Here is a 144,179-nt window from a genome sequence, read left to right as displayed (position 1 = left end):
TTTTTGTTTTTTGTTTTTTGTTTTTTTTTCTTTGGGTGGTTTTGTCAGTTGTAATAATGTCAAGTTACACTGCCTTCTGTCAGGAGAGGAGAAGATTGTTGCTACTTAAAAATTGCTAATGAAATGGAATAGGTCATTAAGAAGTCCAAAAGGACTTTCTCAAACAGATTTCATATTTTAAACAAGATAAATTAGTTAATAACTTTATTTGGAACCTAGCTTATCCTTCTAACCTGTTGCCCTGAGAGAATAGCTTCACCAGATTGCCAAATCACTGCATATAAGTATGAATATCAGATCTGAATAATATCTCCAGTTCAAAACCAGAGATACACATTTTCTTTCCTTGAGCATTTAATGGACTTTTCCTAAATAAAAACATCCACTTGTTAGACTAACTTGTTTGGGATTTGCTGTTTGGTTTTGTTTTTTTTATTTTGAAGGCTACTAATACATGCCTGACCTCAAAAGAATATTTTCTTTAATTAGAAAATGCTTCTAGCTAGACATGTCAAGCCCTAGTTTCAAATGAGGAATGTCTAGTTAAACAACCCAAAGAGGAAAATCTCTTAATCCATAACTTTAATCATATCAGATATTTTACGTAACCAAACATGTACTTAAACCAAGGAATACCGAATAATTTACTTGAAGTGAACATATAAAGAAGAGTCTGACTGCCATGTTTGAGCCTGAGGAATCCTTACTATGAAGAAAAGCAGCACATGCATACAGGCACAGAAAATGCTTTCACATCTTCCAGTAAATCCCGAAATAAAATGATAAAAAAATAAATAAGATGCACTGGGAATTCATGAGATAACCGACACACATGATTTAATGGCCTGCCATAGCCAGCATAAAGGGTCCTAAATTTTCCGGCTAGCTTGGACTTTCCAACCTCTGTATGGTTTATTTGCTGATAAGAGACTCTACTCCCTGGCTATAATAAGGACAAGCAACTTCAAGTTGAGAATCACATTCTGTGCTTCGAGGTTTTTACGGCCAAATGGGAGCTCTGGTTTAAGGGCAGAAACATTATACAAGCAGTTTCTGCTATCTCATAAGACCTGCAATCTTTGGGTAAGATAAGACAATTTCTTTCCAGAATCCCGCAAGAGAGTCTGAGACCTAGATGTGAGGACAGGTTGTGGTAGGTGACTTTGAAAAAACATTGCTATTAATAATATAGTATAATAAATAGTTTTGCAAGGAAAGGTGTACAGTTACATGGAAACAGAGAACAGCTGAATAGTATTAAATCAACAAGCCAGCCTTGTGACTCCACCAGTCCTAATATTTGTGAACTCACGTATCCTGGAGAAAACCTAACATGTTCTTCCCTTGTCTGGATTTGGGGCCCAGGCACCACCCCCCATCCCTACCCCATTCACTTCCACCCCCTCATCATAAAGCTAGAGTGGCAGAAATTAGTTTCACTGACAGGCAGGGCAAGGATCGTGTTCCTTTTCACCCTCAGAGTGCACCATGACCTCTAAGGGCTTATTTAGATCTGTCCTTGGCTGTTCTCAGCTCCAAGAGGAGTTGCTTTGGCCTCTTACGGACCTTAAACCCTGCTTTTTACATAAAAATAATAACTTACACCCTATTCTAGGTATAGCTAAGAGACTGTGGACAAATTAATGGCAAACATCTGCTTGAGAAGAAACAAGAATAATCAAATCCAATATTTTTCCTTTTAGCAGCAACAGGCATTTTAGTAGTACAACTGAACAGCAGTAGTAGATACTTTAAATATCCTTCTGACTGGGACAAGGCTTCACATATGCTTCCCCTGACAAGTTAATTCAAGTTAATTAATTCATGACCATATCTTAATTTGGCTCAAGTTTGAATGACTTCACTTTAAAGTCACACACAAGTGAGTGTAATTGACCGTGTCCACACTTATGCTACTTTCAATTATCTCATCACTGGAACTTGGAAGCTCAAACCTGTGGTCCTTGAGGCTACACAGACCTGAGCCTCTCTCAGAGCCTCTCCTGGGGACTTGTAGGAAGAGCCTCCTACTTCTTCAAGTCCAGAGGGTAAAGGAAAGAGTGGTTTAACCTGTGTCCTCCTTGCAAAGCAGCCAGCTCACTAGATCAGGCAATAGTATTTCTTGGCTTCTGCCTCTTACCTCAGGCTATGTGAGAAACTCCACATATAAAACATAACCACGCTCACATGAGTGGTTTAAATGCATGAACAGCAAGTGGGTTAAAGAAAAATCTGGACAAGAGTTTTTTAACAGCACATTGAAGAATAATTAGCTTGTCATGGTCACTAAGCAACAAGAGCATTGGTATCCTCAGGATGTTTCTTTAAACATGATTGGATGTTTCTTTAAACATGATCTAATGCACTTTCCATTGGAGCTGTTTGCTAAAATTCAAGGCAGAGACATGAATTGAATATGTCAGCTCAACAGGGACTTGAGAAACCTCAGATGAAATCTGTAGATAGCTGTTTCTCAAAATTCCTGAAGGTCCAGCTCTGTGTCCCTTCCCTGCCACTAGCATTTTGTTGCACATGAACCCCCTTGGGTGACAGTCAGTATGTTATGAAGTTTTATTGATGGCTATGCATAAAGAACTGCATCATGAATTAAAAGGACTATTGCATGGAAAACAAAAAATACCCACTGTGAACAGTCAGTAACTTTGATGTCACTTCACCCTGGATCATTGGATAAATTCATAGATTTCTTAAAAGTGTACTAAAAGTCTCTTTAGAACAGAAGAAAAGCACTATTAGTTAACAAATAGATTTTTCAAAGCACAAAGTGAATTAAATGCCCATAACTTGGCATCATTGAAATGTCTTACTAGTGGACTGCACATGAATATATTGTGATGGTGCCTGCAGACATTATTTCATTTAAACTGTCCAGAAAGAATTTCAGGGTTTAGTTTCTCAAATATACATTGGAAGAAGGTTGGGTTTTGTGCTTTCCCCCCTTTAAATATTTATAATTTCTATAATTCTGTAATTCAAACACATTGCATCTGAAAAAATGTCCAGAGCTCATGGGTGAGACACTGTCATCCCCCTACTTTTGCTAGGTTTGTTTGGATTTACTAGTGAGGCACTGTCTAGTCAGGAAACTGCAGATACCAATTAAATTAGTTAAAAAACTGATACAGCAAAAGCTTAGACTCTCATTTAAGTAAGAAGCAGGGGGTCAAGATGTCATTGACCTTTGTTACTTGTTCACACTGTTCTGGGGAAGTCACTGCTTTCACAATAATGTCTGTGCAATGGCACGTGGCAGCATTTCTCAGATGCTTCAGTGCAACGTCTAGTAATTTAACTTGCCCTAAAAGTGCACACAAAGAGGCAGAGAATTTCCCTGCAGTGTCTAAGGAGAGTGCGTGCATTCTGGCCATTGCATGTGGTCGGGAAATCCTTCACGGAAAGGGCAACAGCATGGTAAAAGACTGCAGCTACCTGTACAATGATCATATAGTTAAGCCTTAAAACTGAAAGCCCAAAAAAAACAAACAAAAAACCCCCCAAACAAAATCACCGCCCAAAAAACCCCAAAGCCTATGAAACCTTGTTTCTGCAATGTGAAGGTGCGACCTTAAAATAAATCATTGCTAACTTCAGATAAAATAAACCAAATTGCTATTAAACTGGGACAGCATGAGATTAGCATTCATTTAATCACATTGGTCTTGAGATTGTTTCACCAGTTCAGTTTAAATCAGCGTCACACAGACAAGGTCCAAAGTGCTGTAAATTGACAGGAGAAAAAAAAAAAAAGAAATGCACATTCGTCATAAAGAGCATATTGTTGGGCTTCATCTGCACATAATCCTGTTCCAGGTGAACTGAAAGTGTATTTTTAGATTAATTTTGTTAGCTGTGGTATATTAATTTTGTTAGCTGTGGTATCGTGTCCATAAATCTATGACCTGCATCTCATTTATTCTAATGCTTTCTTGCACTACTTTGGCAATAAATAGCAGTCTTGAAACAAGAAGCAAGCATAATTGAAGTCAGTGGAATACCTCATGTGCTTACAGCACTTCAGCACCTTTGAGGGCTGGGTGAAAGTGCAAAGTGACATAGGCCAGAGCACTACTGTGTTACATATTATGTGCATATACATGGTCCTGGCCTGGTGGAGCTTAAAAGAAGAAACAGAAGATGGCTACAGCTGAAATGAGGAGCACCAGGAAATAGTACCAGCTGAGAAATTGTTCTGTCTACTCAATCCAGCTCAGTAACAACTAACGGAAAAGGGGATGGAGGAAGAGAGAAAAGAAATATGACAAAGCATAATATAAAGCATATAAGCCCTTCCACATTTGAAGGTCAGGCCAGAGAAATCACACGCTCATCTGTGCTCAAAATTGCATAGGTCAAGCATCTTTAAGTAAGCTTGAACATCTTTCTGTCGTGCTTAGAAGAGACCAGTTGCAAGAGGGAAGAAGGCAGTGCCCCTTGTGCTCTCGGTAGCAAAAGAAACTTGATTTCTATAGTCCCAACTTTGTAGATGAGCCATGAGCACCTGGGAATCAAGATCTATCCATACTGTTGTGAAACTGTAGAGTGAAAATACGATTTTATCAGTAGGAACTGTTTATGGTCATCTAGTGTTAAAAATGCCTTCAGCCAGAGCTACTAATGTAGCTGAACTATCATGTTCAGGGTAATGGCCAGACTGATAACAGGTTTTATCTTTGAAATAAAAAAATTGGATTGTTACAAGAGAGAGTTTGAAAATATTATGCTGAACTCCGGGACCAAGCGACACATCAGGATATTTACATCTTCTCTGAGTGGACCAAAAAAGGAAACATAATTTTCACGAGCATTTCTGTACGATCTATTTTTTCCCACCGCCTCCTGTGTACTTTAACAATGCATTTGGTAAAGTACGTGTTCATCCCATACCTCCTGATCAAATTTTGTTTACTGTCTTCTTTCCCAGACTTCATATTAGTAACAACCTCCATAAAGACGCATTCAGTCACCGTTAAAAACTAAGCGGGGGCGGTAACGGGTGTACCAGGGAAAGGAGAAGCTGGGTTGGCAGCCGTACCCTCCAGTCCAGCAGCACATCACAAACCTTTACCTTTCATGGAGTTTATCGCTACATCTCGACCTTAGGAAGGAAATGAATCAGAGGTGGGACGACCCAATTCCAATTAGTTACACCCAGGTCAGCTGCAGCCTTGCTTCTAAATTAGTTCTGAATGGGAGCCAATTAAAGGGAGCAGGGGGTGGGGGGAAAGAAGAAATGTATCTTGAATCTGTGGGGAAAGGAAGTAGAGTCTGCCCTCTATGGCTCAGCCACACCTGCCTAGCACAATGCAAAATTCAAATGGCTACAGAGCCCAGCCTGCCTTTGCCACTAAATTGCAAAATGGCAGAGGTCAATTCCAGCCATCTGCAATGTGCTGGGATTTCATGGGCCTCATTACTGTGTTTAAACAGGATGGTTGAGCCCCTTCCTTAAACATCTCTGCTCTCTGCAGTTCCTCTTCTAGATCTTAATCTCATTTCTGTTCAGGCTTCTGGATCACGTCAACAGGTAAAACGCCCTTTGACTGAGTCCTTAGCTGGAAGCATCAACATAATGTAAAAGCTACTGTCTTGATTGATTAGGTGTCCTAAGTCACATAAAACCAGATTAACAATTTCAGAATAAAAGTTAATAATAAACCACTGTGGGGGCTTGACATGGTACTTTGTAGCATCAGAAGCCTCAGGGGAGGATCTTTAAAGAATGAAAAGTGATTGGAGGTGTCTGAGGTTTTGAAATTTTCAGAAGAGAACACTCCTTTCTTCCTGTGATGGATGATCACAGCAGCACCGAATCATGACATAGGTATCATTGCGGGAGATGGAAGAAATTATTTTTCACCAAATTAAACAACTAGATGGCTGATTCTTAATGTCAAAAAGCTCAAGAGCTTATTTTTTTTTTTTTTTTTTTTTTTTGCATTCAGCTGTTAAACTTAATGCTAGTAATGTAAAAATAACTCGCAGTAATAAGAAACAATTTACATTCTAAACGGGGCTGAACTCGTGGGCACTGGATTAATAATTTTTAGTGGCCAACTTTCTGGATTGATTAGCAATTCAGGACAGTCATTTTCAGCCAATTTAAAAGGGCATAATGTTTCAAATGTGAGTATATGTCCTGCAACCAAAAGTTCACAGTAAATTTTTGGTATCTTGCACTGACTCATATTTGAAGCATTTCATATAACACACCAGTTTGTTACATTCTGACTGTATGAGGAATACAGTAATGTTTTAAGTAACATTCTTTTCATTTAAGTAACATTCATTCACTTCTCCTGGAAAAAACATTCAATAACCAAGGTGCATTTGCTGAAATCTTAACCTACCATCAGACTCACAATCTACAGAAGAGTCAGACTATGTCTTCACATATGTTTTAATTTTCTTTACCTTGCATGAACTTTATATCACTAAGAATCTAAATCAGCACTTTGTTAGCAATTGATAACACTTGTTAGCAATTGATAGGAGTGACTCTATATCCCTGCACTACCTAAAGCTACAAACAATTAATTCATTGCCTGGTAAAAGGGTGATGTGACAGTTCCCAGAATGTATCTATGTCTATTTTAGGTGGTATTACGAGGTTATATCAAAATGTATGGAGAAGTAGAAGCATGGATAAGGAACAGCACCATTGACTGGACCATCAGTCACACTCCTGAACATGTCAAGACCCTTAAATGTAAGAGTGTGGGCGAGGGAAAATGACTGCACATTGGTGTCAAGTGGTACCCTCTAGCTATTACCAAGAAGTGGGGGCTGAGGCAGCTTCCGTAAGCTCACCTCCTGTTTATCCCACTCCTTGTTTATTTTTGGAGTCTGCATTGCTTGTGGCTGTAACAGGGGATGTTGAAAAGGAACTGCCAGATTCAGGGCGGTTTTCCCAACTCACAAGGGTCATGCTCGCCAGTTATGAGGACAAGCAGACTAAGCTGGGGGAAAGGGGAGAGCTGTAGGTGTCTGCACGTCCTGATTCATTGAGGAGATCTTGAGGGGAGGTGTTACAGGGCAGTACAGGTCAGAATCAGAACCTTAAAGGTTAAACTGAAGGCAGAAGATGGTGCTCTTTCTCAGGCAATTGCAGCGTCAAGAAAGAGTGATACCTGCTTTTTGAGCTTGATCCTGTGGAAAGACAAGATGAAGCAATGACTCAACCAGCCTGAGCACCCAAAATGATGCCATCAGCATAAGGTGAGTCGTGAACAGATGATGTCAGCATAATCTCCCAATGACTGCCTGCTACCACAAACATCCAAAGACTGTGCAAATCAAGGAATTAATCTTTCCTCCAATTTTAAGGAACTATTTGTATCTTTTTCGTGTTTTCCTACAGGGTGGGATATCATCCGTTACCATTCTCTCTGACACTTTTGAAGTTCTAAGCATGTGTTTGAATTTCAGCACACACAGACAAGTTCTTATGAAAAAGACATCTGTCACCGTTTCCTAAACTTATAAACTGCGCAATTCCTACTTTCAAAATTGCCAGGCATCTGAGAGTGAAAGGATCTGGCAAAGGCCGTGCTGTACTTCACAGGAGGAGTGAAATCAGCTAACTGCTACCGTATCAAAAAGCAAGTAAATTGAGAGGGGCCACATCAACCGTATCGTATTCAGCATATAGAGATCCAGGAGTCTAAATTTGCTTTGAGTACCAGTGGTTAAACAAGTTTGGGTTTGATGTCAAAAATGTTTAGTTAATTCAGTCAATCGTTTTGCTGTAAATGTTCCTGTGAAAGGTTTAGCATTAAATGGAAAAGTGTCTTCTCTAGAGGTTAGTATTTTACAGATCTGTCTTCATGCTGTGTTTTTTTCCTTATATGATTATTGAGTGTATTAATTTGATGTCTTAGCTAATGGACAGATCTCCTCTATTTCCCACTTAATTCATTGATTTTCAGACAATTGCAATTGTGACTGTTACTTGCCCAAATTCATGATTAGCATATCTGAACTTTGTGATACATTTGCCTGATTTTAACTGATTTTATAGATTAAGATTTATTGAAAAATTAATAATTGCATTCAGAGATGCTTTTGTTTTCACCATTTTGAGTTGTCTTAGACTTCTAAAGATCAGCAGAACAAGAGAGGCTGAGAGCTGCTGGGAGTTACATTTAGGTCAAACCTTTTGCATCTCACAAGAACAGTCTCAAGCACCTGCAGAACTGTTCTGAATTAGCATCAGCCATCAGCATTGTTAAGCCTTGTTACTAGTTGAGCTGAAAGCAGCTTTTCTTCAAACTTACAGGGAAATTCCATACAAATCCTGTCCGTTTTGCCAGAACAAATGAAGCATGCAATAAATTAAGTGGGCGTGTTTCATACTATTAACAAGTTGATGGGAAGAGAAGGGGACATTTTACTTGATAAAAGGGACTGAAAGACACATAAAGTTCACTAGTTTGTTTGTAAGGAGGGGTTTCTTTGTTTAAAATACATGTGACTGTAACAGTGTCTGAGACCCTTGGCTGGATTAATTTTTCTTTTAAATAGTTCCAAGTAACAAAGCTACAAACTAGGAACCTTTTTTTTTGCACTGGATAAAGCTGTGCTACCTGTCTCAATTCTGTGAATTAATCCCATCCAAACATGCAGCCAAGTGCTGAAGCAGAACTGGAAATTGGTAAATACTCATGAGGACCTGCAAGATTGTAGGCAAAGAATGGAAGAGCATGTGGGAAGGTGTGAAGAACTGGTTGGTCTGAGCTGCAAAGCACATAATGCCAGATTAAGAGGCAGCTAGGCGTTGGCAGGACAGTCCCTCCATTTAAAAAAAAAAAAAAAAAAAAAAAAAGTTTTTCTGGTGTATAATGAATGAAAAATTAAGAAAAATTGAAAAATATCTGAGGGACTAATCTATTTTAATGGAGAGAGACAAGTACATTCTGAAAGTGACCATAATACTTAAATTGTACTTCTATACAATCTGCTGAACAGAAGAGTTGTCTTGTGAGAGAGATCAGTTAGAGGAGCAGTAAGTCTGATAATGCCAAATCACGCTCAGGAAAACAAAAGGAGACCCCCACAGTCATCAAACAAAGCACAGACCTCTCAGGCCTTAACACTGACTCTTCACTACAACAAAACGCCTTCACTCCTGTGAGTAAGGATGTCCCTTAGCACTGCATGTGTTCTGTCCAGAGTGCTCCTTGCTACAGATTGTCCAAAATTGATTGCTTTCTCTGTTAGAATGCTCAAGGAAAATGATTTGTTTAGCTCCATCCACCTAAATTTTGTTACGCAAGGTTAAGTTGCACTAAGTTAACATAGCTAAATTGTGATAAATTGGGGAAATGTTTTCACTGAATCTGTGCAATTGATTTAAAGAATTTTTATTCTTTGCTAAGAATGCAAAATGTTTTGGTTTAAAATATTCTTATTACTGACCACATACAGGAGTTATGAGGCCTTGCTGGACGTACTGGTTGCTTCTTGTGCGTACATCCTCGTATGAGAACTGGGATCCCTGGTGAACTGTGTACTCTATAAAGTCCATAAAGTCCAACTCTTTCCTCTATACAACCAGAGCCTGGGGACTGAAGTCCTTCCTCCTCCCCTTAAAATAAAAAATGTGGGACAATAAAGACTTCCAATCTCAAAAATTATGTTTTTTGTTTAACTGTTACAACAAAGCTAGGGGAAAATGCAACTGCTTCAATACGGAAAACTTGTTCCTTTCCATCTCACCCAAAGCCTCACTTCAGATCTGCTCCTTGCTGCATGTAGGCCCTCTATTCCCTTTCCCATCTCCTACGTCACTCCTCTGCTGCAGGTCTCCTACTTATGTCTCCCTCCCCGCCTACTTCAGCCCAGACTATTCTGTCAAACAACGTACGCTCAGCTGCTCTCAGAAAAGAGACCTTTCAGGGAATTTAAGTTGATATGAAATGAAGAAGCCATGGTACAGTGAGCAAGAGGCATTCATGCTGACTGCCAAGCCTCTTTGATAGAGAAAGCTAATATCTTTATACTTCAAAATAATCACAAATTCAAGTAGTCTACAGTCTACTGGAAGTGCCCCACGTATTATTCAATTTAGTTGTTTTCCCAGATCATGGAACACAACAGTAATTTATCATATAATTAATTTTTGCCTTAAATACCTCAGTTTGCAAATTTCAGTCTGTAGCCAAGTCCTGAAAAGAAAAAAAAAAAAAAAACAACAAAACCAACACAAAAATGAAAAACAAAAACTTAGCTCACTCAAACCCCTATTTTTTCACAGAAAATGCAATAACATATTTTTTTAATGATCTTTAATCTGTGTATAACCCAGTAGATATTAAATCTTTCTGGAAGCTGTAAAAATACAGCTACCTATTTACACATATGGGATTCTGAGAACCTTACTTTGATTCTGTCTTATTTTGAGTGTCCCAATGCAGACTGTTTTGTTGGTTTTGTTGTTTGGGGTTTGTTTTTTTAATTCTGTTTTTTGGTGGTTCAGGTTTTTTGGGCAGCAGGGTTTTTTTGGTGTTTTGGGTTTTTTTTTTCCTTTTTTTTTTTTTTTCTCAGATAAGGAAGTGCTTAGTTGCCACTGGAAAATCTGGAAGGGAAAGATTTTGGAGGAAGATCTTCATTGGATATATTCAATGTTCTCTGAAGTTTAAAATATCACTAAATATCTTCTAACACCTAAATTAATCTCATGGTAAAAGAAAAAAGATCAAGCCAACTAATAGAATTTTCTGACAGGTTCCCTACTTTAGACAAGCCACACTTGTTCTCTGAAGAACATCAGATACAGAAAACATTGAAATTTGGCATGGTATGTCTGGAGTTGTTCCTCTTTTCTAATTCATGCCAAATATACTGTAAGCAAAAAAATAATTCTCCCCTGCATTCTAGCCTGTACCCTTGAGTTAAATTGTGAAAACGGCCTTGCTGACTTCTTGTCAGTTTGTAGTACAAAACATTTGCGTTTTCTAACTTTTTGCAGGGTTCTTAACCTGGCTTCTGACAAATGAAGCTTTACTTATTTTCATGTGATAATGAGGTCCCATGAGCCAAAATATGCTCCAGTTTATCCTGAACAACCTCCTGCTTTCATATTAAACATGAAAGACCTAATGTGGAAGAGATGGGGTTGTTCAAGTGTAAAAGAAAAGGTACTATACCCTGAAGAAACTCGGTTATTTCCAATAAATGATTTATAATTTGGCAACCTCTCAACCGAAACTGAAGGAAGATTTTCTTAGAAATTCATTAAATCATTGATTTTTTTTTAATAACTGATCCTACTTCCACCTAATATTTTGGGAAATCAGTCTGAACTACATATGTTATGCAGGGACAGTACAACACTAAGATTGAAAACTTGGTAAGTTTTTCAGGTCATTTCTCATTTTCATTTTCTTATCATCAACACTCTCTTTGGGTTAAACCATTACACAAGCAAAAGAAAACATTTCTTAGAAAATAATCAAGGGTCATCTACGAAGAATAAAGACATTTAAAGGAACATGTCCTCTTGAGTTTGTCCAATTTAGCATTTAAATCTGTGATAAAATAAAGTTTCACAAAATATAAATCTGTGTTCTAAAAAGAAAATGTACACATTACCAAAGAGACCAAATGATTCCATACTGGTGTATCTTAAATTGATAATGTCATATTGGAATATAGATAGGCCATTGTAAACAATAAGCTACTTTTGCTTAACATTTCCATCCAGCCCATAGCTAGCCTTACATCTCTGTGGGTTCACAACGTGAACCTCTTAAGGATGATTTAAGCTAAAACATTTTAGTTTGCTGTTAGAACAAGCAAAAAACCACACACTCACATACTCTTAGGTGGTTTGTTTGAGCTGATGAACAGTAAGTCTGAAAAGAATGTCCAACAGCTGCTGGCAAAGAGCTTTGCATTTATTTTATACCTTTTATCCTCATGTGAGGAAGTTTGAAATCATCCGTATTGAAGTTTAAGCTCTTATGTTCCAATTTCTGCTTTACCTTGAGTAGGAAGGTGAAACTAAAAAACAATAAAAAAAGGTTTTCCGGGAGTGTAACTTCCTTTTCCCTGCTCACCTCACATGATACCTTATCCTACAAGAATCTCATAGGCAGAATTTATCAACAAAGTCTTTTCACATAAGAATGATCAAAGGTAAAATTATATTTCTACTGATGCAGTGCATTGTGCACACAGTGTATGTACAGTGCAATTGAAGTTCCCTTCATCAAAAAAGAACAGTCCAATCACTTCCAAGATGATGATTCAGTCATACAGCTCAGCTTTCATAGTCCTCCTGCTTTCAAAAGTCATATGCAAAAAAAAAAAGAGGATAGGGTCCCAACTTTAATGCAGCAGGTGAAAAGAAGTTATATGTAATTCAATAGAACAGGAAGTGAAGAACAGTGTATACAATTAAAATTTTAAGGTGGAATTTAAGCAGGGTGTAACTACCAAATCTGAAAATCAAACACACTTTATACCTTTGTTTTCAGTAAAGAAATTCACCATGTAGTACTTAATACAATTGATCAGAACCATAGTTTACTTGTTGAAACAAGCTGTAAGCAGATTTAGCGAACCAGCGACCATTCCCATCATCTTTTACTAATCAACTCATGCACTTCGTCATTCTGTATTTTAAAATTTCTCAAATTTTCTAGGGCCTTGGCTCATCCTAAGCAAAGCTGACTCCTTTTTATTTCATGGTAATTTACATAAATACTCTTAATGAAACTGCTTCTCTTTTGGATGTCCATATTAAGGTGTGGTCAGTTATCTACTTAGCAAAAGATAAGAAGAGGAACTGTTTGTTGAGAAACCCTGTTTTCTTGCTATCATAACATTTTGCAGAAGAAGGTTAACTTGTTTAACTCCTTGTCAAGGAAAAGGTCTTAACAATGTGTTTTAACATTCTCAATTAATTTAGATAATATTTAAATATTTAATTTGTATAGTTGGTATATTTTATGTCAATGCCAAAATTCAAAACTAAATCTAAGTACGTACTTATTACAATCATATGTCTCATTACATTCAACTGTATTTCAGTCTATTATCAAAATAAATATTCTGACATCTTCATATGTATTTTTTTTCATTTTGTTTCCCTGGGAAAGCCTTTCAAAGATGGTTTTCCCTGTCTTCAGAATGAAAACAAGAATTAAAATACCACGCTTAGTGGGGAAATTTCATTTGGTAAATAAAAGGGACTGAAAGGCACATATACATACACAATCAACTGCTTCCCACTATGCTTCTAAGTATCTCTTACAGATGAATAAAGCAATGCTTAGAAAAATAATGCAGTTCACTAAAGTTTAACGAGCAAAATCAGAAACAGAATCCAGGTGTTGCAGATTCACAGCTCCACAGTCAGAATGGCATTTTTTTGTTTATAAGGTTCATAAACATCCATTTAAACCTCATGTCACTTAAGCAGCCACTCCTTGAGCACCTCTTTGACAAAGGGATGTAAAAGAAACTTCCAAAATTCAAGGCAGATCAATCTGCTTTTTGCTCTTTCTTATGACTTTAAGGTCTTATGTAAGTGCTTCAAGTGTGGATTCAAAGATTTCATTGCCACTCAAAGCAGTTTTCCTTCCCACATTACTTCAGACTAAGCATCCATGCTTTTTATGTTCTCCTGCAGACATTGAAACTTCCCTTATTTGAGACATAATTAATTTTGCTGTTGCTTCTTGCAATTTACTAAACTAGCTTGTACACTGGATGTCTATCATTACAGTCCAGAATTTTTGCTATTTAAAACACTTTGAACACTTTAAGGGTAGGCTGTCTACATCTGACATATATATGTCTCTACAGCGGTACTTTTTTAATCCAGCATTATGTTTCCTAACTCTTTGTCTACAACCCTTCTCATTTGGTTAGATCATTATTTGGTTTCTTGTAAAGGTAACAGCATAACAGAATCGACTTTGTTAGGGGATTTTCACTGTTGGTTTGACTAAACTTGCTGAAGACTCTGGTAAAATTCCCATCAATTTCCCACCCCACAGGCTGGCTGCAGTACAGCATCACCCTCAAACTCACTGTCAGTGGAAGCCCGTGCTCTGGAGCCATCCAGGAAGCTGGGAGAAGCCAAGTGGATTTCAGTCCCCAAAGCCACTAAATAAGTTTTGGAGTCAGAACTCCCTTATGAGAAAAGCACAAGATATTGATACTATTTCTTGCCTGTCAGGCAGCTAAGATCATCTGAATTTAGTCACAAGGAAGCTATACAACCTTTCAGTTAAGTTTTTAGTGATAGTTTTCTTCCAGAGCAAGATGAAACTGCCTGTGTGAGAATTCCCCCAGAGTTCACTTTATTAGCAACAAAAATCGTAGGCCACTCTTATGCATTAGATGGCTGAAGTTGGACAGGTGGAAAGAGATCAAGCAACAAAACCATGTCTGAAGATGACCACTGCTCTTCTGACAGGAGTGAAACAACGTGACCTTTTCACTCTTAGTCCCTCCAGACTTTACTGATAAAGCAGCATTGTGACAGGATTGCTAGTCATGTTTCATTCTAGGAAAGGAGATGGATGAACCATTGAGCAGGCAAATGGTGGTAGACGAAAAATGCTTAACTAAAAGAACCTGTGACACATTGCCCCACTAACAAGAGGAAGAGTCACGAAGGCAGTTCTGGGAAAGCCAGCATTTGTTATTACTATATTTTATCATGCATCTAGTTGATAATCTATAGTTGTTCCATCTTCACTGGTACTACACCAACTCATATCTACTGACAGTCTTACCCAGTCATTCTGTGAAGCAGGATTTTTCTTGATCCAAAAAGCTATCTGGAGTTAAAGCAAAATAAAATGCCAGCTAAATATGGAGGCCAAAGTCGTATGACTCTCTCTTCCATCACTACAGAATAGCAACTCAAAGTTTCAGTCAAGGAATTCATTAACCAACAAAACTAACAAAAACCATGCACAGTGAAAAAAATAAACTGGTTTTACATTTCTTGGATAAGAACAATTTCAGCTTTTAACTAAAACTGTGGTGTCCTGATGTTCTTTAAACAGTAGCAGAAAAATGGCACTGCTACCACAGTGTGGGCACCACTCAATGCCTGCAAGACATCAATGTAAGGCTGAACTGTACAGAGGCTTAGAAACATCCACACTCCCTCAATTTCTTCAGAAAAAAAAAAAAAAAAAAAAAAAAAAGAATTGTGTTTGCCAAGCAGCTCTAAATATGAACAATTATTCCTTATAGAAATCAGTAGCATTTATATGGGAAAAAAAAAATCACAATTCACTTGACCTTCTCCCTGCTTTCTCCCACTATGCTGTTCGTGTTGAATGTCAAAGTAATACTATACTCTTAGTAGATCAAAATATTTCTGAAGAACTCTAAAACACCTAAATAAGTACATGTGTGTTGGGTAAGATGCAACTCATAAAATGCAACTTTTCCAAGTTCTTAGTCACCTTCCTTGTTCATTCAAATAGCACTTACTGATTAAAATTACTTGTATATTACACTTATATTACAGCAGTATCTGGAAGTATCTAGATGAGACAAATATCCCTTTGTTAAGAGGAAAAAATATACTTATAACTAGGAGAGAAGATGATTGGAGAGAAGGTGATTAGAAGCTAAGACCCAAGTTCTGGACAGAAAACTGATATCTCTCAGCAGGCAGCTCTCAGGGTCTACCACTGTTCCGTCACAACCAAGATGACGCACAGCTCTGTCGATTCCTGCATATTGAAACTCAGCAAGGAGGTGACCAAACATGTGTTTATGGCAGGAATTGTAACTTCTCCAGTCTGTCTCAAAACACACCTCAAAAATTAACGATAGCCAGCAACATGTAGAGATATGTAGCATTTGTAGAGTGAAAATCTCCCAAGTAAGCTAGTAATTGTCTTGTAATGTCAATGGCTGACCATCACATGGGTATTTGTGTATGCTTGCATTTTGATTCTAAGCCAAACAACTACTGGGAAAGGCCAGATAACAACCATGAACCGAACAGCGACTGCTGGAGACTGAGATGAAGTCTGGTAGAAGTGACTGTCAGCCTGTACATGTTAAATGGGAAAAGCAGCCATCACTAAGCTCCAAAGTGAGAAAACAATCCTCATAAGACCTATTAAAAGACAAAGAAATTAAAGGTCTACTGGAACAAATCAATTAGATAATGAAACTCTGGAACTAGATCAAAACTGAAAGGGTGAGGAGGGAAAAAAAGGGAGAAATGAGATCAAATAACAGCTGTGGGATGCAAGCTGCAGAAAGTAGAACTGATTGAATATCCTCAAGTCAGACCCAGAATGAGGCAGCATCTGGCAGAAAGAGGGAGAAGAGCGGTGGGAAACCAGAACAATAGGAGTAGAGAGTTTGGGAAAGCTGGTTGGATGACGCTGCATGCCAGAGTACCCAGATGGCCCGACTGCACAGACATATTCAGGCTTAAATGTACCCAGCCCATTTTGGAAGCAGAAAGCAAGCAAGAGAAGAACATAAGGAAGTGAAAGGGAAGGAATTCATGAGATATGAATCAACAAGTTAACACTGGGAAACAAGGATGGAGATACTGTTAATATTAAGCGGGATAATATTCATGCCCAGAAGGATCAAAAATTTTATAGTGATGCTATAAGAAGTACAACAAACATGGCACACTAGATATGGACTGACTTGCCTCAGAGTATCGCATTTGTTGTTGCATAGTTTAATCTCTGTAGCCTTTAAGCCTGATTCACTTTCCATTACCATGGAAGTTTGTGGGAAAGCATTCAGAACCTGTTTTCAGGCCTCTTCTTACAGAAGGTATGTTCCTGATGAGGGGAAGGGTACCACGACACCTGTTCAATAATTATTTTTCAAAGAGAGATGTGGTCCCAGTTACTTAAAGATATTCAGATACCTATTCAGATGCATCACAGAACCTCTTTTATAGGCTAGGTTTTCTAAATCCCATGAACATTTTAGTGAAATTAAGGCTATGAATGGTTAACTGTTTTCAAACAGGACTTTGGATGACAAACTATCTAAATTACTTTAAAAAATTGTAATCCAAGAGTTTACTGAGATAACAATAAGTTCTGACTTTGTACCACCAGTAGGATAGATTGAACTTTTACACTTCTGTAACGAGTTATCTGTGTGTACAGAACGAGCTGGAATAATCTGGAGGCACGATTTCCTAAAACAATTAAGCTAATACAGTCATAGCATAATAGCTGGCATCATCCCTTCCCTTTATCTCCAATTTACTGCCCATTTTTATCCAAATTTATCAAAGGAATGGAAGTCTCAAAGACCCAAGGTTCTTACAAGTTTCAGGAACAGTAGGAGAAAGAAAGTGAAAAAAGCTGAATTGATGCCCTAGGATGTGAGGGGAACACGTAAACTTGAGCTAAACAGTTAGCACTCCTGTTCTGTGAGTCCTCCCACAGGTAGGTCATGATCAGCTGTAACATACACCGCTTCTTGCCCAAACTGTGAGAAGAAGATACCATGAGGAGGTGGGGGTCCTGGTTTACCACAGCAGGAATAAGATTATTCTTGTGAGATCCCAGTGAGATTTTTCACAAATAAGAAACTGTTGTAGTGAAAAAAACAAGGTGAAATGCGGGATCTGTGGCAAAGATTGCTTTCTTTTCTTTTGCTCCCCTGATTCCAGTAATGTTTATCTGGTTGGTAGTTGGTTTTGTTCCTTGGTTAAAAAAAAAATATATTTATTTTAATCAAAAAAGCATCACTCAAACATGCAGGTGGAATAGGTCAGAGGGATATCAGCAGAAAGTGTTTAACTCTAATGATAAAATTTTGTTCTTCCACAGACTGTAAAGTAAAAGCTAAAATAATTAAAAGAAATTAGAAAAGTGAAGCAGCTGGTGAAAGAGGACAAAGTCTCTGCCTCAAGTGGTAAAGGCTGTGGCCTTCAAGGGACAAAGTGTTCCTTAGTATAAATGAGTGTCTGCTGAATTTAAAGTTGCAGAGCACTGAGCACAAAAGCATTCTACTTTCAAAGCTGTCGTATCAAATAAACTGTATCTGCCATGTTACAGATTAAAATGTTTTGCAAGATTAACTATTGGGCAATGGACATGGAAGGTACTGAATAATCATTTGTATCTGTACTTTACTTGTCCTTTGTTATCAGCCTGTACAAATGCTTCAGATCAATAACCAGTATCACAGCCTGAAGAAAAAAAAAAAAATCTAATATAAAAATGGATATAATGAAATACATGGTGTGTACACTGCATGTTACTAGAGTAAATGGTAACTCAGCATTTAGGACTGTGAGCTCCCACAATTTTATCACACATTCATCATCATTTCAGCATCAGATTTTTGCAATTTCATGTTATATTTGACACATTGCAGCCTGAATATATGAGCTAGAGTAACCCACTTACATCTCTTACATATGGAAAGAGAACATTCCAAATGTCGGGGAATATATATACCCTAAATTGTTCTTTTTATGGTAGCAGTTTTTGTCTCTCACTATAACCTTTTCATGACACAGTGCATATTCTCTTTGGTTTAGTGTCGGAGACAAGACTTGTGCAATCTTTATTTCTTCATCTGTTACCACCTCATTGCAGGGTCTTAAGTCATATATTCCCCTTGGTACCTCAGTTTGTCTATCCAAAGAAGTCAGTGGCACACGAAGTTGTGCCGTGGGCTCAACAGATGCACTTGACAGTCAAGGAGAGAAGGTTTACTCATGACCTGGGGCAGTCCAGCATTAGGTAGAAAGTTCTACAGCAGAAATCCTGCTCATAGAAGAGGGATATGAAATATAGGCACAGTGAAGAAATATATGTGCTGTGGAAAACTCGATTAGAAAGGATATTTGGTAAGTTATTAAGGCACTTAGTTAATATGTTCTCCCTCACCAAGAAGAAACTCTGCTACCACACCATGCTAGCACTCTCATGAATGCAGAATGAGGTTCTCTCAGGTACCCTGTTATGCTTATTTCCTTTTCCTTCATTGGAGTGTGCAGGACTGATTGTGAAAGGTGAAGGACTAGAGAAACAAGGATATTGCAGTTATGGGCAAGGTTCTGTCAGTGTGAACAGTAAGGCTTTACTCAAATTGCCTTTCTTCAACTGTTAGAACTTCCCGATGACTGTGAAGTTGAGCCAGAGCAAAAATTGTTGTAAAGAGTGTAGTCTTTTCAGCATGAAAACACCAGTACATTGCATGCAATCATATATTCTAAAGGATGTATTTAATCTAATGTTAAAGCTCTGAAAAATCAGTCTCTGACCAAAAAAAAAAGAGAACTAACTTTCCCACCCCAAAATTGGAGAAAAACTAGAGTGACAAATATTCCTTTTTTGTTTAGGGAGTCCTGTAATTTAATGGATATATCCTTTCCCTCCCTCCTTCAACCACCTTTACTTCAGCTTCAAGTGAGTCCCACATGTGAACCGTTTTAGACACTGGAAGTCTAGCGACATCACAAAAAAGAGACAGAAGGTCTGGGGTAGGAGGAAGAGAAAGGGCAGATGTGACTTGACAAGTGATGAGGAAAAAGGCTTTCAGGACACGTAAACTCAGGACAGCTAAGCTGACACTGTATCCCTGAGAAACAGAAGGAAATCCCACACCAGCCAGAGAACAGCATTACTGAGTCACTAGAGCATATAGGAGTGACCAGCAGGCATGCTGGTATTTCAGAACAGGCAGACTGAAGTCATGAGAATATGAAACACCATCTGAGAGCAGACATTCTGTACAAAATGCAAGGAAATCTCCATGGAATCAGCTAGGAGGCATGTCAGGAGCATGACCAGCAGTGCTGGCTGGAGTTCAAAAGGTTCGGCTCCACATCACAAAAAGCACCCAAGTGTTACAAACATCTTTGGTCCTGTGTATGTATCTTAAGTTAGTTTTACATTAAAATTCCAAGATTCTCACCCACCATTTTAATCACACAACAGTGGCCTCCCATAGCACCTACCACATGAGGTCATGAAGAGTTCTGCACTCGTTATGACACCTCTGTGAAGTGTTACCTTGACAGATGGAGATCTGAAAACCAAAAGCTGCATGCTTTAGGTGATGCTACAGATTAGTACTAGATCTTACAGCTTCCCAAAATGGCTCTTTAACTGCTAACTCAGATTTCTCTCACTGTTGTACTGGAAGAAGAAAAATTCGTATGTTGTTCTTGTTTCCTGAACGTTATCATTGGAGAGCCTTAGTTAATTGTTACTTATGTACTTATGTACAAGTAACAATTATGTACTTATGTAACAATTACTGTTACTTATGTACAATTGTTACAAATAAGTACAATAAGCCATATATATATAACAAATTAACAGAGCCAGAAAAGTGGATCTGGGCAGTAGAAAGACCACAGCAAATTACTGAGTGCTTTATAGATCTCTTTCATTGCATTTGAAAAGAAGGGTGATTCAAACATTATCTAAATGACAGGCAAAATAAGTTTCTGTAGATCCAGACAGCTCAACAGCAAACAAGGCTTTCTGAGCAGGTGGCATGGTATCTGATAAGAGAAGGGAAAAAGAAAAAAAAAAAAAAGGAAAGTCAATATGTGAGGCCAGATCTTGATAATCCATCTGAACAGTGCTAGAATACCCTTCCCAAGGCCTGATTCTCCATTCCTTCATAACAGCAAATTCTTGCATTACTAACAAATGCAATTTAATAATAAGCTTCACAGCACAGAGTGTTTCTCCTAAAATGCTGGGCACTGATATAAAAAAGCCACATCATAAATTCAGCTTCTCCTAAATAACTAACTTGCTGTAGGACAGCAGATATCTGTCCTACAATTTCAAAGAAATGCTTGAAACAAGAGCTGGCTGAAAATTCAAAACAACTCCTTTTCATGCGAAATAACTAAATAAACCTACAAATGCTGTTTTCATTCTGGGGCAAAATGAGAGGCGTATGGATACTTAACTCACAGTACCATGAAGGAAAACCACCACCTTCTGGGTCTTTCTTCCACACTGCAAGTAACCATCTGTATCTTCAAGGCTATGCTTGGAGACTGGGATGCTACCAGACAAATATGAATTTGGTATTAATGAGTAAAACCCTGCTTTCAGGGTTAGAATAGAGAGAATCAGAGCATAAGAATACAGACAGAATCAGGGCATGAGATAAATCACAGCTCCAGTTTGTTTATATCAAAGGACATGGCTATCTGCAGGACTCTTCCTGCTGTCTTCATTCAGCCTGGCAAGCTTACTTTAAGAGTTTGCTGAATCGCAGTGTAAGTACTTATCTCTGAGCATGAGCATGACTGGCTAATGGGAAGCTGCATGCCTGAAGTTAACCATGTATTTAAAAATCCTATCAAGTAGGTTCTCTCAGAGTAAATAAAGAGAATCATGCTTTGGGGTTCACATATCAAGCAGTTTCTATTTTCTTGAGAGGAACAATCCTTTAACACCAGCAGCTGGGAACTGTCAGTGCTAGGTTAATGGTTGGACCAGATGATCTTCAAGGTCCTTTCCAACCTAGATGATTCTGTGATTCTGTGATTCTGTGACATGATGGCCAGGCCTCTAAACTTTCATTATGGGGATAAAGGGAGGAAACAGTCCAGCACTGCTTTACATTGCCATAGGTTTGTTGAGGTACACACTTCAATACACAGCCATTTCTGGCACCATTGTGCATGGCTAAATCTGTATTTGTAGATAAAAGAGGGACAGGACATGGTTTCAAATAGTGACCATGCTATTTAAACTGTTAAAACATTTTCTCTCAGACAGTGCCTGGGGACGGCAGGTGACAAGAAGAGCCAGGAGTTGTTCTCAGTAGGCGGACTGCAATCTTGTCAATCTGTTTTGGAAAGGAAGAAAACCTAGTTGTACAGATGTGAGCTGTGCCGTGCCATTTTGCATAAGAGACAGACAACAGATCCCATACATTTTACACAGCAGCACTGCTGTAGCTTGTTTTCTAGAATTTAATCTTGTGAAAGGCTAATGGTAGCTACCATAAATTGTGAGAGTGATCTAGAAACATTTTTCAGGCCTCTTCCAGGTATCAGTTATCCAAGGTACATATTGCACTTGTCCTTCCTACCTACCCTCCCATGCCCCCCAAAAAAGGAGAGCTCTACAAGCCAAAACTCTCATTTTTAGGTTGTAGGTTGAAAGCTTATATGGAAACCTATAGTCTGAAATGTGTCTAAGATAGTTGAAAGAAACTTTAAAAAGTGAGAGAGTAGGAATGAAAGCTGAATTCTGCTCTAGCAAAAGCAATCACTGGTTGATTCTAGGAATATCTAGTGAGTTGACTTTTACACCTGAAGTCGTAAAAAGTTTTCAGAATATAAAGCCATAACCAGAGACTAGAAAGAGTTGTCTTCCACTCAACGCTAATGCCAAAAGCTTTATCTAGACTAATAATATTAGCTCCGGATTTTCAAAAAAGCTTTTGGGCAATCAAATGCTGCTAACTCTTGGGGGCAATATAACATGTACCCCCCTCCATTTCCTTGGAAATCCAACCCTCATCACTCAGCCAAAGCTGCTTTGCTGTTAGACTCTGGGCATTCACCATAGGTGCTTCCTGGTGCCTCCTGTCTTGAAGAAGAATGTTTTCTTGGGTACATTGCTCTTAATTTCTCCAAATCCAAAGGATTTCAAACATCACTCCAAAGAAATAACAAAAAAAAAATATTGTTTTTGAATATGGAAAAGGTGACATTAATTATGTACTCAGCCTGACCTAGTTACTCCAGACCTACTAACTGTTGCTTCATGTACTGTCATTGCTGCTGCTGTTCTGTTTCTTACAGAAAGTTATAATGCATCTTCTTTTTTACCTAAACTCTCCTCTTCTTCAAAGGAATTCATCACACTACGACACCTGCTCTGGCTGCTTTGACTCCACTGCATGTCCTAGTTTTTTTCTCTCTTCAAGAAGAAAGGGATTAAAGAAGAAACAGCAAGATATTAAAAAAAACCCAGCCTCTAGAGCTAACAAGGGAGCTTGGGGCATTGAAAAAGTGAAGATGTGTCAGCAGAAGAGTTCAGCAATGATTTTAAAGACAAATACAACAGCATCATCATATTCAGACCCATCTGGAGATGCTTGCTATATGTGGGAGATGGGATAGGGTACCAGGAGTCTGGTTCCCAACACTGGCTAAATATTTCCAGAGGGACAAAACTCAGTGACTGAACTGAAACATTAAGCAAACCAGGGACCACTGTGTGTAGATCCAAAACCTTTCTGAGCACCTCTTACACGGGGAGTTAGCCATCCACGTAGACAGTCTGCAGGGACATGGGAGGACTGGGAACTACCCTCAAGCAAATATCATGTTAAGAAGCCAACACAGGATCTGTCCTTTGTCCACTCAATCTACCGTGTGCCCTAAGCCTGTTAGTGCATAGGCACTAAACTCATTGCACTCATTTTTAGTACAATGAGGAATAACAATACTACAATACAGCTATAACACTGTAGGATAGTACTAATTGCATAGTGGACAGCTTTCTGGAAATACATTGAGAGACAGATTCTTCCCTGCAGAATTGCATACATGGTATTCAGTCAGCCAGACACCTTACACTTCCTGTCATTTAAACATACACTGCTTTGAAATCAAGAAGACGTCTTTCTAAGATGCCTTACTGCTCAAGCAGAAGCTCTAGGCTCACTGCCAAGCATGGCTTTATAGCAGATGTTACAAAGAAAGTCAGAGCAAGTATCTGAAGATTCATTCCGCTCCTGCCTTAAAAAACAATCAACTCTCTCACCCCCACCTATGACACCAGAGTTATTCCAATTGTTGTTTTCTGTATAAAAATCTTTTCCCTTTACTCATGTTTAGGCATGTTGGAGGCTGTCATTCCTACGATTCACCCCTTCTCAGCTCACCTCACCACCGGCAGTGCTCTTTTTCCCAGGAATGGAAATGGACAGGGATCTGTGTGTAGCTATCAGCAGGCGCAGTCTTTCAGCAGCTTAACTCAAAGAGCTATGACTTCCTCTCCAGCAGAAGCGGAAAAAGAGAAAAACCATCTATTTATGGCTGCCAATTCGAAGGTCAATGAAAATAATCTCATTTGCTTCCATGGGTTTTGGATGAGACCCACAGATCTTTATTTTTAGGTATGAAAGGATCTATTGCTGGCTGCTTAAAATATACCGTGACTGACTCCTCATCCACGGGACAATACTCCCTCGCCTTTGTTGCACTTTGACAATGAAAGGTCCTTTTTAAGTTTTGTCCAGCACACACTCATTTTCCCCAACACACACTAAATACTTTGTTTAGAATGGTTTTCTGGAACATTTCTTTCCCTTCTGTCATGAAAAAGGCTTCAGTCTCCCTTCTCATAGCTCTCCCTTGTATAGATGAGCATCTGAGTCTACAGCATTTACCCTGTCCTCTGGCCATATAGCTGGATGTCTCTGTGTGAGTAGACCATCATGGCCACGTATGTCAGTTGTAATGTACTCTGCAAACCACAATGTCCAAAACATTTGCTATCTTGCTCAAATTGCTGCCACTACCAGGAATCTCCTTGGACTTCTGTTGTGCTGGATTGCATCAAAAGCACCAGGTCAATAGCAGTCCTAACAAATTATGGCGTGTTTTCTTTTCATTAACTGTTTAAGGAATTTGTTGTGTACTGCAAACATAGACAATGAACTTTATCAAAAAGTATCTTCCCATATATAAGAACATACTTTTCCAGTCAAGTAAATATGCGTAAATAAGGTGCTGCTCTGGGAAGTCACCCGAGACTTTAAATCTAATCCATATTCTGCCTACCATGGCTATCTCGCCAAGTGGAAATTAGACACCCTGGGACAATTTTTGAAAACAACCACCATGAGCCCCCAAAGCATCTAAAAAACATCTGAGAGGATTTAAAGATTTGCTGTAATTATAGTGGACAATAAATATCTGAGCAGAGTGGCAGATTTCTGTGGGACAAGAAGTGCCAGTATTGGTAGCTACCCATGATTATATATCCCATTCTTCCCCTTTTCAGACTGAATGCTTATGTGCACCAATAATTTCTGTTCATTAAATACACTATTTCAATTAAAACCACACCAAAAGTGGAAAGCACAGTTTATCCCAAAGTAGTTTATTCCAATCTGGTGAAAACAGATAAGCCAAATATTATAAAACACTTAATATAAAAATAATTATGCAATGTACCAGGGTCTTATGGCTGGAATAAAAATAACTTCAAGTATCCTCCCAACTTAATTGTAGTGTTTATGCTGTTAGCAGCGACAAGGAGTTAGTCGATCAGTCTCATATTCAACAGCGGCTATAATTCTTAAGGAAAACTTTCCTTCTCATAATGCCAAGCTAAAGTCAACGCTCTGTCCAGCCTTCCAGCCCTCCAGTATGTAAAAATGTGTATTTTTTCTCCCGTAAATATTCTGTCAGACCGCATTCCTACAGTCTGAGAAAACAGCACACAAGCTGAATCAAAGCTAATCCAAAAATACTTTCATAATGAACTCTTTTAAAAATATTTTACACTGGGGATGGGACTGAAGTATCGGTTCCTTTTTTTATTAAAGAAGTTCTGATCACTAACCAGTATTTCCTAGAGTTTTGAGTCATATTTTACTCCTGATGAAAGGATCAGAGATGCAATTAATTGTGAGGAATTCTTGACAGTTTTCAAGAATCTCAGCACCAAGAAAATGGAGATAAATGGGTCTGCTCTGAAAAGTGCTAGGACAGCTGGATGTTACACAGAAAAAAAAGGATCTGTTCTGATTAAATGAGGACATCTGGTCATCTTCCTGTTAGAAATTATTATTCTAATTTTAATAACAATAAAAGCAATCTAATATATCTAGAAGGCAGATACTCTAAAGAGCCAGACACTGAGTGTTGAAGACTGGATGTCACCTCAAAAGAGATCAGTAGCAAAAGCTACCATCCAATGCCAGGGAACAAAACAAAATCACAGCAACCTCCTGCCTGCAGCCCAGACTTTTGCTACCACTGGCACAGAAAGTGAAGCTCCTCTGCAGGAAAGCTACTGCCTTGCCTCTTTCTCTTCCTCTCTCGCTTTTCCCTCTTAACACAGCTTCATGTGGAGCAAAGACGCAGGAGGCTTGAAAGGCATTTGTAATACATCTGCCCATCCCAGTCACATCACCTGAGTGGGGCCTGAGTCCTTGAAGCAAATGGGGAAAAGGTTTCAATCCCTACAAACTTTGAATTTTTAATTATGCCCACATTTATTTTCAGGAAAATTCAGGTCTACTTATTTTTAGGCGTACTGCACTTAAAACACAGGCAGCCCGACAAAGTCCCACTACTGGTGGATATTTGAACATGGAGGGAAGTGATTGCAAGGAAATGTTTAGCCTTCTTCAGTGCAACAAACCCATGCGCACAGCCCCAGGGCCCAGGCCATAGTGGGTATTTGGCAAGAAGACTAACAATATCATAGTGTTTTTCAATTCACCTCCATGAAAACAGCAGCCACTCCCTCTGCAGCAGGAGAAAAGAGCAACTCCATAGGGACTGATAATGCAACGGTAAAATTTCCTTTCAATGGGATGGTGCTAGTTCTTCATGGCATGGATGCACTGACTTCCTCCCTCCTGCTCCCACTGGGAAATCTTCAGCAGGACTAGGAACTTTGTCCATAAATAGATTACACTGTAATTATATTATTTATATTTATGTCAGATCCCCTTAGAACCAAGAGAGCATAAGAAAAGAGTGACTGTAACTGTCTGCCATTTGCATTGTTAATTATTATCAGGTGGCTTAAATCCAGAAAGAGAAGACATTTGGAAACATGAAAAAAGTATAAACAGGAAAGGTAGTCCAGAGGAAGTTATTTCATCTAGCACACAGACACAGCAAGCAGGGACAGTATGAACTGAAGCCATCTCAGAACCCCTGTGGGTGCCCTGCCAGTACTAAGAGCAAAAATAGGACTCATAACACCAACATCTGACTTCCAAGAGTCAAGGTTGCATAGACTTCTGCTGGAAGCTGCAAAAAAGAATCAGAAATAAAAATAAATGTTAGCTAAAGCAGAGGAAAGCACAAAGGAGTATCTCAAGGACACTGAAATATTTCTGATGTCTGGGAGAGACAGTACTTATTTACGAGTAAGGGCTTTCTGGATTATTGCAGAACTGTGGCGTTATCACCACTGACCAGCACCCATTGCACTCAGAGGTACCTAGACAGAAGAGGGAGGTGCTCCCTGGTCCAAAAATAAAAGCATCAGCACATGCAGGTGAACAGATGGGAAAGGATCATAAGGGCCTGCTTCATCTGCAGTCTTTGCCTGCTGCCAGGATCAATCCAGCTAAATCTCTTTTGAAAACAAAACAAAAAACCCCAAGCCCCTTCCTTGAGCTACGCTTTTATTTCAGGTTGTAAGAAAAACATGCCACAGTCTGTTGGTCAGCACTGACACTGGGTGTTCTCCACTCAGAACCATTAAAATTGTCAGAAGCATGGAGTCACCCATACTAAGACTGCAAAAAAGGGAAGGGAATGGAAACAGGCAAATTGCACACAACCATGAACATAAATAAGCATAGCAAAGCAGCACAACAGGACTCTGTTTAGTTTAATTCTCCTGGGATCACTTGTCCATTCACCCTACTCTTCAGCCTACTCCAAATCCCAGTGTCTTGCTCAGGAATTTAGTTAGGTCAGATCTTTATCACTGCTGGGTCAGACCAAGTCACCGACAGAGGACAAGATCTCCAGTTAACAAGCAAGAAGAGGGCCTTTGCGCATCTGTTCTGTGTGGTAGGAAAATAAGGAAATAACAGCAAACTCATCTTGCCTGTCTGATGCAAGCCTAAGAGTTCATGCTAGTACCTATGGAGAGAGCAATACTTTTTCATAGTACTCAAGGCAACATTATTCATGGGAAGATCAATAGCAGCAACGCTAAATCATGAAAATGGCCAAAGTAGAAGACAAACAGAACTCTGTAACAGGCAATCCTTTCCCTTGGACAATGCCGTAATACCCTTTTTCTCCTTATCTTACCAAATATGTCACAAGTAAACTTTATATTTGAAAAAACACAATCCAGTTTGATGTTCTTTAGTGCCTTGACTGGGTCAATGCTACCTTTGCATTTGCACAGACGTTTCAGTTAAAAAAATTATTTCTAGTTAAATTTCTAGCTAATCTGGTTTGTTTGGAACAGACCTCCATTATTCCCTCCTACCAACCTTCCCACCTCTTTCCCTAGGGAATATTTTAAATTTATGTTCCCCTGGAGAACTTTGAAGGCAGATAATCTGAAACCACATCCTCTGGCAAGCTACCAGCTTGTTAGCTACCGGGATGTTAGCTATAAGTAGACCTTCTCTCAAATGACCTAGCACAAATGTATACCTGGTGATGGGAAGGACGAGCTTGCACTCAGAAATATCTAACTGAACTGGAGTTGGAATCTTGTTTCTTATTCAGATAGTAATGTTCATCTGCGTGAAGCAAAGTATGCTGATAGAGGACTATCATGATCATCTCAAGACAAAGCTGGGTAATTTTATATTTCATGTCCTTCCCAGGAGCCTTTAGAGACTCCCTACATGGAACATCAATATAGCAGATACTTTGTGACTAGCAAAGAGAAAAGCCAAACCACCCCAGCAGTGCTCTGAATATGTGATAAGAGCCAGTAAGTGGAGAAGAAACATGGGGAACAGACAGGAACTTTGAAGACACAGGCTACAAAAGAAACACGTCTGTAATAAAAAGGATATCAAAGTGATTGTGAGAAACAGGAGAGACTGAAAAACTTGCTGAATCTCATCTGTAAGGTGATCTGAAAGATGAATTGCCAAGTCCTGTCAAGGTATATTAGGAAATATGGCCCCGCATTTCATTCACATTCCTCCTACCCTTTCACAAATGGAAAGAGACACAGAAGGTATGACACAAACACCAAGTAATCTAAACAGGCTGAACAGGCTCCGTCCCCTTTCCAACAGCCTAATCTGAAAGAACAACAGCATATGGGCATTGGTGTAACTGATGTACCTAGAATATCTCTACCATAAACGAACCTGAAACTTTTGTTGTAAAAAGATACCATATATACCTGCAAAGGATTCTCCTTCGCATACAGAGGACAAGACGCCTTCTGATGCCTTCAAGTCCTATTTCTTTCATGATACACTTTAGGGCAGCAGAGCTAGTAAAAAATTAATTCATGTAATTTCATCAAAATGTCTTATACAGAACTGTGTAAGATTTTCAGATGATGCTGCAGTTCAGGTGACTCAGGCTGAACATGGCACAAGAATAATCAATCACCTGCTGAAGACCTCAGACAACATCCTCTTTGGGAGGACAATGTCCTGAGACAAGAGAAACCCAAACCAGATTTCTTCTCTAAATATGGCAAAATTATGACTTGGTCCAGAGTGTTCAGTACAAGAACTTCCAGCTACAATGCAAAACTCTGGGCCAACAGACTCAGGTGCCCATGGCTCCAGCTGGGAAATGGCTTCCTATCTTACTAACAATTTCAATATGGTGGTTTTGATTTTTTTCCTTCCTGAATTAGGATAAAACCCCAAAGATCTCAAGAAGGATGATCTTTTGCAGGAAAAAAGATCTTTTTTCAGGAAATGAAGTATTCCATTTCAATCTAAAAATTTAAAAAATAATAAAAATTAGAGTTTAAACTAGAAAATAATGTTGTGCAAAGTGGTCTTAAGCAGGCGAAAAAACCCCCAAAATCCTCATAACTGTTAAGTCATAGTACAGACCATCTTGAAACGTTTTCCTCATAATATATTTGAGGCTGAGTTTTTGCAGAAGCTAAACTTTTCTGTAAAAGGTTAAAGTTTTAAAATCAGCATTTTTCAGAAATAGAGGTCAGCAAATGTTCTCTAAAGCATAAAGTTGCCAGGCCAAATGTGGAAGAAATATCAAGTGCTTATATTTATGAATTCCTATGACAGGTGCAGGAGAAACGTTTCAGAGCAGAAAATCAGAAAGAAGTAAAAAATTACATTTGTCTAAAATTAGGAAAACTTTGTTTTTCACATTGCATCCTACAGAACTGACTTTATTTTCTGCTTGGAATTTTACTTTGAAAGCTGATTTTTAAAGGTTCCACCAAGTAGAAAGTCTCCAAAGATGAGTTTTCTATATTGCATTCAGTCACAAAATCACCTTACTGTGAAATTACTGGCCACTCAGGTTTCACCATACTAGCCTCTCTCCAGCTCTGGTCTCCTGGGAGCCACCACCCATTGAGGGGGAGTGAAGGAAGGAGGAAGGAAAATGAATTCCCACTGAAGATGCCAAGATGCACGTGCAAAATTTGAAGACCTTAGGAGCTCTAGTTACTCATGGACAATGTGATGTATTTAAAAATATGGCCACACAAGGATTTAACTTTTTTTCTTTTTATTAAAATATTAGTTAAATGAAAAAGCAAGTTTGACAAAGGTACTGGAGTGTGCTGCTTTGCTTAGCAGGCTATGGCAAGTATCCAAATTCCAGTCAGAACTGCAGCAATCTCATACGATGTCAAGAAGTACAACTTCCCTCTGACAGAACGTACTGCAAATTTTATGAGAGATAATTGAAGCCAATTCTTGTAACATCCATTAGAGTCCCTCTCATTCTGTCTGTGCGAGGTCTAGAAGAGTGTGAGCTTTCCCAGTCAGTTCTCCATATTGGTAACTAACAACTTCCAAGTTCACGGCTGTTTCCACCTTTAAAAAAGGCCTTTGTTCTGTAGAAGTAATTTCTGGCACCTTTAAAACATCAATCTTTGCAAAACTTTCCTGTTTCAGTGTCTAGCAGGGAGAAGCACAAAAATATGTGCCTAATACTGCAACACCAATAAGGTGACTTGAAGCTCCCTCACCTCACGCAGTGAAATGTTGGTGGAGGACTCCGTCTACCTGGCTTAGTAAAGTATGCAGGCGAAAACTGACCTTTATAAACCTCCCATAATTGGAGCGTCTGCAGATGGAGGTGAAAGTTGCAGTACAGGCAGTATGAACAGCATTGTTGGGATGATCCAAGGACAGAAGTGGAAAGGTTTGCAGGAAAAGGGCCTCTCCTATATTAAAGCAGCTGATAGAGTTTAGCTCCAGGTCTGTTAGTGGGTATAAATAAAAGATATAATGGTATAAAACTGGGTTTAGAACTGGGGTTGTTTAGTCTGGAGAAGAGGAGGCTGAGGGGAGACCTCATCGCCCTCTACAACTACCTGAAAGGAGGGTGCAGAGAGCTGGGGATGAGCCTCTTTAACCAAGTAACAAGCGATAGGACAAGAGGGAAAGGCCTCAAGTTGTGCCAGGGAAGGTTTAGACTGGATATTAGGAAGTATTTCTTTACAGAGCGGGTTGTTGAGCGTTGGAATGGGCTGCCCAGGGAGGTGGTGCAGTCCCCATCCCTGGAGGTGTTCAAGAGATGGCTTGACATAGCACTTAGGGATATGGTGTAGTTGGGAACTGTCAGTGCTAGGTTAATGGCTGGACTAGATGATCTTCAAGGTCTCTTCCAACCTAGATGATTCTGTGATTCTGTGAAAAAAAAGCTACGCTGTCTCTGAATTGTAAGTCTTAGTGTTCAGGATGCAGTTACACACTGACACTACCCTATAAGACACTCTTGTCCTCTTTGTACTCCCTGTCCTTCTTCCACTCCCTCCCAAAGAGCTTGATTCAACTGTGTGGACACCTTATATGCTGTATGCATCACAACCACAACTGAAAAAACAATCTTCCATTTTTTCTCTACTCGGTGAATTTACTGTATCTCTGCCCCCTCAGATGACCCATAAAAAAGAGACACACACACACTGCAGAAAGGTTAGAGTAAGTGTTCAACAGTGTGATGTGCTTCAAGACACTTCTACTGTTCTTGATGAGATTACTGATGGGTTAATACACATGGTTCATAAAGACTCCCAGTTAGAGGCACTACACAGGCCTGCAACTCTGCGAGGTACAAATTCTGATCTCAAAGTTAACAAAACTGTGTTTCAATACATGATACAATATTTGCAAGTATGCTCTTCATATAAAGGGCCAGAGGGTTATCAACTAAATTCCAGGCTTTAATTACTAGAAAAGAAAGATTCAAAAGAAGGAGAGAAGGAAACACAGCTGAGTGACCACATCCTTGTCAGTATATTTGGTTGAGACATGGATAATCAAACCAGTCTAACCATCTTTATTTTCAGTGCAAAGCTCACTACTTTAGGGCTCCTGGTGGCTCCCAGTTTAGGAAGCTGCCCAAACTGAGTGTCTAAACAGAAATATAACTTCTATTGCAAGGAAAGCCAGAAGTTTTCTTTTGACTTTTCATCCTCCATCACAGAAAAATAGGAAAAAATACAAGAAGAAACAAACACGAAGAAAAGATAAAAGACCACGGCTATGCCTCAATAACCTACCTACAGTGTAGTGTTCATTAAATCCATTGGCAAAGATTGGCTGTAGGTTTTTTAAACGCAGTTTGCTGCAGAAACTTATTTCATCTACTTGAAGTCTGTCATAAAAACAGAACCAGGTTAACATACAGCAATGTTAGATCCTGTGAGGAGGATTTTTAACATTAAAAAAAAAAAAAAAAAAAAAAAGAGAAGAGAAAACTAACATGCGAAAAAAAAAATATTTTAACTAGTGGCATCTTCCAGACCATATACTGGAAAAACAGTAACTTTACAGATTTCAGGATGCTACAACATGTTCAGCTTAGAACACTGAGCATCTTTACACGGTGCTTTTGCACCTCAAGAAAATTCTATCTTAAACGATTTTTTGGGTAAGTTTCTCAAACTAAAGGCGCTCCAGTTTTTTTTTTTTTTCCTACGAGGCAAGACGTCCTCGTTTTTCCTGCGAGGCAGAGACCTCGGAGATCCTTAGCACTCCCCTGAGCGCTAAACTTTGGGGCACACGCTCTCCCACTGGGTGACAACGGGGCGGGACCCCCCGGTAGCACCCCGGGACACCGGGTAGCAGCACCCCGGGGCGGGGAGTCCGGCGGCGCGCGCAAGCGGTACCCGCGCTCCATCCCGCGCCTCCGGGAGGTGGCGCCGGCGATCCGCCGCTGTCCCCGGCCTCGCTCCGGCCCCGCCGCCTGCTCGGGACGAGCAGACACGACGGTCCCGAAGACGCCGGGCAGGAACTGCAGAGGCGGGAGCCCCAAAGCGGGGTGATGCTGCGAGATCCCGGGCCGCGCTGCCCGCTGTTCCCAACCCGGCAGCGGGGTCCCCGGGGACACCGGGGACATCCTCGGCTACGCAGGGGGTGACAGGACGCGTAAAGCAAAGCCATCAGTAATGCTGGGAGCTGTCATCCAATATGTAGATAAGCCAAAGCCTCGCACTGCTACAGAAATCCTTACATGCCTTTTTTAGCTCAAGATTTATTTCCTCACATGCTGTCTTGAGCCCACTGCATCTTCCCAAATCAGAATTTCACCACACTGCTGTTACACCTGATCTTTCTCCTTGTTCCAAAGCTCTAAACTGGGGCTTTGTCTCTTCCATCTTTTGCTGCCTTCATCCTTTTTATCAAATAGGGTCTGCATCCACCCCTCCTCCCTGCTCCACTTTCCTGCATCCCCCAGACCGCTCCGACTCCCACATCCTGCCCGTCTAAGCTGTGTCCACCGCCTGGTGTGGTATTTATGCCCGGCCAGCCCACTCTCCAAGCCCTCAGGCCACCTTGTGCATCTGTCACCCGCTCCTAATCCTGCACAAACCTCACAGGCTGCACTCCAGGCCGCCACAGCCCTGGCATCTGCCTCTCAGCAGAGGGACGCCCCGCACCCTCGCAGCAGAGAGAACAGCTATGAGCTCTGACCCAGCAGAGCTGGGGCCATGCTCCAAAAACACCCGCTGCCTCTCAGCCCTTTTAGGGGAAGACACGCTGCATGTCAGCCTGATCCTCTCAACGCAGCAGTGTGGGGACCACGGCAGAGGAGGGGGCCCCAAACCACACACACCAGGCATGGAGGATGCTGGGTGGCCATGCAGGTCTCCTGCTCAAAGGCACATGTGCTAGGCTGCTGCCTGAAGGAACCCTCCACCTTTCCATTCTCACATAATCTGATTCCTCTTCCTTGCCTTGTCCTTGCCACCCACAGCGTGTAAAAGACGAGGAGGGGGCTGACCCCAAAAGCTATTAAGTCTAGTCTTGAACATGCGTTGTTCCAAATGGTGGGGAAAATTAAAGGCTTGAACTTCACTACTGATATAGCCAGGGGGTCGTTTTCAATCCCCATTGAATCCCTTTGAAGGGGACTACACATGTGGGTGTGTCAGGTTTTAGCCAGTTACCATTTCTTCTTTTCCACCTAAAAAATCATCAGTGTCCTGCGTAGGCTGGTATTCTGTCTCTGCCAACGGCCAGCATCAGCTACCTGTTTGCAATTCAGCCATCTCAGGTTCACAGCAAACTCCAAGCGGTCCAAGGAAAAGACCCTATTTACATCCTTTTCCATAGCTGACATCTGTGCTGGGTTGAGGAAAGGAGGAAGGATTATGTTTTTAATATCTTAATATATAATAAGATACACTAACATCTTAATGACAGGATCTTAAGACATCCTTCACTTTTTTATATGTTTACATAAAATATTCATCTTCCTGACTGCCAAATCTTTTCAAAGCATTGCAGACATTGCCCAGCTACCCTACTGCTTTTCAATATTAGCATTTAATGAATTTTATTTTTTATGGCCATCAGAATGTGCCCAACTGAGAGGAGATGGTACAACCAGGCTGTGTGGTGCAGTGTCTGAGCAAATCCAAGGTCAGAGCTACTAAGCTACTGCAAGTCTGGAGCAGGCTAACTGGCTGTAGCTTCTGAAAGCGCAGTCAGTCAGAATAGTCTTTGTGCATCTGGGAGGAAATCAAGCCATAAACTTGGAGACATCCCATATGCCTGGATCCCCATGGGCAATGCTGAACTGAGCAAGGCAAGGCTTGAAAAATAAAACCAAAAATCATCACACACGCACCTCTTACACGCACCTCAGGATGGCATAAAAAACAAAACAGCATTAAAAGGGTGGGTTGAGCCATGTGGGGTGAGGGCAGATTATTTAAAGAAAGTAATATAAATAAAATGTTTCTTTATTCTAGTGTGGAGGCCTAGGATTTCATGGCAAGATATGTGTTGTGTTCCCTAAGGGTTTCCTTCCTTCATACAAGCACAGTCAGACAATCAGTACGATCCTAGATTAGTTTCTTGTCTGTGCTTCAGTACAACAAAATATACATTTGTAGTAAAAGAGATTGTTTCTATAGTTTCAGGAAGAATATTAAAAAAAGAAGAGATTAAAGACATCAGGTCAAGGCAAATCTGTTCTCATCATTCTCATTCCCAATTTACGGATTTTATATTTGGTTTCTTATCATTCCTCTGTCTCCTTTTTAATTTAATTCAAGCAGCATTAATCATCCTATTTCAAAAACATCCCATTAAAAAAAAAAATCAAGTGATATTTGTATCAGATTTAACCTACTTTTCAGATATTTTGACAGAGACTCTGGGTTTAATGTAGACTGCTGCAGAATGATTTCTTGTTACCAGAGAAAGAAAGCTGCTTAGGGTAGGTTAAAATGAAGGAGATAGATCAGGCTAGTCTGACCAACTGCCCTTTTCATCAAAGATTTGTTCAGTTTTGGGGTTTTTTTAAATGGAGTCAACAAGAAGTATATGACTGACAGACTGTCAACATGCCTCAGCACAGACTTTGTTTCAGCAACAGCTGGATCACACCACAGAGCAATACCAGCATGACCCAGCACCAGCAGGGGAAGCCAGTAGGGCTGTTCAGTCTCCTGCCCACATTCCTTACAGTTTTTCTGCCATCAGAATTTCTGTCAAGAGTCAGCTGTGCAGACTATGGCATGGCTGTACCATAGGGTGCCAAGAGCACTGACCAAATCAATTTGTATGGGCCAGGGATTCTTAAAGGTGCGACTTGGAGGAACATGGTGGGTCAGGGTGGCACAGACCCTGCTCCAGCCAGCCTGTCACGTTTTTTTCAGAAACTGTGCAGAGAGTTTAACAAACTTGCAGTAGAAAAATCTGCCTGGACAGTCACCTTCACTCTGCCCTGTGCACAAACATCATAATTTTTCCTGGTCCTTAAAAGAAATTGGCCTAAGAAATAGGATGTAATATCCTTCCCACAATGTTCCTATCATTAACTGTAATTTTAAATAACAACCTGGGTTGTTTATATTCTTGCCCATTCCAAACGCTTTTAACAATTTCCTATATCCTATTAAAAAAAAATCCTCTTTTATGGTCTATGTCTTTCCAACATCATTGGCCTCCTCCTAGTTTTTTGCCTTGTTTTTTCCACGTTATTGTTTCTTGCAAATATGGTCGTTCACTTTCTGCTCTGAGGACCCTTCTTGCATTTCTCACTGCATTCATTTCCAGTGAGGTGTGGAGTAGATGGCATGGGGAACCTTCTGTCCTCTGCAAGGGGAGACAGCAGCTGTGGACTTCAAGAAACACGAATCATAGACTTGTTCAACACCTGGGGAAAACTGGGAGCTGAAGGAGACAGGAGCAGTAGAATAGCTGTCAAGGATGGGAAGGAAGGGAGAGAGAGTACAAACATATGGGAAACTAGTAAGAAACTGGAGAGGAAAGAAGATTATTGAAGATCAGATGATGGAAGAACAGGAAGGAAAGACTGAGAGGCAAGATCAAAAGGCAGAGAGCAATCTGGAGGAAGAGAAAACCAGGCATTTTTAGCCTTTAACAGAAGTACGAAGGCTAAAGTTTACTCATAATCAGTACTCAAGCTCTTACTTAAGAGCTCTTCCATCTACTGACGTAGCCAAGCTGTAAGTGAGGATAGCCAAAAAAGATGGTGATTTTTTCTGGAAGAGAAAGGGAGCTATTTCTATAAAGGTATCTTTTAAAGTTATCTAAAGTTATCTATAGTTAAATAGATACATCCCACCAAGTCTGGAGAAACTGTTTAATTTTGACAGTATTAGGAATGAAAAAAAGAAACAAGGCCTATATGATCACTCATCTCTATATCCCAATATAGCCTGGGTTTGTGTGCTAGTTTCTAATGCTGGATCCTGCTAAAATTTGCCTGAAGATGGAGTGCTCAGGTACAGTTTGAATCCACGGGACCAGTCAGAGCTCCAAGCTCTCAGGATCTTAAGCTATCCTCATCTAGATAGTTCGTGAATGGGAATTAGAATTGTATATTAGATACACAGAAAATCATCACTGCAGAAGCTACCATAGAAAATGCTGACAAAGAAAAACAATAGCAACCTCCAGAAATGTGTGCCTACCCCCTAACCCTACCACCTTCCCCAAGGAAAAACATGAAGCTTGAGGAAACTAGATACTTTCCATAAAGCATCATATTTAAACTAATCACTGAATTTCCATCCAGAAACCCCAAGAGAATTTTGAGATTGCCTTAGTCTTGACTGCTATCACCAGATACAGAATCTGACTGAGCTAACACCAGGCACATGTGAAGTAAGTGAATGACCCTCCATATGGACATGGCAGCATATGGGTGACACGTCAGCTCCTAACACTATGGCACGTGTAGTAGCGGATATAGGGAGGTATAGATCTGGCAGCATAGCAGGGCTGGTTCTCCTGGCACATGAATAACCATCTCATTCCCAGGAGCTGATGAGGAGGAGGATACTTTGCTGCTGTAGCAAGCAGCAGCCTTACCAGCTCCTGCTGCATTTCACTGGGTTACAGCACTGCTAACAGTCCCCAGCAAATGTACTTTGCAAATGAAGTTCAGAGCAGCTACAGGTTTTTATTTACATGTCCTCATAAAGTTTGCTTGCAAAATTAAATACTGCCTCCAGATACATTTATCTTTTCCAAATTTCCTCCTGTTTGGAAAAGAAAAAGCCAGTTGTCACATCACTTGACAAAGCTGCAGGCCCCTACTCTACACTGACAGTGCGTTTCTCATTGTCCTCTTATAAGGATTTTATGTTTAGTACTACACACATTATCATTTACTACTAAAAATAATAGTAATAAAGTAAATAGATTTATTTGATAAATTGGCTTCATTATGACATCATGTTGTGGTTTATTACCTCTATTTGCATTGGTTTTCTTCCTCAGAAGGACACAATACCTGATCATCTACACCACTACAGGACAGGGACAATAACTGACAAAGCCTTCACCTGGAGTCACAGGATTTAGCAAACCTGACCCTATTGCTCTAAAAATTGTACATGCTGGCCCAATCTCAAGATGTGCGTGTGCGTTATTTATCTTGAGTGAGAGTCAACTATTGCCCAGAATAAAAATATTTTAAAAATTGGCCAAACATGGATGTAAGCATGTCAGCTTTTATAGTAGACACCAGAGTTTCCTAGAAATTAATCCTCCATTAAAAGAGCAGATGGCCCTGTGTGTTCCAGGGGCTCAGAGCACACATGAGGGGCTGGGTGACTGAAGGACTTATGAATGGCTGGGTCTGCATAAACCTTAAGTTGGATTAGTATAAGCTCCTGCATGTCAGAAATGGTCTGCAGTATTGACATTTCATGTCAGCTTCCTGGAGTTAGACTTCTTTCAGCCCCACACAAAATTGTGTCACATGTAGGGGACAGTGTAGGTACATTCTGGCAGCTTTGCTGACTGCTTTGATGCTTTCAGCCAGCAATGAATGAAGACCCTGCTGATTCATCCTTTCAGTCAGTGATAGCTACTTAATTAACAGGACCACAGCCAAGCTGCTTAGGCCTAGCACTGACCCTTCTTAAGGAATGGAAAGTGGTACAACACATTTTGCTCCCAGCAAACCCATGGTTCACATTTTTGGTAACTGAGGTGAGGTACAATAGCAGAGACAAGCATGAGCAGTGCTCACCCTTACAGAGCTGGTCAGGCTGATGTGGACACAGACAGCTCACAACCCTTTCCTGCCTGACTGTGTTAGGCATACAAATATACTTTCTCATCCAAAGCCATGATTCTCCACGGACTTTCACAACAAAACAGTTGTTTCTTATGCAGATGCTTTCGCAGTCCAAAGAGTATTTACAGGAGTTGTAAAGGGTCAGGCAGCTACAAGATCCTCAAAGCCCTCTGCTGTAGACCATTAAACCTCCCTTTGCCCACCTTTGAATAGTCTTCACCTAAACAATTCTTCAATGACATGCAAAACCTGTCAAGTTGCATGAAATGCATAATAAAGGTACAAGTTACCAGGCTCCAAAGACACCTCACTGAGGGGATGAAAAGCCACATACTTCATCTCAGACCTTACAAGCTCCAGCATAAAATCCACTGAGCCTGAAGAAGATTTGAAGTCATAAAAAGCCCCTGTGCTCATGTGAAAAGTGCGTACAGGCCAACAGAGTGCACAAAAATTTCCCACCACTTGCACAGCTCCTCACAGTCCATTTCAGAAGCAGGCTGTTACAGGATGGATGGGGTCAGTTAGCACGGAGAAGAGGCCAGGGCCATGGCATGACAATGTCTGTTAGCAGCCTGATTCTACATTCACTCAAGCACTTGTCAGGATCAGTAAAGGGGGCAAAAGGAGGCCTCATCTTATTGAGTTTACAACCCCAGGCAGAATGAAAACAAGTTGTTTCCATATCTTTTTCTTCATTCTTTTTAAAAAGTCTAATGTTTAAATGCCTGTACTTAGAATGGCTTTGAAAGAAGCTCTCATAATAATAACAGTAATAAAGAAGCTATAATAATTTTTCATGCAATAAAGTTTGGCTGTTCCTGTACTTCATCAAGAAGAGCACAGAGTTACCCTTAGCTTTTATGTGCACAAGCACAAATGTCCTCACCCTTGCTCCCTCTCTTCTTGCTCTCCACATGCTTATAGGGCAAACAGGGGGAGGTGAGGGAGAACAGCACTTTTTTTTCCACTAAATACTTTGCTGTAAAACACAGAATCCTACTTTCTTCTACAGCTGATAGAGCAAAAACTTTCCTGTACCATCTGCAACTCATACAACTCCACATCATATTCCCTCCCAGGAACAGAGCCAGATATGCTCCTTTTCCCCATCACTCTGTAAAACCCTACAAAATACTGGCCACAGTATGACTCCAGTCATACCACTTCCCCAATAAGAGGAAAAAGAACCAGACAGAAGGGCAGGAACTGGAACTGGGATGTGAAGCACCTAAAGAAAACAAAAAAGAATGCAAATTTACCCATTTCAAAACATGCACCTGTGCCAGGGACATCCCTGTTGCACAGCAACATTGGCTGTGCTTTTACAGCTGCCCACGGAGAGGTCAGTTCCAAGAGGGGACCTGGCTGCAAGGATTTATTTGATGTGAGAGCATTTAGGGGTTCACCCAGAGGACAGTAAGTGAGTGAGCTGCTCAGAGAATGCCTGCAGCCACCGCTTTGCCATAGGAAGCTGAGCTCAGCACAAGACAAAAACCTTTGGGAGCCAGGTTTGTCACCAACGTTGCAGGAAACGTGATGCAGGGGAATAGGATTGGTGCTCTGGGCCAGGGAACTGCAGTAGTTTGCAGCTACTTTTTAGCTACGCTGAGCTACTGTGAGCACCACCTGGGAGTACGTTGTCTCCTGATGTAGATACCTCGCAATGGGCCTTTCATCTTCCTGAAATTTGAAGGGAAAGAACACAGAGAAGAATACTTTTGCCATTAAAAATGTAAATGTAAAAAAAAAAAAAAAAAAAAAAAAAGGTAAAATACCAATTTATTTGAGAAAAAGGAAACAAACAAATCTATCCTGTCCAAATTACCACAGAAGGCAAATACTGAAGGACATAAAATCACCACCAGAAGGTTAAAGCTAGTCGTGCCAGAGGCCTGAAAAAAGCTGAAAATAGAGGCAAAAGCTAATCCATTTGATGAACTAGCAGCAGGGTTTATTTTTATTGCAAAGAAACTTGCTAGTGGCAGAACACAGACTGTCCCGCTGGCTAAAGCCCACATATTTCGGCATGAAAATAAGCTGTAGTTTCCAAAGCAACCAAGTATCTCAAGACCTGAACTCTGGCATCACACCAGTCACATTGCTATAGGAACAGGGGACTGGGGGACTTGACCATGATATGTGACAGCTAACCCCTGACTTGTACAGGCCAAGAGTCTGTTTCCCTTCACACTGGATATCATTCTAGATTATCTTTTGTGCTGTTCGCAGCTGAATGGTTTGGGAGGCTTCTAGCACAGAGGATATGTACGTACATTTTAGAGAGAACATATAGTTACTACAAGCCCTGCTAGCTGGATAACAAAACATAATTTTTTTCCATAAATGAAAGAGGAAGTTGGGGAGAATTTTAATCAGCCCACAGAGATTAGAAGAACACAAGTATTTTTTTAATTGGTTCTACAGACACTTTGGTCTTTATTAATGGAAATCTCATGCACTTCAGAATCCTTAGTATAACAAAGGCACTCTGGAGTGTCCATCAGTGACTATCTGCTGTTCTATTTAACCTCCTTCACTCATGTAATTAAGACAAAAAATGGCATGTAACTTAGGAGGAAGAGCAAAGCAAAGAGACTAACAGTTCACAAATAATCCAGAGGTTGGAAATTATTTGGCTGAAGTATTTGGTGGATGTGTATGTTATATTCAAGGAAAACGAGGTCCAGAATGATTTACTAAGGTCAAAAAGGAAGAAATACAGATAACAAATCTTCAGTTATGGGTTACACAGCAGATATTGATTCCTGCCTTTGTTGACTGTCTGTTAGATTTTCTTCATGCTCATCCTTTCATTTTTTGTTCTATGTATGGGAAAAACTTCCAGTCATAATGTGAAAATCCATTGCCATATCTTTCTTGACATACCTCTTTAAGACGTAGCCTCTGCTCCATCCTTTCTAGACAAAGGACAGACAGCTGGTGTACCATGGCTGCTGCTCATTATACTAATCTTAATCAGTTCACAGCTACCCTGCAGTCCTCCTGTCAGTTTGTCTCTCACTGTACATCCACACAGCAAGAGCTCTGGGGCAAGGAATATTTATTATCATATATAAGCAGTGAGCCTAGCACAATGGAGCTGTAATATCTGGCGTATCTAGATGCTATCAGATAAACGAGGAAATCATTTGACACAGTTTTATCACTACCATTAAATCATCTGAAGGAGTTTGATTTCTAAGAGCTCAGCAGCACAATTCTGCTGTTGTCATCCGCTATTTTTGTTTGCACTAACTGCTCTGCATCAATACATCAGAGGCGCAGATGTTGCTCCACTGTTTTCAGTGGAGTCAGCCCTCACATATCCAAGAGCAGGTATTAGCAAACAAATGAAACTTGGGTTTTATTAGTTTCTTTGTATGTTGGGATCTCATGTGGAAGCTTAAAAATACACACACAGAGCAAAAGAAACTTTTCAAATAAAAGAGGCAGCAGATATTACAAAGGCCAAACTTTGAGCTAGGACCAGAAATTCAAACCCTGGTGAAAAGTAAAATGTTTTTAAGTTTCAGTTTAAAAGGTTTAACTTAAAACCAACTTTGCAGCATCTTGATTTTGTGGCAAGCTGCATCAGCCCAATCTCTTCCCTTGGCTGGCTCAGACTCATGTTTGCAAAGGGAGCATTTGCCCTGCAGCCACTCGTATTAGTTATAAACCACTGATCAGCTCCTGTGCAGTGGCCGTGATCAGCTGTGATTGTCTGGCTAGGGGATAGTTTGCTCAGAGAAACATCCACTTGCCTTAAAATTTTGCAAGAGCTATGTGCAAGTTTTCCACAGTGTATTGTTTCAAAGGAGACCAAGACTCTCAGCCCTTCATAAGGTGGTTAGCCTTTTTGTCTGCTGGTTTTAGTGGCCAATGCACTGCTGAGCAAAAGACCAGGTAATCAGCAGCTTGCTTTTACATGGTGCTGTCTGAGGAAGGGGAGCAGCAGATGCTCCCACTCATCTTAATGGGAACCAAAGGCACCAGCCACCAGTAAAGCTTTACAGACGTGACTCAGCCTCTCCCTAGAGCATCATTGTCAGCTCTCCAGGAAAAGCCAAAGCTGTCTGATCACGGTTTGAGGAGCAGTGGATTTACAGCACAGTCCAGAGCATGGTGAAGTCAGACCACGGTTTTCACAATAGCCTAGCATTAGTCTCTAGTCAAAATTTAACTTGTGAAGCCTGGACCCACAAGTCTACCCACCAAATGATCCCCTTATTGGCTGGCTAAGGGGTTAGAGGCAAATGACTGCCAGCATCCAATCCATAACACTGATATCATACTTGGAGAACCTTGTAATGAGTGCAGTGCCTTTAGAATAGCTCTCATTTAGAAATGTACAGTCATCATTCAGTGGAGTGTTAGAAAAACAGACCCTTTAGGCATTAGGTCCCTCTTGAGAAACATGAAGCTTTGGTTGCATTTTCATTTTACTCATAAGAACCACTCTGTAGAGTAATAAAACCGCCTCTATGTGCTATTGCCAGGTCTTTAAAAAGCACTGGCAGGGCTACTTACTTTTTATATTAAACAACATGTGTAACCTTGCTGCAGCCAAACTGAACCAAACAAGTTTCTGGGGTCAGCTAGTCTGCGAGTGAAACATCATCATATGGGAAAGGGGAAGGCACACTGCAGGGCTGGGCTATGCCTTTCCTGTGAAAGGGGCAACTTAGAGCTCTTGTGTTCCAGGATCCCACCAGCAGGACATCTTGTTGAAAAAGCACAGCCATACCAAAGCCCAGCTATTCTTTTTATTCAAACTAGCCTTTCCCCATCACCTTCCACGTGCCAATGGATGTCAACATATTCACATTGTGGATTCTTCTCTCCCATCCTTACACTGACTCTACCACAGAGGATGACTTTATGTCTCAGTAAAAAGCCAAACAAGCACAGAGGGAAGGAATATCTTTTTCACAGCTAGGAATTCAGAACACAGGACTGATGTGGCAGAAGCAGATGCAGAATCATCTACCCAGCATTTCTGTGTGGGAGTTCCCACCAGGATTATTTTTTCTTCAAAACAACAGATATGAGCAAGGAAGACTTCATAAGAGCAAAATGGACACAAGCAGTACTTCTTCTCACCTGTGCCATTTGGCTTGAGATGAAATTTGCAGAATGAGGATTCAGACACAGTAACACTGTGCTCATACACAGTGATAGAAGCAACCACAAAAAGGTTTATCATTTATCATGTCTGTGGTTGGACTTTCTCAATCCTGTGTGGTTGGCAATTTCCAGTTCTTGTGGTGCATTCTCTTTGTAGTGTTTTCAACTCCATTCAACACTTCCCTTTCTAGATTATTCTACCATTTTGTTCTCCTTATCCCTTTCTCTTAGTTTTTCTCTTCACCCTCTCAAAAGCAGCACATGTGTTTACCGTAACACTCACATGAGGTTTCCTGCCAGTGTGCTCTATTCACTCCGTTCGTGCTATTCATGCTACCTAGCTTGGGGCCTAGCCTTCCTAGGTGTCCTCTGCAGGGACAGGAGGAATAAAGGCACCCCACAAGTACCATTCAAACCCACCTGAGAAGAGAACCGCCTCTCCACATGCCTGTGTCTCCCAGCAGTGACTGAAGAGGGGTCTAAAGGCACCCAACTCCCCCAGGCAGTGTCAGGGAGCAACAGGAACAGGGCTGCTCTATGAAGGAAAGCAAGCAAGAAGCCAAGGGTGACCATAGCATGGGTAGATGCACCACCCTTAAGACCAGGGCACAGTCCCACAAGGCCTGAGCAGAGTGAGCAGAGCAGGGGGGTGACAGAAACAGGTTCCCTTGATGGTGCTGTGATCATCTGACAAGGCAAACAAATCAAGTCCAAGGTCAGTCCTGAAAATCCACCTATAACGGGATATGGTGTAGTTGAGAACAGTCAGTGTTAGGTTAATGGTTGGACTAGATGATCTTCAAGGTCTTTTCCAACCTGGATAATTCTGTGATTCTGTAAAGCCACAGCTGGGTTCCCAGGTCTGAGCTTACGCGATACTCCTGGGGCAATGAGCAGAGGGTGCATGGGTGGAGGCTCCAGGTCAGGGCAATGAAAGCCTATTTGTAAGCTCAGGGCCCTGATAATGAACCACCTCAGTCAGATGCCCAGCGGTAGGTCCTGTAAGTATCAGCCTGCATGACTTGTTGTCCAATGTGCTGCACCGAAGCCCCATTCATGGCTGGCACTTGTGTTGCAAGCACAATATACAGCAAAAAAGTGCCAGAGCCTGGAGAGTCGCCCTGCCACCGGGAGTTTGGCTGGTTGGCTGCAGCTGCATGGTGGCTGTGGCTGTGCCCTGTCTCGTGCCCCCCCCAATCCTCAATCACTGAGTCAACTTGCTGGCTTGATCTCAGACCTACCTCATCGCTACAGACCTGCTGGGTAATCACTGGATCACCCAGGAATCTTGGTTATCATCACGGATCCTCTCTGAACTTCTTGTTTGGATCGGTGGGACTGTGCCCTTGTCGATGAGGGTGCTACTCATGTCTGTCTTGCCATGACTCTCAGGTCTCCTTCCCTCATGGAGCAGATTTCCTTGCTGCTCCCTGACAACGGGCAGAAAAAACCTGATTTCCAGAATTTGACAAATGACCAAAGGTAAATTCCAAAAGATTTTCTCGCCCTACCCCAATTATGCCATCCACCTGTTCACACAGACACAGGCAGAGATGCACACATCAATAAATTTCATAGAAGTTGTACACAATAACATCGTACAGGTGAGCATGTCGCATAGAGGGTACAAGCCAGATCACACCTTATGCGAAAGTGGAACCCCGAAGGAGTAACTGAATCACTGTGTGGGAGAGGTTCTCCTGCTGCCCCGCAATGAGGATTACAGTCTAATAACTCATTTCTTTCTGATCTTTCTTTTCAGAATTCAGTTTTGCTTACAAACCAAAGAACTACTTAATGGAGGATGATAACATTTCTCTTTTTTTGCAGTTCTCAGACACTTAAATTACACTACCTTAAATCCCTTCATACCCAGGTAGAGTGGGTACAAGAAATGAAAGGAATCAATTCCAGTAAAGCCATCATTAAATTTAGCCCATCTAGATTTCCCTCTGAAATGGATAGCAAAAATTACAGGAGCTAAAAGGCCTCAGGTGATGGATTATAAAGAGATGCAATTGTCACAGAACAGAAACCAACTGAAAATGATCCCTTCGAACCCACTGTGAGGAGACTGCTGAGGAAGAAAAATCAAAACATTGGTTATCCTTCCCTGCCATTTTAAATTGGCTACTTGCATGGCTTTCATCGACCTTCTTTTCAGTTGCCCCCACTGATTCAGACAAAATGTCATTCATCCACAGAATGAGGTTTGACTACAAAAAAAGCCACCTAAGAAACAGATTAGTCACAGGAATTTCAGAAACTAACCACAGGAAGGAACAACTGAATAAAATACAAAGGAAAAATACGTTGCAAAAAAGTGAAGTGAGAGCTGCACAACTCAGAGGCTGCACACTGACTCTTGGTATATAAATCTATGCAAGTCTGACGTAGTTGCTGTTGGCCAGATAGTAGGTTTATCTACTCTGAGATCATCAACATTTGTATGCGCATTTGAGAAGGAAGATTTTTTTAAAACCATTTTAATCACTAAAATTTGTTCCATTTTTATGATGACAATGAGGAAGAACAGAAAAAAGGTTCCTAATATAGATGTTTTTCTGTTAAAACTTGTTCTTCAAGCTCTTCCATCCTGCCAACTGCTACTTTCCTAGCAATTAGTCCTAGCAATTTTCCTAGCAATGAAGAAAATCATTTAAAATTGCTAGGGTAGGTGGGTTTCAGGATTTTTTTTTTTTTGAGTGGAGAGCCCTTAAACAGTAGTGTGTGCAAAATCCCCGAAGGGAAAGGATGATAGAATTAAATTTTTTAAAATTCCTAGATTTCACATGTACATCATGTGGATATTAGAGAATTATGACAGAGAGTATTAAATCATCTGGTCAAATTCCAGAAAATTTCCCGTTCATTACTTTCAGAAAGCATTCAAAATCATTACTAAGAAAGCTTGTCATAAGTGTTGTATTTTAACTAAAACTAAGATCAATTGTGGAATAATACAATCCTTAAATTAAAAATATGTCTAAATAATTAAAAGCAAATGAAAACTAAGAAGGCAACAGATAAGTAAATTCTTCTTCCTTTCACCCTAGTAAACCCAGCCATGGCGTGTTCCAGAATTACACACAAGGAATATAATCCCAGATGTGTTCTTGCTCTTGTGATCAGCAAAGTGAAGGTACTAGTAACTGCTTGTCCACATCCGGTCCTCAAATACATGTAACCCTCATGCCACTTATTCCCAGCATTTTCCTGCTCACTTGTACTCCTGCAACATGGTAGCAACAAGCCGTTGTAACCCGTGGAAGCGCTATCTATCTTTCAGTTGTGTGTTTCTCTCCCAGAAGAAGCTGCCTCCGCAGCATCTCAGAAGCCTCCTCAGATCAATGTAAGGGCACACTACAACTCCGCTAGAAAAAAACAATCATGTTGCAAGACTAAGCAGGAGACTATACGTCTCATTTTTCCAGGTTCCCTTCACATTCAGAGAACATTGAAGTGGCAATTACTGTCTCAACTCAAGGGTAAATCTTTGTGATTTGTTTACCATGGAAATAAGGAACCACAACCTAAAGGCTTATTTTCACCCAGAATTCTGTGGCTAAGAGTAAGATCCTATGCTGCTAGTCTGTCATTGCAATGTGACATACTATGACTGGTCCCCCTTTGGTGAAATGATTTTAGAAAACTATCTTCCTTCTGCAGAGGTTATTTTCCCAGGCTACATTCCTCCCCAGACTCTGAAGCTCCCAGAATCTGGCTGCAAGCTCAAAACAGAGTCATACAAGCTTTCTTAGAAAGAGTGTTTGACTTTGGAACTTGCTAGGGGAGGACACCAGAATGATAAAAATAAAACCCTCTGCTTTTAAAAAGAGGAAGGAAAAAGAAATGAGGAGGAAGTAAGAGGGGAAACTAGGAGCATACCAAGAGAAACAAAAAGATATTTTATTAAACTGCCTGCTTTAAGGTCTCTCCTTAGTAGAGATCAGTGCTAACCTGACAGTGAGGTGTCAAGAGAAGACAAGTAATAATCCACATCCATAATCCATAATTCACATATCTATAAACATAATCCACACCCTCAAAATTTTTTCATTTCCCTTGGGGCTATCCAGTTCTGGCCACCATCAAAGGCAGAAGTCTGGACTAGAGGAATGTTATATTTGAACCAGCATGTTGAATCCTACATTCAGCTAAGTACCTTACACACAGGCAGGGGGGCAAATGGGCTTCAGGTTCATTGAGTTGCCATCGTGCACTATTTTACCCTTTTCCATTCATTATAGCAATTGCAATGCACCATCATTAGAACCTGCAGAAGGAGGTAAAATACTTTCACTGATAAAACCAGCAAACCCCCACCAGTATTATGGTGGGAATTGAAGCTTCTTTGTCATGCTGTTCACCACAGGACAGAGCAGAGGGTTTCCTGACAAGCTGCTCCACATTAATATCTCTGTGACTAAGGAAAGAATGAGAACCATTATGTAACTCAGAATTACTGAGCTGGAATGACAGCTGACATTCACAGGGCACTGCCTCCTTCTCCAGACACTGCGCTTTTCTAACCCACACACACCTTGACCTTCACAGGCCACTGAGTCTGTAAACTGGACTCATCTTGGCCTACAGCAGCTAAGAAGCACGTCTTTCTAGTCCTCTTAGTTGCTATTTACATCGCTACAAAATCCCTTTCTTCACATTTTACACTTATCCCAAGGAGAGAAATTACAGCTGATAAAAAACCATGGAAATATACTTGGGGGTTTCTTCATCTGTGAAACTTGACAATAAACACACTTCAAACACTTGTTGTGTTGTTGCTGAAAGGAAAGAGTGGTTTACTCAATATTTAAAAATGTTTCATCTGAACAGAATAAAGTGGGTTTGTAGCCATGGTAACTTCCACATTAATTTTTTAAAAAACTATAATATCTCTGAAGATTTGTGACATGATGCAGCAAGCATGTCACATTGTGTAGGCTTATGTTATGTCTTGAAAGCCTGAATGACTTGATGTGACCTGGCACGACGCTATGGATATTTAAAAAATTTCAAGAGAATTTGCAGTTCTAGTGGTAGGTAGAAGGGAACAAGTTTTCACATAGGGTTAGAAAAGAACACAATCAAATTACAATCTTAAATAATTCCTTAAAAATTATGTATTTGCAGAGTAATTTCATAACATGGAAGGTAAAAGATTACAGAACATTGTGGCTACACAGGAAAAAGGTCTTTATCCGACATGTAGCATCTTCACTGGGACTACACAACTATTGTAGTAAGTAGGCAATGTCTTTTTTTCAGCAAACGTAAATGCTGTTATTATACAAATGTATTGCAAATTCAAATTTATCTACTGGAAAGTTAATATACATTGCATTTTTTTTCAGTATTTAGGCTGTCACACTTGGAATTTTAGAGTGCTTATTTAAAATGACACCATAAAAGCTTCGATTTCTTTTTTCTTATTTTGAATGAAAATTAAGACTTCTAAATAACTTTTGAGCAAGTGCTCTTGAAGAAGTATCCTCTTTGACATCATTAGAGCTTCAGATGCTGGATCAGACTCCTGTTTTAACTATTGGACTAGGCACAATATGTGAGATTAGGTGATTGCTAGTCAAAAAAGATGATGCAATACTCAGCGGAAAGACCGATGTAAATTTGATGGTTTTTTTTTTTTTTTTTTTAACTACATCACCATACTTTGTATTAAGGAAGTTACAACCCCAAGAAACATCCTAGAGAAGGAATAGATTGTTTAGCAAGGGGTTCACAGGCCAAGTCTGCGGGGGAGCTGCAATTTATATCCTCTTCCTCAACGGTTGATTCTGCAATGTAATGTGGGTTATTAGACCCATGCATTGTGATAACATGAAATGTCTCTGACAGAGACATAGTATTCCCAAAATAGCATTTGTTATTGTGTCCCAAAATAGCATAATGTTATTACATTAGAGTAGCCATCAGCTCGATGTACAACACTTTCTCTGTAGTTAGTATTTTGCAAGTTGCCTGAGAAGCAGCAAGACATGAGAGACCATTTGTAACCAGATTACATCTTAATGAAAGCAGTATTTCATGCTACAAACTGAAACCACTCCTGCAGCACTCTTATAAACAACAACAGCTTTCTCCCCAAAAATAGAGGCAAATCAGTTCTAAGAGAAGTATTTTATAAGGGAGCTACTAGGCAATCAGTTCCTCCAAGAATCCTAACTTGGACACTGTCTTCCTAAGAGAAGTTGTAGACATTTCTTTCCTAGACATTCTGGAAAAATTTTGACAATTAGGAAAAGGATGATGCATGGAAGAGTTTTGCACTAGCCCTGAAAGGATAACCATTATTTATTTCATTCCTTGGAGGGACATGACTTTGAGAGTGTGGAACTATCAAATATTGGTTAGGAAAGATCATCCACTGCACTTCACTGTCCTGTTGGGCTTGGTCCCAAAGACTAAGTCATCTCCATTGTGTTCAGAGACACTATTCTCTCTGCCCCAGAGATGAGCTCCCTACCAGTGCAACGTGTGTCTGCATTATGAGCAGAACAGGCTGCACCCACAGGAGCAGCAAGAAGTTACAATAAACTTTCTTTTGCTTATTTTGACACGTTGGGTTGCTCCAGGTGTTTCTCACCTGTGCCACTGATGAGCGTTCAGTGCAGCTCAGCCCATGTTTGTACTCTGATCCATCACTGGGCTCATGCACTACAGGTTGGAGAACATTGAATGAGCTAACAAGTTTTTTTCTTTCACAAAGCTCAGCCATACTGAGATCTCTCAAGATCTGCCAGAAAATGTTTAGATCACCCCCTGGCAATAGGTTCTGCCTTAACTGTCTAAGTGTATGACCACTTGATAAACTACAAGCAGACTTCCACTCAATGGACTTTAATAGCTAATATTCGCTTGGAGACCTTTTGTCTGCCCTCCACATTCAGGACCTGCTTCCTTTTTGAGATAAATCATAAAGAGATGAGCCATAACTGGGACAAAATCTGTCCATTTAAATTCATTTTCTTCATCTTTTGGAACTGTCTAGAATATACCACATGCTCATGGACACTGACAAACAGAGATTTGAAAATATGATCTCTTCCTCAAAGACAGGACAGTCTAGTTTCACATAGAAACTTCCCACAATTATGACCTGAAATCGACCCAATACTCCATCTTTCCTCATGCAGAACTGTGCCCCGCAAACCTTTCTCCCACCACTAAGAACCAACTGATGCTCAAATGTAATTTTGTATAATGTCACCATAGAGATTAAAAGCATTTTGATTCAGAAGGGACTGGTTAGGATCACCTGCACAGCAAAAGCCTCAAAACCCACCCTGGTAATGCCTTGTCATGCCTTGACACCAGTGATAGTTTATGTAGCTATTGATAAGTCCCAACCAGAAAAAAATCAGAGCTTTCAACTGCTCGACAGGGGTTGCACCTCAGAACACCAGCAGATGAAAAGACCAGTGTCTATTCATCATAAAGGCTCACTCTGGATACAGAGCCTTTGAGGCTTTGCTTGGCACTGCTTGGGGGAATACCTGTTAAACAAATGTGTGCCTTCAGAAATTCATGTTACTGTTTTCACTTCCCACTTCTTGTGATTTATTAGGCTAAATCCTCACGGACTGCAAACTGAATTGACTGGCTCATCTGACTGCAGCATTGTTACAGTATTTTAAAGCTTGTTCTATTGTATCTTGTTTGTTCTGATTTGCAACAAATAAACCAGAAAGTTTTATTATATGCCCTTTGAAATGTTAGTTTTCTTTGGAATCTAAATTTGAAGTAAATCAGTCTCCGGTCCCACCAAGGACAAATATTTTAAAACTGCTGCCAGCCATGCCTTTTAGCCTGCTGTCTCCCCTTTATAATTATTGATGTTGGCATTATACCAAGAACGATTTTCTTGGTGTATCAATAGGGTTGTGTTTAATTTGACATTTTACTTTCTGAATTAAAAAACTGCTCTCAGTCATGGCATCAGTTTCAGTGGGTATTTTCTAGCAATAGAATCAATTATTTATGCATTTTAACAGCATTTTATTTCCTTGTTCTCACTGATAAAATCATTCAATAAGTCTCCACTAAGTGATTTCCAGAAGGCCAGAGGTTTTTTGCAACAGACCACATCATGCTGGAAAGGCTGAATAGGCCTGAAAATGGTCGTTGATCCCCATAGCTCTTCAAAGTGAGGCCAGACCTGGATCAGAGCAAGACACCTGGCTCCTCCTGCCTGATGCACGCTGTAAAAAGAAACTCTGTGATCTCAGCTTAGTTCGTAGTAGAAACATTTGTCATCATGTTCCATGAGCAGAAGGAAAAGACAATTCTTTTCTTTCCATAAGTCTATTCCGATCTTGTTCCCAGATTATGACTGCTTCACTCTGTTATGCTAACCTGCAAGAATTTGGGGCAACAGCTGCATAAACTATGTATTAAAATTATACACATCAATATTATATTGAATTAAATGTGCAGTCCCACATCCACATTGTATCTCTTCTCACCTGTCTGTTATCTAGGATGGGATAATGTCATATGCATGAAATAAATGTCCTGGCACATCCTTATCAGTGGGCTCCTCAGAAGCTCCCTGTACAGTGGAGTGCTGTCTATGTAGGAAACTATACCCCTTCAACTTCAAACGCCAGTTACCCCTGCTGCCTTCTCTGACACAGTGACGTGGTCCACTCCTTTAAGTGGAAGGCTGCATCAAGATGCTGTGAATTAGTGAACGCTTAAGGAAATTAGTTTATGAGTCTTGTTTTTATCTGAACACACACTTTAAGGTGAGAATGGGATGAGGTAAATGTCTCTGGTTTTGTCTCAAGTCTGCTTATGCAGCTGTTCTGCCATAGTCACCTTCAGGACATGAATTATTCACCAGATATGATAAGAAGACTGGAGCTCAATAAAACCTGTCAGGTTTCCAGGTCCCATTCAGATGCTAACATTAGCTTTCATCTTTCAGTTAATACATATTCAAATTAATTTGCTAACCTATTATTTGACAAAGGAACTACAGGTCACGTTAAAGTTAATTTATGAAATCACTTAACTGAAACCCCACACCAGCCTTTGGCTTTCACCTCTCCAAAACATTAGCAGGCTATATCATGTATCATTGCAAATGCTTTTCATTAGAATCAGCAACAAAGGTGACTACAGCGGAGCACAACAGCTGGTTTTAAGAAAAGCAAGTCTCAGTCAACTTAATTTCAAAGGCCCTTGAAACCTAGCTTTGCCATCGCAACACTAATTCCCAAGTCAGGATGTGTGCATCTGCATGTGATAACCTTGCTTTGAAGGTCATGATGGCAATGCCTCATTATACAACATATTGAAGAAACACGATCAGCTTTTGATGCAGCATCACAATACCACTGTACTAATCAATTCCTCCTGTCACTTGTCTGTATTATAATCAGGAGGATGGAAACATGGAAAGCTTTACACTTTAAAGTCATGACCATAACGTCCATGAAGTTCACATGGTCATGTTCAGACAAGATGTAAGGATACAGAAACAAACTCCTGTGACCATAGAAGTCTGCACACCCTAATTATTCCTGCACATGTAGTGAAAAATCAGAAATGTGGTCAGAAAAAAAGAGTATACCAAAATACAGCACAAAATTTGCTCTGGTTTTCCACAAAGTATCTTTCATATTTCCATCCAGAGTGTAGACAAGCAGGTAATGTCAGCTTTTGAGTATTTGTCACTTTCCCCCTTTTCAGATTTTAATCTCCAGCTTTACCAAGCTCCAAGTATAGAAATGGTCTTTTTTGAAGTAGGAAAAATTAATTCAAGAGAGTTCCAGATGCATAAGGGCTTTCTTCCTTCTTCTTTTAATGGGTAGTGGACAGTTGCTACTCATGGAAGAGGCTGGGACTGTTTCTCCACTGTTGAATATGGCGTGTTTATCAGCAAAACAACGTGCACACTCCCCTTGCTAGATAGTTCACACTGCAAGTTATTTTGCTGCAGTCATGCTGCACCTGACAGATTACTTGCTGTCCTATTTAAGCTTGCCTACCTACACGAGTGTAAGAACTAAGTCTCGCTGCTACTGAGGTATTACAGTAAGATATACAGTGTGTGGACCTCCAACCCCAAAATAAATTTAAACCTGATGATGACATAGCTGGTAATGACCAAATTCTCAACATGCAGAGCCATTCAGAAGCAGAAAGGTCACAACTAATCTGCCCCACGTTTAAACATCTCCATGTAAGTTTTGGCCTCCAAGCTGTCACTGGATCTCCTGTGCACTACCATGGCACAGTAACATGAAACTTTACCTGCTCTACCTTATGCCACCTTACCCTAAAGAATTCTGAGGACAAATATATGACTGAGAAAGGCCCAAGTCTCCTCTCAGATCCACTGTCATAGGCCCAGTGTTTTCTACCTACACTGATAACTAATTTTGAACAGAGGAAAAAAAGAAAATTGGGAAGTAGAATTCTTCCTTTGGTGCTTCCTTAGAAAGCATAGACTCCTTGCTGTTCACAAGGCAAATACAACCCTGATGTTCCCTAAATTCTGGCCGGTTTTCTATTCCTTAATGCAAACTTGAGTATAATTTAAGTGGATGTCAGAGGGGATCTTAAGGACAGCTCTTCAAAAAAGCCACATGTCAAAATGCCAGAACAATCAATTCAACAACAACCAATCAAACAAACAAAAAAACTCACCACAAACCCACAAATTTAAACCCATACAGAAACTCAGGAAACAGATGAAAGCTTCACTCAGAAAAGTCTCCCTGTATGGCCACTGGAATTGTCATACTTTACTTGCATATGATCAGATCAAATATTATATGATAAAAATATATGTTAGACCCAAGTTAGACCAGAATTGCCTGATTTATAGAATCACAGAATGGTTTGGGTTAGAAGGGACCTTAAAGATCATCTAGTTCCAACCCCCCTGCCATGGGCAGGGACACCTTCCACTAGCCCAGGTTGCCCAAAGCCCTGTCCAACCTGGCCTTGAACACTTCCAGGGAGGTGGCAGCCACAGCTTCTCTGGGCAACCTGTGCCAGTGTCTCACCACCCTCACAGTGAAACACTCTATCCTTACATCTAATCTAAATCTACCCTTTTTCAGTTTAAAACTGTTATCCTTCATCCTATCCCTACACTCCCTGATAGAGTCCCTCCCCAGCTTTCCTGTAGCCCCCTTTAAGTACTGGAAGGCTGCTATAAGGTCTCCCTGGAGCCTTCTCTTCTCCAGGCTGAACACCCCCAACTCTCTCAGCCTGTCCTCACAGGGGAGGTGCTCCAGCCCCCTGGTCATCTTTGTGGCCTCCTCTGGACCTGCTCGATCAGGTCTGTGTCCTTCTTATGTTGGGGGCCCCAGAGCTGGACACAGCACTGCTGCGGGGGACTCACAAGAGCAGAGTAGAAGGGGAGAATCCCCTCTCTCGACCTGCTGGCCACACTTCTCTTGATGCAGCCCAGGACACAGTTGGCTTTCTGGGCTGTGAGCGCACATTGCTGGCTCATAGTCAGTTTTCCATCCACGAGTACCCTAAGTCCTTCTCCCCAGGGCTGTTCTCAATCCACTCATTTGTGCTTGGGATTGCCCCGACCCATGTGCAGGACCTTGAACTTGCCCTTGTTGAACTCCAAGAGGTTTGCACAGGCCCACCTCTCCAGCCTGTCAAGGTCCCTCTGGATGGCACATCCCTTCCCTCCAGCGTGTCGACCACACCACACAGCTTGGTGTTGTTGGCAAACTGGCTGAGGGTACACTCAATCCCACTGTCCATGTCGCTGACAAAGATGTTAAACTGCATCAGTCCCAACACCGACCCCTAAGGAACACCACTAGTCACTGCTCCACTTGGACATTGAACCGTTGATCCAACTCTTTGAGTGCGACCATCCAGCCAATTCCTTATCTACTGAGTGGTCCATCCACCAAATCCACGTCTCTCCAATGTAGAGACAAGAATGTTGTGCCCCACAGTGTCAAAAGCTTTGCACAAGTTCAGGTAGATGACATCAGTTGCTCTTCCCTTATCCACCAACGCTGTAACCCCATTATAGAAGTCCACCACATTTGTCAGGCACAGTTTGCCCTTAGTGAAGCCATGTTGGCTGTCACCAGTCACCAACTTATCTTCCATGTGCCATAGCGTAGTTTCTAGGATCCATGATCTTGCTGGCCACAGAGGTGAGACTGACTGGCCTGCAGTTCCCTGGGTTGTACTTTTTTTCCTTTTTAAAAATAGGGATTATATTTCCCATTTTCCAATCAGTGGGAACTTCACCGGACTGCCACAACTTCTCAAATATGATGGATGGTGGCTTAGACACTTCATCTACCAGTTCCCTCAGGACCCGTGAATGCATCTCATCAGGTCCCATGGACTTGTGCACCTTCAGGTTCCTTACATGGTCTCAAACCTGATCTTCTCCTCCAGTGGGTGGTTCTTCATTCCCCCAGTCCCTGCCTTTGCCTTCTGTGACTTGGGCAGTGTGGCTGGAGCACTTGCTCGTGAAGACTGAGGCAAAAAAGTCGTTGAGTACATCAGCCTTCTCCATATCCTGGGTAACCAGGTCTCCCATTTCCTTCTGGAGATGGCCCACATTTTCCCTACTCTTCCTTTTATCACTGACGTAGCTATAGATGCTGTTCTTGTTGCCCTTGTTGTCCCTGCCCAGATTTAATTCTATCAGGGCTTTAACTTTCCTAACCTGATCCATGGCTGTTCAGACAATTTCTCTGTAGTCCTGCCAGGCTACCTGTCATTGCTTCCACTCTCTGTAGGCTTCCTTTTTGTGTCTGAGCTTGTCCAGGAGCTCCTTGTTCATCCATGCAGCTTCCTAGCTTTTTTGCCTGACTTCCTCTTTGTTGAGATGCATCGCTCCTGAGCTTGGAGGAGGTGATCCTTGAATATTAACCAGCTTCCTTGGGCCCCTCTTCCCTCCAGGGCTCTATCCCGTTGGTACTCTACTAAGAAGATCCCTGAACAGGCCAAAGTCTGCTCTCCTGAAGTCCAGGGTAGAGAGCTTGTTGTGCAGCTTCCTCGCTACCCTAAGGAGCTTGAACTCCATCATTTCATGGTCACTGCAGCCAAGGCTGCCCTTGAGCTTCACATTCCCCACCAGTCCCTCCTTGTTGCTGAGAACAAGGTCCAACATAGCACCTCTCCTTGTTGTCTCCTGTGCCACTTGGAGAAGGAAGTTATCATCAACACATTCCAGGAACCTCCTGGAATCCTTGTGCCCTGCTGTGTTGTCCCTCCAACAGATATCGGGGTGTTTGAAGCCCCCCAGGAGGACCAGGGCTTGTGAACATGAGACTGCTCCTACCTGTCTATAGAGGGCCTCATCCACTTGGTCTACCTGGTTGGGTGGCCTGTAGCAGACCCCCACTATAATGTCTCCTGTCCCTGCCCTCCCTTTAATCCTGACCTATAAGCTCTCAGTCAGCTCCTCATCCATCCCCAGGCAGGGGTCCATGCACTCCCGCTGGTCACTGACATAGAGGGTGACCCTCGCTCCTCGCTCCTTGTCTCCCCTGCCTGTCCTTATTAAAGAGCCTGTATCCTTCCACTCCAACACTCCAGTCGTAGGACTCATCCCACCATGTCAGTGTATTTCTTTCTGTATTTCTTCAGATACACAATTTCTCAATTTAATTCCAAAAGTCTTTCATCTCAAGTGCACAAAAGAAGCAGAACAAGAATAAATCCCAGATGAGAATCTGCCTTCCTCACCCTAAAGTGAAGAAGTTGGCACTGAACCACAGTAGAACTTGCACATAATCTGGCAGCAGAGAAAACATTGCTTTGACACAATATAGCCCATATGAAATTGGGAACAGCACAAGAGGAGATGGATGCAAAAAGATTGCATAATAGAGAACTGTTAAACAAGCTGTTAATACTCTGTAAAAGTAATAGGCAATTTGCCTGCAAGCTACTGATCCATAAAAAGACAAATAAGTTTTAGTAAAATTACTTGAAGTGATTTTTGTTGAATCTCCTCTCTCAGGAGAAGAACTCACCCCCCTAGCTCCACTCCCCAAACCTTGATTTTCTGCAACATAGAGGAAGATGAGTGCATAAAATGTTTCTTTTCATCACTAAACTGAAGATGGTTTCCTCTGTACAGAAGACTGCAGCCCCTGAGATCTTGGAACTGTATTTATTTTTTATTTTTTATTATTTAAATGCAAGCAGGCAAGAATCTAACAGGCCATTATTTCCTTCTAAGTTGAATGAGCGAAGTTGCATCATCAAACGGTTATCTTGCTTTATTCCTCTAGCATGCAGGGATAGGGAAGAGGTTCAGGTAATCCTCACATGATTTCAATCTTATCTTTTTTCCGGCTTTAACAGGCAACCTCTCCCGCATGGTCAGCAGCATTCTGATACAGTTTCAATAAGGATTTTGTTTTGTTTTCCTCCTGGAATACCAGGATGACCTGAGGTATTGAGGCACTTTTTTTAACACACATGAATAAGCATCACTGGAAAAATCCTATTGGAAGCAAATGTACCTCTATTGTTAATCTAAATGATTAACACTGTGCATTATGATTATATGGTTGTAGATGACAAGCTCTTTCCTCTTCTGAGGACTGGCATTGTTAGGGTAATTAATTAACACAATACAAACTCAAGAGCAAGCCTGCTTCTTGAGTCTTGATGTTCCCAACTCTCACACTACTGTTAACACCAACTAGAGGAAATGAGAAGGTTTGCATTCTGCCTCCTTAGATTGTTCCATTTATATGGTTGACATGTTCTCTAAAGACAGGAAGGTCTTTTAAACATAAGCAAACAGAAGCTGGAGCTGTTCCTCTCATAGCTTAATTTCTGCAGCTGAGGATTTAAAGGTGCGCAATGCCTGAAAATTTATGAGTCAACCCACATATCTGAGATACAACAAAATGTATGGTGTCACTATCAGGCATTCAGTACTTCAGTCCAGAAACTATTTTTGCCATTTTTCTCTATAGCTAGGATAAATAGATAAGTCAAAGAGAGAACCAAAGCTATGAGGGTTTGGATAAATACATCGTTATTACCTTTCTCAGAGAATCAGAGACAACAGAGCTGAAAGGGACTCTAAGATATCATCTAGACCATTTTTCTATTCTGAATTTGGAACTATTCTCTCTATACTACTTTAGATATTAGTCTACCTTGTTCTTGGAAACCTCTGGCAGTTGAGACACCTCACTGATTCCACAGTCTATGTCAGGCTCTTCCTATTCTTACCATTAAAAAAAGACACCTGATTTCTAACCTGAATTTCTTTTCATAAAATCACTGAGATATTTAGGTATGAAGAGACTTCTGGAAGTCTATAGTCTAACCTTCTGCTCAAAACAGGCCTAACTTGAAAGCGAGATCAAGTTGCTCAGGGCCTTATCCAGCTAACGTTGAAAATTTCCATAATTTCTTTGGACAACCTCTTCCAGTGTTTGATGGGTTTCATTGAATCTTCTTTTTCTCATATCTAATTGGAATTTTCTTTGCTGTGAACTATTCTGTTGCTCCTTAGCCTATCACTGTGCATCTCTGAGAAAGAAGAATGTGACCCTCTGTTCTCTGTAACCACTCAATAGGTAACAGGAGATTAGCAATAATACCCTTAGCTTTTTCTTCTCCCAGACAAACAAGCCCAGTTCCCTCATCCTCTCCTCCTATGTCATGAATCACCTTGGTGTTCCTCTGCTGGTCTTGCTTCCATTCACAAATGTCTTCCAGCATTCATCCCACTTCCAAAATGCCCCAAAACAATGTTATCTTCTTCTTTACCTGACATCAAAACTCTCATCACACTTCTCCTCTCCAGACTAAGCAAACTTTCAGTCTTGCCCAGAAGGCACGTTTTCTGAGCCTCATTCCTTTTGCTCACATGGGGACTTCCTCCAATCTGTGCTCATTTTCTTTGACCTGGAGACAGAGTGCACCAGCCAAGATCATGTTTATGCTTTGTACAAAGGAAGGATTATTTCAAGGATATTTCATTCACATATTTATACATCCCAGGATAATTTTAGATTTTTCCATTGTATTATGATTTTGCAGGTCAATTTGCACCCCAGTATAACTCTTTGGCTCTTTGGTCCTTTTCTACAGAAACATTGTTTCACCAGTCATTTCCCAGCTTGCATTTAGATTAAAACTGGCAACTATATGAGTTGCACACACATTTCCTTGCTGAATTACACCCTAAATTTTTGTCTTTTTTTCCAGACCTGCAAAGGTTACCTTGAATTCCAGTGTGGCTCCCCGAAACTGCTTGCACCTCTTCTGCTGTCTCTGCTTCTTATGATTAAGATGACTCATGAGTTTCACCCTAGCTTACTCAGCTGCACATCTCAGGGATGGAGTGGTTCTCCCAAGAAAGAAGTGCTTGTACACAAACCTACAATTCTTCTCTCCTCCTTTTACTCAAAGTTCACATTCAGGACTGCAACAAAGAAATACTTTCTGTCACTACAGAGCTGGGAACAGGATTTGAAACAAATGGTTGTATTTCCACTGCACTTCTTACATCAACTTTATGCATAACTTTTGTTTGTTCTGCAGTGTCATATAGACAAAAACATCCACTAGAGTCGGTGATCTTTAACCATGTACCTATTGACATCATGTAACCAATGTATTTTACACATGTTCTACTGTACAGTGTGTCGGCACTTACACTATATATGTACGTCTCTTACCATGATGTTCAAGAACTCCACTCAGCTCAGACATGAGTTGGACAGAATTTACATGTCAGAATGGACATCTGTATGAAATCCACCCACATCGCTAAAACCTACAGGTTCTTCTTAGAGTCCTCAGAAGAAATGAAAGAATTGCTTTGTTTTGTTTTCAGGGAGAAGCTATTGACAATAGGTCTTTAATTAACTTTTTTTTTTTTTTTTAGTTTATTCCTAAACCCAAGTTCGCTAGGATCCTATAACCACAAAACTGCTCTTCACATTGAAACATCACATATCTGAAAATGAATACCTTTGACCTATACCTGATATATTCTTGACACATGCTTCAAAATGCAGCAAAGTCAGTGGACTTGGAGGAAGAGGGAATGTGAGCCTACATGGGCCAAAAAGGTCCACTTACAGTGATCTGATTCCAGGCTTAAGTCTCAGAGCAGCAACTGGAGGAAAATAAGCAGAGCCATTTTGCATTCCAGCTATTACTACTGGGTACCCATTGTACAAAATATATCTGACAACTATATAAAATAACAAAAAACACCCCAAAACAGCATATCAGAAAGATATCAGCCCAGTTGCATATTCAGTTAGATTGCATGTTCCTCTCTCTATACTCAGCTGGACAGTCTGAGAATGATGTGAAACCTCTATGATTACAAATCCTCCATGTATCTTACACTTATTTCACTGGGGAATGAAAATGCTTCAGAGCAGTCATTCCAGAACATTTCCTATAATGATATTATCTGACTATGGGGCCTCTTCCTAATTATTTTTTATATCCTTTACCCAAGCAGATTTCCTTTCAGTGGCATCCACTGACTACATGGACTGTTTCACAGAGTAGAAGACAATGTCCCCCATACTCTTCTTCTTGTTTACCTTTCTCATTGTATCCTCACAACTTGTACCCTTACCTATCTGCCTCCTGTACCCATTCAGTTCTGTATTCCCTCCCATCACTTTGAGGTTAAGCTTATTAATGTTTTGACTATTTGTCTTCTAGGACTATATAGTACCTTCCTTCTCCAGCCCATGGCTGTCCTTGTGGTGGGAATTTCACTCTCACAGAGGAAATCAAATAAAAGAGCAGGCATGTGGCCTTTGCCAAGAGTCATTTCTGTAAAGACCATTTGGGGAGCCCTGCCGTCCCACAGAACTTAAATTGGGACCTTTCAGCAGCTCGTGATTTTACTTGAAAGAGAAAAAAAAAACAGAGCTGTTGAGAGAAGTTTCCCAAGTGAAACTTAACTCAGAAGACAAGGAAAGAAGGTTCTTTTTTAAAATATAAACTGCTATAAACTATAGCACTATAAACTGCTGCTCTGGAATTGAGATAAATTTAGTATGGATTCATCACTGAGAAGTAACTTCTCCTGGCATGTGAGCTATCTGCAAACTTTGAAGCTGTCTTCACTGGACTCTATAGAGGAATAAACAGAATGGCATGTATCTCACTGTATACGTGCTTTTGCATGGGAAAATCCAATTTAATCCCCGGAATTTCAGCTCTCCACGTTCTGTTCTTAGCCAGGCAGCTGCTTTTAGAAAAATCTTTTATCTTCAAGCAAGACAAGGAGCAAACAGCATTGACTGCAAGTGATCAGAAGCGAAGTTTCTACTGGAAACACTGAATGTTTTGAGCGGTTTCAAGCATCTGACTTCTGGTTAATAGTGTTCTGTGAGCAAAGGACAGCAGACAAGAGAGAAAGGAAAGAAATCAGAAATTAGAGGGCTGATTAGGGATTTAAACAGATCTCTTTTTGTCACAGTCTTCTTAGAGTCATTTCATGGTTTTTGAGTTTAAAGAACATACATGACAAAACTCATGTACTTTGCCAGATCATCTCAATGAGTCAAGGACTTTACATTTGTAATATTCGTTTTCCATCTTTCAGTGCTCTGCTGGCTGTCAAACTAATGTACATTTCATGGTGCATGAAGCAAATCACTGGAGAGAAAAGGGAAAGAGCCACTGAGGTCACTGATCCTGCAGCAGATTTTGGTTTTGTCAGGTCAAGTTTTCTTCATGTTGTGATCAGTTCAATCTCTTTGACCTAGAATCTTCTCCCACTCACCTGATGTGAACTGGACTAACTTATCTAAAGACCAGCACTTAAACTTCTCTAAGTGTGACAAATAAAGAGAAGAGAGAAGTTTTTCCACTAGTACTTTGTGCATTTCTTTGCACTTACACAGATTGAGTGCAACTTTGTAGTCTTTCACACTCATTTTGTATTTTCATACCATGAGTTAAGTGTTAGGATAGAGAAGAATCTAAATTTAATACCATGTGAAAATATAATTGTTGTTGGGCCACCTTGACCACCAAATATTAGTAGCTGAATTATCATTCAACCTAAGTTTCGCAGCAATAGATATAAAGATTATTTTCTTAAACATCGAAGTGTGAAATACAATGAGTAAATAAAGAACAATCCACAGAGACCAGGAAACTTCACGGGATACAATAATATGACAATGTACACAATCAGTAATTATGTAGATTTAAAAAATCTTACATTTTAAGAAGAAGAGATAAATAACTACAGGCAACAGGAAAAAAATATATCTTTTGAAGGACATTAAGAAGGGCAAGGGCAGAAAATCTTACCTAATTTACCAATGCTCAAAGACTAATTTTTTGGGAAGGCTGGAGCTTTTGCAGGTGGGACTGTCTGCATAAACAGTGTTCACTATCAGAACACTGTCCTGGTGCCGGACTGTTCTTACCTTAATCTACATAAGGGAATGAAATGCAATCACACCATTTTATCTTAAACTACGTATAGTAAAGGCATTTTTGTTGTTTATTTTGTGATCAAGATAACTCTTCTGATTTGTTAGAGCTCAAAAGAACATGAGGACCAAATTGGATAAATGTTATTTAAAGGAAATTTTATTATTTCCCTGAGTTATGTTCTGTGGTATCTGAAATATCAAAATAAAATCTCAAGTACTGATAGAAACCTTATCCTCCATTAGGCTTTCTGGCAATAGAGAAACAAACACAAGGACTGTAGTACTAGGGTGAAGCACACCAGAGCTGTTACCTCAGTAGGGTTGGTATTTTTTTAATCCTATTCATTATTCTTAACTTTACCACAAATCTCAGCTGTTTCATATTTTCCTCCTTATATTATTGCATTGACAAACGCACTTTGAGATATGGGAGGTTTATTCACTCTAATTTAGGGTATCTGGGGAATTGTACCACTGGAAGGGAATGATGTTATTCCCAGAACAGAGATCAGAAATATGAGACTACTCTCCTCACATATTATTCTTCATATTTCCATATCACTCTTCCAGCACAGAGTTAGATCAGCATGTTCAGTGCAGGACCTGTTTTCCTATGGTTTCCAATGCTAGAGGTGCTTTGAGACTACAAGGACAGAGGAAAGCCTACAAACAGGCTGACGGGGATCCTGGATGTGAGCCACAGAAAGCTGACCACACACATCATATCAGATCATCTTCCACAGTAGAATAAATGCAGACCTTATCTACTCTTAGTTTCAGTCTTGATCATCACCATAGTCTTTAATTTCCTGGCAAATGGGAGATGTCTCATGCAATTTTGAGCAGAAAAGGAGCTAGTGGGAAAAATTAGAATTAGAAAAATTCTGCTGGATAACATGGTTTGGGTGAATCGAGATGTTTCATTCAATATAACAGTAAAGTTTTGTTTCACCTTCTTATCTGCCTTCTATGACACTTAATACACATAAGATTATTTAAGTGTAACCATAATTTCATACACATTCTGTTCACGGCGCTCTGTGTCTCATTTCAGTTATGAAGAAAAATGCTAGCTTATAAAACATTTCTGTTTATGCTTTCAAAATTTCCAATTTCTTTCATTAAGTATTTTTACTTCTGCTCTAAATTTGGGACCAGGAGAAAGCCAAAAGTCTTTCTGAAACAGTTTGCATTTTAAGTCACCGACACTGTGGGGTGCCTCATGATCAGAAATTTATGCTGGAATGGACAAGTCTTTACATTCTTTCTAGACTCTTTTAAAAAGTAGTTACATTGGTAATGTGGCCCTTGAGTGAAGCTGCTTTTTGCAATTTATTTCAGGAAATGTCATGAAAACTGCTCTCAATAACATAGCTACTTGAGACAATAGATTTATGGAAACTTCCTGTACACCCTATGGCTTTTTCACCTGAGATATTATCTGCAGAATCCAATTCAGAGATACTAGTCACTTGTACTTAGGTATTGTACTGAAAGGAAAAGGCTGATGAAATCAATCCACCCTATGAAAGAAAGATAACACTGTGTCAGCATCAGCCTTTTAATTCACTGAGATCAGTTCATTAGCTGTAACTATTCCCCTAACAGTCTGTCACGATAAATCCCAGCATTGTGTGGCAACTCTTGTGTTAGCTCTTCCTGGCCTGCTTATTTTAGAAGCCAGGAGGCTACTGTTGCAGACGTAGGATTACAAGACAGTGTGCACTAGGTAGCTGACGTGCACTTATTTAAATATGTCCCGACACCTTTGCAAGTCCTTTCAGTAGGCAGACACTGGGCATGCTACAGCTCTACTTCTGGGTGTTTGTTCATTGACAGAAGCTACTATGTTCAAAATAGGTAACAGATGGTTTCACTCAAAAAATGCAGGCTAATGGATGAGCACTTCTGTGTTTGTGCGTGGCAAGTCCTTTGTAGGAAACATCTTCCCTAATAACCATGAAGCCCTAGATGACTTGAACATCGGCTTTTTGTCCAAAAGTTGTGTTGAGGAGGTTGGCTTCGGAATACTAGTTGGTGCAAATTTTCCAACTTTCCAACTCTCTTGCATGCATTATTCTGTGACTAGCAGAGCCACATTTTCAGCACAAAGTAGAGAGACCATAATGCTGTCTGAAGAGATTTCATTGGCCTTATAACATCATTTGTGAACTACAGTATTAAACATCATTTGCTTATTTTTAAAATTCACAGGTTGGGTACTTCACTACTCTCTATAGGAGACACCCATGATGTGGTGCAGTTCATTGCACTGAATTTCTGGGGCTACAATTACTTTTTTTTTTTTTTTTTTTTAGTTATTCCCTATTACTTTCTTATTCACTGTACAACCTTCCATATGCTCTCTCTCTCCAAGCCTTTCATACCTTCTTTATCAGGTTGTTAGCAGCCTCTATCCTTTTAGGAATTTGGTACATTTATTTGCTCCTCCACCATCTTTGGTGCTTGCTTCTACACAGAGAAAGGGAAGCGCTATGTAGCCTGAAAATAGCTTCCATTTAATCAAAGCACTTTCTTCAGAATAGACCTGCCATGTCTCTGTGTCCAAGGCGCAATCAAGAGAATATTCTTACATCATTTTCATCTGATTCACCTGCTTATCAGCCACCCCAACTTCTTGGCCCTCAGTCTTGGCAAAATAATCTATTATTATCCCATATCCCATCCACAGTCTTTCATGTGTTTCTGCTTTTACTTAGGCTATAGCTCTTAAGAGGATGGCTTTCAAAAGATTTTTCCTTGTGCTTACACTGAACACTATGAGAACTGTAATAAAAATCATCAATTTCTAAACTAGACAGCCACAAGTGTAAAGAACCTTTTAGGCCTGAGTTTCATTTTTTTGGAGAGTGGGTCAGGAGATAATTAGCTAGAATTTATTCTTGGAATCTCCTTATATCATGAATAAAGAAAGTTGTGAAGAGGAATTTCTATTCTTATTTGCTCCAGTGCAAATCCAGAGAATGGCAATGCTCACCATGGAGTTCTTCAGGACATACACCACTACCACAAAGCGTTCATCTCAGTGGAAGGCAAGATATTTTGTTTTACCAGCAATTCATACAGACAGAGTCAGGGAAGTCAGAGTTTTAGCTGTCACATTTACTTAGCTGCACTAACCTGAACTGCTAGTTTTAAAAACTAGCATTAAATGTTGCCTGTCCCTTTCTTTTTCCCACCAGCTCTTGTTTGTACTCCACACAGACAACCTGTTAGATGGTCAACAGTAAGTGATAAAAGCTGCTTCTTTATATGCATTGTGAACTGCATCCTGGTGCATTAAACTGACTTAAAGAAAAAAAAAAAAAAAAAAGATAAATGTTAAAATTATTTTGCTATTAGATTTTTCTCTTCCAGATACCAAACCTGGCCTAACAAAACCCCAATTTAAGTGAAGAAAAGTTTGGTCAGCTATGAACTGTTGCACTCATTATCTTTATGGTTATTTGCATTTTCAAGGTTTTCAGTACAGGATTTATTTGTGATTTCCAAAGGAGGCTGACCTGGGAATCCCAGTCTGGCAAAGCAGGCTGGAAAAACCTGAGGAGAAAAATATGTCCCTCAACATCTAAAGATCTTTATTCTTTTCTCTATGTGTGTGCAACAAATACATGCAGGGAGTGGACTGCTTTTTTGTCACACTGATGAAACACAAAGGGCATGGAAAAATTAAGCAAAGCCAAAGCAACCCAGAAGCTCCTCTGGGTGGGGTGCTGAGCCTGGGAATTCTTCCCCTGCATAGCCAGGCAGTGCCAGTGGGGCCCAGGTATGCACAACATAGGGTGAAGAATGGCATTGCGAGGGCTCTGATGGGAGAGTTTTCTTCTCCACTATACCTTTCTCATAACGCACCACTGAACAGAGGTAATTCTTTCTGTAATCAGATAGGAAAAGGTTTGCTCTTACATGCTATTTGACTTTCACCCTGCAGTGTAAAGAGAATATGAGAGAAACAGTTGAAAGAAACTCATGGGATATCAGGGTAATGATTTCTAGCAATCAGGTGGTTGTGTGAGAATTCTTTTTTTTTTCCTTTCAGTCTCGTTTGTGCCTCTCCCATGAGTTGTTTATATGGATATCTCAAACTCCTGTAGATGATTTTAAAGTTTGAGGGAACTTCTATTTGTAACTCAATAGCCATGATTCACTCCTGCCCATCTAAGTTACATGGGTCTTTTTCTGTTACTCATATCTGGTCGACTTCTAAAACCTTAAAGCTCTTTTAAAATGGCTACAATAACCCTCCTACTGCACAGTTACCTGACCATGTTAATAAGTCATTATAAGCTCCAGCTCTACAAAAAGCTGAATCACAGAAATATGTGAAGAAAACCAGGTTTCTAAGTACTTGGTGAGTTCCCAGGAAAGTAAGATACCTGGCAATTTGGTCAGCTTTGCATCTTTTTTACACTTTAGGAGAATGCTCTTCTCAAAACGGTATTTTGCATTTCTTCTTTCAGTGAGTGATCTTGTTTAAATTAATCCCAGTTACTGGTTATCCTTCCCAGAGGCCTGTAACCTCTATGCAGCTAAGGAATGATAGCTGTGATCCATTTATAAAATGGATCTTAGCTACATATAAATAGCACTGAAGCTGCTGCCACCCCTTCAGTTCCCAAAGGCTGCTCAGTTCATTCCTCACTCCTTGACACTTCTTCTCTAGCAGCCTTACTGGAGCTTCAGAGCCACCATTCAGACTGGAGACTTGCCTGTGGCACAAAAGCAAGAGCTCTGCTGTGCTTCCTAAGAAGGGAAGCAATCACTCACACTTCATTAACTAGTGGAGCACACATCTGTTTCTAACTTCCACACTAGTATGCATTTCACTGATAGGTGGGGAATGGGGCAGACCCCCGGGTTACCAGAGGAAAATTAATTCCTGCCTTCTGCCCCTTTTTCTTCCCAAAAGCTACTTTAAGCTTTACTCACTATGGATAAAAACTATGGGCCTTTGACTCAGCCAGGACTCAGCATGATTCGATAAGATATTTAGTCCCTCCTTCCCCTGGTTGACAGAGAGTGGAATAAGGGGTCATTCTCACTAGAGGATCCCTCTGCAGCATCACTGATCCTTCCACTGCCAAAGTAGACCAGATTTTGCCAGTCACATGCAAAAAAGCTCCCACATGGCCATTATCCCCACAACCCTTTAACTTAGCTTGATTCAAAATACCAGGTTCGACTATAGCCTGAAAGACATTTTTAAACTCAGAAGCACATGAGCACAGAGCTCCTCTGCCTTGACTTTATGGATGAAACAGGTTCAAGGCCTGAGTAAAAGACGTTACTCCAACCTTGATGTGAAGTAGGATGCTCACTGCAAAACTGGACCTGTTAATCTCTGCAGCTCGGAAGATCACCCTGACCCCATCTAGCACCAAATAGATGTTTTCCTCCTTTGCTTTCCACAAATTACGTAAGTGGAACACCCCTCTGGCGTCAGAAAAGAGGGCTGCTGCAGCTGCTGCTGCTGCTACCTGTGAAGGAGGAAGGGAGAGGGAGCGGAGAAGGGAAAGAGGCTGGCACAGGCAGAGTAGCTTTCGCTGCAAGTAAAGGCTCTCCAGCTGGGGCTATGTGGGAGGCAGCAGAGATTCTGCCAGCAAGCAGAAAAGTGGAGGGTTTGTCGTGATGTGGTTTTGTTTTTTTAAATACAAGCTAATTTTATTCTCCTGTGGCCCCTTCCTCGTGTGGAGCTCTTGAAGATAAGAGTTCACAGCACTTCAGACCATACTAAGGACAGGTTAGCAGACTGGGCAGACAGGGGCTATATCAACAACCTCAAGCATTTTAAATCAACAACAAACAACCCATCCAAAAGTATCCCCTCCCTATCATCAACAAAACGTTTTGGTCATTATTGGATTCCTCATCCTAAGGCGACTCCTAATGCCCTATCTTTGAGCCCTCAGAGCTAGAAATATATGTGGGTACATGCATGAGAGACAGCGAAATGACACCTGAGATAACTTTTAAAGTTGTGGAAATCCAACATGATTTCAAGGGGGTTGGGGTGGGGGGAAAATAAAATTAAAAAATCCTCAAATAAATCAAACTCATGCTTCTTTCCCACCCTCAGTTTGTCTGCACTCAATGAACAGGGATGAGAGCAGCTCTCTCAATAGCACTGCATTAGTATTTTCCGCCCACATCTGCTGTACCCAGAAAATGCCTCAAGGCCTGCCCCAGCTGTACATACCCCACAGTGCAGTTAATGTGCTGAGAGGCTCTGTTTTGGCCTAGTAATCTTGTTTACACGTGTTTCCGCTGTATTTTATTTTCTGCATGCCTGTGCTGTAATCTTATTTACCAGCTTTTCAGCCCCAAAGGTAAAAAAATAAAACAAGATAGCAAGAACAAAAAAAGAAAAGGCAGGAGGCTCACAGGAATGCCCTTGCTCATCTCACGTAGGCAGTAATATGCTCTTTCACTGCTGCCCTTGCTGCCACGTGACAAACTGCACCTCTGCACCAAGTGTTCCCCAAGTCCTGCCTATTTTTCTGACTGAGCAGCACAAAGTAAAGGGATTTGCAGAGTGACAGATAATTCAGATAATTGTATTTTCCTACTGCCTGTGTAACGGAAATGCCAGAGCTCTGGGGGCAGAGGATTCCACGTGCGCTTGCATGCCTTATGTAGTGCACCGTATGCCTGCAGCTGCCCTTCTCTAGTCCCATCTGTTGGAGATTGATGTTGATTTTGCTCATCTTGCCTCCTAAAAACCCAGCAATAATGATGAATGAACTTAGTGTTCAGGAGAGTGTTGGCAGCTGATTCAGCTGGGCGTATTGCAGGCACATGCTCTGCAAGGTTTCTTTGATGCAAACACACTTGCAAGTCTATGGATCTGAATCCTATGATTAAACATCCTATCATAGTCAGGTCTTTGCACCACATTCACCTCTGTCTTATTATTAGGAGACTTTTCTGTTGTGTTTCCTGCCTACCTTGGGCTTTTTTTCTGAAATTATAGGCACAAAGCCCAAGCACAGAACTAGAAGCTGGTTAGGGACAGAATCAATTTCTAATCAAACTCCCCTTTTCAGGTTGAAGATATTTTCATCCAAACTGAATTTTTATTGTAAATTAAAAGCTGATAAATAGAATCAAAGTGATTTGATTAGCCTAGTCTGAAATATAAGCTTTTTAAACCATGAACATATTTGCTGGTTTAGCTCTTCCTCCCAGCCCAAAGTGGAAATCATCCTCAGAACCTCCTAATTCTCAAAGAATGAGTAAACCCATTTCAGCTGCCCATGTGCTTTGATCCTGGCATGCAACATCACAGGCTTTCAAGTCTACCATGGAAATACTGATCCATCTAGATGTACAGGTCCTACTAGAGCAGCTCACATAACTAAATTTTAATTCTTTAAATTGTTACCATTTTGTCATTATCCTTTGCTTGATCCCCCTTACCTGTTTCTTCCTTGAACAAGAAATTCTGTACTAGAGCAAAACAAAAATCTGCTCATCCTATGGCAGATACTTAAGGAGGAATGTTAGAATCAGAACATATCATCCTGGCCCCAGTCAATCAATTTTAGGGGACTTCCTGAAACAAGGACTGCACCCTGTGATAACAGTTTCTTTTTCAAGATTTCTATCCAGGCTGTGCTTTACCATAACAAGAAGTAGACACAAAGTCCTGTTTTTTTTTACTGTGCATATGTTGCAATTCCATGCATTTTTCAGAATTCTGCAAAAATTACAGTAGCAACTGAATTATAAAGAGAAGTGTTATCTTTGAACTGTGAGAACAGAGAACAGTGGACATTGTAAACCATGACTGTCCTGGCAAAATTTATCAGAAAAATGGAGCAAGAAAGGCAATAAATAGAAAGGCCATTGGCCATACTTAATAAAAGCATTTTGCAAATGGAAACAAGTTCCTCCAGGAGGTCAAAACTTGTTTTCCATCCTCTAATAATGACAAAGAGAAGTTAGAAATTAATGAACATGCTTTTGGCAAAGCAGCAGCAGTAGTTCACCTAAATGAAAGATATCCTATAACTAGTAACCCTAATTATAATCCAGTCCAAGCTGTTTGTTTACACGAATATATCTTGTCACTGCTTGGAGATGTCTAGATGTATAGACTGTAACTCCAAAATGTAACAGGAATCAGAAGCTGTCATTTCTGGCTACAAGAGAAAACATGACTACAGTCAACAGTGCAGTGAGGAAGATTGTCTTGGTGCACGTAAGTCTATAGTCAGACTAGTCACCTGTCATCATGACCATTGTCATCTCTCACAGTCCTCAGACAACCCATTGGAGGTCCTATTGCTCTCTCCCTGTGGCAAATATCCTACAGAGTAGCAGACTGAATTGGTTCAGACTTCATTCTATTTAAATGGGGCACTTTTCAATTTATACGATTCAAAATCCTGAACACAGGCTTGGCATACAGCATTAAACAGAAACGGATGAGAACTGTCTTTCCCTCTTTGAATGCTTTGTAAATAACTGTATTTGATGGAGTCTTACCTGAAGCAAGGATATCTTGCCAACACATTGTACCTGATAGAAAATTTCCCAATGACTTCACTAAACTTTGGAGACCCAAAGGAATATTACAGCAGTAAAAAGCTACTAGTGTACAATGGCCTCAAGTTTCTCCTGGCAGTGAACATCTTCTTCTGTACACAAATTCGTATTTGTTAACTTCCAATGAGAGCCATATGTTTGGAACTCATCTAATATACCTGCTCTCACAAAGAAAACTAGGTCATTCAACGTCACCCAAGCCATTGCTGTTCCAGGCCAGTGGCAGATGATCTCCTGGGCTATATTCCTTCTTAATCACACAGTGATTGGGAAGTCTGAAAGGTTAAGCTAGCACTCCTTAGAAATGTGCATATTCTGTGACAAAGGACATATTGCAGTCATTTATTTATCCCAGAGCTGTAGTGACATAAAAGACATGTGCAGCCTGATGAAATGGGTAACACTCCATTGACTCACATGGCTAATACCAGTTCTAAACTCAGCCATGCTGAGAACTGAAATGAAGAACGTACACCTTTAGGGAATAAAAAAATCTTTTTAAGTCCAAATAGCCTTATGAAGAATTATTCCTGAGCTGAGCTTACTGCTCACTGGTAATTTTTTCACCATCTCAAATCGTACATCAGAAGAATTTTAGGCTGTGACAGATAGATATAGATTAGATATAGATATAAATATAGATACAGATTAACCCATTTTCAATTATCAGTCATTATTATTCAAAAACTGTTATCACTGTTATGCACACGTGATATGGTTCTGCAGAATGGGGACATAATTTTATTGAGTTATAGATGGGGAAAAGGCATAAAGAATACAGGTAATGCACATTTTTGAAATAGCAATATAAACATAAACAGAAAAATGTTCAAGTCAAAGTCACATGAAAAATTAGACTAATCTTCAGATGCATTCTAGACTTGTATGTACAACATTTTTACGCTAAAAGTAGAAATACAAACTCCAGAGATGCAACACATCTCAAGAATGCAAAATAAATAAACAAAGATGAATGCCAATAAAAGAAAAAGAACAAGCACTCAAATCTTCTTCCAGAATGATGAGAAATTTTGTTATGTAGGGACCATGGTAGAAGATGCCCAATCTATGACAAGAACTCATTTATTTCCAAACAAAATCTCAAGTAGTAAAGTCTTCTTGTGCCTGGGAGTGAGTTCAAAGCATTTAAACTTTTATGGGACCCCTGCAGATTCCTTTTGTGGTGCTGAAAAATTCCTCTACAAGAGAAACTTCCGAGCAGAACAGATTTTCAACAATTTGAATGAAGAAATCCAACTCACTGACAACATATGCTTGATGGGGACATCACAGTTATTTATCCAGGAGAAAATTTTTCGGCAGCTTCTAACCCAAGATGACTTGAGAACAAGGAATAAATGGGTTTGGTTTCAGTCTCGGCAGCAGTGTCTTCCTAATGGTCAGTATCTGCAGGAGGAAAGCAATCAGACTTCTGTAATGCAAAAAGCTATAGTAAATATCAAGAGCAAATCATTAGGCTCCACACTGGATATAGAATTATGGCTTAGAACCAAGTGAAAGATGCACCAGTATTTCACTTTCCTTTCAAGGGTGTTAATATTGAGTGACACCAAGTACCATCAATGGTTTTCCTGCTGGAAATGTCTTCTTCATCAATTTGTTTGCATAACCAAATATCCTATTGTTTCCACTCTTACAGTTCTTGCAAATTAGATTCTTATGGTAGTTTTTTTTTTTCTCTCCAGAAAAATAGGTCAGTTCCCCTGCAGTAACAGACACAATCTGAGGCCTACATTTCTGCTTTCAATGAGCACACTGAATGCAACTACCCCTTCAAGCTCAGAATTTGCATATTGAACTACTTCAACTGGTCCAATGACAATTTGCAACGGACAGATTTCCCCTGACTTCAGAGTTGAACCGAGGCCTAAATACTTAAGCCTTTTTCTACTTCCAGTATCCCTCTCTGAAAATATGGACCATAAATATCCTCTCCCAGGAGATTGGCCCTGGAACTTTACTGGGCTTAAAGTTACGTTCAAACAATGTCCTAATAAAAACAGTGGCTATTGAATAGTAAATAAAACGTGTTCCAAGGATATCAAATCATGATTACAATGACTTCCATTTTTGTATAACTTCAAAAATAAATGTTTTTTTCTTTACGTATTGGAAAATAAAAAGACTTGATATACAAGAATAAGTTAAATAGATGGAAATATAAATGTAAAAAATAACAGAAGATTGCTTAAGAACAGTATTTAAAACCAGAAAACATATTCCCAAGTAGCTTGCCAGGCAGCCTCTGTAAGACAAAATGGAAAAAAAAGAATAAGAAAAAAAGGGATTTTTCAAAGTAGTTTCAACTTAGTGTGATCAAAGAAATTGGTTTCTGACCATATATACCATATATATGGTATATACAGTATATACATTGGTATTCTGACCATAACTGCATACCTAAACCATACTGCTTTACACACACGCCTGCCTTAAATCAAGTGATCATGACTAAACAGCGTCTTTTTTCAGTGTGTGCGCAAATGCTTCACTTCACCAAGCAGCCCTGAAAGGCCAAAGAAGAGGGAGAGTCCTACAAAGACATTCACATTCCAAGTGCTGTAGCATTGGGACCACACAGCCACCTCGCTGCTTGGCAGAGAAGGTTGCTGTCATTTGTTTGGATGTTCCCCAGTTTTGGCAAAGTTTTCCACAGTCCTGACAAAGCCTGAAGGTGACTTACATGAAAAAAAAAGTGAAGTGAAATCCCTTTGAAATATTCTGAATTGAATCTGTGTGAAATAAAATAAACATTTCTCCCCACTCCCAAATAACAGACACAGCTTCTATCAAAAGAGCTGTCTATGTGTTAATCTGCCAGAGCTGGCACCCTTTGAAGTTAAAGGAAAAGCTCCCGCTCTCTTTATGATGCCCAGATTCCTGACTGTATTGAAAAATAACATCATAATAGGCTTCCTAAGCTCCAAATAGCTCTCTGAAGATCTCTGTCTTGCTCCAGTGATTATAGGAGATGTCAAGGTGACTGGGTTAGACGCTTTACTCAAATACCTCAAACTAGCTGAGCTGAAAATAATAGCCCCTACAAGGACTCCGGATTTTGCTGTGAGTGATCTCAGAATGAAGCTTAGCCCGGACAGAATGGCAGATTTGAGTAGAAAAATAGTGGTTCACATTTCAAAATAAAACACCTGGCTTTTCTTCTGATTTTACAGCTTCTACTTTTTCTACTTTTTTCCTATTGATTCATGTTAGCTAGAATCAAAGTTGAATTTTATGTCAGTTTTCCATTATATTTTTATACTTTTCTTCTTTCTTTTCTCCTACTGAAGGAAAAAGAATTAAAAAAGGAAGGTTGGAAAAAGAAATTTTAAAAGAGATATAATTTTAATTTTTCAATAAATAGATTTATTAAATTGTTAAATTGAAGGAACTTGATGTTTTTATATAAAATATAAAAAATAGGAATGTCACAGAAGCAGCACTCTCATACTCTTTGATTATATATTTTCTATTGCAGGAATGTCTTGATTAAGAATTTTCATCCAACTTAAAGGCACAAGTATTAGAAGTCCTTGCAATCTGGCATCCTGAGCCATAATCTTTCAGAGTAGCATAGAGAGATCTGTTTTGAGCAGTAGAGCATCTACAGTATAACATAATAGTGTATGTAATACAAGCTAGGATAACACAGGGTAAGAGATTAATATTCTGCATCATACTGTGCTCTGTTATTTTTATCCTGCTGTTTCTTTCACTCACCATCTCATGACTCACACCCTCCCCACACTGGAATTTCTGTCTCAGTCTCGTGGCTCACTGGTGTGCTACGGAAGACGATGCTGTGGAAAGCCATCTGGAGAATAGCGCTACTGCATGAGCTCCAGGTCGCTCTTAAAAACAAAGAGACAACGTCACTTACTGATTTATCACATAACTGCTCTGACTATTTGCAGCCTCTTTAGCAAACTGTCTTCAGCATTTGTGAGGGCTGCAGTTCTTCCCCTTTTTATAGCCTTGGTGATGTTGCTGGATAGAAGATGGCGAATGTGTTCCAAGTTACAGATAGTCACATGGAAAGCTGACACTGCACAAGCCTTAGAAAAGTACAGGACTCGTCCTGTGAGGTGATAAAGGGCTCTTATGGGACAGGTTTAATGAAATTCAACATCAGTAAAAGAACTGTTCCTTACACATTTCTTCATTAACTTTATCACCTCAGGGATATGGTCTTCGATGCCACACTAGACAGATCATTAGGGATCTAAACCACAGTTACTTGATGTGGGATAGGAAGACCAGGTCACAAGAGGAATTAGATCTTATGTCCTAACTAATTGCATGCATAGCTACTGTGATCCAAAATGTAGAACATCAAAATCCCAGTTCAGTCTGCTGCTGTATAATCCTGCACTCATACTTAGAGTGGACTCAGTTTCCCAAGTGCCTAGGCTCTGGCCTCTGTCTAAATCCAGAAGTAACGTGGTGTTCACTAGTTAGGAACCTAAGTTCGACCACATCCCAGAAATTAGGGTGAGCAGAGGAAGTATAATTATTTTCCTTACCTCCTAGTTGAGTGCTAAGAGACCTTGCTCAAGAATCCCAACTCCCTCCTTTGTCTGCCTGTATCTGAACTTTCATCCCCACCTTCCTGAGGGCATTTTCTAACCAATCACAAGCCAAGATCGCAGAGGGTTCACAAATATTCCCTAGGCTAGAGGGAGTACTTCAATACCATTTGAATCAGCAGTTGGACACCATAGTATCTTTCAAAAAATATTCTTACCAGAAAACAACTGGTAAATCTCAGGCTAGAAGGTCACGTTTTCTCCTTTTTTTGCCCTGTCACTTTGAAAAATGAACTTCACTGGAAGGAGTCAAAGAAGCCTTGTCCACAGAAGAGCTGCATCTTCCCAAAAAAGGCATTTATGTGGGGAAAGGGGAATAAAATCCTAACTCAAAGATGAGAATTCCACTCAGTAGCAAGAATCCCCTCATGTAGGTACTGGAGCAATGAATTCTCCAAGACCTTAGTGTGTATCTAGCCAAAGTAATCTGCCTTTTTTCTGCGATGGTAGGTAGGAGTCATCTTGGTGCTGGAGTAAGGTTAGCAAACGGATCATATTTGCTCCATTGTGTTATTCCAGCTTTCACAGAAAAACGTACCAAAAGATCTCAACTAGCCCTTCATCTCATGCTTTTAGATCCCCTTGTCAAATCTGGTTATACAGGTAATACTGGAAAACATAAAGCATGTTTTATTTCTGTGACTGTTTTGTTCTCCAGATTTGCCCTGGGACAAACTTCCTATCCTGTCACCTCAACTCAAGTCCTTCATGTGAATTTCTGATGGTGACTCAGAGAATAGTCAATGAGTCTTTTTTTGGTGAAGTAGCCTAATCCAGCAGAGACATTTTGCTGCTCAGCATCCAGACGCCAGCTCAAGTCACCCATCACATCCTCTGTTGTCTCTTCTTGTCCATTCCCAACCTAACTGGCTGGCTGGAGGGCAGCAGATGGGCATGATAGGGAAGGAAGACTGAAGGCTTGCACATCCACGCCACATTCAAAAGTCAGGTCTTCCCTGAATCCAAAAGGCAGCAGCTTCCCTCGGTCCACCCTCAATCTAGAAATGTGACCTCAACACACCAGTCATGTCATTTCTCTCAGACAATTTCTCCAGCTGGAGGACAATCAATGCAAGAGCCTGAGGAGAGCCTGAGGAGGATGTGATTAGTGACCTGAAATGAAGCCTGTGCAAACTGCAGTAGAAGCTTCCACTAGAATCTCTTCCACTAGAGTCAGCACCTCAGGACAACAAATGCTGCTGCAGTTTGAAAGATGATTAACAAAAAACAAAAAAACAAACAAACAAAAAAAGCTAAAGGGAATTGGAGCAGCCAGAGAAAATCTTGTTAAAGCAGCAGTCTCCTGCTGTGAACAGCTGTGAGCTTTCTGTTCAATAGACAGGCTCCTTGGTACTACTGACTTAAACAACGAGTTTTCACTTGTCAAACTCATATTGGCAGTCCTTTAGAGTAATGTTTGTCCTGAGCTGCACTCTCTTGTCCTGTACCTGTACTTGTCTGCAGCTGTCCTAAGCTAACTGTATGAATTAAGTGGGACTCACAATATCTTACTTTTCAGCTTTGTCTTATCATCTGAGAGGCACAAAAGGCCAGAAAGCAATTGCTCAGAACAGCCAGGAAACCACTTGTAAAAAGGAGCTCTCCATTCACATGAGGTTGGTATTGGGTCCGTGCACTTCCTCCTACTCATCTCCTCCAAACACAAGGAAAGGAAGATGCATGGGCACAGTCACAGAATCACAGAATCATCTAGGTTGGAAAAGACCTTGAAGATCCTCAAGTCCAACCATTAACCTCACACTGACTGTTCTCAACTCCACCAGATCCCTCAGCACTGGGTCAACCCGACTCTTCAACCCCTCCAGGGATGGGGACTCCCCCCCTGCCCTGGGCAGCCCATTCCAACGCCCAACAACCCCTTCTGCAAAGAAATACTTCCTAATATCCAGTCCATTGTGTTGTCCCTCAGACAGGGTTTGTTACCCGGTGTGCAAAAAGCCAATCTTACACACAAAGCTGAGATATCGGTTTATTCCATATTTGTGCGAAGATGGGTGCTAGGGCGTAACTCCACAAAGATAGCACACCACACAAAAGAACTTCAAGGTATTTATACACTTCAAACTACACGAAAACACATTTACTGCAATGACCATGGGTTAGTTTCTTATCACTTCATCCCTCATTGGTTAGCTATATTTAAATTAGCCTCGCTTGCTATGTAAATTAGCACGCATGCTCCTTACAAGCGTGGGGGCAGGTCTTCTTGGTCTTGAATTGAGTTGGTGGTCATGATGTCCCCCTGCTGCCTCTACCTTTCCCCTAGATACCACCAATTTTTGCTGACTTCATGCTTCTCAGGCAATCATCCAGCCTTTGGCACCTTCTGGGGCAGGATGTTCTCCTCTTATCAATATTTTAGCTCCTCTTCAAGGGTATAGTCGTTAGCAAGGCCTGCATTGTTTATACAAAATATCAGGCTTAGACAATAAAGATAGTGGTTAGTGGTCCTTGTACTTGATAGGAAACATTTGTATGGGCTACAATTGTGCTTATGTGGAGTCAGCTGGTACATGGGATAAAACAAGGGACTTTCTCAGTGAACCATCTTCTTTGGAGGATGTTAGGTCCTCAGAAGAGACATTTTTCATGAAAACATGTCTGTTTCAATTCAGAGTTCTCTGGGCAAGGTTTTCTCAGTCAGATGGGAGACAGTCTCTTCACCACCTCTAGCAGACAATAACTTGCAGTTCCTGCAAGCTCGAGCAGGCTGGTCTTGAAACACCTGTTTTTGATAGCTGCTTGTACATGGCTGATGGGCCACAAGGGCACTGTAGGCTGACAGACCACATATCCTGGATGGTAATTGTACATTTTTTTTCTGTACCAGCCTAAGCATGTTCCTGACTAAAACAATGCAAAGGATGGTCTCACTTCATGTGACTTCACAAGACAACAGCGAACACTATCAAACGTACAGCAGATCACAAAAGAGAAATTACAAGGGAGGATTTCTGTGTTTTGCCACATTCCTAGATGCAGCAGCCAGCAGACCAAATGAAGGCAGTATTCTTTGATACATATTAGGCACTGGATGGTATTGCCTGTGGGGGAAAAAAAAAAAAGTACAACAGTAGAAATCCAACCCTTTAGAGGATATCCCCTTGGAATTTTAAAGGGCCAGTTCAAACCCCAAGTTGGCAGCATTCTCGTGAGGGATGAGAACCTGAGTGTCTAATGTTGATTATAGACCTGAGTCTCTCACGCTGATGAGGTGTGCTATCCTCCTTTCATCTCACATGAAAAATCATACGGTTGGAGTTTATGGAGAAAGGAAAACAGAAATTAATGGGCGGGGAATACAGTATGCAGTGAACTCTAATGTGGGTCATAAAGGACTTTAGTGTACTGGCTGTCAAATAGAGAAGGCCACAGTTTTTTCTCATTACTTCAAGCCTTCAGGAGGTTTCATTCATCTCTGATAGCCTGAGACATCAAGACCAACACCCTTCCCCTTCCTGATCGTACAATGAGAAGGTCAGTGAAGCTCTGATTTCTATGACTGTTGGTGTGTGTCAATACAGCCTTTTAGTTTGAATAGTTACATCCTTACTTGAAAAAATGGTTTTTGTCACTGTTAAACCAAAAAGCCATACATGTACTTTTCTAAACTCATTCCATTTTAATCCTATGCCTGGGAAGTTTCATCCTTATCTGCTAGTGGATTTCCCACACTGATTTTAAACAAGATTTTTAGTGGGGATTCTAGAAAAAAATAAAAATGGCATGATGTTCTTTCAGTGATTCAAAAGAAGGAGCTGGGACTTAGAAGGTAAACTAAATCCTAAAATATATATAATCACTATAATTTCTGGATAGCGTTCATCAAATTGCCTGACATCTGTACACTACAGCCCCTGTAACTGCATCTTCATGGCAAATGGAGGGCCACCATTGGATATAAATGTTATCTGGCACTGAAAACAACAAAGAAGGATGTTAATTCCTTGCTCAGTGCATCACTGGAAAGCACTTAAAGTTACTGATGCAAGATTAAAGCCTTAAAGATAAAACCGAATCTTTAAAGTGCAAAAATTTTGCCTTGAACATGAAGTGTAACCAGTTTCAAGACAAGTATAGTACTATATTTGGAACAAGAATTAACAGGAAAGGAATCTGCAAAAAACAAACATCACTACTTGATATTTCAGCACCAGAAGTGTGTGAGATATTTCTTCATCTCACAAAGAGTTTCTGTCCTAAGAGGAAAGGTTCATAATTGGTTTTTTCAAGAAGTTACAAGTAAGTTTTGGTCTTACCAATATTAACTACTTTATGCAACTTTTATACTTATTCTGTCCATGAATGAATTAGTTGCCAATCTCACTGTATTTTAAGTAAGATCAGCACCAGATGGAGAGCAGACATGCCTATAAAGGGGTTTTATCAAAAGAGTAATTCAGCAAATATACTGCTGAAACTCAGTATTGATATTGAAAAGTCTAACAAATTTCCCTAAGAAATTATCTGATGCTGTGGCAACTGGATTCAGTTTTAACTTATTGACAGAGACCAGTACCCTTTCCTCGAACTGTGCTCTAAAATAGAACACTGAGCTCAGTTCTGATCCCCATGAAGACAGTGGCACTGCGCCGAGTGTCTTCAACGGCATCGGGACTGGGACTATTGTTTTTAAGACAGACACTGGCAATTACCTAAACTGCACACTTTGCCTGCCATGGTAAGGGTTAGATTAGCTCCTTCATTTCCATGCATGCAGTTTAATTAGATCGACCCTGATGATAGTTCAGCAAGATGAGAGCAATCATTCTGAGGCATCGCTTTCCCTCTGTTCCTGCTTCTACGCAGCCTCTGCAAGGGCAGACTTTCTCTCTGTGAGCTGCGAACGTAGACAGGGAGCACATTCACATCAGAAAAACACAGGGTTTGCTGAAATGATACCAGCTCCCTTAATATAATGTAGTATCAGGTCAGGTTCCTGGTCCTGCAGCTACCAGTTTGCCTGTTTTCAAAGACAAATTCAGGCTGGCAAGGCAATGTTGAATCTGACAGCATGTAACTTCAACAGGTGTTGCTAGAGCCTGTAGGAAGTGTTGTCTCTCTGAGCCTCACGAAGGCTGTCAAAACTAGCAGGACAGCTTGATGAGGCGCTCTTGCTAACGGCTTTGGTAGCTGTACAAAGAACCAGGCCATTCACAAATCGAAAAAGAGCAAAAGATGAAAGCATGTTTCAGGAGAGTCTCACACACCCACAGCCGAGACACACAGTTTTACTTTCACTGCAACACCTGAACATCTCAGAATTAAGATTATTGCACTCAGAATGGCTAACGGACACAGTCAGTGCCCAGTGGAGTCCTTAATCATTCACTGTCATTCCTATTAACTTAAAGCACTCAGCAGTCTAGCTTGGCCTTCTAAAATCTACAGAAAGACAGCAAAGATCCCAGCACATCATAAACTTCTGGTTCAAATTCAAAGGACAGTCTTTAGCGAATGCATTAGTCACTTGTTCCTGTGAAGTCTGCCCTGGTTCAGGGAAGGTTGAATGTCCAGTCAGTGACATAGCTGGTGTAATCATGGGAGAAGACCAGGCAAAGGTCCCCAATGATCTTGTTTCACTGAGTATTTACATCTTCTCTGGAAAAGTGTGGGAGACAGGCCAATGTCGACTTGCCTCTCTCCCACAGAAAAGTAGAAGTGAGATAGAGTAGTCTGCAAATGCTCAATTTATTTATAATAGTTCGGTCAAGAAGGAATTTGGAGGTCCTTCAGAGAAAGAGAAAAGAGCTAGATGAATACACACCAAAATGGGCAGTGAAACTTGCAGCTGCGTAATTTGTAAAGAAAAAATCCTTACATGTAGATCTAAGTGTTTGTATACGTTTTGAAAAAGGGCTTGAGCACCTCTGGGTATGTCTATACAAGCCGTTTAAGAAGAAGATAGCTCAAGTGTTCAACATTAACATTTAAATCTGAATCAGCCTGACACGACAGTCAACATTCAAGAGACCTGGCTGCCACCACTTCGGGTCAGTGCTCTACTTCAGTTACTGAGAAAGACCACCAGTGTAGACACGGCCTTCATTACCTGCAAAGTGAAGGCTTGTGGTCACCATGAAAGCAGCAAAGCTACAAAGATGCTAGGGTGTATGTGGGAAAGAGAATGAAGCTGAAAATGTCGCGTCATCTTTACATTAATCAGGGGATCAGCCCCTGGTGGGATCCTGTGTCCAGCTTTAGATGCTGGAGCTCAAAACAGATGAGAAGGCTTACTGGGAACGTGCTAATGATCCAGGGCATCCGTAAACTGTCATACTGAAAGTTGTTGGACAGGCTGGATTATTTGCCTTATAAAGGATACAAATAAGAAGACTGGGCAAAATGTATGCTATATAGAACCTGGTAAATCAGATGGACTGGGATTTTTTGTTCTCTGGAAAAAAAAAAAAAATCCAGGGACAGTTACTAATATATGACAAAAAATTTAAAAAGAGGAAAAGGAATTACTTTTTTACACAAAATGTAATTAAGCTATAGAACTTAGTGACACGGGCAATCATACAGGCCAAAAACTTAACTGGATTCCAAAGGGACAGGACACTTATGGGAATATGCAGATTATTCAGTTATAAACTACACATGATAAAAACATGGAATAGATTGCTATTTCAGCTATCTTTTCAAATACTTAGTATTAGCGTGGCATCCTGTGATGCTACACAAGGTCTTTAAACATCAGTTCATTACTTCTAACCCCTCAGATAAGTTTTCTTAAGGAACGTCCAAAAGTCCTATTTGCCTCAAATTCCTTCTACTTGCTGCAGCTCCATTTTTTCCAGGTTAAGCATTATCTACTGACAGTGACATTATATAATGCCATGTGATGCCTTTCAAGAGAGCACAGAAACAGACTGAATTATAATTTAGGCTCAGAGCTGACAGTGAATAATAATCTTATCCCCACCCTTTTTCAAAGTGCACTCTCTGTGATCTTTTTTCACTAGTTCAGAACAAGGCTCAGACCGACCGCTACTCTGTCCAACCAGCAGTGGGAAAATGTACCCAAAGCAGCAGCAATACTATTTGATCCTACATGTGCTGAAGCCAGTTGCAAAATTTCCGTTCAGTTCTACAGTAGAGGCCATCAGAGTCCAAACACAATTTGAATCAAACAAGGGTGGAGGAGGCATCTCTGGCCCAAGTTCCAGTCATCAGCATGTTTTGCAGCTAAGAATGGTAAAGTTTTTTTCATACTTTATAGGATTAAGTTACTTTTCATTCAATACCTATGAAATTTGATAAGAGCCATGATATATCTGCATATTCAGCAGCACAGGTCATTCTCAACGCCATCTGTACTTCATCATGGGTGATACCAATTGCCTTCAACACCCACAGATGACAAAAGGAATTTAGCACCTAAAAAAAATATATTGCTCAGCATCTTGTTGAATTGTGTTCTCTGTGTACAGCAGATTATAGAGATGGCATGTCTGTTTTCTAATGATTTTCAGCGTCTGTCTTCTAATGACTTTCAGTGTCTGTCCTGACTTCTCAGATGACTTTTAAAAATGGGGATTGTCTACCTAGGGAAAAACCATGTTTATTCTTGTTAGTCCCTGCCCAGTCATTCTCCTTTAAGATAATAAAGATTAAATTTGTTTCAGTATCCTGAAGTGGACTAAGTTACACATGTGATTATTCACAGAGGAGTATGCTTCATTTCAAGTCATCATACTTCAGATCTAGCTTTTTTTTTTTCATTAAGATCACGCTTCCCAAGTGTTCCCATGTAAATGAAGCCTTACAGCTTTAGAAAAATCTTACCTCTGATGCCTGGTCTTTCTCTACAGCAGGAAAAATGCTGTAAATTCCTGATCGTAAAGTCTGAAGAGCCATAGTAATGTCCCTGTTACATATGCTGCATTTTCCCCAAACAAATGTAGCTGCACCAAAATAGGTCAAAATTCTGCAACAGAAACTGCAAGATGATTCTCAGAACATACATATGTTGTGTGAATGCCCCAGATACACTTCTGTTCCCAAATACCTTATGATTTATCACCTATGGGTATAACAAAAGGTAAGGTTCAACTATTTGGGGATTTGCCTTTTCTTTTTTTTTCTGGAAGATATGCTTTTGTAAGATATTCCTTGCTTTTAGCCTGTGTACTTAGAGCATTATTTTGAAAAGCCACTAGGCAGATGGTCCCCAAATGTGAGTTAATAACTTGTAGGTAGCTTTTGGGGAAGCTTTTTGAAATCCCTTCATGCAAAATGATTTCACAAACTGCCTGCATGCCATTCTTTGGCTATTCTAGTAGACTATTTCAAAATGGTCAAGAGAAAATGGCAGATTATGTTCTGTTTGTTTTGCAGCAGACTGCTACATTTATTTTGCAGTGGTAAAATAATATAAAGGGAAATCAAATCATGCACAAGGCTTTTACTGAAAATTCCTCTAGAACCTGGAAGTCCTCAATAACTACAAGGACAGGATGTTTGGGCCTCTGCCCCTCTTCTGCAGCCCTTCTACAGCATTTCTTACCATTCAAAATAAGGCTGCTTTTTGACAGAATAGGATAGGCTGAGTATTCAACAATCATGAGTTGGACTTCATAGCATTATAAGATTAATTTAAAAATCAGATTTCACATGTGGGGCCCTTCCTGTTTACCTTTGGCTTGTTAGAGATAATGTGTATTTTGTGTGGTATAAAGTTCGAAATACTGCCAGTGTCCAATATGGTGAGCATCTCCCAGTGTTTTTGAACAGATTTCACAAGAAATCCATCACTATACTGATCACAAAATGCTGCAGTCTTTCTTAACAATGTCATCAGATCAAATGCCTTCTAATCCCCCCACAGACCTGTCTGTATGTGAACCAATCAAGTTTAACTGCCTCCCCTCCAGGGTGATCCATAACTTTAGAAAATAGAATAGAAAAAGAGAAAATAGAGCATTTGCAGTTGGAAAGGACCTACAATGATCATCTAGTCCAACTGCCTGATGCTTCAGGGCTGACCAAAAGTTAAAGCATGTTGTTAAAGGCATTGGCCTAATGCCTCTTAAACACTGATAATCTTGGGGCATCGACCAGCTCTTTAGGAAGACTGTTTTAGTGTTTGGCTACCCTCTCAGTAAAGGAATGCTTCCTAATGTCCAGTCTAAACCTCCCCTAGTGCAGCTTTGAACCATTCCCATGTGTCCTGGCACTGGATCTCAGGGAGAAGAGCTCAGCACCTCCCTCTGCACTTCCCCTCCCCAGGAAGCTGTAGAGAGCAATGAGGTCACCCTCCAGCCCTTTCTCTCCAAACTAGACAGTCCAAAGTCCTCAGCTGCTCCTCACAGGACATGCCTTACAGCCCTTCCACCACCTTTGTTGCCCTCCTCTGGACACATTCAAGGACCTTCAGATCCTTCTGAAAGTGTGGGGCCCAGAACTGCACCCAGCACTCAAGGGGAGGCCGCACCAACGCTGAGCACAGCGGGGTGATCACCTCTCCTGACCGGCTGGCCATGCTGTGTTGGATGCACCCCAGGATGCAGTTGCCCTCTTGGCTGCCAGGGCACACTGCTGGCTCCTGGTGACCCTGCTGTCAGTCAGCACGCCCAGGTCCCTCTCTGCAGGGCTGCTCTCCAGCCACTTCTCTCCCAGTTTATACTTGTGCCCAGCGTTACTCCATCCCAGGTGCAGAATCTGGCATTTTGACTTGTTAAATTTCATCCTATTAATGCTACAATCTATCCAGATTCCTCTGCAAGGCATCTTGTCCCTCAAGAGTCAACAGCACCTCCCAGTTTGGTATCATCAGCAAACCTGCTAATGGTGAATTCAACTCCTGCATCCAGATCATTGATAAATATATTGAACAGAACTGGCCCTAGAATTGAGCCCTGAGGAAACAGAACTTTGGCCCAAGGTATTAAAAAAAAAAATCAACTAAGATCTCCAAGTAGATAGTTACAGCGAGGGAATTTCTTCTGCAGGCACAGTAAAACATCCTACCATAAGGGACCAGGGAATAACACTTCCTTTGGGATAGGGCCAAAGTTTGAAGGATAAAGAACAAACTTCAAGATTTACTTTCTTCTCAGAAATCACATACTGCTAATACATATGTATCTATATTTTCTTTTAAAAAACGCCAGCTGCTTCACTGCTTCACAGCTCTCATGAGGACAGGCTGAGAACCAATACATGAGGGCTATTAGCCACATTTCTTATGGCATCGTTGGAAGGGACTCATCCACAGAATCGGTGCTGAACACAGTATAAGAATGTAAATAAACCAGATTGCATTGGCTAGACCAGAAGGGTAAAGTCTAGTGATTAGAGCGATAAACATGTTTGCAGATAACACAGAACAGTGCATGTAACAGCTGTCCTGCTAGACAGCAGTCAATTGACAGTTATTTTGGCTAGGTGTACCTTACAGTTTCATTTTAGTTTATGACTGTAAAACATGTGGGCAAAAAGTGTGAACACATGGTCCTTAAAATTAAGGTATTAGCCTCCCCACCAGGAAATGTGTCCTCTCTTCTGCACCCCAATACTGTGTCATCTTGAGAAAGTTTAGAGCCCAGTTATGCTTTTCAGGTCCAGTCTTAAACACAGCATAGTAATATACTTTGCTTTTCTTCCTGTCCATTCTCAAATAGGCCAGAAAGTCCTATAGTAAATGCCACTGGTGGGCATAATATGTATGGAGAGTTGGTTAGCGAGTAGGGAGGAATCAACAAACTCTTTGCAGAGTGCCTTATGCTTAGAAAAGCAAATAGGATGAGCTATTACTCAGCTCTGGGAAGCAGAGGAGCTGCAGCTAGTACTGCCGCTGTGCAGGGCTGCTAAGGGGCGTGCAAGCCAATCCTCTTAAACCCAGTCTATTTAAAGTCCAATAGTAAAGATCCAGTCTTCTTGTAAACACTTTCCTCTGTCCCTCCTACCCCTCCAAGCTCACCACTGCAATGCAGCAGAAAAGGATACGAGCTTTAATTTCAAGGTTTTGTTTCTTGAACTGGTAAAACACCGGGATGGCATGAGATGGACCATGATGAACTTGACCCCAAACTCACTGAAACCAAGAAACCCTCCTTGCCCTGCCTCCCCAGTTACAACAGACTTCAGAACAAGCTAGAAGTCTGAAAAATGAAAGTACTACTAGAACTGAAGGAACTCTGCCTCAATATGCAAGACACTGTTTGCCTTATTTCTAAGCACAACTCTGCTTCTTGCTGTTATTCTATAAGTCCCATCTAACCAGTATTTGCTACGCTTCAGAGAAGTCGTCTCTGAACATACCCGGGTTGACAGTGTATTTCATTCACCAGGTCCTTCCTGTTTTGATAGAGCAACAATTTAGGAGAGCTAACACCACAGCTTTTCCCTAACAGAAGCAGTATTAACTCAGGTCTTTGTTTCCCCCACACAGTCAGCTACCTTTAAAGGAGTTGTAAAAAAATTTATTTACTTCAAGGCTGGTGTCCTTTTGCCAAATTTGGTTGAAAATAGCCAAGAAGCTCAAAAGTTACTAGTGAACAAAAGAATAACTAAGAAAACTCTGTTTCCCTTGGAAACCACCAAACCCTTCTCCAGAATGAATCAGAGTAAATCCAGTTCAGTCCAACATACTGTTTTCTGTAAAGCTGATATAATCTATTTCTGTGGTGTTTCACGCAGAAGTTACAGAGCAATCCCACCAGCAAATGATGTGTGAAAATAGCTGTATCTAAACTTCCTGCTAAGGCCACCGCCAAGCCACGGTGTCTCTACGTGGGGAGACATCCACAACACGAGCCAGCCAAGGGAGCCCTGCCATGGCCAGAACACCCACTCCATAGCGCAGAGCCACATCCATGCAGCCTTGTCAACACGTGAGCGTAAGGTAAACTGAAGAGAGGTGATGATGAGAAAGAGACTGCTGACTGCGTCAGAGAGAGAGCGTTGGGAGAACGATGGTGTGCAAGGCCGTGCTGCAGACAAGCATCCTGCCATCATCAGGGGAGAGCAGAGGGCGGCTGCGTGTGATGCACCCACCGAAGCACAAGGAGAGCCGCTGCTCCTGTTGAGCACCAACCCATGGGGCAACTGCACGGATTCTGCGTCTCACGGAGGCAGCCGCTGCCAGTCGGTGGACTGGGCTCAGCACTGAGCTCAGCTGGAGCTGCAAGGCCCTGCCACTCACTGAGCGCTGTTTTGCCTCAGTGAAAAGCACCAGCTCCTGGCTCCAGGCTCCTGCTGAGATCCAAACTCAACAGAGCCAGCAACTCAGCGGGAGTCGGCTGTAGCCCTGAATATAGCCCCAGCTAATCTGTTCTCAGAGAGCACTGATATTGCACCCTTAGAGCATGTCCTACGCTGGTTTAACCCCTGTACAACCCCCTGTTCACTTAGGGTGGTCTGCTTCTCTTCAAGGGAGAGCAGCATTTGACCTGCGCTCTGTGAAAGCCTACTACCTGTTAATGAGACATTTGCCCTGATGAGGCAGTTAAAATGAGCATACTGCAAAGCCTATAAAAATTATTGACATTCATAGCACCATTAATCAGCTGCACTCATCTTCCAGATTCTACCATCTCGCTGTGAAATGGAAAGCTGCAGGCTTGATTCATTGCAAATCAGCTCAGCTCTACGCTGTTTTGTCCCAGTCACGTCAGCACCAAACTGGAAGGAACAGCCACGGATCAGGCAGATTTGTCTGAACCACTTTATTTGTCATCCTCGCAGTTAAACCTTGGAAAATCCATTTTTTGCCAGGATCTTTTGCTGTAGTTGTTCCTCCCTTTGGGAAAGATGCTAATTGGCTGTTTATCATCTGGTCAGAAAGGGGAATTGAATATCACCTGAATGAGTCACAGGCTGCAGGAATTCACTCCTGCCCTTTCCTTAAACTGAGAAGGCATGCACGGCACACACCTGAGTAGAGACACCTCATGAGTAAGGCTTCTTTTCAGTAGAGGTACCTGGCTCATGTTTCCTATTCAACAGAGACTAAAACTTTACAGAATCAGCCGCTGGCAGCACTCCCAGGATATTTTTCCATTCGCACATATTTCTAAAAATGTCAACGCCAGTCTAACCATTCTCATCTGGGAAGCCTGACATCAGATGTACATTAGCCCGGGAAAAAAAAAAAAAAATCCAAAATGCAAGTCCCTTCTAAAAAGGAAAACAAATTCAAAGTATGTTACATTGGCTCCTGCCTCTGAACTCTATGCAAACAACAGGAGGAAATTTTAACAGCATGATTTTACACCCATGACAATTCAATTAGAAAATCAGATGAGGGAATAGTGTGGGTTTCAGAGATGAGAAGTGGATGGTACGTGACGTGAGATTCTTATTCAGGCCTAATTCCTGTATGTTTGGGGTCGTTACCCAACAGCTGACAAAGTCTCAGTCAGGGCCTTAAGAGCCATGCTTGCTTTGCAGTCCTGGAATTAAAACCAGACAGCTAAACAACACTACATCTGACTGTGGGAGAGCTTCCCCAGGGAGGAAGCATTTTGGCTTGAGCATTTTGTTCCAGTCATCAGCCTGATTATTTTCTCTTCCAAATTTGGACCCTTCACACACCTTCCCAGCATCACCTGCTGTGCCTGAGAAACTCGTATAGACGAACAAGACATGCCATGCTGCCATTTTGCAGGCTGAGTTGGGGCAATAAGCAATATTGTTTCCACACTGTCTTCTCCCCACAGCACATGCCGTCAGCATGCTATCACCATAAAAGAAATCTCTATTTAATTCCGTCTGTCAAGACTCGAGGAAAACAAAGGGTATCACTGCAGCCCTTGAATCTATCTGAGCAGGATTCCTGCAATGAAACAGAAGTTAACTTCAGTAGGACTGATCCGTAATTACAGAGCGAACAGAGAGCAGAATGTGCTCCTGAAATATTTTAAATATATATTTTACTGTCCATTAATGCTGCAATAATGACTTTACAACTTCTCTCTCTAGGGAAAATTAATAGAAAGGCCTGCCCCCCTTACTGGCTCCAATGATTATTTTGTTCACTACCTCCAAGATGTGCTTGGCTCTTGAATTATACTTCTGCTTTTTTGCAAATCTACATGCTTTTTACATGTCCAGTTTAAGTATATATCCTGTCTCTAAATATTGAATCATACATAATTATGATAAACAGAGTTTTTAACCATACTTGTTGTTGAGACAGACCTTAAAGACTGCTGCTCTGACGTAAAAAGTTTCATTAGACTTTTCAGGTGGTGGACCTCAGCATTCTAGACCCCAAGTTCTGGTGGTCTTTGCTATAATCACCTAAGACATGACCCCCATACTAAGTCATCTGCCCACCCATCTGCTGGAGGAAACCACCTCCACAGCAGAAATTCCTCAGCCAGCAATTTCTATTGTCCAGAACATTTGCCATCATCAAACAGGCCTTCAGCACTCAGAAGTCTTGTCCTGCCACTCTTACGGAAGGATGACAACCTCTGTCAGAGGAGTGAGACAAAGGACAAAACTGAGTCATTAGGAGAAGGACTATGTTCAGGGGAAGATCATATGGGATGCTTGTGTATACAAAAACTAAAAAATGAAAGCCCACTGATAGGTTCACCTGTCCTTAATGGTCACTTCAGAGGGACTTGCTTCTCACCCACTTCTTGGGGTGGTTGACAGCATTAACATGTTATTGAAGTTAGAGATATCAAGATCCAGGAATATCACAGTGTCAGAAAAGATTTCAAGTGGAAGTTTATTTCTAGACATGCACTCTTACTTCTCAGTCTGACTGAATTTAACTAATGCTCTAGTCCCTGGGCACCACAGAAGAGCAACTGCTGGCTTATGGATTCACCATGAAGTTAGAGGAGAATTCCAGTGGTGGTCCATGGTGATCCATGGTTTCTACAGCACTAGAAGCAGTAATACAGTTACACATGCTTGTAATAGTTTTGCCTCCAGTATTACATCCAAAATACCAATGCTTTGTAAGGGAAGCCTGGTGATGCTTTCAGACCAGTCCTCACTTGCATGCACATTTTTCTGAGGCTATCTCAATGGATTTGGAGAAGTCAAAGCCACGTGGAAGCTAACAGTGCTTATAAAGTACATACTTGTTTTGACCTTTAGTTACTCCCCTTTCAGGTTGCAGTTAGTTTAGGAGAAAATTATCCTTTTAGCATATATGCAAAGGGAAGTAAATGTTAACCCACAGTGTAAACACCACCGACAAACACAGAAGGGCCTCGTCCATGTTAGGTACAGGCCAGGCAAATATCTGCGGAAGATCATTTAGGTGAGGCTGAGCATTTCTTTGGGAAGGAGGCTGGCCTCAGTGAGATCTCTTCAGGTTTCATCTTGCCTAAATTTCTTTTCATGCACTTAGGAGTGCCTCCCCACCCCCTCCTTTTTTTTTTTCTTTTTAAAATTTCTGGTTGTTTTCTAGTGCAGCCTGCTGGATAGCAAGAATGGGGGATGCACTTGGCCATCAGGGCCTCAGCTGTGTCACAGGTCCTAAGCAGAATTAGAAGATGCAGTGACTGAAACACAAGGTATAGCCTAGTCTAGGGCTGTGCAAACAGGAAAATCGGTCAGAAAATAAAGCAACAGTATCCTGCTCTGTCAGATTCACTTGTGCTCCTCCATTTGCACTTAGAAAAGTCAGAGTTTTGTGTGGTGACTTTTAGTATAGTTGCATATACACGAGCTCAGGTGGAAGCAGAATTAGATGAGAACAGATTTCTGCAGAAATAATTGTGCTCAATGAATAGAGACTTATTATTGTTTAAGGTAAGAGAGTACCAATAGGGGGAATGTGTAAAGCTTTTGATATACTCCAAGAAATTGCCTGAGGGCAAGATGCCATGCAGCATCAACGCAGGGCATACTTCTCAGCCCTAAGTGTGGAACTATCTACACCTGTCAGTTAAACAGTTTGAGGGAATGTTCCCAGGCAATTAATCACAATCAGCTATACTGTCACAGGCTCCTGGTCACACTTGTAAATCTGTACTAGAGAGCTCTCTCCCAAATACTTCCTAGGCACAATCTGGGAATTAGCACAAGTCAGGAACTGAGCCCATTAGGCTGCCTGCCTCCGGCCACCTTGTTTTAGAGGGAGAGTTTAACAGTATGAACACAGGCTGTTCATGCCAATTGGCCTCAGTGCCAGAGAATGGTCCTGGGCACATTTCATTTTCTAATATAGATGCAGTCAGGATGTCTATGAGAATTCATATCTCCTCCTTAGTGGAATATCCAGCTTCCTTATTAAGAACTGAACCTACCCCATTTTCCACTAGCAAGAAGCAGTGCAAATTCCATTTTGAAATGCAGAGTGTTTCCAAGCCTTCCAGAGAGGTTTCGCTCTCATGCTCCAAAATGCTGTGCTCCTCAGCCTCTGCTCCGTTAGCAGTATGCATCACTGAGATCCTTCTTACATCCCCTGTTATTCTTCCAGCACCTGCTTAAGATGGTTTCAATTCAAAATGTGAAGAAGACAGCTAAAATTTGAAGAAAAAAATAAATCCTCCAAAACCCAACTAGGACGAGCTTGTGAACACTCTTATGTAGTCAAGTGAATTCTGCTATCAGAGCAAAACTATCAGACCAAGTTAGAAAATTAATTAGCTTGTAATGATAAATATTTTTTTCCATATTTATCATTACTGCAATAGTTTACCTGTTGCAACCACTATATGTGAGCAAGCTGTGTATACCTGTTGGTGCTCCTCTGTGCTTCGGGAGTCCCATAGATAGATAGGGCCGCTGAAGAATCCATGCTGTGCTCAGCTCCAGAGAAATCCAGAGTGAAATGCCTTGGTTACAGAGTTTTTGCCCACAAGGAGGTTTGGGGCATCTGTAAATATTCAACACACTGGCATCAGAGCCACTATAAATTAGCATCTTAACCCAAGGAACGGGTCATTTAGAGATACCCTGTGACACAAGTGAGCGATGAGAATCTGACTGAAATTTTGCCATTTACTGAGACTTACTCCACCAGGCCTGCAGAAAGATGCCAGTGTCTGCTTTGGATCCACACTTTAGCACACTCTCCTAAAGACAGGTATCTGTAGCCTTTCTTTCAAAGCACTGAGCAGACTTATAAAACCCAACCCTGAGAGATACTGTGTACGTATTTTTCCCAGTAGCTGAAATCCAGAAACAACTCTGGGAGCTCTGGGAGCTGAAATCCAGAAACATCCCTTTCTTAGGCAAATGCCCTGATATCTCAGCTATAGACTCCTGCTCTTCCCCTTGCTTCTTATTTGGCTTGAGGAATGTTGTCTCTTTCAAAGCACAGTGGCTAAGCTTTAGCTAGAGGCTATTCCTTCCCAGAACAATCTTTTGTCACCCTCCAGACTGACCGTTCCTTTGCATCATTCTCTTGCATGGCCAGAATTTCTCAGCACATTAAATATTGTATTTCCTAATTAAAACATTCCAAGAATTAATTGCATAATAATAAAATAATAACATGTATTTTTACATTAACCTTTCTTTCAATTAGCCTCTTATGCAGCACTGCCTTGAAAATTATAGTGTTTTCTGAACTAAGGAACTAATAAAATTTGCTTTGCAAATTCACGTTAAAGTCTTCCCTCGATCACACCCCCTCAGATTTACAAATAATTTTAAACAGAAAAAAATTACAAGGCTACACTGCTTAAATAATTCAAACAATTTTCAGTGCACCCCCCCAATCGCATGCATTTCTACTTACAATTAGGGAGAAAGGAGAGGAAGAAGAGGTGGAAGAGGTTTTAAATTTGTTCAACTTGCTTGAGAGAATTAAGTATGGTAGAATCTAACTAGTCCCTGATAACTCTGGAGGGAGCAAAGCAACCCCTGGTATGGGTTTGTGAGATTCTCTGGGGGGATTACTAAGTGCCAGGAGGAATTTTCACGTTACCACCCTCTGCTCCCTGTACACACCTTAGACCCTTAGACAGCTGTGCTACCAATCTAGTATATTTAAACTGCACCTTTTCCTCCAGTATCTCCACACAAACTGCAACCCTGAATATGAGTATTTATTACACAAGTGTATTCTCATGGGAAGAGCTGCAAGGTTGCACTGTACGCCTCACCTACAGAAAACAAACCACATGGAAACCACCACTGCCTGGCCTGGGTTGGAGATGTGATCTGACAGAAGAGACCGTGTATTTCAACAACATTTATCTCCAAACTGGCTTTGTCAGAAAACTGCTGAAAGGTAGAATTACCACTGTCCTGAGAGGAATTATTACGGATTTCCAGCCAAGGTGGCTTCTCTAGCACCATGCTTTCCTATGTCAACCTTAACACAAACACATCTTGCAATACATCCATCAGAAATGGAAGGGAGGCAGCTGTAGAATGCCCAGCACTAATCACATCTACTGCATACAGCAGCAGGACAGCTCTGCCACTTACTGCTTTGCAGTAATGACTGCTATCACCATCAAATATCCTGTGCGATAAAAGTGAAGGGAGGAAGTGAGCAGTGAGGTATTAATCCAAAGGGTATGAGCCAGGATATTCCAAGAACAAAACAACTGGAGTTGGAAGAGAAGGCAAAAATGCATTCCACCTCTATTTTCAGAAGCAACTCTTCATCTTGGATCTGCATCTTCTCAGATAATATCAGTGACAACTGGGGAACCCTGAGTCTATCATTACTCATGTGAGAAGGACTGCAATGGGTAACATAAACTACAGAGAAAACCAAGACAGAATGTTTTAAAAAAAATGCAGTTATCCCTGGTTGCTTAAAAGCTGTTTCCCACAAGATCACAAATGACAGTCTCCATGGCACACTGTAGCTGAAACACAGAAATGAGATAGATCCTTCTTTTTTGTCTTCTGCATGTTAGACAAGTGTGACATGCTACACTGATTTCTTTGGAAACATCCTCCTGATGACAGTGAACACAAGTGAATTACTAATACAGAAGAGAGTCTGCAGATTTGGTAAATTCTAAATTCTGTCTGGAAAATTATTAATGCTGCAGCAATCGCATAGACTATGTGTGCTGGGAAGCCCATGCTCTAATGGAAACACTTTGTTGCCAGCTAGAAAAGTTATTAATTTCACTATTGGATCGGGTAATTTCTAGAAATCGGGTCGATTTGCTGACAATTCAAAGTAACATTGTTCCATTGGAAAGGGTAACCTCATTTTCATGTCACATCAAGTCAAATACGGACAAATTCACTGAAAACAAAGGATGTTGCATCTCCTTTAGAGCAATGGAAACAAGATTGCAGTCAGAGCCACTGGATTTTAACAGCCCTATTTTGGATTCACCCAGGCATCAACGGGAACAAAATTCAGGTATCTGTCCCTAGCAGAAAGTTCTTAAAGAAAGCTCCAACGCCGGTGATGCAAAGCTAGTCCTAAATTGGACTACCTGTTCATTGAGTTCTGGAGTGGGATTTTAGAGTGCAGACTTCAGCCAACCTATGCTAACTATACAAACATGCTTACTTGCAGTACTTATGAAGAGAGAAATGAGCTTTTATTGCATCAATTGGTATTATTGAAAAAATAAAAAAAAATGCTTCTGGGTAAACAAGCCATCTTCAAGGCACTGGGTCACAACAGCTCTGGGTCTGTCTCTGGTTGTGACTTTTTCAGGCGTGGTAAAAACACAGTATAGATACCTGGGAATCAAAAAATACCAAATAAGGACACTACATTACTAGATTACAGAAGTGAGAAAGCACTGCAATATATCTACACTAATCGTGTATGAATGCTGTTCTTTTTCTTTAAACAAGTTATTTATCTTGGAAATTTCTAATTCCTATTAATTCTGTAGTCATATAAGCTTTACTTTTTTCCTATTCCAATTGAGATAAAACTTCTTATTTCGTATTATTTTAATGATACAACACCCAGATTTGTCGCAATATTTCATCACACAAATATAGGGGATGTTCTGGCCAGTGGACCCACAGTAGTTACTGGAGAATTTCTGTGTTCGTTCCTATTATGAGTTGACACACTGATGTCTGACAGCATGACTCAGGTTCACTGAAGAGTGCCAGCACCCTTAGGTCCCAAATTAAGCCAAGAAATTTAACAAGCTAACAAGGAGAACTGAGGAGCAGTTAATGCATACAGCAAGAAAGTGGAAAAAAAAAAAACCAAAAAAAAAACAAAAAAACAACCAAAAACGAAACCTTGCAAAAGCTACAAACACAGTAAATGGCACGTTCTAAAAATTTTTGTGGTGCTGAATATAACGTAAGCCTTGGCAGAATGATTTTGAAACAACGATTTTGATGGTTTATAGTCTATATTATTATAAAGACCTTTTCTATTTAATTTTTTAAACATTCGTAGCTAAGTTAGCCTACAGAGGGAGGTTAATGAAACTGGTGGTCATGCAATGACAGGCTAAAGCAGCACCAAAGGCAGGCAGGTGCTGTTAAAGCTTTATCTCACAGTTTCCTTCCAGCCCTTCTGTCCTGAACAGGATCAACCTCATTATTAGCGAGGTCTCTCCAGCACACTGACTGCCATACAACATAATGATCCCATCACTGCCCAATTAGCAAGGCCAAAGTCTTGATTAGGTCTTTAAAGCCCTCCTTTCATTATTCCCTATTCATAGCAGCAATCTACCTGCAGGGCCTTGTCAAATTTCACTACTGGTCATGACATTTTTGCCAAATGACCTGAACAAATCTCAGCTAGGTAGCCACATTCCTCACCATGGCTAAGTGGCGTTGCTGCGTGCTGCTAAATGGTCTCCCTGTTTTACCTCGGAACTAGCTTCACTGTTAACTTTTCAGAAGAGTAAAGCTTTTTGCGTACCTATGTATCTTCTGTGAGACTGAAAGTGCACTGATATTTGCTTGTTACCTAATGAGAGGTGAACGGCAGCGTGTGGAGAACGGAAGCTACTCCAGAGCAGTGCTGAGTGCGCTGTGAATCCACAGCCCCCATCACCACCACCACCAGAACGGCTGTGTTCGCAGCACAAGAGGCCAGGGAAGAGACAGCAGAAGTGCCATTTTCTCCTTACAGAGCCCAAATAAAAAGAGCACACAAAAGAGGGATTTGTTCGTGCTGCTCAAAGCAGCATTAACTCTCCCTCTGTGTTCAGTGATCCCAAGATGGGTCACAGATGCTGACACAGAGCCCTTGCCTGCAGAGCCACCAAGAGCCGTGTAAGAGACCAGAAAAGAGACCACAGGGTGAATATCCCTCTCCTCCCTTCCCTCTCTCCCTGAGATCTTACATTTTAGATGTCCGTCCCAGGCCAGCCATGCCCGTTCATTTTTGTGCCTATCCTAGCCCTCTCCCCCTTTGAAAGGCTCATTCTTCCCTTCCACAGCCTTTTCTTTACGATGTTTGTCTATAGAAGATCATTGTACTATTGTTCAGAAAGTGCTAGGAGATGAATGGTGTTATATAACTGCTAGTTCCTGTTTTATCATTTTTTAGAATGATGGAAAAGTAAAATGGGAATGTAGAGTCCCCTTGGGGCCAGGCTAAGCAAACTAGACTTAACGTTACTGGTGAACCAAAAAGAATATTCACTTCAGCATCCCCAAAATGGAAGAATGGAAGGGTAATGCATTTCAGTACATACTGTCCCGCAAAAAATGACAAGCCATTAATAACTATGGCATACAGGCATGTGTGGGGTGAGAAATCTTCCGTGGTGTAGCTCCTAGTTGGTTGGGTTTGGGTTTTGTTACGTTTGTAATGATTTGCTATTCATTAAGCTGTGATATCCTGTGGCTTTTAATATTCCAAAGAGGTTTTATTCAGCTTGCTTTTCATTCCAGGTCAGCTAACATAAGATCAATAACAGTTTGGACAGATTTCCTTCTTGTAATGAGCCTAGAATTGGCATACATAGCCTAAACTCTCTTCCTGTCTCACATTTACAGCAGCTTTCTCAGAGTGATTTGGTTCTTTCTCTCATATTCTTTTGCCACAGAAATTTGGATCGGCGTGTTATGAGGCTTCTGCACTGTTTGTATCCCAGACACAGATACTTGCTGCCTACTGAACTCAATGAAGCTTCTTGATACCACAACCAATTACAGCAAAAGCAGGTTCTCACTGCTGGAAAGTGCAATTACACTCTCATTCTGGCCAAAGTTGCAATTCTTCACGCAGACAATCCTGGTACTCAGCTTGCAAGAGGACTGCTCTGATGAGTAGCAGCTGCAGGAATAGTCTCCGTAGTAAGAATCTGGTGTCCTGCAGCACCACTTATTTTCAGACTCACAACATGCAGCACGTACCAAAGTCCAATAGGAAATGATGGCTCTAAGGTTTCAGCAGGATGTGTAGTTCATCTTTAAGTGACAATCTCAAAGATCAGGGCATCTAAAATACCTGCTGAACAATGCTTTACTTAAACACGTGCTTAAAGCCGAGCCCATGCTAAGTGCTTTGCTGAACTGTGCTCTAACCATGTTTCTGGTCGTATTACTCAGTGTCTGGCAGCAACCTCTCTCATTAGAAAGCAAATCCTTTACTGCCTTATAAGCCAATAGAAATTATGCATCCTTGTAAAGAAGGTGTCAAAAGCTGAGTTTGCCTGAACTGTGCTTGACAACTGTTTAGAAAGCCAAGCCAAACAAATATTTTCAACCATATTTTGAGAATAACTGTTTTTCTTTTTATTGGAAAGTTCTGTTGGTTTATTACGGAAAAAGGCAGCATGTTCAAACTGAAGGTCGAGGAATGATTTGACAAGCTTGCATAGAACCCTGTGCAGCAATCGCGGTATTTTGCTCTCACAGAGCTTGATCTTGGCTGGGGCAAGTTCTGCCCTCAGTTACAGCAGGGCACATACGCTGGAATCCAGAGCTGCATTTTGCAAACTGGCTCCAGTGGGAAGTTAAAGGCCCCCAGCACCTTGCAAGCCCAAGTCCTGTGGTATCTCTCGGCAAACATGAAGTTGAGTTCAACAAGCAGTCGTGATAATAGTTCACTGCCACTGAAGGGTGAGGATTTCACTCCTCCCTGCTTCCTCACTTCCTCGCACCACTGACCTTCCCCATCCCTTCCGTGCACTAGCTCCGGGACTCGCTTGCTTTACAACTCACTAATTTGACAGAAAAAGATCTACTTTGTTGTTGTTGAACTTGATTTTCTGCCAGATTAGTGAGCTCAAGCAGCTCCTGGAAGACAAGGTAGCACTTACACATGTACTTGCACAAGGATAGAACCAGTCCAGGGTAAGCAACAAAAGGGCACACAATGGGAGGAAGCCAACTAAAAAGGAAGGAGGAATACAAGGCCTTCCCTTTCCATCAGCAATAGGCTTTTAAAATCAGCTCAACCCACTCCCCATAGCCCTGATCTGCTTTCACCTACATCAGTTTTACACTGGTATTACTCCACTAATTGCAGTAATTACTGTTATGTAGTTCAGACCATTAATATCCAGAAGCCCTGGCAGGGTTCCACTGTCAAACAAGGGACTGTATATCCACATTGCCCCTGCTCTGAGGAGCTGACAGTCTAATTCAGCACAATATGCAACTGGAAGAGCAAACCATGGAAGACAAAAGTGGCTGGGAAAGTGGGGGTAGTAGTTGGAGGAAGACAGAACCAAAACTTGATCCTGAAAGACTCACTGAATTGTCTGGTACTTATTCAGGTGAGTCAGATGGATTTAAACACCAAAAAGTATATCGAACTACCTGCCTGAGCAAAAAGCTTCCCTAAGTCCATCACTGAGATCTCAGCATGTGCAACAGGCAATTATATCACTTGTTTCACTTTAGATTCAGGCTCACCGAAGGGCTAATTCTGCACTTCACCTTGATGCAAAAACTCCCACTAAAGCAAACAGGAGATCTGCATGAGTCTGGAGTGGAGCTGGACTGGGCACTTTTTCTGTCAGTCTTACCGCAGACAGTTTCTCAGCGTATTACAGCATGATTCCCCATCTAAATATATAAGCAAACCAACCAAGAAACCAACGTCTAAAATGAACGTGAAAGATCCTGATCTCTACTATCAGATTCAACCTCCTTCCCCCTCACCCCTGGGTTTTGGGCTGAGCTCTGTGTAACAGTTCTTTATACTAAACATGAGAAACACTATTTGCTTGGCACTCACTATGCCTGTTTTACTGAATAGGAAGGAAAAATATCATGCATTTGGTCATTATCATTAAATGGCATGGTAAGGGACAGGTAAGCAGAATTTGCATCTGGACGAGAGAATGTCAAAACGCTGTTTTGCAAAGCTGATTTAAATTTATCACAGTACATCTATCTGAGGTACTTGCATAAATTGTCATCCTGATCTAGTATTTGCTTAGCTGTATTAGAAAATCTGTTAGAAACAAACCTTGAGCGTTGACAATCAAGACTTCTCTTTCTGCTAGTCTTGCTGTGCCACTGTACGTGGTAAAGGCATGAAACATCCTTCAGCAATAAAACAGAAGGTTGAGGGAAAAACAGAGACGTCCCTTGCAAGGAAAATGATAACACAGCTCTTTGAGTTAAAGAAGCAACTTTGTGTCAGTCTTCACTAGCAAGCTGTACAGTGCTGTGTTATCACGATGAAGATAATGTGTCATTCGTCTTTCAACAACATTTTAACTGTAAAATCCACAGCACTGAAAAGGTTTTGTTTGGAAATAAAACAAGGATGTGTTTTGATGAAAGGTGATGCCTTCCGTCTGAGTCCGAGATATAAGCCACGCAATGGTTATTTAAGTAGCACGGCATGCCACATTAGACTCTTTTAAGTGCCATCCGTTTCCAGTCTATGATAATTAAAAACGGTGAACTGTGTACACAAACGGTATGGATACATAAACGTGACCTGATACACATGCCAAAGCACTCTGGAGTGTACAATGAAAACAGTTTTGCAGATATTGCACTCGTATTCTACTTTCTTGTTATATCTGTCCACTCCCTCGTGTTTTTGATCTGTTGTGCACTTGGACTGAAACCAGTAACAGCAGACAAGAATTTTTTTTCTTTCGGTCTCAAAAATATAACAAAGGTAAAAAACTGTAAAACTACCAAAAAAAAAAAAAAAGCTGCACATACATTTTTTTGAGTGGGGACAGTAAGCACAGGACTGAATTATTTAGAAATTCTGAAACAGTAAGGTAATTAATAAAATTATTTATAAAGAAGTATATCTACAATATTTAATAATTTAAGGCTCACAAGAAACTAACATATCAATGACAATAAAAGTTTTCTGCTATAGGGTTAAAAGCACCAAATTCACTTCACATACTAGATAACCAGATCTGTACTGATCACAAGTGGAAAGTGCTGATCTGCTAATGTTCCTAGTGCTTTAACAATGTCGTATTTCACAGGAATAAGAAATCCCCTTTCAACCATAAATACAGTTATACAGATATAAAATATACTGGAATAATTTCAGTTTGAAACTACAGTACAAAAAACCTCAACCTCCCTCCCCCCCAGTCCATTCATTCTCCACACACACATCCCCCAATTCTTTAACACTAAACTTGGAGCAACTGGTTACAAATGACCCATTTAAAACCAACCACCGTTTGCTAAAATAAGTTTCTACAACTTAGATTTGCACTGTCATAATTTACCGGCTCCTGCATCATGGAGCGTAGCTTATTCTTAGTCTATTTTAAAAATAGGTGACCCTTTGTGTCATGGAAAAAGAACATAAAAACATGTATTCCTGGAGGACTGCTCAAGACACTGATCAATTTATAAAATATAGCCTGATTTAAAAAAACTAATTGGTACCAAAAGAATAATTATAGTAGCAAGTTTCTGACACCAGCAAATCCTTCTGCACCTCCGAACTCTAACTCTCTCCTCTCCTTACAGGTCTGTTTCCCTATTGGTGTCCAGACAGAGAGCATAAAGGGATTTTCTGAGATCTACGTTACTTTTCGCTTTGATATTGGTTTTCTCTAAGGAGCTGGTGCCATTGTTGAACCCCTCACTGTTTTCCAAGTGCACAACAGATTTGTTCAGAGAGTTTCTACTGGATCTTCTCTTCGCATCTCCCCCCGCTGCGCTGCCCTGAGCACTACTGTGTTCATCTTTGAGGATAGCCTGCTCTTCATGATCAGTCTCTCGGTGGTAGAAGTAGTTGAAGTTGGACACGATGACAGGGACGGGCAGGGCGATGGTGAGCACACCCGCGATGGCACACAAGGAACCCACAATCTTGCCCCCCACGGTGACAGGTCGCATATCCCCATAGCCCACAGTGGTCATGGTCACCACCGCCCACCAGAAAGCATCAGGGATGCTGGAGAAATGAGACTCAGGGTCATCGGCCTCAGCAAAGTAGACAGCACTGGAGAAGAGGATCACGCCGATGAAGAGGAAGAAGATGAGGAGGCCCAGCTCCCTCATGCTGGCTTTCAAAGTCTGTCCCAAGATCTGCAGCCCCTTGGAGTGCCTGGAGAGCTTGAAGATCCTGAAGACCCTGACCAGGCGGATGACTCTGAGGATGGCCAGGGACATGGCTTGCTGCTGGCCCCCGCCCCCATTGCTACTGCCAGCCCCGGGCTGCTGCTGCTCATGGGCCAGCTCGGTGCCCAGGGTGATGAAGTAGGGGATGATGGCCACAATGTCAATGATGTTCATGATGTTGCGGGAGAACTCGGGCTTGCTGGGGCAGGCAAAGAAGCGCACGAGGAGCTCAAAGGTGAACCAGATCACGCAGGTGGTCTCGATGATGAAGAAGGGGTCAGAGAGGCTGCTGGGTGGCTGCATGGGTGGGGAGTCCCCGGCCGTGCCATTCAAACCTCCACTTTGTGGGGGCAGGGGCACGGGCATCTCCCTCTCGTCCCTGAATTCTGGGAGGGTCTCCAGGCAGAAGGTGATGATGGAGATGAGGATGACCAGCACGGAGACGATAGCGATGGCCCGGGCCGAGCTGGAGCTCTCGGGGTACTCAAAGATGAGCCAGACCTGGCGCTGGAACTCATTGCGGGGCAGGGGCTTCTCCTCCTCTTTGATGAAGCCCTCGTCCTCCCGGAAGCGCTCCATGGCCTCCTCGCCCAGCTGGTAGAAGCGGATCTCGTCGGCGAAGACGTCGATGGAGACGTTGACGGGCCGGCGGAGCTTGCCCCCGGACTGGTAGAAGTAGAGGATCCCGTCGAAGCTGGGCCGGTTGCGGTCGAAGAAGTACTCGTTGCGCAGCGGGTCGAAGTACCGCATGCGCTTGTCGGGGTCCCCCAGCAGCGTGTCGGGGAACTGGTTGAGGGTGCCCAGCTGGGTCTCGAAGCGCAGCCCCGAGATGTTGATCAGCACCCGCTGGTGGTGCATGGCGCCCGGGCTGCCCGCCGCCGCCGCCGCCTCCTCCTCCTCCTCCTCCTCGCCCGCCGCCGCCATGGCCATGCCCCGCCGGTGCCCCCCCTCCTCCGGGGGACCCATCTCGGCCGCCGCGGCGGGGCGCGGGGCGCGGGGCGGCGGGTGGGGCCTCCCGCCGCCTCCCCGGGGGGCCGGCGGGGGCCGCTCCCGCTCCTCGCCCGCCGGCGGAGGCGGCGGCGGCGGCGGCGCTGGCGGCGGGGGGGATCCCTCTTTGCCGTCGCTCAGCCGCGGCGCGGCGGCGGAGCCGGCGATGTGGAGCACGTTGCCCCGGCGCCGGGCCCGGGCGCTGCCGCCGGCCGCGGCATCCTCGCCGCCCGCGATGGCCGTGGCGCCGCCGTTCTCCAGAGTCACCAGCGCGATCTCCATGGGCAGCGGCGGCAGGAGGCTGGCGCGTCTGAGGCGGCGGGCATGCTGCGCTCGCCGCCCCGCCGCCGCCGCCCCGCCGCCGCCGGCCACCTCCGGGCGGCCGCCCCGCCCTGCCCGGCCCTGCCCGGCCCGGCCCTGCCCGCCTCCGCCTCACTGCGCGGCCGAGCGCGGCCGAGCGCGGCCCGGGGGAGCCGCCCGGGGACCCGGATACGAACGGGCGAGCATTAGAGGATGGTCGCTTGACGTCAAGAAGAGGATCCCTTCTCCTCCGCGCCCCCGCCTCCCCCCCCCCGGGCACCCCGGGATACCGCAGCCGCGGCCCGCCCCGCCCCGCCTGGGGCTGCGCGCCGGGGCAGGGACACGCTGCGGGCGACGGAGCCCACCCGCGGGGCGGCTGCTGCCGGTGCCCGCAGGTGCTGGGGGAAGGGGGGGCTCTCCGCGGCGGGACCGCTCCCGCGGAGGGGGACACCGGGCGCAGGGGGTGGCGGGGCCGCGGGGACACCGGGCGCAGGGGGTGGCGGGGCCGCGGCGACACCGGTGGCCGCGCAGGGGGGCGGCGGTCGCTCCCCAGCCCCCGCGCTGTCCCCCCCCCCACCTCACCCCGTGCGGCTCCCCACGCGTGGATCACTAAAGGGATTGCGCGCAGCCAGGGCTCTGTAAAACCCCGCTCACCTAGAATGAAAATCGGAACCGAAAGCCCGGGGGCTCCTGGAGCATCTTGGTGTGTGCCCACCCGCCCACCCCCCACAATTAGATCAAAGGAAGGGATTGGGTATTTTTCGCTTTGCTTCGCTCCCCCCCTTCTCCCCCCAGTTTATCATAGAACTGGTGCAGCTCTAGAAGGTGCTTCCAAAGCCAGCAAACAACATTTCTACCCGGCTCCCTTCACGTTAGTCTTTGCAAACTGGGACCGTACTTTCCCTCTGATGCATTCTTAAACCCACGTCCAAGGCAGATACGTTTCAGTAGATGCACATTTTATTAGAGAAAATGAATTGAAGCAGCTTTACACAATGACTTCAATTACAGTTCAGTAATACAATCAATGCTGAGATCTTGTTGTCTGTATTCAAGCCACGAACTCATCTGTTCAAGGTCTACAGGGGAATGCACTAAATATGTATACAAATACTGTAGCATTAAAACCTATACATATATATACCACTCCATTCTTGTGGAGTTCCTGCGTTTCTAACAAAATCAAGTATAGAAAGTACTAAGTGAAAAACTATTTTGCCTTCCAGTTGGCATCACTGCGGTGACATTTTTGCTGAATCCTTGTGGTAGCACTCAGCTCCATCAAATAGTTTATCTAGATTTACTGGGATCAGTGGGTTTTCACTTGATTTACGTTACCTCTGTGTATGAAATATACCCAGAGATATTCAAAACAGTGCCAAAATAGAAAACCATAATTAAATGGTTACTGTAAGTGATGATTTGCCCATGACATGGTCACGTTCTGTAATTTACCTCTGAGAACTGAGCACAGAATCGCTGACCTGTTTTGCCACTGAGCCGGTGAAGTAAAGGACCACTTTACCCAAGTAACTCCTAGAAGCAAAATTACAGGTAAGTTTTCTAGAATAGCCCTTTGAAAATAATGTCCCTTTGATTTACAGTTATTTAATGGAATCACAGAAACACCGAATTGTCTAGGTTGGAAAAGACCTTGAAGATCATCCAGTCCAACCATCAACCCAACGTTAACAGTTCCCAACTACACCAGATCCCTCAGCGCTATGTCAACCCTACTCTTAAATAATGTATCAAACCTGCAAAACATAGTATAATTCCCTTTGAGACTAATAAATACAGACATACCTGGTGTATTGGGTCAACCCACCACACCTGAGCACCCGAACAAATAACGGCTGATATGTTATCAACACAGGGATTATAACCAGAGGAAGGGCTTGCACACTGGAAAATTACTCTCTTTTTCCAGCTCTGTCAGCTCCTCTAATGGAAGCTATTCTCCCTCCAAACCTTGCCTCAGGAATAAACATTTATTTCAAGAGGAAACATCCCTAGACAAGTTCATATAGATCTCCCGGAGACAATGCCAGGCAAAATTAATAACCTGCACCCCAGGAACTGTGGCACCTGGCTATCACAACAAACACCTTTGGAGTCTGCTCAGGGAATACGTCCCTTTCACAGGGCGGGTCAAAAGCATCCACAGACACTCACCTGCGCTGTCATCTGCATACGAATATAACCAGCAACACAACATAAAACAGATGACTTGCCAGCACCTGTGCCTGCTCCCTCACCTCTGTACTTTTTTCATTCCGCCTGCTGGCCCTGCGTGTGTCTGAACACACACCCCCTTCTCCTCATCTGCAAAACCTCCTTCCAGGGACCTCCTTCCACAAGGGTAACATTTTGGCTTTGCTTGCAACTACCCTGTGACCTGTCACTGATTAGATGAGTCCCCACAGGCTCCGGGAACAAACCCCAGCACCTTAGAGGGACACACACATGCTAACAACCATCACAGATCTGCCCCCCTCTTTCAAGCACCCCTCATAAAACCCCACATCCATTCTCAACCCTCTTCCTCCACTTCCCTTCTCAATCCTAGAGGCACTTTCAAAATTTCCCCTAGACAGTAAGAATCCTCAGGACTGTGGCAGGCAGTCTGCTGGGGACACAGCCCAGGGGGGCTGAGGGTGGGCACCGCACAGAGCGGAAAAAAGTGCGCAGAGCACTAGTAAACTTGCTGCCTCTCAAATGGTTGTAGCCATTCTGCTGCTCCTTCATCAACAACAGGGAGCGGCACTCCTCTGATGCCTGGGAGAGATTATGCTGAATTTAAATTCTCCCTTGATTAAAACCCAAGTTTCTAGCCCTTCTAAATGTTGTGCTGTAGTGTTCACATCCTGAATTTGCAGGCAGATGGGATTATGCTAAAGTGCGGAGAAAAAGACAGACTTGCCCACATTCATCTTGCTGAAAGCCTCACTGAAAACCCTATGAAGAAAATGTACATCATTAATTGATACAGCAGGAAAATACAGCTGCTCTGTATAGCATTTCAGTAGAATATAACTACTTTCTTTGTGGCTTTAACAAATGTGAGAATCTAGTATGGTATCTGTATATGTGGGTACAAAGGCAGAGGGGAGAAAAGGGTGAAGAGAAAGTGAGAGGATGATGATGTTAAAGGGGAAGAAACAGCTACTCCAAGCAGGGAATTTTAAAGGCAATTCTTATTCAGCATCCTTAATTTTTTGAGTGTGATGAAAAGACTCTGAGCACTTTCTTGAAGAGCAGTCCTATGAGCAGAAAGCCAAGGTACTTGAGAGAAAGGATGACATGCAGAATGGTGGGACATACCAAGTGCTCTGATGTGCCACTAATGTTTTAAACAGGCACTCCCTGACAAAGAATTTATTTGTCCCCATACTTGTGATTTAGCAAAAAGTATTTTCTACCCTGAGCACATGCACACACGCGATCAGTCCCACACACTCCAGCACATCCACACAAAAATTTACCATTCTCTCAAGCTCCCACTGCAGCTCAGTTCTTCTAATCCAGTTATACCTCTTGTCATACCCTCTGACTGGGATGCTGGTTTTTGCCACCCCCCCTACCTGGTCCTCACAGCAACATTAGTGGCTTATCCCACTAATAGTTTTCTCCGGTGACTGGACAAATGGCTAGTAAACGGGACTCCTCTGGTTAGGCAGCATCATGGGGCTGCATAAATGCAATTCTTTTAAGATTCTCTACCAGCTAGTGCCTATGAGAGGCTCATGCAAGTTTTGCAGAAGAAGCAGCACTGTCCAAGCTAGAGATTCTCTTTCACCTAAAGGCAGGCTGCATCCCCAATGCTACCTTACCAACACTTCCATGGGGAGAAAAGGATCATATACTTATGCCCTGTACAGCCATCATGCTGGGGACATGAATAATACAGGCCCCATCTTCTGCATTTTCAGCTTTGCACTGGCCTCCCCCTGCTCTCGGGGACTGGGCCAGATGCAACTGGCTGATCATGAGCTGACGAGCAGCACCCAGTATACACCATTACATAGCAGGAGTGGCAGTGGTGTGGGTGCTGGGAGCTGTCATTTGGTGGGACACTCCCACGCAGTGAAATGAGTGACCCATCCCATGTGAGGGTCTCACACGTTGAGAATGAGCAATGGGGGTAGTCTGCAGAGACTGCATTCATACACACACACACACGTACACTCACACTACACACCCTCTGGTATACCTGACTAAGCACACCTCGGGGACATCTAGTCTTTTCCCAAATACTCCCTCTTTGGCCATCCTTACCACTAACAGTGGCTGTGGAGATGCAGCTTCACCAAATAAAAATACAATGCTGAGATGTGAAGAGACATACACCAGCATCTAGAGGCTTGATCTGCCCACAGTCCTCCCCCTCGGTGGTGGTGGGACTGGTCGTGTCTGCTTTGACACGTTCTGTGGGGACAATGACCCCACAAATATGCCTCATGGGACGACATGAGTGACTCCTTTTTTTCTTTGCCATAACTAAATAACATTCCCATCATGGCAGATGGTGAGGAAGCTATCTGAAGCCGAGGAGAAACCGAAGGGGTTAAAGGCAAATCCGTGCCTTCTCCACTCGTTAATTCCCCAGAAGCCTGATCCTGTGTTGAGATGATTCAGGCCAGAGAGAGAGACTGCCACAGTCCCCAGGGAACACCCCAGAGAAAAGACTCGTATTTCCTGTTCAGGAGGATTAAGTACAAGGCCATTGACAAATCACAGTAAACATCTGGATGTGACCGCTCCCATCTATCAAGGCCTAATCCATGAAGTTATTCGTTAATGAATTCAGCAAATTCACACTGTTCTATATATAGGGTAGGCTGATCTTTTTTAATGTTTGGCTTGGAGGTGTTTTACATCTATATCAACAGATTTTTATTTATTGTGCAAAGCAATCCACTGCGTTCTGTTTCTGCTTCATTAATTGTTTAGAATAATTCTTCTGCCTTTTTTGAAAAACCACACACTGACATATTTTCTGATAGTGTATAAAAAAAATATGATAGTTAAAAACGAACACGTTCCTGCATTTTATATTGTTTTGCAATTTTAAGCCCAAGTTCCTCTGGAAACTTTCCATCACACAGTGATGGAAAAAGCATTAAATAGTAATTGATTTTCTTTTCTGTATTTTGTTTTGATTAAAATGAGAATCCCTCTCATTTATCTTCAGAGAGAAAGTAAGCACTGAGTAAATGGTCTGGTTAATTCAAAAGTAATTTGATCAGAACATCCATAATTTACATTGGCTTGGACAGTAGGAAAGATGCTGAGCACCACCAGATATCAAGCTTATTCATTTAAACAGACTACTTACATTATGCTTTACATCTTGTGAATGTAAACTACTCTAAGGACATATAATGACCCACATTTTATAAGGGGGAGACTTGCACACAACTGTGCCCTTAAAAGTCATCTGTTCAGCTGGAATAAGACTCCAGCCTGCTCACACGCAAACCAGGCCGTGTAGCTGATCGCATTGTTCTTCACACAGCTGTGCCATCTTGTTTCCAGTGAAATCTGCAGGCTTTGTCATTGATGTTGGTGGAATCAGCATTTGGCCCAGAGGTTTTTATAAATCCAGCTGCGACAGGATATTTTCAATTCAACCTCAAAGCTTTGGACTCTGCCAGACAGGATGAATCATCCAAACTTGCAATTTATAATTTCCAGCCCTTTTGACTTACAGTGCATTACTGTGATGTAATCTTTAACTCTAGGGACTTGATCTTAAAGGGGAAATCTCATTCTGTGCCTCTATTCTCTTTTAAATTCCGGGAGCACATACGTCTACTCTCAGGTTTTTGCTCTTGGCACAACAGGATGCCCCAAGTGGACAGTACCAACTGTGATAACCCAATTTAAAACAGAAGAATGAAGACAAGTGAGTGCAATCTGAAGGAGTAAAGAACCAAGAGCCACTCAGCTATACCTATGCAATTTTATCTTCACTGCCACTGCAGATACTCTGACAAGTGAATTTTGTTTGCACCTCTGCTTTTGTAATGGCTGTACTCCATACCAATACCTATTTCTGTATGAAAAGCATGGTGTTTCTGGGCAAACTTAATCCCTCCTTATCACCCAACTAAAAATACTTCATTTTTATCCTATGGCCACTGAAGTCACGCTGACAAAAAGATCTTACCAATTCAAAAGTGCAAGATCAAGCCACTCAGTCTCTGGGGAAGAGGGACAGGAATAGATGGATCAAAGATTGCATGTCTAGGAAAAATAGTGGCGTGTGATTTAGGTGATCAGTCACTTACTTCAAGTTGTCAGGTGGCAAATTCATACTTCTGTATTTTGTTACCAGCTATGTGGCCACTCACAGTCCAGAATCCATTGCAGTAAGCTCTGTCATACACAGACATAAATTAAGCTGCATAGGCTGCTTAAAAAAAGCTAAATGACATGTTTACAAATTTATATATTTTTAAAAGGAGTGGATTTGCAAAAACATTAAGTAATCTCATCCAAATTTCCTGCTCATTCCTAATTTTTAAGCAGACATGAATTATGAACGAATCAAGGAAAATCAAAATATGTGATGCTTACTCTGGTATAAAATTGTTAGTGAAGCCCTTGAAATTAGTAACTGCAATCTGAAAAAGCTTCCATGAGGGGAAACTGAGGTTAAGACCTACTCATGATCCCTTCACATTAAGGAAAAAGAGCTAAATTAATTAGATTTCTTTGTAAGCACAGATAATTTAGCCGGCTGCAGGGAAGTAGGCTCTTGTCATGAAACTAGGGGGCCAAATGTACTGATGATTTAAGCAGGATAGGGTTGTAAGTGGATCATTAAGTGGATAGGAGTAATGGAAGAGCTTTAGTTTCACTAAGTCTTCTATGCTCGAGGGGCCTCTGGGGAAACCCTCAACATGAATACAGTATGTTAGATACACAGCAGATTTTTTTTTTTTTCCTGCCTTACCAAACAAAGGGAAGAATGGAGGACCCACCCAGAGGTTCATTATTTAAAGCTCTAACAAAAGTCGCATTCTAGTATGCAAAAGCAGTACAATTTATAGACTAAGTACTGTGGGAAAATACTTGACAGGAAGAAAAACAGCTAGCACATACATGTAAAATAAGCCCTGCTTTACTTTTCATACTCACCAGTGAAAATCAGAAGGAAGGCTACTCAAATCAATGGAATAACATTTATGATGTATCACTGTGGTAATGGAAGCAAATCCTTTGTGTCTGTGTGCCAAGGGGAGGAGGGCAAGCGATAGAAGAACACTGTTTTTTCTTACACACATGCATGCAGTAGCTAAAGTCTGGCATATGAACACAGACCAGTGATGAACAAGTTGCATTTATTTTGCATAGCCACTAAACTTCAGATTGGTGTAGAGCATACCATTTTTTTATGCACCTCCATTTGCTAGGTTCAGACTAGCATCTAATCCTCTGGACATTCCCAGAGGAGTTAGACTTCTTTACATTTCAGGTGAATTTGGCTTGGCAATGACAATGCACCATGTTGCTAATTCTAATGCTCTCCTTCAAGAGCTTTCTGTTTCAGCTGTGAAAAAAATCACTACTCCATAATACCTGTTTTAATCAGAATGTGATAAATAAATACCATTTTGTAGTTTAAAATCTGATTTTAGGATTTTCAAAGCACTAACAGATCAAAACTTTAACAGTATTTAACTGTCTGCAGATGAATGTAAGTGCCAAATTCTAGTTGTAATCAATTTAGGAGTGAAAAAGAAGCAAATAAGTGATGTGCTGAAGTCAATGGAGCTATGCAGCTTTGCACTAGCCAATGAATTAACTTTATATATTTTGTATTAACACGTGTACAATTAGGTAGTGGAGGTGGTTGCTTATGGTGGTGTAAAGTTTTTTGTCTTTGATGAGAAGCAAAATTTTAAAATCATAACAACAACAAATTGGAGGAAAAAAGTTATGAATAGGGAACCTCAACCTATTCTTTGTGTTAAAAAAAATAAGCAATCTATAAGGAGGAATGCCAAGTACTCTTCATGTATTAGAAGTTCTCTATTGTTGTGAGAGCAACCAAAGGCAAATAAGCATTCCAGAAAATGGTACATGATGATTCTTACTGCATTAATACTTAGGATGAAAGTGCTAATAATGCCTTCTTTATCTTCAAAACAGTGAAGGAACAGAGGGAACTGTCCAGCTGGACAACATAATGTCCAATTTCTTTCATGCTTATGCTAGTATAAAATTAAACCATCAGGGCCACATAGCTGTAATTTACCCCAGTCCTAGTGGGAGCTTCCCTAATAGGAAAGGCCGGAACTGCAGTCCCAGTGAGTTCCCAGCTGCTGCTGTTACCTGGACACTGCTTTCAAGGCTGGAGGCACCTGACACTGCCTGATGTAGAACGGTAAACTGAGATAGTCTTATGAACGCAAAGAAGCCCTCTGTAGCCTAAGAAATGAGCCAAGGAGTCATGGTTGGATGCTAGACCTTCCAAACAGAGCTAGCAGATGGAAGGGAAGGAGAAGATCTTCTGGTGCTAATTTCACAAAGGCTGCTGTATGCTGATGACTACTTGGCTTGGCTTTGCATCAGCGTAAGTGTGCTCCTCAATACCTTAATCCCTGAGTTTATGTCATTCCTTTTTTCTTCCTAACTTGAGATATTTCAAGGCAACCGTGAGTCTGTACACCAACCTCAAGCACATTCCCCAAATACATTTCCTTCATGCAATCGTGTTAGAAGCAGAAGAGTATGTGCAAGTTCATCAGTCTGTGCTCACTCTCCTCTTTGATTTTCTTTAAGTTAGCTTCTCCTGCTTTCCCCTAATGTAGGTCCAATAGTAGAAGTGTAGGAAGAGAGCAATGAGGCTGAGCATGAGAGGAAGATTGCAGTGTTGAAGCCATCAGGGAACGGGCATTCTGTGAAGAGGTTGTAGCAGCAATGGCTACAAACTGGCACTGGAAGAGGGGGAAAAAAGAAGCAGCCAAATTAGGGAACCTACATGAGACATACCTCAACTGACCATTAGGGCCATCACAAAGAGTACCACAACATACTGGTAGTGTCCTCAACCCACAGTATCACCTGCTTGCCTCTCCTGACATCCCTTGTCTTTCAAGCCCAACAGAGTTTTCCCAGCATGAAAGGGTGTCATGTGTTGACTAAGCATTGAGGCTTGCCCACTGTTGCAGGGAGCAGGTTTGGAATCCAGCCTCTCCTGCCTGGGAGCAGACCACTGCCCTTGTGCCTCTCCTCTGCCACCGGACAGTAGCTGAGATCTTGGAATATGGAAACCTAAGGTGGGAGACTCCTCTTCCCCAGTGGTAATCAGGCTATTATACCCATAATGATTTTGATTTGTATTTTAGCTTACAGAGAGGAACTACAGATGCTATGTTTAGTCATTTAAATATTAATTCTTTTTTATATTTTACTAAGTCACCTGTCTCAATAACCCGAACCTACCAAAAGTATGTTAAATAAAAACTGATTTTCTGTGCTATATTTTGCATTACAAATACCTTTTCATTTCATGCAATGCTTTCTTATTCTGCTTTCACCACTCAGGATAAATAAGAATTCTGGACCAACCTTCAGTGCACCACTATTTTACATATACCCTAGCTCCTCTTCCTCTCCTCTGGTAACTGCATACTTTTTGTTTGCATCATGTCTCTTTGTGTGGAATTAACTCTTGCACATGCTTAACTAAAATCATTGTCCTTGTCTGGAACATTTCTTTTATGCTGTATCTTTCAAAAACCACAGGGTTGTCAGGATTTGTCACCTCTTCAGAGATGAAGGAAAGAAAATCCAAAGGAATTCTCTACAGAAAAATTCACATCTTTTTCTTTAACTCGCCTTTGTTTGCCTGCACTTAGACATACTCTTTCCTTTTGAAGAAACAGAATGAATGCTTCCTAATCTCCTGCCACACTGAGAATCCAAAGTTTCTCCGAGTTACTGCCCCACACCTCTCAAAGTCAAGCTGTATTTTCTGGGCTCCAGAGAGGAAAAGGCTGCCATATACAACAGAAAAGGGACAAATCCAGTTGTTAATTTTTCTCTCTCCTTCCCACTACAAAGGTGGGGGCTTATTAGTTGATATGGTCACTGGAGGCCTCTTGCTAATTTTCTGGGAGTACCACTGAGAGCAGGTCACCAATCAGTTCACCTCTTATAGTGATACATGAGGACACCTAAGGACATGGTGATTTCCATAGGCAGCAAACAGAAAGATTTGAGCCAGTGAGGGGACAGAGACAGACAGCAGAGGCCACCACACCTGTCACACAGTTGTAGAGATGAACACATGGAACTAATTACCAGCTGCATGATGGTTAGATAAGGCTTCCACCACAGGTAACGGTGCATCTCTGGTCCCAGGCTGGCCAGGGCGTAACAGCCACACGTGAAGGTGTGTACAAAGGAGTTTAGCATCCAAATAAAGGCGGCTGAGGAGTAAAGAAGTCAGGATGAACAAGACACACAAACCACTCAAGACTAACCCTGCGATGAGCTCACAGCTACTATGATGATGCTTTCAAAATGCATCATAGCACCCCTATGCATGATCCTTCAATCCAGACTCTGCCAAGGAAGCATGTCATATTCTCCCTTCTCTTTTCAGCATATATCCATCCCATATCTAGTGTTCAGAGACAGGGAAGAGCTTCAAAGGCAGAGGAGACAATTCTTGATCTTCTGACCTAACATGCCATTCTGGTGTCAAGGCCATGTAGCCAAAATGGCTTCCCAAAAAAGAATACCCCAGCGTCTTGTATAGGGCCTACCTTTAGTGGCCTAGGACTCAGATGCTTCTCTTTTGGTGGAGCAAAAAGGAGAAGCAGTCTGGATACAGACCAGAAAGGGAGTGAGGACTAGGCTGGACAAAGTCTGAACAGGAAACAGAGAGCCAGAACCTGGGCTGCTACACCAGGCCCAGCTGAATAGGGAGCGAGAGAGCACTGGTCTGGGTGGAGATATACATAGACCTGTATAGGGTGCTATTTTTTCTGTTTGGACACATTCTGTTGGCACATTCTCATTCTGGATGAGGCAGTGAATAGTGCAGTCTAAATAGCCCAAAGAGCTGAGCAGATGGTATCAACTGAAACACACGTGTTTTTCACACCTTTGGAAGTAGGTGAGCTTCCTACCTGCCAGTCAGCCCATCTGCACTGTTTATGCTATCTCCACAGCACAAGAAAAACTGAAACACAAGGTGTCTACAGAAGCATACCTTGTCCTCCAGGCGCATATTTGACCCCTGACCATCAGTTGAACAGCATAGTGCCATGACGGTACACATGCAGAGAAGTCACCCGGTCTTGATTCTTGTGCGGAATAAAGAAATCCTGAAAGAAGCCAGACAAAGGAACATCTTGCGTTGATGTGTTTAGACAAAAGATTTTATGCTAAAAAGTGGAAAAAAAAGTTAACAATTCTGAATCTCCTAAACCTATTTCCTCTGCTGTTGATAGAAACTGGTGAAATTCAGCACATGCGATAGATCTTACATTATCTGGAATGGGGAGGAACCAGAAGGCAGAATTTCTTCCACAGAGCCCCAACTATTTTTACCTTTGAATTAAGATCCCAAGGTCCAAAGAGGACACATCTGAGACTCTAACTGAGCTTCCATACAATTTGCAGCTGCTTGGGTCTGGTCCTTTTCAGGACATAGGTTAGATGTTTACTGGTACCAGACAATGATCCACAGGAAAAGTGCTGTGTTGAGTGCCCAAACCCTTCTGGAATCTGCATTAGTAAAGAGAATGTTTTTGGCAAATGAGTAGGTGTCAGGTCACTATTTCTGTGTACACATGCACATACACATAACAAAAAGTGAATCTGCTTTTCAGGGACTCAGGACTGGTAAAAAGCTGCTTTTGTTGCTGATGAAAACAGAGACAGGATTGATCAACCCAGTAGCAATAGGCCTAGGAGGGCTCCACAAGCTGATTCACTTTTCAGACAGTGTGTTGTCAATTTATACTCCAAAGAGCACTAGATTGTGAAGTCTTAGGCTAGGATACAATTTACTCCTGCTGACCAAGCAGAGAGGTGGGATTTTCTTGCTAGTTCAGTTATTTAGTTAGTTCATGTATAATATATAGGAGTCCTGAAGACAAGCTATAAAATGATAATGTCATCAGGTGAACTTTCATTTCACATGGGACACAAACCTTTACTCCACAAATTTGGGATAATCTGTGGCAGCAAAAATGCCAGGACACATACTTGTACATTTGCAGTTTCTTTACTGCCCAACTAACCACTATCATTCATCCAGACAGGCAATGGCAGATCCTGTCTGGCAGCCTTAATCAACTGGCAGCTAAGATTCTGGGGACAATAGCCAAGGTTAAATCTTCTGCCCTAGCATTGTGGTTAGGAGGGGATGCCCACCCGCAGGAAGGGGGCTGGAGAGAGAATGAGTGCAGCCACTGGGACAGAGAGAGGCCAACTGGACAGCAGTGATTCTTTTCTTCTGGAAAGGAGCTTTTGGGGAAGCCTAGCAGCATGATATCCAGTGGTGGTGCTGGACTTTCGCAGGCCACACGCTGTTAGAAACCAGCATGCTGAAGCTGAGCCCTCTTCTTTAACACTATCAGCCTCATTCCCACAAACAGGCAGAGCAGAACCCATGAAGACAGCATTTACTGAAAAGCATCAACCAAATCAATACAGGATCAACCGAGGACATTAGCTTTTGGCACCCTGCCCCATTCTGAGAAGGGAGTGATTTATTTCCAGCACCAGTCCCGCTACATGGAGCCCAGCCGAGCCCTCCCTTACCTTGTCAAGCAGCTCGATGACTTTGGAGAAGAACCACTCTTGCCATCTGCTGGGCAGCACGAGGAAACGCTGTTAGACCCCGGAGCAGGGTCACGGTTCACCCTCACTATCGGAGATTTTAGACTATGCACCAGGTAAACGCTGCCCACCTGGGATCGACAGCAAAGGGGAAAAACTCGGGGGCTTCTTTATGGCTGTTGGTTTCTCAGGGTGGGAGCTCAGGAAGGACTGTTGATCTGGGGGAACGGAAGGCATTCGGGGTTGCTTTGGCTGGTTAGATGACTTAAGTTGCTAAGTTGCTCGCTCTTTGACATAAGACAGATGATAAATTACTCGCTCTTTGACATAAGACTGATGCTGAATTACTCGCTCTTTGACAAGCCAAGGGTGAGCTGCTCAGAAACTGTTTCTAGCCCGATGGCAATATCTGAAAAACTGAAAAGCTAACATCCATGCTTGCATCTGTTCAAAGTCTGGTTATATCTGGAAGCAAGGCATAATAGCTCTGAATTCAAACAGAAAAAAATTCATGCAGCATTCCGGAAAGCTGAAGTTGGTAGGACCCAAACCTTCCTGCAATGGCCAGGCAAGCAATAGTTTTAGCCAAATCCCCCTGCTAAAAGAAATGCTGAGCAAGATTTGCGTCGTGGAAAGCTGACGATAAAAATTGGTTTTCTCATTGATAGCGATCACCCAGAATCCTTACATAGCCAGTAGAAAGAGTCACATATATTTCAGAGGTAATTTGCCATATCTATACTAGACATCTATCTTCAGATTGTAGGATCACCCTCTCCCGTGATCAAAGAGAGAACTTAGATGGCTATGTTGACTGAGATGATTAATTTATACACAACTAAAGCAAAGTGCAACTGTGGAAGCAGACGATTTAGTGAAATAGATGTACAAGGAACAAACTGGAGTAAAAGCCTTCTTTAGGCATGCAAATTGCTATTTAGGAGCAAAATAATCTGCATACCCATGGGAGGAGCAGGACCTAAGGCAAGCTTTGTATAGAACTGTACCCTCATTCCTAGTTTACTTCGGCTGTAATCCACTGGCTGGCACAGGTAGCTGTAGTTGTCCAGTACTGAAGTTCCCAGAAACTGAAACAAAAGAAAAGCAATAGAGATCCATTTGCTATTCAACACCATCTGTTCCAAAAGGATGTTCATATTAATGCTAATTTAATAGGGTCTCATTCTAGTACTCACTGTCAGAAAATCCATGTAATTCATACAACTGAGCAAATAGTAAAAAACTAAAACAAAGCACTTCATGTCCTTGTTGGAATCTGAAAAAGAAAATTTGGTCTGGGTAACTCTTTATGTAATCACTGGACTGCTCAAAAATGCTCCAGCAGGAATAGTGGATGCTAGGCTTCAGAATCTCTCTGAAAATATGCTGCTTTCCTTTGCAAAGATCAAATACTGTTTTGTTTTGTCTGGTTGCATTTGCCTATTAATTGGAAGGCCAAAAACTGGACCGGGTAATGAGTATAACTGAACAACCAAGCACAGACAAGCAATTTTCATACCTGTCCTCAGACTGAGTAGTATTTGCTTTAACTAAATGTAACAATTGTGTTATAAACTAAAACTGCAAATTTGTGGTCATCAAAATGTTTTTCAAACCTATTCAGCCACGTTCCCTTGAAGAGTTTTCAGTGGCCTACATAAACTAGGGAAAGGCTTGTAGAAAGGCACTGAGAACAAGCAGAAAATAATGTCATCGATACTCTCGGCAGCGGCAAGCTGTAGTGTGCTTGGCACTCTTGGAGAGGGCTACATAAGTCTGGAAAAGCAGTTCTCATTCCCAGAGACAGGTCCCTCACCAGCCAGGCCTGAGACAAAATGAGGAGGTACCACGTTCTCCATACACTCTGTGTCTACCTGGGACATCTCAACTTTCAAGCTGTTCACTCATGAACCTTTCAATGTTAATTTTATGAATGAAAGGAAGATTGAGAAATGGGAGGAAATGAGGTATGCTTTGGAAATAACGCTTTCAGCAGGGCAATACTGCTCCTCTTGTGGCAAAACGTAGACATGTCCAAGTTGGCTCTCACTGCCACCATTAGAGTCCGTCAGCAAAAGCTGTTGAAATGGCTCTGGCTTTCTAATGCTTCCTGGATGCTTACCCAGGAGCCAATCCTGTCTCCTCACCTCGTAAAACATGTAACTTGATAATGTCATCAAGGTGAGATTATACGCAATCAACAGGCCTCGCAGCTTCAGTGGTTTCCACTTATACATGTAGAAGGGTCCCAGTGCCACAACAAAGAGGTAGAAGGCAAAGAGAGTGTGGCTGGAAGTGGGGAGTGCACCAGGGACCACGGGTCTGTCCTTGGATCTGAAAAGTAAAACAAGCAGCCAAAGCTGGCACATCCCATACACTATGTGGTAGATGTATTTAATTACTTCCCTTCAGCATACTCTCTGCGGCATGCTCTCTGGCACAAAGAAAACTGGGCATCTCATGTGTCTGTACAAAGCAGTACCACAGTCCTTCTCCCACCCTGGAGCTCCATGTGCCAGACTCTGCTAAAAGGCTTGAGCATGATGTTTGATTTGGGACCTAGAAGACTGCTCTGCTGAGCACCAGCCTTCTGCAGCACAGTAGTGAACAGACTTTTCCTCTCATGAGCTGGACTCCTCATCACAGGCTGCAAGAGCAACCCACACGTGGGCAAAAGAAGTAGTTCAGGACACATGCAGTGGGGATGCACAGGAACACACCAAACAGTTCCTGAATCTTCAGGAGTATAAATCTTTCCAGCTAAATAACAGTTTTAACGACTGGTGCTATTTCTTTCCTGCCCCGTGATACTCAGGACACCTGAAATTCTTCACCCCTTTATTTTTATATCTACTCATAGGGTAGACTCTCTTAAACGCATGCCATTTCACCGGAAAATTACAAAATACTACTCCCTGCTAACACTGCTCTTCAGTGCTTCAGGAAAGGGAACCTGCGTCATCCCTGACCCACAGAAATGCAGGATACATTATATATACCTGCAAAAACATCCCAGTTCCCCTTTCATGCTTCCCTCTCCTATTCCCACTGTGGTCAGTGCTCTAAACTCCCTCAGCATCTCCCTTTTCTTCCTGACCTGCCAGCCCCAAGGCCCAGACCCTTCTCACTATCCGAGCTCCAGGATACTTGCAGAAGTCCTCTATTGAATGTTAGTCCTTGGCTCACTGGTGAGCCCATGGGCCTCAGGTTATTTTTACAAAACACCGTCTCTGTCCACACGACTCTGTTAATTCCCATCCCTTCTAAACCTCCCAATCCTTTACTATTCCTATTATAGGCTGTGCCAAGAACTTCTGGATTTAACAGTCCATCAGAAGTCCTAAGTCCCAATTTACACTCTTTCCTGGAATTCAAGTCCTGAAACATTTACAGCTTGAGCACTATGCACCATGTCCTTCTCCTATCAGAGCCGCTACACAGACTTGCAATTCCACCTTCATGCCATTTTGTGGCTTTTCCTTAACTTTTAAATCCAGGAATCCAACAGAGCCCTGCGGGACCAAACTGGACCTGCAGAACCTCTAGCTATTGAAGATCTGAAGTCTCCTAACTGCAAAATGTCAAATCTCAAACACTGAGGAGTGGTTTCTGTCAATATTTCATTTGATAATAGGTTTTACTGGCATCACAAGGAGTTTAAACCTCAAAGTATTAACTCTTTGGTCTACTAAGCTTTCCCATGACAGATGAATATGCATTTTTAAAAATTCACTTTCTTTAATGTTGCAGACTTAACAGGCAATCCTGAGCACATATTGCTCATTATCTTGTCAGAGCCTGTTGTACATTAAACAGAAAGCTGCTGAGAGTTCTCAGCTATGTGCAGGGGAAATCCCCCATCCCTTCATTCCTTACTGTGATCCAGCTGGAGTGTCCCTGAGATATATTTCAAGACTTAAAGGAAGTTCACGATCATGGAGAAGGAAAAGTGAAAATCAGCCTAGTGAAAAAAATGTGGGCTTATATGAGGATCATGTTCGTTCTAGGCTTGTTCTTCATGATCATGCCATTTATGTTGAAATTCCTATTTAAGACAACACCTCTACCTACCTCCATTTTCAAGGACCCAGCTGTAGAATTCCTGAGTTTGCTGCCAAGTTGAAGCCATCACAGTTCTGGAAAGAAATTAAAATTAGCATCCCCCAAATCAGATTAACCCCATCTATCCTGACTTGACTGAGTCTTGAATAAGGAGGGTCCTTAGACAAAGGCTCAGGACTACAGCCAATGAAAATAGTTTGCGCTTTGTAGAAGCTGAAATTTTGGACCAGGATTAGAGTCATGTTTAAAAAAGGAACGAAGAGAACCGCCCTGTGATGATTAGCTATTTAACTTTTATTTCCAGATTTTGATATTTTGTTGAAGATCCACCTCTAAAAATACTCTGAGTATCTGCGTGAGAAACACCAGAGCCAGGAGCTCTGTGGACCATATTGGGAAATCAACCATGTGATATTTTTCCTAAAGCGGTGTAGGCACAGCATTCATGCAAGGACACACACCAGGTGGCATAACTGCATCCTTCTGCAGGCATTCTTGAAGAGATTCACAATGTTAGCAGGCAGTTTGGGATTAATTCAGTACTGCTGCAACTCCAGAGATGTTAACTGAGCTATGGTGGTTATTTGGTTTTCTGAGGCCCAGTTTATACATTAAGTTTGCTTTGCTTTATCTTGTATATGTTGTATAATACAGTATATTAAAGCAGAATACTCATAGAATATAAGGCTCCTCCTCTTCTCTTCTTTCCTTTAGCCGGGAGATCTTTTCCATGGCATTTGGAAGTTCACCTAGAAAACACTTTACTGCAGTTACCTCCAACAGCTTGTGTTACCTTCCCTAGTTCTCTACATTAGCAAATACACAGGACCAGCTTCCTCCCAATTTTATCTCCTCCTGATAATGAGAAAAACACATTTTCTCCTTTGACTTCTCATAGACTGCTGAGTATGAGTACCCACGCCTCCTTTGGACCTGGCCTCTACTCTCCTGTGACCACTGGGTCCCTGCAGCACAGTAGCTCTACATTACATGGCAGGGAAAACTACAGCCTAATGTAAGGCCTCTTATACTGGTATAAATGTGTTTTAAGGAGCCTTATGCATGTAAACAGTTTCTTAATACCCAGACCACATAGTTCTGCTGGAACTACAGAATCATAGAGCGTGCCTGGCACTGTTTACCAACTGTACTTCTGACTTTGCATGTCTGGATAAAGCTTGTTAAAATTAACAAGGCTTTGCTGTATCCCAGCTGTGTACAGATTTACCCTGGTGAAACATAACAAGCAGTGAAACTTGCTGTACCTACACCTCCCTGTGTGCAGACCTCCCAGCCTGACACACAACTGCACACGCAGCACCATGTCGGTGACAGAAGCGTACTTGCACAAATTTCTCTCCTGCAATCACTGCAGACAAATACCTTTTTGGTGTGTTTCTCTGACACAGACCCTGAGACCATCAGCACAAACATGTCTCATACGCATCCTGACACAGAGACACACGCCCTTGTAATCCGGGCAGAATCTGTCAGCAGAGAGATTAGTCAGTGATTATCAGCTGGCTCAGAGTCAATCCAGCAGGGATTCCATACCGCTACATGCCCTCAAACAATCCATACGCATTCCAGCTCACTCCACTCCGCTTCCTTGGCTTCCCCCGAACCGCCAAACTGTAATGAATGGGAAAACCCAGGAAGCAGAACAGACTTACCCCAGCAGTGCAGCTGGCTTCGCGCCTCCCTTTCTTCAGGGGTGTCCTCAGCACGCAGCTGCTGCTCCTCTCACGCTGGGTGCATGCGGCAGGCAGCAAAACAAGAAGCTGCAAGAGCGTGTACCATTAAGCAGATGCTGTGCTCGGCTTTCTTCTCCGCAAACGAGGTGAGTACATCACCCGCTGGGTCTCGCACAGATGTGGTGGATCTTCATGCCTCTTCAGCATGATTCAGTGCCCCAGCAGTACCCACCATAAAACCACCATGAGCTGCAGGCACCGTGGTGTCGTCTCGTAACTTTGCCGTAGCGGACGTTACAGCACATACTCCTCCCCCTCCCTCTCTTGCTTCTCCCCACGTAATTTATCAGATTAGGGGACTGGAAAGAGGAGGGAAAAAAATGCAGAAGAGGACTGGGATTCCACAGGAATGAACCACTGACCTTTAGTGTCACGCTTGGGAGCCTGGCCAAGTGGGAACCAGGCCAACATTTCTTCTGCAGGTTTCTTCAGGACATGTCATGACAGCTTTTCAAACAGTAAAAGATAAGGAATCATGCCTGGACAAGACCCTGGAAAACAGTCTGTTTGAAGCACTCCTTCAGCCCATCACAAGGGGCTGTCTATGAGCCTTCTGTATGCTCAAAATATGTCCAAACCACAAAATGAGGGAGTGGGGAATGGCAGGAACACCTATTCATTCACTCACTCACTCACTCAAGGAAAGCACAGCAAACTCAGATGGAGTCATCCCCTTGTATCCAGCCTCTATCCCTGGGCAAGTCACATTTACTGTTTTTGAAGATATATGTGAAGAAATTTTGAGGAGTTTGAGAGTGATACCAAGATTCCCCCTCCATAATCTCCAGCAACCGTATCAAGGAAAAATGTAGAAAGCGTTAGTTGGCAGTGGCTCAAGTCAGTAACCACAGTGCACGTGTTCAGTCCCATGTGGAGGTACCAGTGCAGAACCCTGGCCCCGTCCCACCAAGAAACAACGTGAAGATAAGTGATGGGGTTCTGCTTGGTAACCTGAGGTGTACCTGCACCTAGGGTGGAGATATGCCCTCTTATTTTCCCAGTGGGCACAGTTTATTAGCAGAACTCTGAAGAAAAAAGGGTAGCATCATACCTTGTACCACTGTGTTTGTCTGTCTTTGGATACATCACAAGCACTTCTGAAGGGCAAAACACCAAAAATTAGCTTTTCAAAGCAGGATAATTAGACATACCATGTGGTGGTAGTTTTTCGTTGAAACACATCACTTGTTGATGGTGCTGAACAACTACTGTGTTTCCAAGACTTGTGGAAACTATGAAAGAAATCAAACAGATACTTTTGGAAAAGGTGATTTAGAGTGTAGACTTTGCATTTTGAGGGCGGGGGGGGTCAGAAGGGCAACCCAGTTTAGAAGAAGTTTTGACTGACCTTTGGCATCATATTGAGGTTTTTTTTGTTGATCCATGTTGTTGTTGATTCTGGTTCAGGGAGGCAATGATAGTGAACTTTACATATTTTTTTGCACAGCTTCCTATAACGGCCCTTTCTCAAGGTTTTAAACTGCTTATTAACCAACAGGTTTCATTTCTAAAGTTTTGGTGCCCAAGTCCTTAAAATGGTTTGGTGATTTAGCTGTGTAAATCAATGGAGGTAATAAATCAGACCAGCCCTTTCTATCTGTGTATTATGTGTAGATGGGATTGTATTTTATTACTTCTCTCTGGTAACTTTAGGTAGTGTTGGTTGAGCGATTTATATTGATGTATGAGACTCAGAATTACAGACACAAACTTTTCCATCAAACTTTTTTACACTGGTGACAAAAATTCAGCTGAAGTGAATTTCCACAAACACATTTCATATTCTTCGTGTAAACTAAACTTTTAAAAAAATACCATGAAGCATATTTCATTTTTTAAAACCTGCCCTGTTCCTGAAGTATTCCCAGTGGTACTGCTGCAGATGTTCACTAGCATGGCTGGCAGATGAAGAGATGACATCAGTAACATGGTACTTTTACACTCCAAGAATGGGTGTCCTTTGATGGATGTCAACCGTGAGGGCAGCTCTGTGGGGACCACACACAAAAGCCGTTGGGGCTTTCAGTTTCAGCAAAAACTCAATAGAAAAAAACACTGTTCCTTCACGGAAATAGTAATAGGGGAGTTCTGAATGCCAAAGTGAATTGGGTTTTTCATTCAGTGGCTTGTGAAGAAAAAGGGTATTCCAGGAACATGGATTACAGCCATAGCAATAAGCAACTCAGTTATGTATTGTATGTGACAGCTCAGACAAGTCAATCAGAGATTTAAAAGACTGCATATTCTATTTTAAAACCTGGATATCTCCTGCATATAACATGGGTGTTTGCCACAAAATCATTATCAATGACAAATAACAACAGTAAAACAATTCTGAGAGCTTCTAGACAGTGAAGTTTTTGTTATTTGGACCTCTGATTGTTGTTCCTTCCAAGCAAAATTGTACAAAACCCACAAATTATCAAAAACGACCTGTTTCAATACTTGAGAAATAGAAGGAGCAGTGGGCCTGTTTCATCTGGATATGCAGGCTACGTCATGGTGATGCTCTCAACACCACAGCAGAGGCTTATCAGATCTGACAGCCCTGTGCATTTTGCTTTTCCCACCTACACTTCATACGACGGAGATGTACTGCGGTACACATCTAAAGTCCAAAACCTAAAGGGTTCTAACCTCCTCGCTTTTAGCAATGCTCTTTGTAGCTGTGAGCAATTTAACTAATTCTCTTAGATCAAAATTACGTACCCGCCTAAAAATCTTCTAATATAGACATAATTGCTTGACAGATAAGAACTGCTTCTGGCTATTAATCAAGCTGTTACATCAAATTTAATACTTATTTTTGCTTTTCTGATCTTTAAACCATTAGTATGTTATTATTTCAGTTATCCACTGAATCTAGGTCAAGTCTTATTGGGCAGAGAAGTCTCAGATTCAACATCCCCTTTATGTTCATTTTCACGGTGTTATAAAGGTATAAGCCCCACTCATACAACACCAATAAGCAACAACAAATCTGCCTGAAAAAAAAAAAAAGACTAAGTTTACCAATGAAGCAAACTGACTTTCTTTATCAGCTTCTAAACTGCAGGGATGCATGGGGTAATAATGTAAGCAGTGAAAGACAAGATCTCTTCTGCAGTGGAACATACCTTCAGGTGATATCACCAGCCTGCTGAAATCAATAAAACACCAAATAATAGCAGCAGGAATTTCAAGCTGGGTTGAAAAATATCTAACCAGTTAAGGCACCACAACCTTAACTACCAGCACACATTTAAAGATCTGAGGTGGCCAGATACCTTCTAAAACTTGCATACCTGGCCCTCGGAAAATTTGAATGGCATCAAATTCACTTCCTATGCAATTTAACTGAACCAAACCTCACAAGTGTTTTATGTACACAGATAATCATATGTAGTGTTTTATATGAAGATATTTAAAATTACTTGTAACTTATGTATGAAATTTACACCACCTGGCCAGGAATGAAGTCCAAAGGAAGATGTACACCGCTAGTTTGCAGCATACATCTCAGGTGGCACTTTCCTGACCAGCTTCATCTGGCATGGAGGGTCCTGGAGCCAGAGAAAAGCTTCAGTAAGATGTAAATGTCAGAGCTGCAGATGTCACAGTGCAGGATGGCAAAAAGCCCCAAATCTCTCATTCAGCTCATATCTACATCTGCACTCTTGCTAAACAAGGTCTACAGCCACTTACGGGATAACATATCTCCTGGGGTGAGTGTACCTAAGTCATGAGAAGTTCAAGGACAGGATCACATTGTCAACACTACCAGCAGATGAAGCACTACCTTGCTCCTTGGCAAGACTGTCCTCCAAAGAAAGCTCTGAACTTCTGAAATGGCATCTTCATGAGTGTATTTGTCAAGGGAGGTTTGCATAATCTCCCCTACTTCACGCTCTTTAACAACCACATCAGCTTTCAATTACTAACAACAGAAATAAATAACAACTGGTTTTATGAGTATTCTCTCAACAATGGGTAACATAATAATAGATGTTTTTACAGCAATAGAATTTCCTACAGAATAATAATTGAATGACTCAGTTTGTTTTGCTAATATGCAATTACCAGCTCGTATATGCTTCTGGATAAATACAGTGATTTCAGGTGACAATCAACCATCATTAAAACACTCTGAAAACCTAAATAAACTTTGCAGTATATTTGGGTCTAGTCCACAAAGCTCTTGTGCATGAAAAAATCCAAACTCCTCTATTTAGAGCAAACAGAAGCCCTTAAGACGCACAGTGAAGCAGTTGAGGGAAGAAGCTCCTTCTGGCACGGGGATTCTGTTTCTTGATTGCCTCACTTACACACCATGCAACCAATTGCACAGACCTTGGAAGGTTTAGCACAGATTACAGGAAGAAAGGTTTTGGCAGAGGTGCTGAGCAGCCTGTCTCTATGCATAAAACTGGAAGATTACAGCAGCTCTTGTGTAAATTATGGTCTTAAAACCTAGAATTTTAATTTTACCAGCATAGATATTTCAGTTTAATTATTCTGCATACGATCTATTAAGCATACTCTGTGGTCTCAGAAGTCAGTCAGCCTCTCTGTGCCTCAGTTTCCAATCTGCAAAACAGAAGGAAAACTTTCCTATCCACAGGACTGTGGCAAAGGTGATCTGCAGTTAATGTACAGCCATATCAGCCATATTCTGCTCATTTCAGTGCAAGACTACTTGTGGCTCTAAGGCTATTATCTTTCTGGCCTCAGACAAGTGATTTCAAGTGGGAATCATCTTATAAGACACCTAAATTTAGGTGTCTAGATATAGGTTGTCTGTGGTGGTGCAACTTGCATCCCACTTCTCTTGGGCCACTCCATGCTTGGTACAATTTCAACCCCCGGGCCACATAACAACCCAAGATGGATTGGGAAAGGTAGTGGACCAGAGCATGAAGGCACCCCCTTAGCACACCTGGCTCCTGCCCCCCCTGTCACTTGGGAATGAGAATGACAATCAATCACCTCCTGACAGCCTAGTACATCCGTGCGTGGGTCGTGGCCCAAAGGGGGTGATACCAGAACTTCAAGATATAGCAAGTTCTGGGCCTGTGCAACTGGTGGAAAGTACCAGAATATTCTGTCATCCAAGTTGGCCTGAAATGGAAAAGTACCTGATGAAAGTCAGTTATCTCAGACCCTATAAATAGTGACCCTAAGTGAGACCTTTTGAGCTCTCCTGCATCAGAGCGGGCTGTGACCAGCATCTCCCCTGAGCTGGGACACCTCTCAGGCTCAGACTCCTTGAGGTTTAAAGATCATCTGCCCACAAAGCTGACGAAAGGCCAGGGTGAAGTCAGACTTCTCAAGGTTCAGTTATCTCCCATTGAGGAATGCCTATATATTGTGTTTGCTCTAAACCCAAGAAGAGGGAAATTTTAACTACAGAATAGTCTCTTCCATCCACCTCTCTACCTATCTACGTGTTTGAATACACACATTTGCCTTCATGCATGTGGATGTCTACCTATTTCACGGGATATCCAAATATTGCTGTCTCTGTGTGTGTGTATGTTTTGTGTTTATACATATATATATATTTTGATTTAGGGTACCTTGTAGTAAGTTACTGTGAATTTTGTCATTCTGAAATCTGTAATTAAGTCACTGTTTTAATTATAACATATTCTGCTAAATCACCTTGTTAATCTTTAAACTGGTCAACCATTAAGTGCTGCTAAAATTCAACCTTTTGATCTACCTCACACCATTAATAATTCTTAAATTCCTACTAAATCATAACCGTGTCAAATATTTTCATCCATGACAGTGTCTACATCTGATGTAGCTTCTGTTATGCTTCGGGGAGCTCTAAGGACTGATTCAGCTGCCCACACATAGGAACCTATTGACATTCAGGGTGCCTGAGGTATCTCACCTGACCTCATGCTGCTCCGGTAGGTAAAGGATTCCTCCAGGTTCTGTGCCATATCTGTGAGCTCCACATGGATATCAGAGCTATCTTAAGGCACCTCCAGTAACACTAGATACCTATCTGTCAGCACCCGAATTGAATTGTCTTCGCTTCTATACCCACCTTTTCTCAGTCTTGCCCCTTTACTTTCTTACTTATTCTTTGAGGTAAGAATCTTCTCTCATTATGTGCTTTTGTGACCGAGCATCAGTCTTGGTTGTAGGAGCCTGAAACAGCCCTGTCTCCAAAAGTGCATTCCCAAACAACTTCTAGGCCTAGAGAACTCAGAAACCTTTGACTTTCATCTCCAAATCTATTGACCATCATGTCTTGAATCAGTATTGTTTCAAATTTGGACTGTGACTGGTGAGGAGAAGTGACTTAATGCTGATCCTAAACATCATTCAAAAACCTTCCAGAAATAAGCTGAAAAGTATGTCTTGACCAAACGGGTAATAATGTCTTCTTATAAAAAAACCTGCAGCCTTTAGGGATGGTGATGGCAACAAGGTTTTTACGCTAAGATCTCAGACAGAAGTGAGAAGCCAAAAGAAAAAAAGGTGGAACTGATGAGCTTTCATTTAGACATTAGGTTGGGGATTATCTCACCTAGTTTTATATGCCCAGTTCTGAACTGGTGACTCCAGGACCTGGGAATAGTTGCACAGAGAAATAGAATCCTCTAGTAACCTACTTATTAACCATAACTTAGATATCAGTCTTAGAAAAGAGTCGCCCTCTGGACTTGCCCCTCTTTCTCCATTTGCTATAGAATGAGTCACTGATGATGAACTCTGAATCAGGGCAATAAAACTGGAGGGAGGAATCCTAACCCAAGGGATGCAGGAACACTATTCTAGTCTTAGAGCTCTACAAAGCACACAGAATGAACTAGCTTGTTCAAAGCCTCTGACATAAGCAGCATATGGATCTCCAAAACCAGACCTCATAGCATTTACAATATGCATGAACCATGGGCAGAACATACATTTATTTGCTGCTGCAACTACTGCAGTATCTACATAATAAGACTACAGTGCTGTGGCAGTCTGATCTGGAATGATGACCCCTGTCTCTTGTTTTCCCATCTGAAATCAAGGGAATACAAAACCTTTATAAACCTCCCTCTTTGTAATACTTGAATGTTTCAGTTCTTTTGAAAATTTTCCTCTTCCATTTCACTCCCACACAAAACCATCAACAGCACTGAACTGAGAAATTAATTCTGACCAGCTGTTCCTATCAAAGAGAAAGTACATAATAGTACTTGCCACTGAACATCCACTGCCATTGGAGAAGGGATTTTTTTTTCCTGTCTGTACCCTGCCTTCTGATATTCCTTCACTATGTGCACCTAGTTGATCAAATACACCAGTTGTACTACATGCTACTTCAGAGGCTGAAGAAAGATCTAAATGGTGCATAGATTTTGTGCAGGCCACCTACAAATGACTGGGGTTCCCATTACAGGAAAGAGGATGCTCTTGTAATTGAAATGCTGGCATTAGAAGCAAATAATGTGTATTCTGGTTTTGATATCAGATGCTCTGAATTACCTCACCAACATCTGTCAGTCTCATGGGGATTCTGAAAGTCTAAGACATCTTTCCCTCTTCTTGCTGACCTGGCAGATACCCATATCACCTTCCCTCTGCAAAGATGTCTACATCACATTAGTTTTACCTAAATCTCTCTGTGATGCCACCATGCTTTCATCTTCTTCTGTTTCAGCCCTACACCTGAAGAAACCTCCACACAGAACTTAGTATGGCTACTGTCTCACTCCTTTTCATCTTCAAATCTTTCACTCTAATTATGCCTGCAAATCGCTGGCACGTGGTGGCCAACAGGCAACTGCCAAACCAGGATGTCTCCCTAACTCTTACCACTTCATTTTCTATTCCCATTTTGCCTACTCCTACCTATATCCTGCCCATGTCTGCAAAGCATTTGATCTTGTCTAACATGCAGACTTCAAGCTTTGCAGGGTCCAACTCCCCATACAGTGACTACCAAAGTACTTATAGTAGCAATAAAAATTGAGGATGCAAAATCCTCTTTCCTCCTTTAATGATCTGGTACATCTGCTCCCAGTGATCTAGAAGCCAAATAGAGCAGGTATTTATAGGAGCCAGAAAATGAACAATTCAACTTTCCAACTTTTAATGGTGGATTGTGTAGCCAATAGGTAGTACATAATGTTCTGAGCTCTGTTCTTCTGATGCAATTACCGTTTGGAGAACACCAGACACCTTCCTGAAACTGTCTTACATTTACAACAGCAAAAAAGATTCAGTTTTGGCCCACCCTTAATCTCTATCCATGCATGATCTATGTGATATAGAAGACTTTGCCTTGGGTTAATGTAACTCAGAACAAAAAGAACAGTGACATGAAATCTTTATTGAGGCAACATACCTTCCTTCAAACTGAAAGAGTGGCAACTTCCTTGCTGGGGAGGACTTTGGCTGGATTATATATACCGCTCTCACAGCAATGAAAACAGTGGATGATCACTGGGGAAAAAATGCTATCCCCCCTCCATTTATTGCAGAAAAAGGATGCAGTTGTGACTCCAGTTCTGGCAGACTCCTTTGGCTAGTGGTGAATCAGTCAATAACTAGCCAGGCCATATGCAAACAGCTGCAGAGCTGCATCGTAAAACTGAGTGACGTGAATCCTTTGTAACTCCCTGTGGTGTTATGAAGCTTAATTACAGTTTACATATGCTTGAAGATCCTCAGATGAAAGACACTATGTTCATGGGAAGCATCATTAATAACACTGTTGCTGCTGGCTAGTACAGTCCTCATAAGGGTGACAACAAATTAGCCAGCAGAGTAACGTGCAGGAGTTCTCTCTCCTTCCGCTGCAGTATGCAGCAATGGGAAACCTACTGCTTTCCGTTCCCCTACGACAGCATTGTGTACTAGGGGAAGTTAACCTAGCCTATAGTTATAGGTCTTGTCATATTCACAGCCTATAGGTGATGATGTGGACTAGCAATCCTGCCTTGGTAGCTCAGTACACTCCAAGCTGCAATATACTTCAGCCTTCCTTCCTATTGTAACTACTGTAAGAAGTTTGGAGCTCATCCAGTCAGGATTGTACATGCTCCTGGGCTTGCATTTTTGTCCTTGTTGCCCTTCAGTGGTTTGGGACACAATCTTCTATATACCAGTATAGGAAAAACACTCTTAATGGTAGTGTATACTGCTAATTGGAAGTCAACACACTACCCTCCTGAGAGGAAAATGCTGATCTTTGCCACAGCAGATACAATGCAATACAAAGCAGACACTGACATGGGAAAGAAAGACTATTAGTGAGCATGCAGATCACATACCTCTGTCTCATTTGTTTGTTAAAAAAAAAAAAAAGGATGATGTACAACTTATTCCCTTCATGTCTAACATATCAAGGAAGCCTTTCAAATGACTTTCTGTCATGAGGAGATTTAGGCAATTAAAACATGATATAATGACTGTATAGCTAGCAATGCCCAGACTAAAGATACAAATAAAGCAGATAGAAGAAAAAGCACCTGTTTTTGCAAAAAGTGTTCACACGGCTCATGGGCTTCCTTAAGACTAAAGAGATTGTGCACTCAAATTAGAATCATATGCTGAGCCCCAAGTTGATAGTTCCATCTCTGTACTAAGTAGGTAAGGCAGAAGCACAGATTTAAAGGTTTCCTGCTACTCCCTGCAAAATCATATCCAAAGGTATGCATTTAGGACTCTGATAAGTGAAAACATGTTGCCAGCAGAAGCAGTCATCAGGCTGGTTTGTGCAGTGCCATAATCATCAGTAAGTCCTTCCCACCCCACTTACAGATAGATTCTCTGTGGGATTTCACAGCCTCATCTGCCCAGCCCTGTTTCCCAGGAGTAACGGCTTAGCCAAACAACAGCTGCCACAGCAAAAGGTGACGAGTGAAGGGCCTAATGTGACATCTGCATGCTCGCAGACATGCTCTGGGAAGCTGGCAATACAGCAAGAGAATTCACTCAGCAGTGGAGGGGCAGGCAAGAAGGTCCCACCCCCATAAGAGGCACTGATTAATCATAAAGAGGATAGACCAGTTGTGGTCCTAAAGTAACAGAATAACCAACCCCTCGACAGTATCAGGGAATCCCTTCTGTTGGGTCCCTTATACATCAGTTAAATGGATTATCAGAGATATCATGTAGTTTTCAGGCAAACATTCATTCCCTGTGAGCTACCTGGAAGCCAGCCATAGATGCCAAGTCTCAGTTGTGGACTAGGGACTGATGCCAGTTATTTTACTAACTGAACATTTTTTTTCCATGTAGCCATGAGCCTTTATTCATGTCTCAGGCATCACAGTCTCTTCTTCTGTACTTGGGAACATTAAGCAGCTGCATCTGCTGCAAAAACAATCTGTTTTAAAAGTTGGCGTGAGTTGGCTTAGCAATAATGGCAGGATGCCCTGCAACTGTGCTGTTGGGCTAAATGAAGGAAGTTTTTTATCATAACCAGGTATAACTACTTAATAGTATGGTAGGACTTTTCCCTCTTCCCACAGAATTTCCTGCACTGGATGTGATTTCCAGGAGGTCGCTGGATTTCATCTCACTGAACAGCAACTGAAGACATTGAACTTGTCTTCAAATGTGGCTACAAACAGGTGTGTGAATACAACACGTAACACAAAGAGCAATTGTTTCTGAGCTTGTAGCTGCAGATCACTAGAATTTCACTGTGGATCACGAGTGGGAACATTTGAGAAATATTGGTGCTATTTGTATCAAAATGGTACAACTCGCAAATCACCTGGTCAGGATAGAGAATTGTAACAAGGAAAGCCAAAAGAAAGAAATAAATGAGTGTATGAATAGATGAGCAGTTTCTTTTTTACTCTATCTGACAAACTCCAACAACATAGGTACTTCCTCCCCTGCCTGATAAATAGAGATAAGAGGATCTAAAGAAATTTAAGCACAAGAGGGTGTATCTTACAGTAACGCATTCCCTTCCAAATATGATGTTCTGACTTGAATGACTACCTCAACAGAATTTTACCCTCTTCTGCCATCACTTCTGCCATGGCCCATGGTCACACAGAGATTTTGATGCAGATTCTGCTTACACATCCGCTCAGTCACCTGTCTTCCAGAATGACCTTTTCAAGTCTGCTTAAGCTTTTCTCCCCAACTCTTTATGCCCCAAATATATAGTGTTTGAGTTGTTCTCTTCTGAAGCCTCTCAAATTTTCCTACTTCTTCACTAAAGTGCAGTGACCAGTGATGAATCCACTGTCCAATAAAGAACACCTAAACGGAAAAAAGAGTGGAATAATTTATCTAACTTCAATCACTTCTGACACTCCTCACTTTTTCTACATATAGTACTCCTATCAACAATGTTTAATAAACCATTAACTCCTGTAAAAATGTAGTAACATGATGAGACTGAGGCATGCACTACCGTTTGGAGAGCCTAGATCCTGGTTATACCATATCAGTCCAGTCCACTACAGCCCACAGCTCTCAGTTGTTCCTGTGTGAGCCAGGCTGTGTTTACCTTTACTCTTTCACTGGTATCACTCCTACAAAACTTCCTTACAGGCAACCTGTGAGCCTTACTAGCTCACTAACATTTATGCAGTACTTTGAGATCCTTCCATTTAGAGACACTGTCTAACAACCACTGGCCTTGTTACCATCAGTGTTTCATATATGCAAGTATTCCTATCTCTGTTCTACCCAGCAAACATATTTTCTCCCCACACTCTCTTTGAGTTTCATTATCACTTTCCACTTAATAATACCCAAAACACAGGAATCATTACCTTCACATCCTCCAAATCATCTCTCTTTCTGTTCTTCACCTGCAGTTCTAAGCTCCCCTTAAACACAAGCTTGAGAAGCAAGAAGGTAGTGGAAATGGTACAGAAGTCCAGCCTTGGAAGGTACAAGGTCACATCATGTTTATGAAGCTATGTTTGAGAGTATTATTCTTAATATTAGTGAAAATATGTAATTCTCAAAAAAATTTCCCCAAACAAACGACCAAACAGTGCTCTGGGAGTTGATTAGTCACTGTCTTGTCCTTCGTGGAAGACAAATAAATTTGTGCTGGGCAAATAAAGAGTTAAATGGTACCAGATCAGCTGGCAGGATGGTCTGCTCCTTTATGAGGACTGAAAGGAGGATGCTGCTGGACAACTAGCACCTGGGAATTTGTCAGGGAGGTGACACCAACCAGGCAATGGCTAGGCTTTGAGATGTACTGCCAGGGTCCTGTGCACACACAGACCTGGCAGAAAAAGCAGTGGTAAGGCTTGAGCCTCAGCATATATGGTGTGGCATGGTTGTAACCTGCCAGACTCACAGGGAGGGCTTGTGTTCTACCTCTTCTGGCTACTGCAGATAGCCCTTGAAATTGAGCAAGAGTAGGGCTATACACCATGTACTTTTCTCTTTTTTAACCTAGTTTACTTTTGCATTGTGGTTTTCAGATTAAGAGAAAATTGTCACGGATATCTCTGACCTCTGCAGAATTTCCATTTCCCTCAAGTGAGCAAACTAGCAGGCCAAATCTATAAACAGAAAGCATTACGCAATTTATTAAGACTGGAACAAGTACCATCAGGAACTGTTACAGGGGTAGATCCTAATATACGTATTTTTATTTCTACCACTAGAGGCCTGTAACGTGCTGCGTATTTGGCAAAATCCACATTAGCTTTCTGTGGCACAAGGGCACCTGAGTACAAATCTGCAAAATGTTTTTAAAGAAGTTTCTACGTATTTAACTTCACCTTCCAAAGACAACTCTCTGCCAATGAAAGAACAAGTTCAAATAAGCAACTATTCAGTGGTTTAATACAATCGTAAGAGAAGACCCCTAATAATCAAATCAGACATGATTTATACATGTGAGCAACTTTCTGCAGCTCTCTTTAAAATGCATGGATTGATCCTCTGTGTAATACTTTTCAGATTGGGATCTATCGAACAGACACCCAGCCAGCTAGTTTCAAGTTATAGAAGTTTAGGAAAAAATCTTCACATCTGGTATGTTTGTGCATTTTATTTGAAGATACAGCATGTCTGACATCTTCCCTGTTGTTGGTAGTCTGAAAAAAGCACCTCGCCTATGCATGAAGGCTATACTTAATACTATTAGAGACGTATTTTTTTTTCTTCTAAAATAGTCATAAAAGGTGGATATTTCCAAACCAATAGTGCTGTTAACAGTGTTTGGGGTTGTTGGTTTTTTTCATGTTGATTTGGCCATTTGATCACTCTGCTTTGCTCAGATGGGGCAAAATTTTCCTCAGGTATAAATAAAACTTTTCTGTGGATTTCAGAGGAACCACTGAGATCACAGTCTGGAAGTGAATCTCTGTGGGTGAAAACAAACTGAGCACTTGGACTGGTGGTTTTCTACTCCTGACACCCTCCAGGCTGCCACTCCAGGTCTAATGGTTTCTCCCTTATGAGCTGGCCATAGGATCACAGAATCATCTCAGTTGGAAAAGACCTTGAAGATCCTCCAGTCCAACCATTAACCTCACACTGACCGTTCTCAACTCCACCAGATCCCTCAGTGCTGGGTCAACCCGACTCTTCAACACCTCCAGGGATGGGGACTCCACCACCTCCCTGGGCAGCCCATTCTAACGCCTAACAACCCCTTCTGGAAAGAAATGCTTCCTAATATCCAGTCTAAACCTTCCCTGGCGCAGCTTGAGGCCATTCCCTCTTGTCCTGTTGCTTGTTACTTGGTTAAAGAGACTCATCCCCAGCTCTCTGCACCCTCCTTTCAGGTGGTTGTAGAGGGCAATGAGGTCTCCCCTCAGCCTCCTCTTCTCCAGACTAAACCCCCCCAGTTCCCTCAGCCGCTCCTCGTAAGACACGTAAAGGCACATGGATAGAGCCACTGGCATTTCATGATATTCATTTCAGAGCTCCTACTTCACACTGAAGAGCACATTTCTTCACAAGTCACCGCACATGTTTCACTGGAAGTGTTTGCAGAGGAAGGTGAGAGATGGCAGCAGAAATTGCTTCCTGAGATAAGATGCATCTCACCTAAGTTTACCCACCTGGAAGTTTGATGTCTTCAGCAAACACACAGCCAGTGGAGACATATTAGTGTTATTAGGAGCTGAGTCACCGTGCCTATCTGTCAGATCTACCATAGGGCGGCATGAATCACCCGTCAGTAGCGCCTAGCTTTTTTACTAACAAAAGAAAGAGCCTAGACAATTAACTCAGACTTTATGCCTAAGTATTAGGTAGTTCAGATCAGGCGAAATGTCCCTTTCGCTGCCTCCAGTCTTGTATATCAACAGCAATACCGAAAATACGCAGGTCTGAAGCTCTCTGCTTAGGGCTCTGTGCAGCAATTTCTCTCTGTGGAACATAATGCAAAGCAAGCAAAGTCTAGTGCAAAGAAATGGAGAAGCTTTGAATTGCTGGTGCTTCCTCCCCCACTTGCGTGGGTATAAATGACTACATGAAACATGGGAGAGTCAGACTTGCCCACAGGCCCTAGGCCAGTCCTCTGACAGCCAACTGAAGACACAGTGAAAAGGCATGACTTGGAGATCCCCACAGCCAAGTGCTGTGCTTCCCTGCTCTGCTCTTCCCACATGTGTGGCACTGCCACCAGCCCTCTCTGAACAGAGAATCAAGGGTCACAGCAGAGCCTGAGAGCAGAAAGGCAGTGATAAAGCAAAAGGAGGGGGATTTTGGGAGCTGGAAGCACCTCCCTTGCCACCCAAGCCAAAGCCTGAAGGTGACTCATCCTCCTCTGCACTAGCTCTTGCACAGCTCCTGTAATGGGGAGCTTCATATGCCGTTCTTCCCTTCCTTCCCCTTTCCCTCCCCCTCCTTAGAGGTGATTCAAGAAGTCCTCCGTCTCCCTGTGAATGGCTTCCCCCACATTCCTTCCCCAGAAAGGGAACTTTTCCACTTGGTCACTGGTGTAGCCAAGTCCTGTTATTAAGCGTTGCTCCAGGCACCATACGAGCCTTTAGGCATTTACTGCAAAACAGCATAGCAAATCTGACATGCTTGGTAGAACACGCATTCAAAGCCAGGTTCTCAGCAGATATAAACTGATGTGGCTCCAGAGAAAAGGTGACCCTCAGTACTCACTTCGTCACTTGAGACAATAAATGCAAAATGCCCCTGTAAAGACTTTGAAAGTAGACTGGTTTTAAGTGGGTGCAGCTTTGCTGATTTTAAAACTGTGCTGCTTCTAATTCACACCAGCATGGGAATGTTCGATAACAGCCTTATTGTGCGCTTCAGCGCACAGCAAAACCCATCTTCCCACACACAGAAAGGAGGTGTCTTCTAAAATTAAACGTCATTCTAGTTAGCATTGTAACATGCTGAATTTTCATACTGAAATATGGCATAGTGGCATATTGAAGAGCTGATAAACAAATCCTCAGGGCTGAAGCTTCAAACAGGAGAATGCAGCAAAGCAGAATTTTACTGCCTTTCCCAGCTGTAGATTTGGTGCAGTAACTCTAGGGAACAGAGACCATCTAAGCTTCAGTGTCCCTGGCACCGTTGTCTATTTACTTGTTCTGACAATGCAGAAGAGTCAGAGGACTTGGTGACCCTGGGAAGCTAACCAGCTTCTAACTCCAGGAAATCCTCACCGTAGGAAGCCAGCATTCCCTTTTTGGGGTTGCTAAAGAATACATGTACTACTGGAGTCATCAGGGAAGGCTTGCGTTCTCCCTTTCTCACGACTACATCAGTAAGCTGATGCAAACGTTGCAAAAAATATGTGGGAAGTACAGAACCATCCATTCTCTCCTCCTAAAACAAGTCCTTCAGCCTAGCCGAGGCTGCCCTTTAGGCGAACAGCTTAGCTTTGCACACAGGAGACTAGCTCCCTCAGCTGCTCCAAGCAGGTGTATTTGGTCTGACGTCAGGGGACACCAGCTGAGGCTCAGGTCAGACCTTTCTCCTGGGCCCATATGTTTCACAGGACACCGGTACCATACTGTTGCATTTTAAACAGTCACTCAACTCCTGTAATTAATAAAAAGCAAAACTAAGCCTTCTGGCGACGGAGGCAGAACACTTCAGTGTGGCTCAGTTGCAAGTTGTTCCCCTCCCTACCCTGAACTGAAAAAACATGGGGAGCCATCAGATGAAAGGGAGGTGGTGACAGTCCAGCAACCAGGGCCAGGGATGAAAGCTGCCATCCCAAATTTCATTTTCACTGCCAACTCTGCAATAAGCTTGCTTTAGCCCTTCTGGAAAGCGCTTGTCTTCTCACAGAAGATGGATATTCACACCAACATCCTTTAGACAAGCAAGCTCAAACCATCCCTGAAAGATGTACAAGTATCACCTTCTCTGATTCTGTCCACCTTCTTTGGGAGGGGAGGTGTTCAGACTGTCTCGCTGGAGACTACTAGCTTATGCATTTGTACTCTGGAGACATCCCCTCATTCCTCAGTCTCTGTATAACAAACCAAGTCTTTAACGTCAATTTTATGAATGGCTTTTAAATTAGGATTTTAACACAGATGATGAAAATACCTGCAATAGGCCAAAGGCAGTTGCCTTTTGGGAACTTGAGCCCTTATTTGTTGCAATGGATTTTTGCCACCTCTGTAAAACGTTTAAATTAGCAGTTGGATGAAGCTGAGATCCTTGGGTAGTCATCACAGAGAGGTGGACACCTCTGGTGGGAAACCAGCTCAGATGAGGTCTGAGCTGCCCTTCGCAGATGCTTATCTTTCCTCAGAGGCAACAGAGGGACGAGTCACTAACCTATTTAGAGTTCATAGTTATGCAGAATAAATCTAGACCTTAAGCATGACAGAAGAGAGAGTTTGTTTCTAGAAGGGCTGATAGAGCTATCTATATCTCAGCAGCTTTTCCTGTGGAGCCTGGACCTCCACTAACTAACAGGTTTGGATCACAGCTAACTCATGTCTCATCAGTGCACAGTTAGCAGTAGATTTTTCTGTACAGGCTCCCAAACTGATACAGTGGGATATGTTTTGACTAAAACATCCTTTTTGAAAAAAAAAAAAAACCAACACACCAAAATACCAAAATATAAAAAGTAAAAGGTTGGCTTTGATAATTTTATGTGAAAAATCCTCAGAAATTTTTAAAATTGTTAAAATGATATTTGTCTAAGTGAAAAAGTGAAAATGTTGTTTCCCTAATTTTAGGATGACCATTTTATTTGAAATTAACTTAATTTTAAAGTATTCAACATATTAGAAAAGATCCATATACAAATAAAGCATTTCAGACTTTGCAAAATCAAATTATTCCAGCAGAGCCACAGAGGTATTTCAGACTCGTGAAAACCTAGCCAAAATATTCTGCTTAATCTGTGTTGATTGTTCAGTAGTTGCAGCAGGGGATATGCTGACTAGCCATAAGGAAAAGAAAATCACAGTGAGAGTGGTGCGGTGCTGGAACAGGTCTTCCAGATTTATGGTGGAATCAACATCCTTGGAGATTCTCAGACTCCTCACTGGAGTGAGGAGCCACCTCTCAATAATAAGGACAGGGCGTTTGCAGATGAACAAGGGGTGTGCAGGAGCTACCCATGTTCTGGAACATAAGCATAGGGAGTGCTTAAATGTTGCAAGCCAGGAAGTCACTAAATGCTTATAACCCTAGTTTAGCAAATTATTGGGGAAATAAAGTAGACAGCATAGCTACTGCACTAAGAACAGAAGCAACCTCTGCCACATTTGGCCACATCAAATTGCAGTTATGCAAAGCATCAAGATTTTCAGGAGCATCATGTACCTTTACCAGTGCTGCAAAAATATCTGTCCAATGCATGTTTTGCCATAACACTGATATTTTTACAGCAAAGTATGATCATTTGCCTGCCTGACAAGAAATACGGTGGGACTGGTGGGAAAAACAGACACACACACATGCAAACACACTCACTCTTATTATGTACATACACAGAGAGTGTTATTTAATAACAGGACTCCATACAATAAAACATATGTATGCTTGAAATAATGACAAGTTTCACTTTTTTCCCCTCATTTCAATTTCTTAGCTTATGGATATAACTAAGGAACAATTCTTCTTAAGTTGATGGAGGTTCTGCTTCTACCAGCTTTCTGTTCAGCACACACACTTGGAAGAGGTATAGCTATTGGAAAAAACAAGCATGTAAGACACAGACACTCCCTGCATGCAAACACAGCTTATGTCTTTTGTGGAAGTGGAAGCCTGCACAGGGCAGCGATGGTACTCCTGCCATGATGGCACCCTTCCTGTTCCCACCCAGGAGCAGAGTGGGTAGCAGAGATTCAGCATCCTGCTCCCAGCATCCCGCTCCCAGCCCACGCAGCAAAGTCAATGAGGCGAAAGGCTCGGGCGGGGGGAGGAAAAACAAGTTCCCACAGGCCTTTCAAAACTAAATGCTAGATTTAGAACTTGTGAGCAGCCACAGGCTCATGTATTTGATTCGAGCCAGGTTCAAAGCAGGGAGGTGCTGGGTAGGCAGCCTCTGCAGTGCTGTTAATGCACTTCACTCCTGAGCTGCGCTTCCTTAACATCCTGGCACGTGTGGACTGCTCTGGCACCCGCTTCACTTGAAATTTGCTACCCACAGCCTCAATGAACAGCCATGCCCTTTAGGACTCGCATTCCCTCTTCCCCCCTATCCAGATTCAGAGAGGAGACAATGACAGCAAGAGTGGAGCAGAGTAGAGCAGAGTAGAGCAGAGTAGAGCAATTTCAGTTGGAAGGGACCTACAACGATTATCTGGTCCAACTGCCTGACCACTTCAGGGCTGACCAAGTTAGAGCATGTTAAGGGCATTGTCCAAATGCCTCTTAAACTCTGACAGGCTTGGGGCATCAGCCACCTCTCTAGGAAGACTGTTCCAGTGTTTGACTACCCTCTCAGTGAAGAAATGCTTCCTAATGTCCAGTCTAAAAATCACATGAGGCAGAAGGATATGCTGCATTTACTGCTATTGCTGACAGGGAACTTGGAAAATTAAGGATAAAGGCTTGTTTAACCTCCCAGGAACCTTTCTTCTGAAATATAGACCTGAGTATCTAAGCTACAGATGCGGTTGTGCCATTGTTCATGTTGATATTTGCTGTTGTGATCAACTATTAAATCCAGGTAAGGATACTCTAAGTAAAGGCAGAATGAAGACCAGTCATTTCTTATCTTTCCTGGTTAAGCTTTTATGGGCATATTTGGGGGGAAAGTGGCATAGAAATGACTACTTTTTTTCCTTTCAGACCTTTTGCCATACTGGGATTTCTGGTACTTGGCTTAGTTGGTCTAGAACATTTTTCTGTTATAAATAGAATTTACTTGAAGCTACCCTACTGAGCTAGGCATTGGGATCTAGAAATGAAAGACTGGTTGTTACTCTGAAAGCTGCTATTACTTCAGTCTTTGACCCTGATTGTGCTGTCCCTCAATTTCTGATGGGAAGTGACTGTAAATCACATTCAGTCTTCCTGGGTTTCTGACCATCAGTGACTCAGAAGAGACCTGCTGCACTTGCAATCTAAAATTAAGTCACCCCCCCCCCCCAAAAAAAAAAAAAAAAATCAAAAAACTGGACACCAAGACCTTCTGGCACTTCTACGCACTCGCAGAGGACATTCATGTGCTTGTACTGGGAAGGAATCCTGCCTGTTGTTGCCATCTCAAATGCACAGGAAACATTTTCCTTTGTGAATCCATATGGACCCTTCTGTTGAAATTCTCTATGCATAGAAGGTGACAAGATTTCCTCTAAGAAAAAATGAGAGTCCTCGTATGTCCCCACACTAGTATATCCTGTAGGATTCCCACAAGAACTTGGAGCAGCTTATTCATCACTTGTTAATCTAACTCAAGGGGATTTTTAGTATGAAAATAGTCCTCTGAACATGACAGTTTAGTGCATACAGTGAGGGTTGCTCTGAGATGCAGGCCAACAGGAGTGTTCAGTGCATCTGATATGTGGTTCAAGAACTTTGACCCAAATACTGACAACTTTAGCATTTCTTTGAATGCAGTCTATGAAAAACTGAGGGGAAAAAAATTGGTCTTTTTAAATCTTCTGCATGCTGCCATAGTACTCACAGGAAGAGACTTACCAATGTTTGTAACTCCAGGGTCAGCATCGCTAATTGAACTCATTGAGGCTGTGATGATTTACACCATCAGAGAATGTGACCCCAAAACTTTGCGTTTAAGTTCAATTCCCCTCTCCGCTTCTTGTTTCCAAACAGCAGAATACTAATGAGAGACAAACTGCCCCTCCCTCAGCAGTCATGGAATATGGTGGCACAGACCAAGCTGTTTAACTCTCCGTGCGTGATCAGGAGCAGGGAATGAAGAGAGAACATAGATGGAGTGAGTCTGTTTGCCAGTGACAAAGAGGAGGCGGATGGAGGTCCACTGGTGCCAACAGTACTTACATGACCTGCATATCTCCCCCAGTAGCATCATGCTAGTCCCACCACTACTGCATCTTTTTACCAAAGCACCTCTTACTGGAGCACTTTAGGGCACCAACCTGCTATTTGTGCTGCAGTTGAAGTTGCAAGCCAGATCTGCTGTAGGAAGCGGCGGTCCTCTTTCCTGTACATCTCTCTGGGACCCAGCCCAGCAACTCAGTCTGTGTGACAGTTTGCCCCTAGAGACTAATAACTTATTACCCTGCTTTAGACATCAACACATAACCTTCTGCCTACCTCACTTCTACAAGGGCTTGCTAGCTGTCCATCCAGTCAACTGCTCTGTATAAAGCACAGTTAATTCCACACACAATGCCCTGTAATTCAGATGAACTCTGCTTCACCCCAGTACTGCTATCTGTTTTCACCTCAGAGCTGTGTTCCTCCAAAAGTCTATTGACTTGGTAATTTAACCCTGATCTCCTTTCACATGATTATATCATTCCTAGAAACATCAGTTGACTTTGTAATGGAACAGGTCCTCTTTGCAGGTTCAAGGGTGCTTTCTAGGATGCTGTGACGTAACTCACAAATTCCCCTGCCCTCCAGGTATCACCTGGAGTATCACCATGTATCATTCTGCTTGGATGCAGAGTGCTGCAACACCCCATGGATTTTGCATAGTCACAAGCAGAGAGAAACAAGTTTCAATATCAATAAACCACTTTCTCATTCCCTCTTGCTGGCTGTTGCTCATGAGAAGGACAGAAATCATAAGCCACAATTATAAGCAAAATTTCTATGCCACGTTCTCATCTGAGAACATGGGGAAAAACCTTAGAAGGACAGGAAAGGGTTATCTCCTTGTATGTAGAAACTGAGGCACAGGACACCTTCCAATTTTCAAGAGGAAATAGAAGTCTGGGGTATCAAAGGTATGTTACATGCAAGG

General features: G+C 41.8%; 1 protein-coding gene and 1 pseudogene across 3 annotated transcripts; both read right to left on the bottom strand.

Moving 5' to 3' along the window:
• Positions 1–72,745: 72,745 nt before the first annotated feature.
• On the bottom strand, positions 72,746–104,311 carry LOC141944828 (potassium voltage-gated channel subfamily A member 1-like). 3 transcript variants are annotated; one of them, XM_074872040.1, is made up of 3 exons: positions 100,903–104,311; positions 75,760–75,890; positions 72,746–73,425 (listed from the first exon to the last, which is right to left on the bottom strand). In XM_074872040.1, the coding sequence occupies exon 1, from the start codon at positions 104,259–104,261 to the stop codon at positions 102,390–102,392; it is 1,872 nt and encodes a 623-aa protein (XP_074728141.1). In that variant the 5' UTR covers positions 104,262–104,311; the 3' UTR covers positions 72,746–73,425; positions 75,760–75,890; positions 100,903–102,389. The 3 variants fall into 3 exon arrangements, with proteins under 3 accessions (XP_074728141.1, XP_074728140.1, XP_074728142.1); XM_074872041.1 differs by lacking the exons at positions 72,746–73,425; positions 75,760–75,890 and adding exons at positions 92,972–93,045; positions 93,302–93,441; XM_074872039.1 differs by lacking the exon at positions 75,760–75,890.
• An 8,756-nt stretch (positions 104,312–113,067) lies between these two features.
• LOC141944178 (very long chain fatty acid elongase 4-like) lies at positions 113,068–121,227 on the bottom strand (annotated as a pseudogene).
• Between the last annotated feature and the right edge of the window lie 22,952 nt (positions 121,228–144,179).

This window comes from Strix uralensis, chromosome 5, assembly GCF_047716275.1.
Source record: "Strix uralensis isolate ZFMK-TIS-50842 chromosome 5, bStrUra1, whole genome shotgun sequence".
Lineage (NCBI taxonomy): Eukaryota > Metazoa > Chordata > Aves > Strigiformes > Strigidae > Strix > Strix uralensis.
Note: the sequence above shows the minus strand (reverse complement) of the source record. Positions and strands in the feature narration are given on the sequence as shown.

Bases quoted from the DNA above. Each gene is read 5' to 3' on its own strand.
- LOC141944828 (XM_074872040.1), bottom strand. From the start codon at position 104,261: ATGGAGATCGCGCTGGTGACTCTGGAGAACGGCGGCGCCACGGCCATC.